This window comes from Myzus persicae, unplaced genomic scaffold (assembly GCF_001856785.1).
Source record: "Myzus persicae strain clone G006 unplaced genomic scaffold, MPER_G0061.0, whole genome shotgun sequence".
Lineage (NCBI taxonomy): Eukaryota > Metazoa > Arthropoda > Insecta > Hemiptera > Aphididae > Myzus > Myzus persicae.
The window spans coordinates 24,882-169,060 of record NW_019102714.1 but is presented as its reverse complement, the minus strand read 5'-3'; the positions used below and the strand labels follow the sequence as shown (position 1 = coordinate 169,060).

At 31.4% G+C, this 144,179-nt stretch overlaps 4 protein-coding genes and 1 long non-coding RNA gene across 12 annotated transcripts; 2 read left to right on the top strand and 3 right to left on the bottom strand.

Moving 5' to 3' along the window:
- Positions 1 to 1,057: 1,057 nt before the first annotated feature.
- On the top strand, positions 1,058 to 28,052 carry LOC111032983. Of its 2 annotated transcripts, XR_002604358.1 has the most exons (6): positions 1,058 to 1,276; positions 15,104 to 15,964; positions 17,146 to 20,429; positions 22,689 to 23,130; positions 23,237 to 26,150; positions 26,709 to 28,052. XR_002604358.1 is itself a non-coding variant. In XM_022313497.1 (5 exons), exons 1-5 carry the CDS (start codon positions 1,196 to 1,198, stop codon positions 24,662 to 24,664), a joined length of 6,096 nt encoding a protein of 2,031 aa, XP_022169189.1. In that variant the 5' UTR covers positions 1,058 to 1,195; the 3' UTR covers positions 24,665 to 28,052. The 2 variants fall into 2 exon arrangements, 1 of the variants encoding a protein (XP_022169189.1); XM_022313497.1 differs by having other exon boundaries at positions 23,237 to 28,052.
- A 1,456-nt stretch (positions 28,053 to 29,508) lies between these two features.
- On the bottom strand, positions 29,509 to 48,268 carry LOC111032991. Of its 2 annotated transcripts, none has more exons than XM_022313514.1 (7): positions 47,687 to 48,268; positions 33,482 to 35,747; positions 33,023 to 33,138; positions 32,749 to 32,898; positions 31,401 to 31,725; positions 30,769 to 31,191; positions 29,509 to 29,935 (listed from the first exon to the last, which is right to left on the bottom strand). In XM_022313514.1, the coding sequence occupies exons 1-7, from the start codon at positions 47,987 to 47,989 to the stop codon at positions 29,838 to 29,840; spliced, it is 3,681 nt and encodes a 1,226-aa protein (XP_022169206.1). In that variant the 5' UTR covers positions 47,990 to 48,268; the 3' UTR covers positions 29,509 to 29,837. The 2 variants fall into 2 exon arrangements, with proteins under 2 accessions (XP_022169206.1, XP_022169207.1); XM_022313515.1 differs by having other exon boundaries at positions 33,482 to 35,744.
- A 19,013-nt stretch (positions 48,269 to 67,281) lies between these two features.
- Positions 67,282 to 96,441, top strand: LOC111032988. 4 transcript variants are annotated; one of them, XM_022313505.1, is made up of 7 exons: positions 67,282 to 67,628; positions 80,878 to 81,075; positions 83,862 to 84,101; positions 88,161 to 88,715; positions 93,034 to 93,678; positions 94,015 to 94,376; positions 96,002 to 96,441. In XM_022313505.1, the coding sequence occupies exons 2-6, from the start codon at positions 81,007 to 81,009 to the stop codon at positions 94,336 to 94,338; spliced, it is 1,833 nt and encodes a 610-aa protein (XP_022169197.1). In that variant the 5' UTR covers positions 67,282 to 67,628; positions 80,878 to 81,006; the 3' UTR covers positions 94,339 to 94,376; positions 96,002 to 96,441. The 4 variants fall into 4 exon arrangements, with proteins under 4 accessions (XP_022169197.1, XP_022169195.1, XP_022169198.1 ...); XM_022313503.1 differs by having other exon boundaries at positions 93,028 to 93,678; XM_022313504.1 differs by lacking the exon at positions 67,282 to 67,628 and adding an exon at positions 74,981 to 75,727 and having other exon boundaries at positions 93,028 to 93,678.
- Positions 96,442 to 100,566: 4,125 nt separating this feature from the next.
- On the bottom strand, positions 100,567 to 102,696 carry LOC111032993. Its single transcript, XR_002604359.1, has 4 exons — positions 102,204 to 102,696; positions 101,265 to 102,126; positions 100,891 to 101,041; positions 100,567 to 100,814 (listed from the first exon to the last, which is right to left on the bottom strand). It is a non-coding gene; the product is annotated as an uncharacterized LOC111032993 (long non-coding RNA).
- A 7,057-nt stretch (positions 102,697 to 109,753) lies between these two features.
- Positions 109,754 to 138,259, bottom strand: LOC111032990. 3 transcript variants are annotated; one of them, XM_022313511.1, is made up of 11 exons: positions 138,146 to 138,259; positions 121,422 to 122,010; positions 119,826 to 120,055; positions 119,006 to 119,311; positions 118,780 to 118,884; positions 117,751 to 118,023; positions 116,689 to 117,100; positions 112,631 to 113,040; positions 111,055 to 111,922; positions 110,696 to 110,953; positions 109,754 to 110,588 (listed from the first exon to the last, which is right to left on the bottom strand). In XM_022313511.1, exons 2-11 carry the CDS (start codon positions 121,651 to 121,653, stop codon positions 110,500 to 110,502), a joined length of 3,183 nt encoding a protein of 1,060 aa, XP_022169203.1. In that variant the 5' UTR covers positions 121,654 to 122,010; positions 138,146 to 138,259; the 3' UTR covers positions 109,754 to 110,499. The 3 variants fall into 3 exon arrangements, with proteins under 3 accessions (XP_022169203.1, XP_022169202.1, XP_022169205.1); XM_022313510.1 differs by lacking the exon at positions 138,146 to 138,259 and adding an exon at positions 124,939 to 125,429; XM_022313513.1 differs by lacking the exon at positions 138,146 to 138,259 and adding an exon at positions 123,306 to 123,556.
- Between the last annotated feature and the right edge of the window lie 5,920 nt (positions 138,260 to 144,179).

Sequence of the window (144,179 nt, the reverse complement as noted above, 5' to 3'; positions counted from 1 at the left end):
TATAATAATCATTGGCATTATAATTTATGATAGGTATTAAAATTTATCTTGGTCGTAATTAATAAACGTTCGTTATTCGATGACCCACATGTGACCTTGGTCTCGTGTAAAAACTCATATTAGCTGTCCGGGCCGTTCGTTCTAGAATATTCTTTGATAACTTTGTAAGACGAGTGTGTCGTAAAGGCAGGAGATTATATGATATATTGATATATCATTATATGTATATAATGCTATGTGGTAGTATTGTTTGCTCTAGAATATTCTCCGACAATTTTGAGGGTGGGGTTTGCCTCTTCTAGGCCTATCGAGTTCAATAATTACGGCTAGCAGCCATGTTTGTTCGTTCTAGAATATTCTCTGTACATTTCGTTAACGGAGGGTGTGTGAAAGTGACAGGTCTAGAGATTTATATATATATATACAAAGATATAATAACGTCGTTGTCGAAAGAATTTGATGTTTACCGGCCGGGTGCTGCCGCTTTATCGTTGGTTCTATAGAATATTCTTCAAAAACCTTCAGAGGAGAGTGTGTGGCGGTGGCGGGATGGGTACATGTATATGTTATGTATACTTACATAATATAAGTATAGCACTATAACTAAGGCAATGGTTGTGACCTTGTAGAATATAGGTCCCTACTGCGCATGCGTGATTTGAAATACTGGATCGTCCTGCGCTACCAGCCGTTCGGGCAGGTAGGTACGCGTGTACCCAACTGTTCTACGAATTTCTGTGTTTCGACATCGGTGGACGGGGGAGCGGTTCGGTGGGATGCATTGTTCGGGCGGTGGTGGCGGGAGAGAACACCGGTGGCCTGGCTGCAGTGTAACCGCGTGTTATTACATATTTTAGCTCCGACGTTGTCAACAACGCGAGTACGTGACACGCTCACCACTCGGTAGTTGGTAGGTTATATCGTTATTTTTTGAATCTGCCGGTTGCCCACACTGTATTGTTGCTCGGTCGATCGGTGTGAGTGGTGTGATGCGCTTGCGCTGCCAGCACTATAGACGTCCAATTCTCAGCCGCCTTTGCCTTCCCGAGTCATAGGTATTTAATATAAATCATCCTACGGAACGCACCGGTTGCGGACGCACGCCTGGCCAACCGCTTGTAGCTGTTAGTCATTAGTTAGTAGTCTTCACGGTTTTACCATTTTAATATGAACATTGGAATTTTCTAACGTCAAGATGTGCTTCCAAATGTCGACACCCGAAGGGTCGTCCGATGACGATCCTGATGACGAGCGTGGTCGGAGTTCCAACAGTTCGGTGAGCAAAAATTACCAGTACAAATTTATAATATTATTACTTAATACCCATAACCTGTAGGTACTTAGGTATATTGCTCATTGTATGTCACTTTTGCCAGATCGTAAAAACAGGATAGGTCTACCTTACGGAGTCCTTTTACGTAATACTTTATTATTATTAAACATATCATCAATCATAATAACAATAGTAATCGAGCTATTTGTATTATAATAATTTTGTAATAATTTGTATAGCGTTATTATAATATTATAAGATCATCTTATAATTTGTAATTATAAGTAGTTGTCACGTGTTTTTAGCATTAGTACCTATTGTATAGTGTTGTTTTAGTTAATATTTATTGAACAATTTAGGTTATTTTTTGGCATTATTGTACATAAATATTTTGTGTTTATAAAACCATAATGGATAATCATAGGTAATTTTAATACAAGTACAATAGCATGTAAACATTTGTTGTATACATATTATAATCACTTAGGCTAGAAATACACTGTCTGGTTTCGCACAGGATTCTAAGACTATTTATTCGTTTTATCTCGATGGGTGCAAAATTAGATATACATACAAGAATATTTCAATAAAAAACCACGCTTTCATTAAACTGTTCGTTTCACTTTTATCATATTCCGATGTTTTAGTAATTGTTCTGTAAATGTAAATGTTATACAGGTTCTAGTGCGTAAGAAATAACAGGATGTAATATGGTGAGAGGAATTAAGAAAATAAAGAGTGTATGTGTGAGAGAGAAAAAGAGAGAGGGTGAGAGAAAGACAGACAGAGACGGAGGGACAGAGATAGAGACTGAGACACATAGACGTTCAGACTGTGACATTGAGTGGGGGAGAAAAGGGCGTGAATGTGAGAGAAGAGAACATGGGATGCCGCTTTGCTTGCTGCATTTATATTATTTATATATACGTGATGGTATGAATCAAAGATCACAGAGAGTTATATTAACGAGGTGAAAGGTTTTCTATCATGTTTTTCGTTGGTTATGTAATGTGTGTAAGACGTGTGCGTGTATGGCCGCGCTGATCTTTAATAATTGATATGTCGTTGCCTTGTGTTCGAGAGCTTGTAGATAAAATGTACATACAATTATATAATTTGAAATGTTTGTGCTTTGTGCATGTGGGGTATTCAAGCGGTGGTTGTAAAAACATTTGGATGTAGTACATTATTGTGGCGAAACCGGTTGTGACGAGAGTCTACAGCTACCAAATATTTAAACCCTTGGTTGTCAGTGGGTGGAGGGTAGAGATGACGATGAAAGGGCAGCCAGTTTTCCAAAATGGGTTCTTATAATATTAAATTATCTTGTGACTGGGATTCTATACCGACCATGTTTAAGGAGTTAAATGTAGGCAATTTTACAGCTACTGTAAATGTGGGGCCGCCGACCAATAGAGTTAAGGGGATTCGATACCGATCTGTTTTAAGGAGTTGAATATAGGCAATTTATATAGTACGTGCGTGCAAGACATGGTTACGTGTATGTAACTGATTATTAGTGTGAGTGACTCCCGCACCACCACTATTTCTATTATGACTCACGCACGCTCATACACATGTCAACGTGTACAACGTCGCGCGCGCGAGTAAATTAAATAGACTGTTTTTTCGACTAAAACATCCAATATTTTGTCCATCATTCCGATGGACCTAATGATACGATAAGACTTTTAAAAACTGATTTGAATTCGTTATTATGTCTTCTTGAGATCGGCCTAGCCACTTTTTTGAATTTACAATTTTAATTCAGAGTAATCAAAACTTACATTTTTTTAAGTTTCACAATTTCTAAATCCATATTATAAAGATTACGGGCCGAATTTTGAAAAAGTGACGTGGCCGATCTCAAGAAGACATAATAACGAATTCAAATCAGTTTTTAAAAGTCTTATCGCATTATTAGGTCCATCGGACTGATGGACAAAATATTGAATGCTTTAGTCTAAAAAATGGTCGGTATCGAATCCCCTTAAGCGCTATCTGCAGTGATACAGTGTTTTAGAATAGACAGGGTACATTGTATTTGCTATGTTGAACCAGGTATACTCCGAGAGGATTTCTTATGTAAATTAGTCTGGTAAATACATCTGCAAACAAAGTTTATTCATTAATTGTAAGATACTCATTGTTATTTTATTATCTTCTATTATTATTATTATTATTACTATTATTATTATTATTATCATTATCAGTACCTAACGTTTACACATTTCATATCGAAATACCTATACACTTCTCTAGTCATGTTCAATAAAATAAAATTCAGTTTTATCAATGTATCATTAACGTTCATCTACAATTTGTCAAAAAGGAAATCGATTTGTATGTACGGAAAAAATTCGTCACATTAGCTTAATTTAAAAATAAAAAATAAAAAATTTGTTTTTTAATTTATGTAAGATAAATAATATTTTTAAATACAATATTTGCGTACCTTGTTATGTATCTAATATTCTGAATGGATTTTAATAAATAATAATAATATCATAATGTTAACTAGGTACTAAAATGTATGAGTATGAGTGTATGACCAATGAAAAATGTGAGCCTTCGCTCAGAAAAATTATCTGTATTCAACACTTAATTCATCCACTTTATGTATAATATATTAATATACTCGTGTGTATATTTATGACGAAACCAAATCATTTTCTTACGATTTATAATACCGTAGATACCGGTATCAACATTTGAAGTGCCGTCAGTACTATTTCATTCACGAAAACTCGTCGGAATTGGTATAATTAATGTGATAGTTAGGGGGAGCCTAATAATATGATAGTACTACGTTACTTTTCTTCATACCATACGTATCTTACACGTACAACATATTTCACCGACCGGATCATAAAGAATATTGATTTCTCTTTGAAGAGTAATTTTCTTCACAGGAAACCGTCGTTGAAGTTGTGTTAAGTGGCTTTGTGATTGATGGGGTTGAGGGGTCGGGTTGTAGATGGCGTGTAAAGTATGGCATATTAAAGTGTCCAACAGCCTAAAGTTGCGCGGAGGGTCGGAGAATGATAGTGTATTAGTAGTCGCTTGATTCCCTCTAAGCGTTTTGTGGACCATTATTGGGTTGCTTTCCCCACTGGTATATTGCGTGTCCTTTGTAAATTCAAAATCAATGTTTTGCGCGTTTTGTTTTCCCCGTTTTCCCGAAAATATTGGAAAATATTATTTACAAAATTAATTTGGGTTAATTTCAATTTAAATGAAGTTAGAACTTGAGTTTTGAAAAATATTAACTTTTAAATCGTAGTAAAATGGTATTTACATAATTATATTTCATTCAAATTTACCCGATTATTTGTTCATTGCTCAAGGTTATTAGTTTTGAGGCTTGTCAAAGATAACCTTTTGTACCCTAAATAATCATTCCGATTTAGTTTGATTAAACTTACGTTTAAATTAAAAATCATATTTTATATTCTATTCAATTAAGACAATTAAGTAAATATGTTTAGCCAAAGTTCACATATTGTAATATAATAATTATTTCTAACATTATCTATGTAACACGGTTTCTGTATATTTTGTGTTGTCTGGCGTTTATTTAATGAGTTATTTCGAAATGATATAATAAGAAAAAAAAGTAATACATGCTAATGATTTATTATTTTTGTAACAACTCTACTTACAACTTACTACTTACATAATGTGTTTTCTTCGATGATAATTTTAACTAATTAACATATTTTTAAAAAAATGTTGAAATCATTCAGTTATTTTTGGACTTATCATCATACTACTATATAAAATAGAACCCCCTTTTTTGTATGTACGCTCATAACTCAAAAAGTACCCAACGGATTTTAGTACAGTTTTCACTAATCAATAGGTCTAGATTCAGTGCAGGTTTTAATATACAATTTATTCTTATAACTTGATTAATAAAATAAAAAAATTATTTGTGCCATACATCAGTATATACTTAAATAGCATAAAATTGTCGCCCCGTGCACAGATTTCCCTTGCGCAGTGGCACTTTTATAAGATTTCAAAGACAGTGTTTCGAACCACTAATTGGTTATGATAAGCAAACAATTCTTACTTTTGACCAAACAAAACAAAATAATTAATATTTGTGTAATATTAGTATTAGTGCTTTATTGACATGTTTTTATCCCCTGGAGCGCTCCACTATTTCTTTATACTATATCCATACAACATATTGATAGTACAGCTCATATATTCACATTACTATGATTCTTCAAAATTGCCTATATTTAACTTCTTTAAAATGGTCAGTGATTATCACATCTGTACTATACTCTGTCTATTCCCCTAAATAAGAACATTGTATTTGCTTGCTGTTGGCATGACCATCACCAGCAGACTACAGAATCACTTCTGTATGCAGATTTTAATATTTATGTATATTTTTTATAGAAAATCAACACATATTATTTCAAATTAGATATTGTTCAATTAAAATTTAAATATTGATTGACCTACTTCTTTTAAGATTTACAGCTTGTGTCGGAGATTATAATAATGTTATTATTATGAGCAGTGATGTAAAAATACCGTATTATATTTTTCATTTGTATAATACGTGTATTATACATGTATTATACGTGTATTATACAGTATTAAAAAAAAATTGTTTGGTGTTTACATTATTGTTAAATATAGTTATTCAAGTATAGTAAAATCAAAACTATTGAAGTTTATTGATGAATAATGATCCATTTTAAATATTAAATTAAATAATGGCAGTTATGAGTTAGGTAATTATAAATAAATAAAAATATATTGTTTCTAAGTTTAGAATATTAGATTTTAATATTTTTAGTAATTAGAATTAGTATTTAATTAATTAATTTGTGAGTATTTACAGTAATTACACAACTATTTAGACCCCCCCACACTATAGTGTTAACATTGATTAAATGTAATCAATGGTGTTAATAAATAAGAACTTTTAACAAAAAAAGAAACAAACTTTATTATAATTATTATAAAAACAGAACATAAATTAATAACTTTATTTTAAATTACCTATAAAAAATTAACTATTAATAATATATAGGTAATAACAAAATTTAATAACAAACAAAATAAAATAATAACTTGTTCTTCTTCAAATCAATCAAAAGTTATAAATTATAATACAGTGTATAGGTAACGATAAAATTAAAAATTACCAATATTTATTTTTGATACTCTTTATTTTTGTTAATTACAGCCTGGAAAATTGATTCTGTCTCATCAGGATTAATTTGTTCATCTTCTTCATCTTCTTCATCTTCTTCATCTGAATTATTGATCTCCAGACTATTATCTTCAAAACATTCTAAATCTTCAGCATCATTACTATTTTGTAGCTTTAGATTGTGCTTAACATATACTAATTTAGAAGCTCTATCCGTAGTTAATCTATTTCTTTTTGCTGTATGCACTAGTCCATAAGTAGAAAAAGATCTCTCTGTTGAAGCTGAGGTAGGTGGACATTGTAAAATGGCTGATGCAACTGTCGCTAAATTCGAAGACGAACAAATTCCATTCCACCATGTTATTATGTTCATTTGATTACCATCGGTTTTAGTATTTAGACAATTCCACACAAAGTCTCTTGCCCATAAGCCACTATTTGTTCTATAGTTTGCCAAATCACATAATACATCAGCTTGTGGTAAATTAATATAGGTTGCAAAATAATAAATGAATTGTGAAGCTTCTACACTTTCTTCTTTAGTCAAATATTTTCCCTTGTGTCTAGGATCTAATAAATGTGCAGCTAAATGAATTTTTTCAATTGCCATTTTTCTTCTTTTTTCTATGCATGATAAAATACCTTGTTGTTCTTTTGATACTGAAACTAAATTTTTTATTTTGTCGTCAATTTGATGAAACGCACAGACAACATCTGATAAATTACTAGCCTCAGACTCTAAAATTTTAATCCAAATCGAAATAGGTTCAAGTATGCTAATAAGTTTTTCAACTTTTGGCCAAAATATATCATTATCTAATATTTTAGCTGAAAAATTTTTACTCAAATACTTAATAGCTTTTGGAGAAATAGCTATTTGTTGCAAATATTGTTTATTAAAAATAAGACTTTTTAAACATTGCACATTTGAGCCCCAACGGGTCACAATAGGTAACTTGAGTGTTATTTTTTTTTTAATTTTATCAGGATCAGCATTTTGAAATTCTTTTAAAAGTGAATTTAATATGTGGGACTGTTTGAATTCAACACAAATTTTTTTAGCTGAATCCCCCAGTAATGAAAAAGTATTTAACTGCATTAGATCTTTGTTAAGTAAGTTTAGGACATGAGCAGCACAGCCATAATATGAAATGTTTTCATCTTTAAATTTTTCCTTAAGAATTTTCCAAGAACAAGTCATATTTTTAGCATTATCTGTGACAACAGATATAATTTTCTTAATGTTTACAGCGCAAAATACATCTTCTATTATACTAGCCATGTATTCTCCAGTATGTGAGTTGCTTCCAGTGTCAATAATTTTAAAAATTACAGGTTCTGGAGTAGTCAATATAACATTTATGATAGGTTCTTGCCTATAATTAGAAAAATATGTTTTTTACTAAAGGAATTGACAAAAAATACTAATTACCTACCTAATATTACTCCATCCATCCAACTGAAGAGATAAAAAACGAGCACTGTTTATTTTTGCTGTCACTTTATTTTCAATTTTGTTATATTCTGCATCTAAAAGTTTGTTCGATAAATGATACCGCGTAGGTAGTTTTAAACAGGGGCGAATTTTTTTAAATGCTTTTTGCCAGTAAACATTTTCGGTAAAACTTAATGCTGTCCCAGATGCATAGCAAGCTCTAGCAAGAATTTCCCATATTTCTTCCTATAAATTATAATAGCACTAGTTTAGTTAAATAAAAATCAATTGATTAGTGAATGTATAATATAGATTAAGACCTAATCTATATTATACATTAATTTATTTGATAAATAAATATATTTATATTTTATACCTAATCATTAGGTAGTTAAAAAATATTAAAATTCAACAAATTAATAACTGCCTTTTCATCATAATTATCTTTATTAGTATCCAGTTATCTAGAATTTATTCTATTAAAGTAAACAATATAAGTTATTACCTGTTCTTGTATATTAATGAGGCGATCGACATATCCATCCAAAGTTCTAGTATTTGATTCTCTTGAAATTTTACTTGAAAAAGTTGTTAGTTTAGTTGCATTTGAATCATTCTTAAAAATATTTGTGTTTGATGAAGATGTAGTAGTAGAACTAGCAGGAATATGTTGATGAATAATTTCATAGGAATCAATTGTGTTTGAATTTTGTATTAAATCTTGATTTTCAACCATAAGTTCAGAATCCTCATAAGTTTGATCATTTTTTAAAAAGGCTGGTATAATTGCACCCAAATTATTAGATGATATTGTTTCCGTGCTACTATTTGAACTGAAACTAACCTGTTCAAAGTTGTTTAGTTTAAACAAAGATGCAATTTTTACTTTATCATTTTGGAATTTGAAATCCGTTTTTCGGCATATTAATAAATGCTTAGCTAAACGAAATGCATTATAGGCGTAAGACTCCTTACAAAATATGCATTTTCGCTTTTCCGTCTTTCCAATATAATACTTAATAAAATATTTATCAACAAAAGCTTTTTGTTTCGAAGGTCGACCCATTGTAAAAACAAACGGTACCTAACTTTTCAATTATTCAGGAGTTAAAAATTATTGTAAATTTTAGTTAAACATTATTAAATGTAAGACGTAATAACACATTAACACATAATAGGAATTAATAACACTATTCACAATAAATAAAAGTTACAATATTGTATAAGAATAATTAATACCACCATTACACTAATAACTTATAAATAAATACATTTATACAAAACGTGATGACTGATATGCCGTACAACTACCGCCATGGCGCATCAGTTAGTGGGGACCAGCTGTCGCGACACGTAACTGTCGTTATATCACTGTTATCAGTTGAAACAAAATTCATTGCATGCATAAACGGCGAATCGGCTTACCATTTATTACTCGTTTTTTTTTTTTTTTATACCATTTGTATTTTATTTTTTAATACACAACGTATAATACACTTGTATAATACAATACTATACAGTTTGTATTATACAATTTACATCACTGATTATGAGTAAATATTAAATATTAAAATAAAAAGATGAATATAAACATAACAATAGGTGAACATAATTTAAGTTACTATGATATGAAATCTAAATAAATAAAAACAGATACTTTAAACATTAACAGACATCCTTTTAAAATTCTATAAATAAATATTTATATATTATGCATTTAACATTTTTAATATCACTTAACATTTTTTTTTTTAATTTCATAGAAACATAATTAAAAATGTTGGTTCTAAATAATTTACAAAAGACTGACCAAAAGATTTATTGGCATATTGAACAGGAACATCATAATTTCTGATATCTAATTTATTACCTAAGTTATTATAATGATTACTTATCTAACTAAAAATGTTCTACTAAATATATAGTTAACATTTTTTTTATATAAGTAACTTACTCGTAAAATATCAAGATATTTATAAATTTAATTTGTAGATCCTTTTGGTGTATATTTATTTAAACAAATTCTGGCATTATTTTTAAATTGTAGAAAATTAATGGAAACACTTCTTAATATTCAAATAAGCAATGATACAGACATCAATAAGAATGCAGATCTTGAATTAAAATCAGACAATGGGAGGTTGTGTAATTTTGGGGATCATTTCAGGGCCGTCAAGCCTGGTGACCCACAAATAAATATATTTCAGAGTTAAAAAATGGTTTTGATATAATATTATAACACTTTTCATTGCTTATATTTGGAAGACCAAGGTGGATAAGGTGTAAACACTTTCACCCGCCCATCTAATACAAAGTAATCGGAAATATCACTCTAGTGTTAAATACACTATGGGTGAGTAGGTCTGCTGTCCACCCCATAGATTTTACTAACTAGATGATAGAAAGTGTTAGTATTTGTAACAACCTAGATGATAATTTGATTAATGATTAATGATTAATTTTGAAACCTATGATGTGAACGCACCTTTGGTATAAATTATAGTATATTTATTATTACATGTTATTATATATGATAATGAAATAACATGGTTATTTTTGATATTCATAAATAATATTATATCATGCGAAATTATATATCAACTTCATCAATTTTATTCAAATAATCCTTATATGTCTTTGGAATGTTTTTTTTATTTAAAACTTCAATCTAACATTTTTTAACATTTTGCCATATTCAAGCATATTTTAATATTTTAATTAATAGTATTATAATATATTATATTAAAAAGTAAATTGAAAAATGTGGTAATATTAATTATTGTATTTATATTTCATAGAAAACAAAAAATATAATTTCCACAATAATTTTACCAATGTTATAGGTTATTATATTTAATATTCATTTAAATTTATTTCTATTAAGAAATGTGAAACAAAGATTCAACTATTAATATTTTACCAACTCAAACTAAAATGGTACCTCAACTGATTAAAATATAGAATATAGATGGATACTTTTACCCATTTACTTTCTTATATAAAATAATTTAATTAGGCTGACCTATATTACACCTAACAAAAAAAAAAATATTTTTTGGTTTATAATGTATTTATATAATTCACACAATAAAAAAAAATATACATCAAATCAATTTATGCATGCATCTATTGCATTTAATTGAGTAAATGCATTCAAATACTGCTTTCTAAACCAAGTATTTAATGTCTTGGAGTTACTTATATTTTAAAATCAAATACTTTTCAATATTTAAAAGAATTATTCTTCACATTTCTAATTGGTTTTTGATAGTCATTTTAGTTGTAATTAAAAACAAATTATTGAAAATGTATTTATTTTGTTTTTTATAAGCAACAGATTATTGTTTAATTAATATTTTAGAATAAAAATCTAACACATTATAATTTATTATCATTTTTCAGTATAAAATGAAGTAGGTAGGTAGTACAAAATTTTACTATTGTACTTAAATGTGACATTAAAATTTTAAATTTGTATTTATTAATTACTAAATAAATTTTCTTATCTACTTGTAGAGCTAAAACAGTATTTAAATTCATGCCAATGATTTGTATTTGTACTTAAATACTTTTTCTTAAAACGTTTTGAAATATTTCCTACATGCATGCATTTGTATCTTGTACATTTTTTACAACTTTTTTTTACCACTAATTAAGCTAATCAAAACAATCAAAAAGCAAATTTTGACTCCTAGAATGGTTCATAAATCTTGGACATAATTTTTTATTTATTTATTTGTATATTATTTTAAAGAGCTCAGTGGTAATTTATTTTGGTTTGCTGAAATTCTGCATAAAAAGCTGTTTATTTGGGTAATCAACATGATCTAATAGTGAACATAAGGGGAAGTTACAAATGACTTTTGTTGTCTATGTCTCACAAGTGCATAACATAACAAATTTTAAGCTGAGTAGATTATGTTTAGCTCCTTTAGTTTAAAAATTAAAGTGAATTGACCACTTATACAATTTAAATAAATTATTATTTCGGCAATTTCATAAGATTTTTATTATATTTTAATTTTAAAGCAAGTTATGAGTATTTTAAAATTCAAAATTGTTAGAAAATTTTAAAATACTAATAACTCTCGTTAGAATTTAATTATAATAAAAATCTCATGACATTGCCTAGATAATAATCTTAACTTTAAATTTTATTAGAGAACAATTCACCCTAATTTTTTAACTAATGGAGATCTGCTGAGTGTACAACTTTCTATGTCATGTACTTGTAAGACGGAGACAACAAATGTCACTGTAATGTTTCCTTAACTTGAGTAATATTTTCAACCAACTAATAAGCCAAGTATTTACATCTTATCAATCCACCTTGTGTAAAATAAAACACTAACAACAACATAAATGTTAACCACTATTATATGAGTAAGTTACTTAAACTTACGTCTGTACAACCTTCATACATAGTCAATGTAAATACAATTTGTTTGCCTCCAGGGGTCCACTATTGTTTGATATCTGATGTGGGCCTGAGGCTATGGCCCCCCTTTATCCGGGCTTGATGATTAACTTGCTTTGATTACCTACTTTGTTAATAAGTCTATAAGTCCTATAATCAATGTTTTGAATAACTATAAGTTAAATAAAATTATTTTTGAATATAAACACCCATAGCACCTAATAACTACTATTCAAAATAAAACAATGTTTATAATAGTAATATATTACACTGGGCTTATGGACAAGGAATGTGTTACCTTGATTACTGAGTAGTGATCCTTTAAATCTACAAGTTACTTGCAAGCATTCAGTTTAAATGTATCATAAACTTTAGACTTCAACAAGCAAGTACTTGCTACTGATTTAACATTGAATGTATATTTTACTTTTATGGTTTATTATTTTATATTTACTTTTATTTTATTTTATACATAGGTAGAAAATACAAAATTATAGTTATTATTTTAGAATGTTATATTTTTATTTTATATCATAAGTTTAATGTATATATTATGTAATTAATAATTACCAATGGCCACAGGCAACCATACGATAAATATAAAAAGAAACAAGGTAATTTATGTTTAATTATTTAATTATTTATTTCATTCAAATAAATTATTGGAAAAATTAATTTATATAAAAATAATTTGTTACATTTTAATAACAATTAATGGTTCAAAATTTGAATCGATAATATGAGCTCTTTTTGATCAAGATTCATACATCACAAATCTATGGCAACATTAGATGGTAAATTGGTATTTATTTCTATAAATGTTAGTTTGATTGCAAGATATTTGTGGAATACATCGAGATATTTTCAATCCTTCAATAAAAATCATAAACTTCTAAAAATTAAAAATAATAGAGTTAAACTGACATTGCTTACAGTCTAAAACTATTGTAGTAATTTTAACTTAAAAGGATACCACGACCATGTGTTTTCTTCATCTTACAAATACCTAACTTGGCAAATTGTATGTTTTGAAAAACGCTGCTATGATTAATATTAGAGCCTAATAATAATAAACCTATTATCAAATTTATAAATTGCATAATAAGCATTTTTACTCTAAAACAAATATTCAAAAAAGTGTGCACCATTTTTTATTATTTATTTTATTATTTATTCAGAAAACCAAGAATTGTTAAAAATATTCATAAATAAACAAATTCTATAAACAAAATAATTTTTTAGCTATTTATCATATGCAAAAATAAAATGATAAAATAAAAAAATATCTAGTTATGTTTTTTCAAATAACAGTAGATCTTTTCAATACTTAAATTGTAGCTTTGGAACATAATTAATACATATTATTATCTTTTTGATCAATCAATTTTGGTTTGAATATAATAAAAAACCTGCTGCTATTTCAATAGTATTGGTAAATTCAATTTTACATTTTCAGTGTAAGACATTTCTTCTTCTGGACAGTCTATCGCTGAACTCAAGCTAAAAAATCAATTTGATAATAATAAATTAAAACTAAGTAAAAAAAACAAAACTCTCTTTAACTTCATAATTTATGAATATAATTGATAACCAAATTGAGAAAAATGGTAGAGACGACGGAAAATCAAAATTTTATCTTATCTGACATAATATCTTAAAATACTTTAAACAAAATTGGATATAATTTTTAATAGGTACCTAAGAATTATGATTCTTCTATTTTAATTATATTGGAGCAGTAACGCTAAACCAAAATAAATGTACTTATTTTATTCTGAGCAATATCGTTTGCACTTGTAATAGATATTTACATAATTTAATAATTATGTTAGTTTCTTAAATTCTCAAAGTGTGTTTCGATGCAATGCTTTCAATGTTTTATTTTTCTAACTGGTTTTTGAAATGATAATTTCCCGTTTATGAGTACTAACAATTCGCATAATATGAGGTGGTTTTGAATTTGAGAAAAAGAAACAATCCTTAATTATATTTAATTTTATTATGAACTAAAATAAATACAAATTATTAAATATTTCACAATATAATTTCGATAAAATGTAGCGCCTAAGGGTCCCCACTACTACATTAAATTTTAGTTCAAAAGGCCTAAAGTTTTGACAAAATTAAAATTAGTTAACGTTTTCTAATTCTAAATAGAGATTTGAATTCAGCAGAAAAATGTCTATAGGTATAAGTTTATATTATATAATACTTTCCATTAATGAGTTTTAGTTTATTTACAATTATGATTTAATAAAATCCGTGTTTTTAAGTTTTTAATGATTGTTATAACAACTAAACAAGATTACATATTTCAAAGCGTTCCTTAAAATCGATAGACATCTATGATAACAAATTGTATAAAAATTGTAACTTGTTTTATGTTTTTTATCAAATAATAAATATTGCTTTCAAATTACAACACACCACCTGTAGAGTAAATATAAACCCATCTACTGTCTGCCTATTCCACGGATCAATCTAATAAAGCGATAATATTTTTAAAAGTACATAGATTTTTCATGTTTACATGAAAACGACTTTTAAATTAAAATTTTTAGAATTATTTGAATTGTATTCATAACATTTCAAAAGTTATTTTATAGAATTGATATAAATAAATAAAATACCGGTTTAATCGTTGTATATCAAAATTAATGCAAATTCAGATTTATTTTGAACAGGCCTTATCTGTTAAATATATTAATGTTATGTTAGATAGAAAGTACACAAGTTTTTACTCATTTATTTACTCGTTTTTATTAATATTTTTTTTTGTACCTTTTTGTTATAAAATAGCAAGAAGCTGATGATGATGATGACTCTGACAACTTAACATATCGCCAACATAAAATAATTAAGCAGCCTTCTCTAAATCGTATTCCAAGAATGTCAACTATGGAGTCTGGAATGTCACCACCAAATGAAGCAACACCGTTGCCCAAACAGCAACATCAGCCACCATTATCACAGTTTGTATCATCACCGTTGAATGCTGACTCAGCCACTGCTGATGTAGAAACCGAAAAAACGAAAAAACTTTTGGAATGGGAGCTTTCATCGTTGGAAGCGGATGACTTGCGATCGCATGCCTGGTATCATGGTCAACTGGTGGACCGGAACGAGGCTGAGCGGTTATTACGTCAGTGTGTCTCCGAAGAGTATGGTTCTGTTACTGCAAATGACACGATTTCTCCTCCAAACAATTCTACTGCTACTGCCACTATAGGCTCTTCATTATTACAAGAGCATGCCGAAGAAGACACTAGTGATTCGGATGGAATGGAAGACGTCAGCAGTGAGAGCAGTGAAGCCAATTTCGGTGATGACTCCTTGGACGAACGTGGCATGGATCCGTCCGTAGCCACGTCAACCACGATGGCTGCGGCTCTGCAGTTGCCGATTAAAAGACCCAAGCGGCCTCGCCGACCTCGGCGGCACTTCTATTGTTTTTTAGTTCGAGACAGCTTGAATGTCCGGCCACCAGGTCGATACGTTGTGTCGTGTCTGCGGGTTGACAATTACGAAGACTTCGAGACTGGGGACAAAAACAAATCCCAACGCTGTCGTGATGATCAGCGACGGAAGTTTCGCCGACAACAACAACGGAGACAGCGAAGGCAACAGAGACATCCTGTGTTGCATTTTGTCGTGAATGAGGTGAGTGACACATGTTATCTTAATTTATTATTTAGGTAGTAACTTTTTTTCTGATATTTTTTTCTATTTAAAAGGTCTTGTGTTTTTTTTTGTATTCAATAAAAAATTTTTCGATTAATATTTTAAAAAAATTGACATTTCTTAATTGGTGAAACAAAATAAGAACAACCATGACAGAATATTTTATTTCGGATCATTGACATTAAATAAAAAATTATTTTTAATGATATTAATTTGCCTTATCTGACATGAATTCTGTAGTTCACTGAATTCAATTTTACGAATTTAAAATCTTACTTCATGGAATGGCCATTTTAATACATTATTATTAGGGAACGGATTTATATGTAATAAAAATACAAAAATATGTGCTAAAAACATCAAAATATGCGGGAAAAACATTTTGATTTCTGTATAAGTACAATGCATTAATGGAAATAAAACATTCAATATAATTATGCAGATATCAGGTACATATAGAATATATTACAAAATTATGTGTTACTTGGAATAATTACAATTTCTTTTAAATCATTGAATGTGAAATGTTGCCTATTAGGTCTCAATATATGTTTAAAACGGTTAAAGGATTGTTCCACATCAACTGATGTAATTGGAGGAATGGAAGATATTTGAAGCTCATAGTATCTGAAGACGATAATTCCAAATTTGTATATGAATGTCTATCACTCAGTATTTCATTGTTTGTTTTAAAATCAATATATAGAACGGTTTGTTTTCGGTAAAAGCATGCATTTTTTTCTATCAACATCTATCCATCCGCTTGCAATTTTAATTTTTCTTTTGCTGATTCAATAATTTGAATACTATAATTTAAGGACATAATTTTTTGTTATACCGATAAATAGCTGGTTTAGTTCAACGCAACATGGCTTAAAAACGTTTGAATGATGAAATGATTAAATATGCTTAAAAATATTTACAAATTAGTGAAATATGTAAAAACATGTAAAATACAATTTTCGTTATTTTAATATGAACGATTTAAATCTTGAACATTTCTTATCAAATACTATCTTGTTCTAATAAGAATATGCATTTACATATACCTCCGTTGCCTAATTATTATGTATTGATTAATTCTTGGTATTTTCAAGCTTAATACGTATTTAAATTGTGTACATAAATATAAAGTTTTGTTGTCTTTCCTCAAATTATAGATAATCCTGCAACCCGGAACAGTATATGAGCGTTCACAATTCAGTTTTGGGGAAACCTTACCATCTCTGACTACCGCTATTTCAACTGCAGTGGTGAACAACAACGATCAACGGCAATTTCAGCCGGGATTTGATAGTGTGCCCGATCTGATCAGGTACTATGTTGGTGGTGCTGATGACAATGCCGTACTTTCTTATGGAGGTGGGAACGATGGTGTTGTGAGTAGTAGTAGTATGACACTTTCTCGGACAGCTCAAACTGATGTACGGATTCGGTATCCATGCAACAGGCGTCGCCCACTGATGATAGACTACCCGTTGGCTGAAGCGACATCTCCAAATATTTCCCCGATTACGATGGAAAATGCTCGGTTGATGCAACAACATTGCAGTGGAGTGATTGCGCTTTCCGCCCACAGTGAACGACAACGAGTATTATCCACTTCTCCTGGTGGGGAAATAGAAGCGTCAACTTCATCTCAGAATACAAATCATCGACATCATTCACCATCGTCACCTACTCAAACTTCAAAATGGATGCGCATGCATTGTGCATCTAATTCGTTAATCCGAAGAACTCCTTCAGCGACCGTAACATCCGAAATGGTTACATCAGCTACGTCTTTGATGCCTTCTGCAGCAGAAGGATCGGCAAATCAAACTCAGTCACAACCATTGACATCCCCTTGCCCCCCAATAATTGATCCACACTTGCCAATCAATAGCACCACAATATTATCACCACAAGGTATATTAATGACAACTATACCGCGTACGGCAACTTCACCCGAGAAAATCTTTATATCTAGGCCAACGCGTTTGAAACCATTCTCATCAACAGCAAAGGCCATATCAATTACTCTACCGGGCCAACCACAATCATCTTATCCACCTCCTTCAACCTCCGGTTCATCATCGTCATTATCATCTGAACGTCCTTCAACTTCGGGGTCAACGCCATTATCGTTCCAATCAGGTTTATCGCCACCACAATCGCTCGCCTCGAGCAGTACTCCACACTTGACAATCTCTGATTTATTATCATCACCATCATCTTCAATGGACTCACCGAGAATTTCACAGAGTTTATCAAGGGTTAATTCATTAAATCGTGAATTAAATGAACCGTCGCCGTTCAGTGTTTCCAGCATTACTACGACGGAAACGAATGAGAGTGTACCAACACCCGCCATCAATAGAGATCCCCCTTTAACACGACCTTCACGCAGAGATTTAATCACTGCGCAGGTGGCTCGTATTATGAACCATCCTATTCAGAGAGCAATATTGTCACCATTTGTTCAAGTAAGGGTACGCAATGGCTATCGGTCTATGCTGAACAGGATGTTACAACCTGAGCATGTAAGTCAACCAAGAATTTTTAATGGTTCTCCGAATATGAGTTTATCAGGAATCAATCGCCATGAGTACGATGGCCCCCGGAATGGATCAGCAAGCAATTTGATTCAGCCCGAAAGACGTCAAGTTCCTAGTAATAGCCAGAATACATCCTCAGAAAATGAGAATGATGACGAGGAACGAATGGAGCATCAATCCTCGTCATCCAATTCTTCTTCCATTTCAACATCCACGTTAAAGGATCAAGAAATAGGGCGAAATGGCGATGGACACAGGCAGATAACGGACCATCAGAAAGTAGAACACATTGTAGAGGAACCCCCAAAAAATGAGCGGCAATGCACAGGCAGACAGGATGTAAATTGCAAAAAAAAACCTCAGGTTGAGGAGGTCCAAGAGGTTGAGATGAGGAAAAAAAGTGTAGAAGAAGAGCACACACCTGATGATCTAGTTGATTTAAAAGAAGATCAAAAACAAAGTGATGGGCAGAGATCTTTGGATCCAGATTCCAACGTAGAAAAATCATCGGAAGCATCTGAAAATCAGAATTTTCGGAAATGCCGCACTCGTTGGACTAACACACTGCGTCAAGGGTTAGTTGACATGCTGGAACAGCCACATTTGGATTACCAGAATCGACAACTGACTCGAATTACGGGGACACAAGACTGTGATCCCCGACAACGAGGTTCGCGGCAAATAGATCAGACGCTGATTGAAGACCAAGAGATCGACCATACGACAGAGAGTATGGAGACGGAACTGCATAGAATATTACTAGACACAGAAACCAGACAACTAGCAAGTTTAACTAATCAAATAGGTCGAGCGGTCTCAGTTCCCCCAGCTCAAACACGTGCCACTCGAAATTCTATTAGGTTATCAAATAATGACTTAGCTGAAAACATGATTAGGCAATGGGTAGGTTTACAAAGAATTTCAAATCGAAGTAGAAGCTCCGAAGTAAAGGGAATACACAATCGAAGCCGAATACCTCTAATCGAACTTTTGCCACGTATTCGGCGGCAACGGTGGCAGAATAATAGACTTGTGACCGTTTTGCGAAACCCCCAGCTGCCTGCAGAGGACGATTTTCAGTCGTCGGGGGAGTACCTTAGAGGACACGTGACTCCACCGGGAGGAGTCCAAGTGCGAATGCAGATGAATATGAATTATCCTCAAGTGAATCGAGGTATAACTGGTCATAGTATCATTAATCAGGAGGGTAGAGGCACCCCCGTCGCCAATGCCGGTCAATCGAAGACTGTCGAGTCCAATGCTGACACTTCCAGCCAAAAAAAAGGTACTTGTTCTGTTGGTGTCGGCAGTATTGGGCGCAAGCTGGCTTGCGATTACGTAAACATCAACCCTTTAATCGATGACCATAACAACTCATTCAAAAAAAGTGGTACTGTACCTTTCAACACTAACGATCTTGACACGATCCATCACAAAAATTATCAACACCACGGATATAAACACCAAGTCAGCGAACAAAAAAACAATAATAACTACAAAAGTTTTGTTGCTAACAACATCGAAGCAGACGCCGATTATGAAAATATAATTACTCATAACACTGAAGATACCAATGATTTTAATTACGAAAATATAGGTCAAAACAGTGATGAGAAACGTCAACTAATTAATGACTGCAATGGAGGTAGTACTGCAGTTGCTGCTGCTTTGCGTGCCGTCCACCTGGCGATAATTGGTGATCCTGACGACTACGGTGGAACAACAGTGGGTTCTGCCAGATTAGCAGCCGCCTTGTGTCGTGCTGATGGTCGGGCCACCGTACTACCATATCGACGAAATTTTACTGAAAGTGAACAAGTTAGCCCACTTTTGAGTACATGCCCGCTTCAACTTTTGGGCCAACCAGGACCAGCGGGACGTCGAGCTCGTCTAGATGTCATAGAGAGGTATACCTAACATTGTTTTAAATCTAGTCCAATTTTAGTTTTGTAAAACCCTTAAAATTGCTTCAGATCACTTATAGTACATAATATGGGCGTTTTTAAGATATGAATTTCTACCTTAAATATAAATTATAATACACTACTAACGTTAAACAATACCTTAGTCAGAAATTTATATTTAAAAAAACACGCCAAAATTAGATAAAAATGTAATATGTGGAATCGTGTACGTGATTAAATGTTATCAAAATCTTCAAGATTCCGAATGTATTCCGGTACTTTTAGTATTCTTTGACATAAACGTAAAATCATAAGTTATCGTCTCACCAATTGTAAATTGCATATTCGAGTCAGTAATTTGGTTATCTAAAAACATCTGTTTTCAATAACTACACAAATATTTTCATAGTTATAAAGATATTATTTCAATAATAAATATAATTCATAAACACGAGTACCATCTTATCAAAATCAAAATAACATTTTATATTTCATTTCAATTATACACCTCGTATTTGTTTATATTTGAACACATTTTTATAATTTTTATAATATACTAGCTGTCCCACCCGGCGTTGCCCGGCCAAAAGTCACCTTAGTTGAACCTGAGATTTTTTTACATTATATTAATAATAGCTAACCCGTCAAACGTAATACTACATAATTTGCCTACATGTGGAACAGAAATTAGCCTGTATATTAAGATGGTGATTAAAAAAATTATAAAAAATTAGTGAAAATTTGATTAGTTATTAGTTATTTTTTACCAATAACTAATGTAACGCCATTGATTGTAAATACTAATAATAGATACCCAGATAAATTTTTTTTTTTTGCTTAACTAAATAATTATAATAATTGTTTATTACTCCACGTCAATACCGACCTGCCTAGAAGCACTTTATCGGACTAAATTTATACCTAAAACCTTCTCTGTGATATCTTCTTTAATTTAAAAAAAATTGCACGACGATTGAATAAGTAGTTAGGTAGTTTATCTGAACAAAAGACAGCGACTTCTATAGTAGTATAGATATTAGATAAAGATATAGATTATAGTTAGATCGCGTTGTAAATTGTGAGTGACTGAAACAAAAAAAAAAGTTTAAAAAACGAGAATTCTTAAGCAAAACCATCTTTTGATAAAATCTATTTTGTTAGTTTGGGCAGGTAACTAAAAAAAAATTGACCGTAAATACATGATTTTTTCGGCGAATATTTATATTAGAATTTTCTATACATCATACAATTTTTGAATCTTTTAGTGTTATTAATAGTCATAAGTAATTTTCTATTTTTGTTAGTTTTTTTAAATTATTGTGGAGAAAATATGTTTGCTCGGTCATACGATTTTACTAGTGTAATTAAAAATTAAAGCCAAGCGAAAATTCACAATAGTTTTTTATTGGCATCTGAAGCTAATGAAATTATTTCTACATTGGATGGTCAACCATAAACTAACAATTTAACAGTGAATGATTATTTATTTTCTAAATAAATAATAAATATAAATAAATATAAAGATAAATAGCCACAGATACTTTAAATATTCACCAATTAGTATTTTTATAGTTTAGTTCTTAATTTCTAAACTCTCCTTAAACTAATTTAGGTGTCAGATAAATGTTGACCGTGTAACTTAAAATCTAGTGGGTTCACCCGTTTTTTTATTTGTATTTATTTTCGTTATTATAATACATAAGTTATTATTATCTAGTTATTATAATCATCGTTTACTTCACCACCACCACACCACTGTATATTAAATTATAGAAATGTAATTATCTATACCATCATTTAAAATCTTTCTTCTCTTTATTAAGTATTATTCTTATTTATCGATGTGCCCAAAATTATTTGTATACCTATCCAAGATTTTATATTTCTTCTTCTCGGGTGAAGGTTGTGCGTTCGTACAAGATTTCTTTATAGCAGTCCGTTTTTTAATATTATTATTACTTTCCCTCAATATTATCTTCTCAATATCTAAATTAAGTATAAAATGTATAATCCAGTCCTAGGGAATCTTGGTATGTGGTTCGCCACCCAAGATATTTTAGTGTACCCTACAACACCTGACTTGTTCTCGCGTTATCCTAAAGTAACAACCATCGAGTATTTATCGTCTTATCATGACACTTGTATAGTAGTTAAATATAATTGCTATTATTTAATTCATGTGATTTAATATGTGTTTTAACTTCAGAAAACAACTTAGTTTCTGCCTGCCAACCTTATTTCATATGTGGTGTTGTTCTTTAGGTTTGCTTGTCTGCAGTACCTAGTTGCAATGACAGTAATAGTGACGCCTTGTTTGCTACTAATTGGCAGTGACATAAATGACAAAGAAAATCTAGCAGATGAAAATCTCGAGTGGAGTTTGGAAGATGAATACGAATACCGCCGTCGGCGGTTCTATTACCGATGTGCTGGTATTAGTAGTTGGTGTGTCTCTGATAACAATTCCACTTCTGATGACGATGACGAGAATTATAAACTAACAGCTAATTCAGATTTTGACTCTGGTTATTCATTGCCACCAAGAGAAGAGTGGGCTATTGAAAAACGTCACTGGTTGGATCTTCTGACTAGACATAGAGCAGCTGCTCTCGATAAGTGGATTCGTACGGCAGCTGATGCCAAACAGGCAGTGGGTGATGTGTATGGTTATCGGGCTCTGATGTCAGCGCTATGTTCTGATAGGGTAATTATTAAAATATATTTGTAAAATATTAATATTTTGAAACGATTTATAAATAAAACCTTAGTAAGAAGTGTGCACTAATTATTTTTATATACCTATATTTTAGATTCAGTCACTTCAAGATGCATGGGCAACTCTTCGTCGATTACACACTGACACAGCTGTTGCGTTTGAGTCCCGGCTTCGACCCGAGTTTCTGGGCCGCAGAGAAAAAAATTTAGTGACAGTGTTGGGAAAACCAGGCATTAATGACATCGATGATAACGACGTGAATGAGCTACTGCAGCTTCCGCCAAACGCAACAGTTCCTGATGCCACAGCACTGGCTGTACTATATGAACATTTGTATAACGACAATAATTTTAATACGAGTAGTAGCTTCAACACTACTTCCACTAGCTTAAACGATGTTGGCAGTAACAAGGAAAAAGACCCTAGAGTATCGTCATTTTTTACATCACCATTGTTACTGTCACCTTCACCGTGGTCGTCTCTCAATAGTGGTATAAGTCGTGGACTAGGATCTTCGGTTGCGTCTGACTACGGACTGAGTGCTCTTCATGTTCAGTGCATCCAGTACTCCGAGTGGGTGCAGCAGAGTTACGGTAATGATGATTCTATATTAACGAAACCACCTATGTTACAATTGGACCGGTTTCGCAGTAACTTCCGTGCACTATTACATCAGTATAGTGGAAGTTGCATTGATGATTATGACGACGATGATGAAAGATTTAACTATGTACTCGATTACAAAGATGAAAACTTCCAGAAGGATGAAAATACTTCCCACCACAAGGAAGTTAACTACAATCGAAACGACGAATTTGCATACGAACGACAGTATGAAGACAATATAGAGAAATATGGCACAAGTAGTGCTGATTATGATGATTGTGGCGATGACGATGATGATGATGCTACAGTTATCTGCTGTAATAACAGCAGTTCTCTTTCAGCAGTGAGAAGCATTGCAGTTGATAGTATGTGTGAAGACTCACATGTTGGAGCTATGGCAACAGAAAAGCGACGACAAACAACAACGAAAAATGAAGAATGCCATCTTTCTCCAGATCAAGAAGAAGACCGATTCTATCGCTGGATCGAGGATGTGAGTGTTTATAGTCCAGGCCCCGCACCGCTGAATATTGTGTTCTGCACCGAGCTTCATGTCCGACTATTTTGGCCTCCAACTCTTTTCCTTCAAGACGTTAATGACGACAAAGATACCGTTGATCATAAGTTGGCGATACCCGCCTACGCGCTAGGCACGACATACGCTGCGACCGCAACAGCAGCTTACGATGGTGAAAGCGAATCTTCTATCCATGTGCCACTGGCGTTGGACCTGAATCATGTAATTACTGCACAACTGGATCAAGCTGCTCAGGATATGCGTCTCAGGTACAAAGCCATGGATGATTTTTTGGATAGAGCATGTGCCTATTCGACGTTGCTCGCTAAAGTAGCCTATGAAGATAATACGATGGTAGGCAAACAACAACAGCATTGTATGCTGTCACAGTGTGTTTAGAAGAGCTATCCTCTTTGACTCCGGGGAATCTCTAATATTGTAGAGGTTAAGTTGTGCTAATCTACTCCGGAGTAATAATAAGCCAAATATCGACATTGTGAAGCTGTAACTAACTAAACATTAGAATATTGCTAGTATTATTTCTTGTTTATTTACTATATATCATATAGTATGTTGTATAGTATATTCAGCTAAGCTATTTCGAAAATCAATTGTATATATAAACCTTTTAGTGTGATTCACAGAAATGCAAGGTCGTTATACAATTTCTCACTTCCTTTGTGGCATTGATCACTGGCGTGCGTCTGCTATCATACTCAAGGGTTATGTTAGGTTAGTTTATTTTATAGTTATAAATGATATACGTGAGTGTACTCATTATGGTGGATTATTCTAATTAAACTGCCCAGTGGCTGGGGGTAGTAAGAATACTGGCCACGGTAATGAGCGCGACCGGTCGTAAGAGGCGTCCAACACGCTCCTGTGCGCGTCGAACATCATTCCGGTGCTGGCGATTAAATGCCAAGATGCTCGGAGCTGCTAATTAAAAGACGCGCTCAGCTGGCAGCATATTTTGTTAAGTTCTATTGTTTCACATTAATTTTATGGTTTATTTTTACATTTTAAATTTTTTTTAAAGCCTTTGAATATTCTGATTGTTATTGGGGTAGGTATCTTTATATATTTAGTAAAGCCCTAATTATGATTAAGCCTTATCATCACAGGCTAAACATAACATCTAAAGTAGTAATAATCTCATTTGATCATTATAAAAGTTTAGGTAAAAATATGTTTATCAATTTAATAATAAAAAACACATATTTCTCAAAATCTTTCATTCAATTTACACAATTTCTCATATTATTTTCCGTGGTTTAACCGTTGTTATCTTATATTCCATTTTTTTTTATTCTAATAAGAATTCATATTTATTTTTATTACACAGGTCTTTAATAAACAGCACATTATAAGTGCATTCATTTTTCTTTTATATACCTAGGTATAAGTTAGTCTGTTTATGAACTGTTATTTTAAGTGATGTTTATGGTTAAGAATTTTTAGATTTAATGTACATTTATATTATCCATATTTTTCTAAAGTTTAATTTTTTTTTTTTTCTAAGAGGCAAAGGACTGTTATTTTAAGTACGTAATTAAGATTTTATAATAATATATAAAATTAATGAAGATGAGCGTATTTGACGATATTAGAAATACATTTTAATGTAGATTAATGTAAATAAATGTAGACATATAATATATTATAATTTAATATACGTACGACCCCTCGATAGTTTTGAGTATAAATATAAGTAGGGGGGTTAGGTTATAATTTGGGCGCAGTTTATACCTGAATTTATTTAATTTCGGTTTAGCTAACTAACATGGATTAATATAAATATAAATATGTATATATAACATAGGTTAATAAACGATTTATAGCGTTGGATAGTCGTGATTGCCGGACGTTAAATACTCGAGTCGAGGTTTTGTTTTTTCATTTTTATTTTTTTGATGTACATGCAATTGGTTGTTAGGTACTACAAGTAACAACAGTTGCATGTACACGCCCGCTCGATAGTTTAAGTTTAAATATAAGGATAATATTAGCCGCAGTTTATACCCGAAATTTACCCCAACTTTCCAAATAGCAAAGTGCTGTTCAGAGGACGTCGTACCGTTACGTCTTCTCTACGCTTACTAACGCATAATATATCAAAATGTACGTCCAGCAGTTCCAATTTTGTATTGTTAGCTTAAATAATAAAATGAATTAAAGAAGATTATCTGTGTTCTCTCGCTGGTAATGGGCCAATTCACTCTAATATTTAAGCTACAGTACAAATTCGGAATTACTGGATTTAAATTCGTGTATATTTTATGCGTTAGTATGACGGAGACGACATCCTTTTATAAATATTTTAATTTAGAAATAAACTTAAATTTCGGTTAGGCTAACATGGATTAATATAAATATGTATGCATAATTTAGCATAATAAATGCTGTATAACGTGGTTGCCGATTGGTTAATACTCGAGTCGAGGTTTTGTTTTTTCATTTTTATTTTTTTGATGTACATGCAATTGGTTGTTAGGTACTACAAGTAACAACAGTTGCATGTACACGCCCGCTCGATAGTTTAAGTTTAAATATAAGGATAATATTAGCCGCAGTTTATACCCGAAATTTACCCCAACTTTCCAAATAGCAAAGTGCTGTTCAGAGGACGTCGTACCGTTACGTCTTCTCTACGCTTACTAACGCATAATATATCAAAATGTACGTCCAGCAGTTCCAATTTTGTATTGTTAGCTTAAATAATAAAATGAATTAAAGAAGATTATCTGTGTTCTCTCGCTGGTAATGGGCCAATTCACTCTAATATTTAAGCCACAGTACAAATTCGGAATTACTGGATTTAAATGTGTGTATATTATGCGTTAGTATGACGGAGACGACATCCTTTTATAAATATTTTAATTTAGAAATAAACTTAAATTTCGGTTAGGCTAACATGGATTAATATAAATATGTATGCATAATTTAGCATAATAAATGCTGCATAACGTGGTTGCCGATTGGTTAATACTCGAGTCGAGGTTTTGTTTTTTCATTTTTATTTTTTTGATGTACATGCAATTGGTTGTTAGGTACTACAAGTTACAGCAGTTGCGTGTACACGCCCACTCGATAGTTTAAGTATAAATATAAGTATAATATTAGCTTACATATTAGGTTATTAGGTATTATATATTATAGTGTTAAATTGGGAAGTAGTTATGTCGCCTATTTTAGTTTAGACTTTAAAATTGTTGCCAAGTTTTCGTACTGGCTGGCTGTATTTAATTAATTAGATTACGCGTGTGTCCGGGTACGGGTTTTTTTTTCATTTTTTTTTTCATGCCCACCGTAGAACGCATGCGTAAGTGCTAAAGTTTAGTTTTTAATTTTTTATTACCTATTTCATCATGATGTTGTTGAAATTTGCCACATCAGCCCGTTTAAGCATCGTTCATTTCGTAAAATATATTTAATACTGTCATTTAAATTTGAATAAGATAATAAAAAACTTTTATATGATTTATCGTTAACGATAAATTCCGATCGTGTAATAATTCATATTCCATACAGAATAAAACTAATTGTCGAATAATTAGCTTGCTTTTCTAAGTTACTTTATTATATTTTTTGTCTAGAGTTTAAAATTGTGGCTAAGGTTTTGCCCTGGCTTAAATCATAAGCAAACACAGTGGATTAGAAGTCTAACTTATTTGCATGTTCCTGGATACGGTTTTATTTTATATACTCACCGTGCACATGCATTTAAGTCCTTTAGTTTAGTTTTTATTTCATTTTTTACTTTATTCATACTATTAAGTTTAATAATAATTAATTATGGTAAAATCTTAACTGCCAATATTATTATTTGGTTAAATTGGTAATTATATGGACCAATTAAATATCTGCTCATTCATTGTGTTCAGTGTTCACCCTATTATTGATGCATATAACTTTTTAATAATCATAACATTATAACGAAATTCCCGTAATTTTCTATCAATCCGTTCTCGTTTCGTAGCCAAAATGATTTTATTTTTTTGTCCCACACAAAACAGCAATTTCGATTACTTGGCATTTAAAGGTTAAACGATAAAAATAAAGATAAAGATACAGATTATATTTTTAATTTTTTAATAATAAAATACTAATATCAGTTAGATAATTATATATATGAATACTTCTATTTGAGTGTAGTTGTATCGAATAATGTTTCATTCACAACATATTATTTTTTTTGGTTTAATCGGTACTGATACCATTTGCATAAAAGTTTTGACCAACAAAAAATACATTTATTTTATTACATCCCAAAAATTACATCGCTGAACATTCACTACTTTTTGAACATTTTCATTTTAGATTTGACAACTAAACATTCAAAAAATAATTCTCTTTCATTAAATTACCAGGTAAAGGTTTTATACAACCTTGGTCATTGTAAAAGTAACAAAGTACAAATTATTTAATAGACACCCGGGTTATGTATTACATTGTATGGTTTATTTACAAACTGTTTGTCTATTTAACCAGTGTATTTATTCAATGTACGGGTATTTTTAGTTCTATATTTTATTTTATTACTTTAATTATTTTTATTCTACTATTATATTTTTTTTTTATTAGAATTAATAATTGATAATATTATTATTATTATTATTATTTATTATATCATAGCTTGGTTATTGTAAAAGCGTGCAGCTCAAATGTTTGTGTTTTGATTAAAAAAATACATAATGTAAAAAATTGTTGTCGTAAAAATTATATAATGTATCACTTATAATGTATCAGTGGAACCAATGACTTAATTAACCACAACTTCACAGTAATTGATATATATTTATTTTTTTTCAAAACATGTAAGAAATATTTATTTCTATGATTTTTGTGTACTAAATTTGTATTTTATATTTTATATTTCCGGTGTATTGTAGTATTATTTCTCATATTTTATCGATTCGTGATTATTTGTTTATTTTAATAATGTCTGCACGTGTAATCTTATTTGAATTAATAAATAGTAATATAATATATTATAGTTTAGCTGTAACTTTGTTTCTCAGGTCATCACTATTCCTTTGGTATTTACCTTGTACAACTACACTTTACAGCAGAATCAGTTCACATTCAGTGATAGGATTGAGAAGGAGCCTACCTACACAGTGTTTAAATATATATATAAAATATGCTACTGCTTACTTTTATAACTTTTGATGTGGAACATCTAATGCTGCGGGTGAGACTGGTTGTGTTGGTAAACATAAAATTCTATACTCGAGAATAAATAATAATTTCATGGACACTCGTCATGTGGCGAGTGCGTGTATATTACATTAATATCAAATATTATTAAAATGTGTATAATACGAAATACACTTGAAAAAAATTACAGTAATAGTGTGTAGGAAGCCTACTGCAATAGTGTATACAAAACGGAAAACGTAAAAAAAGTATATATATAAAACATAAATTATAAAATAATAATAATTAATAAATAAAAAACGGGCACGCGATAGCGGCTACCGTCGTTGCGTGCAGGTGTCCTGCACTACAGCCGTTGTCTTCGGAAAATCATAATTTTCACAATATTCTATCATTATTCTTCGAGAGGTCGTCAGACTAGTGGTGCGTCCAATCCATGTAGTACGCCGTTGGTAGCCGGAACGTTACGGACCAACACTTGAGCGGCACCACCGTTCAGCCGTATCCTGCCTAAAATCGGTACAAGTAATTATTCAAATGTCATCAACAAGATTGTATAAACTATTTAAAATATATTGATTATAGTGACACGTTTTCGGTATTTTTTTTTAGGGGGGGGGGGGGAACTTCTTACATAGTTCATTGGACTTAAATTTTCAAAGTTCTATTTATAAACCACATGATACGATTTTGAGTACTTATACTAATTTTCACACGCTTTTTTTATTTTTATTTTTATTGAATTTGTTTTAATCAACGAAAATAATAATCGAGGTCCATTGCACCCTGTAAAAGATTATCTTCTAATGAACAATAATTAATCAAATTAGACCGTTCTACAATCCATGAGATTTTTTCTTATAAAGAGTGTTTTGAGTAAAAAATCACGCTTTTCATTTTTAGTTGGCGTAATCATTGACCCTTGGGGGGCCACTTGCTATAATCACACTCACGCTAATCAATATTCACGACTAACACAAATGCCATGGAATTCAAGTCGAGGTTGCATATCGAAAAGTTAGCATCGAAATTGCATACGTATTGCCTAAATATTGTCCCTTAATATAGACACATTTGCAGGCCTTTTAAACTGGGATTAGATTTGAAAAGTGTGGTACATTTTTTTGAAATGATTATAAAAAATGATATTTATTATATGTTTATAAATTATTTAATGAACCAAATAATTAAACATATCAAATTCTTTACTCGGTACAACACCAAGAAATCAACACCTTTCAAAATATTGTAATATTAGATATTAAATACCTGGTATTTGGAAATTTTAACATTTAGATACATAAATTATGATTTAAACTATTAAAAGATAGTTGCAAACCCACCCGAATCCTTGTACACGGTCAACTGATAAAAACGTGATTTTTCGCCGTCATTCGGCGAAACCGTTAAATTTCCATCGTCTACAGCACCGTTGAAGTCTTCCGCTGCACCTTCGTCGTCCTCCTCCGCCGCAGCTGCAGAATCGCCGGCTTCTGGTAGCCGATACGCAGTATCCCTGACCTGGTAAAATCTCAATCCTGCTGTGTACATGGGAGGGTCTCCTGGTCCTGCCAACACCACGTGGCTGAGCACGAACCGGTCAGCAATCCGCCGACGATTTCGCTTTTTGAACCTGCTACTGGTGTCCTCGTGAAGCATCCAATCGATTATTGAACCACTACTGCTACTCGTGCTATAATTTCCCGAACCACGGCGTACGCGGAAAGCTTCGTCTACAGGCGCAAACACTGTCACAGTTCTTGAACCTTTTTAACAGATAATTGTAATCGAAATTTAGAAAAAATATATAGTTTATAATAATAATAAAAATAATATCTATTTAAGGTTTTTCAAAACTTAAAAAACATACCCACTACCCAGGAAACTATTCCCACATGCTGAATCACAAACGTGTTCGCGACAATACTTTTTACCTACCAAAGTACACTAACTAACAATAAAAAAAAAAGATTACCAGTGAGTAGCGATCGCACGGTGGGCGAACAGTGCTCGTCCACAGCTCGCAAAAATACGTTGTACCTTCGCTGCCTGTCGGCTCTCATGGTGGCAAGTACGTCACCGACCGGCAGTGGGAATAATACGCGGTCAACTGCATGCCCAATAGCCATGATCTGTTGTTGATTGCTTCCTCCTCCACTTCCGCTTGACGACAACACCATATCCCTACGCTGCTGCGTGGGCCCGGCGCTACCGTCGTCGGAAGTAGAGCCATCGTTAACTGCGGAAGACGCCGTTGGATTGACGTCGTCCAACACTCGGGCACCGTTGACAGTAAGCACCTGAAGTACATTGGTAAAATAAAAGTTAGGAGACTAGCACTAATAAATTACAGTGACATCAAATACAAATGGTTCCAAGAGCTTCCCATTTTATGAATAGTATCTATGTATACAGTATGTCCCGAAAACACCGTGTCAAGCTAGGATCTCCCCGGAAAATCAATACATATACCTACACTATATTAATAAGGATGGAAATTCTAATTAAAAAGTATAAGAATAAATTTTATTTTCCAAAATTTCAAGCATTTCCAAAAAAAAATGTATACAGTTTTTAAATTCTTAAGATAGCCATTTATTTACTATTTATTTAAAATAGTTTAAAAAAAAATAAACATTAAAATTGAGTAAAAGTTAATCAAATTGAGTTTGATTTCCTAAGAATAATATTGTTATGCGAGCAAAACACAAATTGATTTAATCGATCTTGCTGATTTTTTTATGACAATCTACTTCAAATCTATTTTTATTTACATCATTGAAAAAATGATTAACACGTTCTTATAGTATATTGCATCGACATGGTAAATATTACTCTCGAAATATTGAAAGTTACAATATGCAAAGCTATATATAATTGAGAATCCAGATCGTTAAAAACGATCGTACAATGATATACACTAATTCAACTGATTATTTATGTTTCAGTTGTTGGAAACATAAAATTGAGTTATTATCAAGTTATAATGTTACAAATATATTTTTGCAAAGCCTCACTAATAATTAGATATTTACAAATTGTCGTACAAAAAATCCAGGGTCTCATCGAGATTAATTAAATCATACGATTTGTGTTTTGCTAATATAACTATATATTTTACAAAATCAAAAACCTAATTTACTTTAACTTCGATTTTTATTAAATGATAATATATTTTTTTTTTTTGAGCTGTCTTAAAAAATTGAAATCTTGATTGCTTGCAAAAACCAAGTCTCATTTAGGTATCCTTCATATTTAACTTTTAAAAAAAAGACAAATATTAAATCTCCCTTATTATATATTTGTAATGTGGGTATAATCACTTCTATGTCGTTCCATCGGTTATCGTATAGCTGTCGGGCGTACAAATTCGCACGAAGTTGTGTGCCCGCTAAACTGACGCCGGTCATTTCGTCTCCTGCCATCAAATCAGACGCCCTAAATGCTCCAGGCACGACATGATGCAACAAAAGCTTTTGAAATAAAATTGGAATTATTAAAACAAAACAAATTAAATTTTTGTTACACTACCGCATTACGGTTATTAGTGATAGCTGAAAACACATATTCATAATAATATAGAAAATATATAGTTACCCCGATCAGCAAACGTGGGTTTTCACGGAACTTGTCTTCGGCACGATCGGGGCCGCCCAGCTGCACTAATAGTGCTCTGAATGCCTTGTCCGTCGGTACGAATACAGTAAACGGGCCTATTTGACGTAAAAAATATAAAAAATTATGCAACTATAATAGCAGCTCCTTTTAAATCATGGCCCTAGAATATTAATCATGTATAGTCCATACTCCACACGTTATATGGATATAAGTCCATGATGGAGGCCAGTTGTATGACTACGTTTGAGTAAGTATACAACCGAACGTAAGGATATGTTTTTTTAGAACCGCAGGTATATACAAATATTTAAGTTTCAATTGCTTTAAAGATGTAAATAATTTTTTTAGTAAGTACATGAATGTCTTCAAAGTTCAAAGTAAGATTAAGAACGTATATATATATAAGAAGTGTGGCAATTAAAAAAAGTATATATATACCGGTCTCTTCGAGCACAGCGTCCACACCGGCTTGTCGCATGTATTTGGCCATTGCGTAGTAGCCACGGCGACGAAGAGCCCCACTAAACATGCCTTCTTTCACGGCTTTGTTGTTATTGTTGTTGTTGTTGTTGTTGTTGAAGTATGACAAAGTTGAATTTACCAGCGGTGTAGTATAAGACGCTGACGTGGTAATTGTTGGTGGTGTATAAAATTGTTGTTGTTGCTGTTGGTGCTGTTGCTGGTGTTGGTGCTGATGGTGGTGATACTTGTTCTGCTGTTGCTGCTGTTGTTGTCCGGTAGTAGTTGCAACGGCTACAGCTTCGGTCGGTACGGCGGTAGGGAGGAAAAAGTTTTGGTATTGGTGCTGATGTAGCGCGGTGGTAGTGGTTTGTGGGGCCTTGGTGGGAAAGTATGACGTCGGGGCTGGTTCACGGCGCTTGTTGGTGCTAACGCCGATACCGCCGGTCACCAACGTTGATTGAGGCTGTACGGTAGACGGGAACGGCGAAACGTACGCCGGAAGAGGTGTCGAGGCAGTGGTACTGGCCACCGCCGCGCTGTCCTGTGCACTAGTCTTGGACGACGGTGTTGGTGAGCCACCCGAGGGCAGCCTGAGTTCGCCCCGGTTCAGCTTGTCCACTAGCTGCTGGAGCTGTTCGTCGTCGGCCACCGCAGACGTGCCGGCCACGTCGGCCGCCGCGTCACTGCCGTCGGACGGGGCGCCTCCGTGCTGCTTTTTCTCAATCCCGCGCACGCGCACGGTGCCGTCCGGTCGTTCCTCCAGGATGACAAACGTCACCGGTTTCTTTTTGCCACCAGCCGCAACCGCTTGTTGCTCTGCATACGCTGCGCCGCTGTCGACCGTAGCCGCAGTCGCTGCGTCACCGCCGTTCTTGGCAGCGGCACCGCCGTCCACGCCTCCGGCGCGAATTATTTCGTACTGTGCGACGCCGGGTGGCAGCACTTGCCGGGCTAGCTGTTCTAGTTGCTGCTGTTCGCTAACCGTCCAGGGCTGCGATGGTGCCGCACTCATAACAGGGGCTGCCGGCGGCGAGACGGCCGGTGGGGCGGCAGCGGGCTGCGGCTTCTGTCGGATCACAACCGTTTTGACGATCGTGTTCCGGCCACCGCTGGCCGTGTTGACGGTACCACCGACATTGGGCGATGCTGCGCCCGCGAATATCGCACTCGTATCTTGCTGTTGCTGTAACCGATTTCGTGACGGTGATGATCCGGTACCGGAACCACCGCCGCCGATCTTCACGTACTGAGCATTGTCGTTGGACGCCGATCCGGTGAAATGCTGTGTCAACCTATGGTTAACACCGCCATCGCCGCCTGCCGAAGTGAGTACCGTATAATTTCCACCGCCGGCACCCACGACCGCCGTCAATTGCTGACGGATCTGCTGTTCGATGTCCGCGTCCAACCCACCACCACCTCTCTGGTCGTCGTTGTCGCTGTCTCCGATGTTGGCGGCCACGGGAACCTGTAACGCCGGTGGCTGTGGTTGGGGGTAATATTGCGGTTGTGGTTGCTGTACCGGCTGCACACCCTGCAGTGGTATGTACTGCTGGTGCTGGTGGACGTGCCGATGCTGATTATTGATGGAAGTCGTAGAAACCACGGACGACGGAGGCGTCGTTACGAAGATCTGCTGCTGCTGCTGCTGCTGCTGCTGCTGCTTCTGCGGACGATGGACGTAATGTTGGTGGTGCTGTTGTTGTTGTTGTATTGTAGGGCCTGCTAACGTCGTAGGATAGTATTGCTGCTGTTGTTGCTGATTCTGACTGTGCTGATGGCTGTATGAAACTGTCGTCACCGGAGGCGATAAGGACGGTTGCTGCTGTCTGTTGTGATTGTTGTACTGCTGCGGTGACTGTGGTTGCCAACCAACAACTGCACCACCTCCGCCGCCGATAGACCTCTGTTTGCCATGACGGTCGTCTTCCGGATTGTCTGCGGCTGCATCGTCATCGTCTGCGGCCACGCCGTTGATCTGCAACAGCTGCTGCAGCTGGTCGACCGCCGAATCTTGGTGCTGGTCGCCACTGTCCTCCATCGGGATGTTCGCCGTCGACGACGGTACCGTCGATGCCGTTCCCGGTGCCGTCCACCACTGCTGTTCCTGGTTGTGCCGACGGATGTCGTCGAGTATGTGCGTCTGCTGGACAGCCGAGAGCTTGTGCGGCGGTTGCTGTACGGAATAGTCGTCGTCATCGACGTGCAGCAAGGACGGTCCGTTGCCGATGTCACGTTGCTGCTTAAATAAAAAAAAATCGAATGAAACAAAATATATATACATTTATGGGCACTATTTTTTTTTAGGGTGGTATTTTATATTTAAGTTTAATTATCGATAACTTGTAGCGGGTTCATTCCGTTGTAGTAATCAATAAATATTAATTTATAAAAAAAATAGAACGGCATAATATTACGACATATATTTTACAGAGGCACTTAGTAAATATATTTATTTTCATAAGTGGGTACCGAGGGATAGGTTTCAACATCGAAACACCCCCCTGGCTACGTCACTTAAACTGTAAGCACGAATCGTATAAATTGTTACCTACTCGTGCAGTGACGTAATCTTAACAAATAATGTACATACGTATACGGTAACGGGAATACGGATATTGGCCTTTGTTACTTTCGTGTGGTGAACTATAGAGTACATATATGTAGGATTTAATTTCGAGTGAAGAATAATATTATAATTATATCGTAATAATGATTATAAAATCAAGAAGCCTTTTTTGGTTTATAAAAGATTGATGTTACGAAATAATAATTAACTTTATAACTATTGATTATTGATTTTAAATTTAAATGAAATTAGGCTGGAAAATCTTAGCGATTTTATTTTTCACGCATTAAGATTTTAGACCTATGAACTTCTAGCTAAATAGTAAATATACTTGTAGTAGGTACTTCAATTTTAATTGTTAATACTAATTTGAATTCCTCTGCCTCTTTTCTGTGTTTTGTGGGAAAAACTTTTTAATTTGTTTACGTCATTGGCCTTTTAAAGTGTACATACCTATTCATTTTGAGAAATTAAGTAAATTCGTTTGGAGCGACGTAGTACATAATATTATAAAATTTCAAAATATCAAAAATGTATCTCTTATAAAACATAGAATAGGAGTTAACGAATTCAAATCTTTTTTTTAAATTAAAATTGGACAACTAGAAATATGCTGAATTTTGCCAGCTTATTGGCGTTTTTCATTGTCGCTTACCCGCGTAAATACAAACATATTTACAACAGTGTCTACGAAGACTTGTGCATGTTATAATATGTGTGCTATAGAATATTAAAATGTATTCTCTTCGTTTGCCTGTAGTTGGGTGATGAGGAATCCACACTCATGCCGGGTTGCATGAAAAATGTATCAATTAAATAATCCAATCAAATTTATGAACTAATCATGTTTAACGGACCATTAGCTCACTATTGTTTCTTCAATGTTTAGTAATCATGTACTAACTCAACAACCACGGGTGGCAGCGGCGAGCTTTCAAATTGCCTAAATGTTGCTCCTTAAACAATAGTCACCAAGAACCGCCTTAAACGTATAACATTTAGAACAAAAATGCTACACGGTACACACACTACACACACGTAACATATTTTAATGCATTGATATCAGATGATAATGACAGCTACATTCATACATTCAATTAGGCACCTAATTCTTGGTATAATACTTCATCGGTGTTTAAGATAAATGTCGTAACATAATGTATTATGTCATTGACGTTTGTTTTTATATTACCATTTAAAAAGCCACACGTTTTAATATGATATTATAATCTCATTTATTATACAAGTTATCAACCATAATACAGACATATTGTATAGGTAGGTAGTAGGTAACTAGTAAAACATCTTTCATGATGTTAATGCAATATTACATTACATAGGTATTAATATATTGTTATAAAATTGTATATGATAAATATGTCAGGTATTTTATTAAAAAAATATGTGTATAAATAAAAACAAACATATTTTATCCATAGAAAAGGTGTCGATTATTAACCTAATATGGTAGCGTATGGTTATAATAAATCAATAATGAGGTTAGCCTTAATCTTAAATGTACAGGGAATGGTGAACTCCTACGGCAGAAGCACGATGTACATAAAATCTAATTTATTTACATCGTAAGTAAAAGATAATCGTCTATATTGAAATAGTGTAAGCTTCTACACTAGATAGCGTCAGCTGATACAAGCTTTTATTAAATAAAAAAAATATAATTATTTATTTCTATAAGTATGAGACAAAAATATTATTATTTTTGAAAAATATTAGTCATATAATTGTTATGATATATTTGTACATGTTCAAAAACCATTTCAGTTATATTGTAAATAAAAATAAAAATAATTCATCGTTTATAAAAAAACATTGAAAACAAATTTGAGACTCCCTACTTATTTTTATACTTTGTAATTGCAGTAAGAATAGATTATGTGGGACCTTAAATTACATTTTAAAACTATTCAAATTCACTAAAAAAAAAAAAAACATTTTGTCAAAATAAACCGAAACCAGTCGAAAATTTCAAATGCATAATGCATAACACAAGCAAAAATATGGTGTGAATCGTAATGCCTTGGTAACACTAAAATAAATGTTTTATAAAAATGTCAAGTCTTTACGGTTTTTAATTATTGAAATATCTATTAAAACGATGACTCAAATTGTAATATTCACTAAATGGTACATAATTGTTATTATGACCAAACATAAATATTTTTAAAAATACCAAAAATGCAACAAAAATAACTTGAATATACTATTATAACTTATTAATAACTATATTTAGTAAGTACCTAATAGATGTGTTGCTTGCTTTGAAAGATTTGAAAGTCTTAGTATGTACCACAGTAAAGTAAACAAATGTGCCGGATACTACAAACAATTTGTTCCATTTATTTGTCTAAAGAATTGTTGGTTTAGTGTTGGTTATATAAAAATATATTAATAAAGTTAAAGATTATTTTGATAAATGCCCGAAAATTGTCCAAATGAATAAAGATAAATGTCCAAATTAAGTCTTTGTCGTTCGTAGGATCTAAAAAAGATAAGACAAGTAACTTACTAAACCAAACCTTTTATTTTAAAAATTTAAAAAAGTTTTATATCGACGATCAATTCGTTAAATGCAAATAGGTATTTTTAGTATGAAAACAACCTAATTCGAATTCCTTTCATTAAGTACTTTTCGTCATCAGAAATAGATTATTATTATTCCGGAAATTATTACTATAGTTGGAACAGACTATTATAATCATCAATTATGCAATATTGAGTGGAAATATGTTTGAACAAATTGTATGATTAGGCATGCATGCCAAAATCAAAGGAGTAAATACCTTCTGAATAGAAACACATCAGTCATCACATAACAGCATTGAAACATTATTTTATTCTCAAGTTATATAAGAACGCATCAAAATGTAATGCCTATATAAAACTCCTTAAAATTGTTTATTGTTGATTCCTACATAATGCGTAAAATGCAATCATGCCAGTCGGCAGTCCATCTACTTATTTGAAAGCGTATAAATTGGTATATAAACACAAATACATTATATAATATGTATTGATCAATAAATTGATAAATCATCGCATTCAAAAAACATTTCTGAGCTGAATTTACTTTATCTAGTTTTTTATAAAAAATTTTTTTAAATAAATGTTTAGTACAGATTTTAATTGTATTATATATTGGACAATATGTTGACATGTACAATTGTAACGCATATTGTTAATACAGATTATATTTTGATGTTATAATGTTGTGTTTTAAAATATCATTAAAAGAATTCTCAAAAAAAAACCCAGGTATTCGCATTGTTGTACCTATAGTAGGTTTCAACTTTCGAGTGTTCCTCATCATTGAGTACACTGTAATGGATGTGTTAAATTTGATGTGTCAAATTTGAATTCAATGATAAACCGTTGTATACTTGTATACGAAAAAACAGTTCTGTGTATGGGGACAGTTCTTCAGCCTATGTTTCTAACAATATTTAATACATATTTGATATTTTGCTGTTTGTAATAATTAATACATGCGATGGGTCGCACTAATATTTGATTAAAAAAATTACGTACCCTCAAGTCAGGACCAAAGTAGGTGTCGCACAAATAATGTGAAGTGAAGTTCTATACAATATTATTTTAACTTTATTTTTCAAGCCCCTGTATACGAATAATATTTTTTAAATTACACCAAAATAACTGAAATTGTTATTCTTAAATATTCCATTTCATAAAAAATGTAAATTAAAATAATGGCTGTAAAAAATTGTGAATACCTTTTTTCGACTTTTTTCATCCCACAAAGAAAAATGTATGAAGATTGAACATTATATTTAATTTTCAATCTTGAGCTTTACAAATTTAAGTACAAATTAATTAGCACAATCGCAATGCTGACGATAAAATTGGCCAAAAAATGTATATCAATAAAAAAAACAAAAAAAAAAAATTTCAAAGTTTATATTACTTTAAAAAGTTCCAAAATTATTTTAAAATTATTCCATGTCCAGAAAATGCTATACAATTATTTGAAAAAAATTACAAGTAATTACAAGTATCTACGGTTATTCGTTTCTTTGAACTACAACAAAATAATAAAAATCGATTTTGTAAAGAAATGTTTTTGCATAAAAAATCTTTTTTTTCACGGTTATTAAGAAAATTACTCTGACATTTTTATTTTTGATTCCCTAAAGCACTAAAAATGTCCGATTTTCTACTATAAACCTTTAAAATGACCAAACATTGAAGCATTGTTACTGCTCTAAAAGTTATTAACAGACACACATACGAAGAAATATATAATTGTTGCAAATCAAATCACTCCACCCTGAATCTAAAATGTTCCACCAAAATAAAAAACTTCACCATCATTTCAATTTTAAGTACCTACTTATTATGAACAATATTTTTTATTTAAGTCTATTTTTATGCTTCTTTTTTTTATCACATTTATTATGAATTATGATCAATATAAATTGAAAAATTGATTATGTTAAGAAAAAATTACAATTATTGAAGTATTATATTATTTTATAAACAATTATGTATTACATTACACTATACTGTTTTTACTTATTGTTCGTGAACACTTAATCACCATCGCGGCATCGCACCTATATAAATTGAACACTGTTGACCAACATCTATACTCTAAACATTTTATTGTCCTCGGATAATTGAAGTTAATTATTTAAAAGTAATGAACCTTTACATAAAAGTAAACGCATATATACTTGTACACAATAATAATGCACTGTATAATATTATTCACACACATGGAGCAATTTCGCTGTGCCACGCTGTGTGCGTCGTAAACATTATACGCCTCGCGTATAAATAAATTATTGTTACAATAGTTATGGGATGGGTGCGTGTGGCCGTTTTCGAAAAGAGTATCATCACTTTTTCTTTTTAACACACCCACGCAAATTACACGCACGTATATTATAAGATTTTTTTTCGTTTGCCTATAAAAAAAAAAAAATAAAACTAAGTATATTATATATTTATATATTAAATTAAAATGTGTGTGAAAGGGAAATTTCTCGTGCTACGACCGTGGGACCATCGTCTTAATAAATAATAACACAGCGTACGACGACGGAGCAACACAACGGTGCGATCTTTATCCGGCCGGATGACAATTACTACTCCTAATACTGACTGTAGACTCCTATATAATACTACTGTGCATAAAACTCCTACTATACCGTCGTAATACCGAGACACGACAATGCGAAGAGAGAGTGGCTCTTTCTCATCGGCGGAGGTCCTCGTAGTTTTTCGTTTTTATTTTTTTGGTTTTCATCGAAAAACGTATCTCACGCCATGCAAACAACGACCGTGCACACTTACTATCACCGCACCGTCACGTGTATCCGATGTACCTATCGCGCAGATTTAATTTTTTATCGGTTTTTCGACGGAATACCGATATACTAGGTAGGTATGGTACTATTACATTATAATAATGTACGTTTACTGCTACCCGACCGTCGTCTTGCTCTTGAATTACAGCTGTTAAACATGCAACAGTCGTGAGTTTAGGAACCTAAATAACGGCGCACTTGGCAAGAAAAATATTCCAGTTGTCACCGTTACGGACGATTTGGTTGACAATATATTACCGCTGTCAGCAAAATCATCTGCAAAATATTACTATTTATAATATTATGTGTTATTATTACTCTAACGCATTTTACTGTACTCAGGAACCTAATTATGAGTTCGATCCGCTGCATAAATAACAATATTTCGTACATCACACATATTATATATGTTTTACAATAACAATGGTATAATAATACAATTGACATTCCGCGCACAATACACACAAAATTCAATGTACCATTACTGCGCAGTTATACGTGTGCCACATTGTCATAATACAATATTATAGACTGTCTATCTACATCGCAAACGTGCAATAATGATACTAGTGCAGTAAATGGTTGGACGAGGGTAGGGGGGGAGGGGTTCGCCCTCCACTCATTGGTACCTATTTAGTAGGTATATTTTATATTACATACCCATGAAAATGAATAATATACTTATTGTGGTCTGAACAATATGTTATATGTACAATAATATGTAATAAATGACAACCAATTTGAAAATTAACTTACACCAAGTCACCTGAAGCGTCCACCACCACGTAATAATAATATGTGATAATATTGTGTGTTTTCGATGAGTGTGTTTGGTATGTATATTCTTACATAGGTAAATAATAAAAACAAATTAATTTTGAATAAATAGGGATTTTAACCTGCGTAGAAATGATAATTTTTGTTTTTTAATTGTGTGAATTAAAACAGTGCTACAATTTGTAAGAGATCATTTTTTACAAAAAATAAATTTTTATTGCCTAAGTAGGTAGGAATAATGATTGGTTAGTAATTTGTATTGTCTATGAACATTTTTACTAGCAGGACATTTTTGAGAAATTGGTCTAATTCACTAAAAACTTGAGTAAAATACCTCTGTAGCATGCCGTATTACCCTAATGAAAAGTTGCTCCAACAATGCGTCCTTTATAAAATATTCTAGTAAAATTACAACAAAATCTGATACGATACGTTCGGATAATGGTTCAAGCTGCAGATTATTATAATATATAATATTATATTATACTTCATTTGTGTACAACGATGTCACTTATTCAGAAGACGTCTTCCTATAAGAAAGAAAAACTGCAATCAAACTCGTCATAAGAACGTCATTACTATAGGAAATTGTTTAGTGTGTATTTTCTTTGTGTATATAGTGCAAAACCGTGCAGGTAACGTCAAATGGTTTTAAATCCAAGGATATAATATGTACTCGCTCGCTCGCTCGCTCGCTTTCTTATTGCGATAGTTTCATTTAGAAAGCCTAGATTTATATATATATTTATACATATCAAGGCTCTCTAGTTTGCGTTATTTTATACATCGGTACAAAATGCGACTATTCGTGGATTTAAAACCGTTTTAACGTCACCGTGTAAACGTGGTAATTGTCATAAAAATAATATTATGTTGCATCGTATGGCTTGTGGCGCTCGCGTGCCCACGCACACGTCCGATTTTAATTACGAGTGAGTGATTAAGCTGTTATTATTATTAGCTATTATTATTTCGGACAAATTACCAACGATGACAGACGACCGTCATTTTTTAACGCGGCGTGCAATCACTAATTACTCGGATGTCATTGTTATCGCCTCAGTCATCGTAAATCGTCGTCCGCGTACACTGTCCTATCGCTATTATAAGTCAATTACCGGTCCATTCAGCGTAGCGCCACCACACCGCGTCCAAGATAGTTGCGAAGAGAGGGCGTTTCGTCTGAGCGCATTCTGTTTAATCGCATCGTCTGGGCCAACATTAAAACCTAGTACATTTGCCACCTACTATGCAGACAGTGGTATAACACATATTTCGTAAGTCAGTTATATGGATAAAAAAAGACCGCCATGTTAAACTATGTAGCGTTGAATCAAAGTAAGGGGGCACATTAACTATGTCACGTGGTTAAAAAGTGATTTATTATCATTTTTTGAAACTTTTTAACCCAACTAACTACGAAATTGGGTAGGTAATTAGAAAATTAATTTAATACCTTGAATCGATACTTCAAACATTTTTAACAAAATGTTTTGATTTTACTTTAACATTTTTACAAATCACTATGCTTGAATTGTATTATCGTATGGTAATTAAAAATAGATTGACTGACTTCTGCTTGACTGAGCTGAGTTAATATTTTTCTCCATTTTAACTTTTAAGTTAAATATATATTGTTTATTAACTAATTAAGTAATAACTAATCCAAGGTAATTTTTCGTTTTCCAACCCACCTTTGAGAGTTTTACCCGGCTATAATGACTGTATAGTAATTATACCTATATATATACTTATAAGCATACTTATATATAAAATTATAAACCTATATTGTCATAATTTATTATTCAAATGCGCAGTGTGGCCGCACACCATCCGCATATAACTTCTTTCAGTGTTTCGAAATTTTAAAACAGAGAGCCCTTAAGTGCGTTAAATATAGGTGCGTATCGTGCACTGAATTGGAGTGATTTTTCATAACAATCGGCTGGGGAAAATGTTCGGAGAAAAAAAAATGTTTGCGCGCTATGGTAATTTTACTGTATTTATACCTACGTGACAACTGGACAAACGACAATGAAACAATTTAATAACACTATTAAAAGTGTTCGCCAATACCTGCAGAAGACCGCTGACCCAAAACGATGGTAACTATTGCCCATCTCATCATCGGAAATAAATTGATTTTAGGCTACGAAAACTCCATAGTTGTTAGCAAATTGCTGTTATTACAAATTGTAAAATACCTATTAAAATACACTTCCGAGTGTGACTGCGGAATGATGGAATGAAATTATACTGCAGAGTGCAGGTCGTACGACGAATAATGATTTGTATTTGAAGAACAGTGTTTATAAATAATTAGATTTCTCGATCGAAGGAAAATATTGAGTTTATAAACACATTTTTTTTTTAACATCAGTTTTTCGCCGTACAATATTTGCTTGTCGGAAAAAAAATAATAATTTCTAAATTAAAATTTTACTTTTCAGTCTGGTCGGCCTATCAGGTAAAAAAAATAAATCTCGTTTGTGCTCATCGCCGCCGTATGAAAACAGGGAGAAAGACTGTCGATATGTATTATTATATATGTTTCCGCATTATAGCGTGCACATATAGGCGCGTGGTGAGAGTAGACAGCGTACGTGTAACAACAATGATCATAACGTGCGGCGAGTGAGAGCGATTATTGGCATCAGCATCGGCCGCAAGCGAATGTGCGGTGATATGCAACACGACAATTATATATAATAATAATAATGTATCTATATGTTATCTAAACGACGACGATATGGGTAGATATATATCGACGACTCGCGGTCGAGACCGGAAATAAATTTTCCACAGCCGATTACCGGGCAGCGCATCCGGAAAATTGTACCCGAAATCGGAGGACTCGGCGGCGGCGGTCCGTCGATACTATCGACCGATGTGCCGATATCAGTCGCTCACACTCGAACACACACACACACACACACACACACACACACACACACACATACACATGGCAGTTATTAAAACTCTCACCCGACGTTTCGCCAGCTCCCCTCCATCTCGCCCATCTATCAGACGAGCAGTCGTCGTTGTTTATAATATTATAGTTGATGAAACGGTTTGAAATCCACGGATACTCGCTTTCTTACTGATAGTTTGAGTGGTTTTATTTACCAATAAAAATGCAAGTGTCCGTTGATTTATGACCGTTTTGACGCATATAAATGTGACTATATTTACATTAATTCAATTTGAAATGTGTAAGATAAATTAAGACATTTCATCTCATTAATTAATTCTAATATTTTTTAATACCTGTCTACTTAATTAAAGTGTAATTTCTATACAGAAAATGAGAAAAAAATTGTGTTTATAAATATAATAACTACATATTACCCATTTTTTAAAATTATTTTTTTATGAGAAAAATGCAGTCTTATTGTCCAGGATTTCTTAAAATTTAAACTGGCCGGGTGAACCTGCTATAAATATCAATAGTAATGGGAATTTGTTTAATTGCTGCAGTTTTCTGCTAATTGTTAAATTAATTACAGATTACAGAAAAAAATTAATTTTAAAAATAAATTAGCCACAGCCCACAACATGGTTTTATATTTTAATATAGCTATTAAAATAGATAGAATAGCTAATCTTCCCCAGGGAATAAAATATAAATGAAATATAACACTTTTCCCCAGTCGAAAATAGGGGAAAAAGCACAGTTTTAAAACTCACATAAATATTTGGAACAACTTCTCAAAACAAAACAAATCTTAAACAAGTTTAACAGGAACTTTTTATTATTAAAACTTACACTTAAAAAGAGTCTGTTATTATTTTATATAACATATACCTAAGGATATGACAAACAATCAAAAATATTTTGCAATATCAAATATGCGTATATTGTGGAACACAACATGTCGTACAAGGTTCTCATTATTATCACTTTATTTACATTTAAAATTTAAACATTGCTTTGTCGACATAATTAGATGGCCAGTTTCACTATGAGTTTTTAAAGCATAATTATATGACAAAGTCGATTATCCAGTTATTTTTATATTTTATCTGTGAAACGCCTAATGCCTTGCATTGATCTCTAACAGCGGGGAAGCTGGTGGAAATCGGAAGAAATTGACGAAAAATATCGCAAAGACGCAAGTCTCTTTCACCACTGGCACACACACGAGTGGGCTGCGTCGTTTCGACGACGACATAATACGATATATTTTATATCTTTCACCAAAAACGAGTCGCAGCCGAGATCTTTCTCTTCTTTCGCCGACGAACTGCGAAAGGCCACTGCCAAGGCCACGGCCGTATACTCGCTCCCACACACTCTGACCGTTGCGCAATAACTATAACGTTTATAATTATTATTAATACCACCGTCCTCTTCGCAAGTGCATCATTAATATTTGACGTTTTGGCAGCGATCTGCAACGATACGGCTGACGATTTCCGAACGTATTGGGGACAGGTCGATTGTTATTTGTTGATAATTGAAATAGATTCCTTAAGCGAGGACAATTATTTATATTTTATATTCACATTCACTCTAAAATACTTTTATGGGTACACCAAGCCATCATACGCAATTTTTGTCTTTGCTCTTGACATCATCGCACACACGAACGACGTGCGTGTTCCTGTCGAGTTTGCATTTAGAAGCGTTACCCATTGCGAATATTTCGTGACGTTGCAAATGTCGACGACGCAATTGTGTTTCCACCGTGTGATATAGCAACAAAGAAAATTCGACAAAAATTCGAATAATAACACGGTTTGCCCTACATATTTCATTATATTATTTAAATATTAAATGTGCGTGGATAGACGAGACTCGTGAGAGAAGGGAGGAAGTGCTGTAGGCCACAATATTACTATAATTTATGCTTTATATACTATTATAAATACAACAGTCGTGGGTACACTGTACTTGTATTATTATTACTATTTATGACTGTAACGATTCGTAGACAGTGTTTTAGTAATCAAGTGATTTTGAATCAAATCAGGTACTACAATATCAGTCAATTAGAATTGTTTCCGCTAGTGCAAAATATTACAAATATTATATACCTATTATAGTAGTTTTAGGTTCATAAAAGGTATGTTTCGGTCAACTTTATCCCTGCAGTTGTGTCCGTTTAGTTAATAGTTTGCACAGTTGCGGTTGTTGATATTAATTGGTATAAAAGTCTGTTCCAAAAAATTAAGGTTACTAATTATTATTTTCAAATCGTACACGGGAATTATATAGTTGTTATTAATTAAGTTGTATAGAAACTGAGAATTTGAAACTCTCACTGAGTCGTGTACCAAACTACTTTGCTTAATTTCGATTTTTGAATTGCCACTGTCTATTTATTGAATTCGATATTATTTTAAATTTCTAAGATATCGGTCGCCGACAAGAACCCAAACATATTTTCCGGTTTTCTTTGGAATGTATTTGCGAATGCAATTTCTCATGTACTCGCCATCATCGGCGGGACTGTGTACACAAAGTGGTGACAAGCAGATAACACTTACCCAATAGCGTGCGGCAAACGACGGCTGGTGCACTTGTTGACGGTTTTCCGGCTTTGCCGTTGTCTTGTCGTCGGCCGGCGGCGATATCTGCAAAGTGGTCCTGATGACGGCCGTCGCAGACGGTTTCGTCGTTATGGCCGACGCGCCGGTAGCGGCCGCGCAGACGACGGCGGCGGCCAGCGCGATGACGGCCGCCACCGTCCGCGTCGTTCTGTTCGTCATCGGCGGCCGCCGGCGGCACGGTTCTGTGGCTGCGGTGGCCATCGTGGGGATTTGTCGACCTTTGCCTCGATCGGCGCTCATATAGGTATACGAGACGAGTCGATGTCGAGCTGCAGCAAGATCGGAACAAAGTCGACTCGGCGGTATGGAGGTGGCCAGTGGCCAGTGGCTGCGAAAATACAACGACTGCTGCGTGGTGTCTTATTGGACCGTGAAAAATCTAGCGGCGGCGGCGCCGGTCATCGCGCGGTGGTTTTCGTCGTGATGGTCGTTGTCGTCGTCGTCGTCGTCGTCGACGTCTTCGGTGCTGCTGATGCGGCCGGTTACTCCGCGTTACGGTCGTGTACTACCGAATGTCGGCGCTGTCTCGACGAAGAAAGCGACCGCGGGCGGCGATCGAGATTCCTCCTCCGCGACGGCGGCGGTTATCGCGTACCTACCTAATATTTTACGAGAGAAATGTGTGTAATAGTATTATTATCATCATCGTCGGATATGAGCGCGAAAACGGATATTATATTATTATTATGTTGTTATTATTATTTATGATATTGTGACCACTGCCGTCGAATTTCCCACCACCAACTCGTCGGCGGCGGCGATCTTTCTCTTACTCGCGTTTTTTTCCCCGGAAATTTCTCTGTCCGCTAATATCGCGTTAATGACTGTTGCATGCAGCTGCAGCGTGCGGTTATTATACAGGGTGTTTCGAAAAAAAAATGTCTCCATCCGATCTAAAAAACGAAGAGACTGCAGGTGTTAGGGCGGGTAACGTAAAAAACAATTGAATTTAAATAATCCATTTTTAATTGTTTTATAGTAAGTTACAAACGTTCAATCAAATAACGACGCAGATTTATATAGGCACCACATAAATATTAAAAATAGGTATATTTTCATCTGAACGTCTTATGCAGACCTGACTGACGTCATTTCGCCAATCACTACAAACGCTAACAAGACACGTCCACAAAAAAAGAGATTGACCATTTTATCTTAGCAGTGGTACCTATATCGATCGGTTACCTTTAGATTTTTGCCAAGCCAAGTGTTAGTTCGCAATCGGATGAACACTTTTGAATCGTCGTGTATTGTGCACAGCAGATTGTTGTTGTTCTCGACGTGCGTATTCGGAATACTTCCACGGCCAGCACGAGTTTCAAATTTTCCTTGCGGTCTATAAATAATCGTATTATTACACCCGAAAGCGCAAATCTTCCTACCTTCACCCGTAATAATTATAAGGATACGTGTCGGTGTTATTAATTGAGTCCCATATCTGAACGGGATAAAAATAATGTACATCTTAAGTCAGTACTGTATAGGTATAAACAAAAATGATTCAACTGAATCTACGATAGAGAGAAAAGAAAAATATATCGATGTTTAAGTCCAACTAGTGCCTAATAGTAAAATAAATTACTCTTTCATAATAATATCCTAAAACATACTTAGTAATATTATATAAGCTATAACAGACCGTCTTCGCTAAAAATCGTTTTCCGTACGTCGTACCTATATATAATGATCTTATACTATTGAATTAAAATTTAACAAATTCATTACAGTGACATCTCTGAACACCTAATGTACAGCAGAGCGTTAACCAATTGTCAGCTTTTTTTTACTTTTATGTTTTAAATATTAATATTGGCACAAATTATACTTGTATCTTATATCATTGGTGCGTAAAGTATCAAAGTAGGTTCGTTGTGTGAGATCGTGACATATTAGGAATAATATTTCTAAAAAAAAAACAGGCATTATATTTCTTGACGCTTACGCCTCATTAATTTTGGTTCAAAATGATATGTAGGCATTGTACCTAATGATAGGCGATAGCCACTCCTTATAACTAACGGTTAACAAGAGTGAAATCATCACAGTCTTTACCTATTATAGGTACCTATATATTATATTGTGAATTATTATTTCCTTATCTACATAATCTATTCTCTATAGAGTATAGACTAGGATTGACACCCATCTGTCCGATCTCGACAACTGTACTCACCCTACGTACGTCTACGGTTGTGGTTATAAACGCAGTTCACTATATTGTATATTGTACTTAGTATAATTTGTTGTACTTTTAATAGTTTTAAACAATATATATATACACATATTATTTTGGGTATCTTTGATAGGTACATAAATCGTTCAATTGTCTAATATTAAATTATAAATAAATCAACATCAACCCAATTTCTTTTTCCTTCATTCGTCGAACATATGACAAGTCTGCAGTTTAATTATTAAGGTAAGTTAATTTATTCAAAAATTAATTCATTATGTGCATAATATATTATATGAAATTACTTGTGTACATTTATATAAATAGTACTATAGTGTATCACGTATTGTGTATACACACAAAACATAGATTATACATGATGAAAAATGTAAATGACAAATTATGATATTGATCAAATTTACTATTCTACATTTTTACATTGCTTCAAGTGGCTCCTAAACCCGTGGCTCGTAACACACACAAATAAAAAATTATAAAAATTGAATTACCTGCTCAAACAACAAATGATCATCGAGAGTACAGACTCTGTTTAACTTAATGATAATTTAAACACAAACACTTTAATACTTCTTTCAAAATGTAATTGCGTTTTTGAAAATTTATTTTTCCCATAATTAGAAATTATTACAACACAACATTTAGTAATTGTTATTATTTTCATCGTTATTAGTTTAGGCACATACATTTTTGACATTAAACTTCATATTTCCAAGCAGAATATTTTTCTGGACATTTTTAAACAGAGAATATCATACTATAACTTATAAGCTAATTAGTACTATACACTTTATCTTTAAAAGCAATTTTCATTTTTGATGATCAGAGTTAAGCGTGGCACAGAGGTGTCCTGTGAAATGTTGGTTCACTACTCCACTCATCAAAACTTTAATGGCTTATAACTAATTAACTGCTGGTACAAGATTATTTTTTTTATTTATTTTACAATTTTTCTTGTCTTAAGAGTGTAGCGAAACATATTATTATGTAGTATACATACCTACGAATTAATATGTTATGTTTTATTGCGATTTCGATTTCGACGACTATGATGTTAAAATATATCCTTATAATATCTGTTAATCGGTCCCATTTACTATGTTCGTTTACTAATTTGTACATTTATTTTTATTTTATTTTTAGAAATAAATTACGATCGGCTTCTAACGTATATTATACAATATTATATCAAACAAATAAACAATAGGTACATAAATATATATTTATTAATTATAATATTTTATAACATTAATAAAATAAAACACATACCTCATGGATAGTCAACAATAATAGTAAAAAAAAATTACAAAGCTTAGTATTTAAGACCAGATATAATATAGCTTTCACAATAACTTTAATTTTAAGATTGCATAGTTCTGAACACCAGTGGAAATACAAAAGGTCTTGTTGGATCCTATATGCGCAATTGGAACTCATAAAACTATATTCTATAGTTATATAATTATAGTATATACGATCGAAAAACCGAGGGAAATTGATATTTCCAAGCAGAACCGTTCTACTGTAGTAAACATTTTTGATCCACCGGCACCCGTTCCAAAAGTTCCATATAAAAGGATCGATAATTTAAAAAGTATACCAATAACAGGGGGATTATCTACCGGCCTATAATTTGCGAACAAATGACTGTTCAATGACAGCTTTTTAGATTGGTATACATGAAATATATAATATTTAACTGCGGGTCGGGTTTATGACTTGGCGTCACGGAATTATAATGTAGAGATAATATTTTTAAACTAGTTTAGTACATAGTTAACGATCAAAGTGATTTATAAAATAATAACACTGTATATTATGTATTATAAATTATAATATAGACACTTGTAATTTAAAAACTTGCATTTTTTATCCAAACGACCGTATGCCGTATGGTTATAACTTATAACGTATAATATTTAGCGTTTATAGTTTATATTATGTTATATGTTTTAAAACATGTTGTAGGTACTATTTTAGACTTAAGTACCTAATCTATAAACCGATTTTTTCATGATTTCTATTTTAAAATATTCAATTTTAACCTAAAACAAATAGAAACTGAATACAAGGTTAATTATACTACGATGCTCTAATTATGATTTATATGAATATTTAAAAAAAAAATCCAGACATGATAAAGCAGAAACTGGGTGTTGGACACACGTCTCGTTTCGGTCATGTAGTACTGCATAATATGTGTATCGTGTATTATTATAAATTATAATTAATAACAATTGTTATAAATTAGGTACACGGTATAAGGTATAAAGTCTAGGGTTAGAAAATTATAGATGCTGCAAATTTTCTATATTATGTTCTCGGTTTACAAATGACCAAGCTAGAAATCTATACTACATGATGATGACGTTATAAACGAAAATTTCGAGTATATATTTTGTCAATTTTATAATAAAAGTGAATATTCCTTAATTTTAATTTGTGTCCAAAGGTATTTTTTTTTAAATGGACAGCTAATTTAATAACAAATAGTGTTTTAAACTCAAATTTTTTTGAGTATTTTATATTATGAATTATGATTTTGCTATAGTTATACGGCATATGCGATATGCCACAATGAGTCACAACGGTCGGACGACGTACCTATCTATCTATTATTATTATTTTTGTCAAATCAGTTTTAATCATATTAATTTCATAACATAATAAGTATATTTATTTTTTGTTATTTTATCCTAACATAGTTTTTATTAAAATGTAACAAACTATTATTCAGTTATAATTTATTATTGAAAATTTTATCGATTTTAACTTCTATATAACTTCTAGGATCTTGATTAATTATATAATAAGCAATGACTATAAGTAATAAGTATATTTTTAAGTAATGAAAAGATGAATTATTGCGTTTAAAAAATGTTTCAGAATGTTACACGGCATTTAATATTTATTAATTGAACGTTTTAAAAGTTAAGCATAAAATAATTTTTATTGAGAAAGATGTTTAAATGAGTGTATTATATATTTATAATTTATGTACTATGAGTTGACCTGTATTACACCATTACACGTTAAGTTCTTACATACCGAAACCTACAAGTTTAATTAACAGATATCTCAAGATAACAAATTAATAAAACGCCCTAAGTAAAATTATTTTACACTTTCATTACAAGCTATGTCAATAATATTTTAGATAAAGATTAACTAATGTTCAAATAATAAGCATTTGTTATCATGACTTTTAACTTTTAAGACACACAATTACAGTTTTTATCAAAATAAAAGTAAATGGTATTCTTTAATGACACACAGAAGTGAGTATTTAATTTGAATCACTTTGTATATGCTACTTTGTATTTAAAGACAGTTAATCATAATAAGTGTACATATACCTTAGTTATTTCCGAAATTAATTTTTGCGTTTATATGAATCGATTTAACATATACATTTTATCATAGGTATGTATTATAAGATCTATTATAAAAAAGTTTAAAATTAAATCCCATACTTAATAATTATGCTGTTAGAATACGAATACGAAAGGCGCATCGCCAAGACCTCCGAGTGCCGCTGCTATAATTTGATAGAAGGTTTTATGATTTCTTTTTAAATAAAAAAAAATTGATTTTGTTGAAAACGATGGTGTTACGTTAGTTAAATATTCCCTTTTCGGGCTGTTTTTTCTTAGTTTTTTCCCAATGATTAAGAAAAGTAGATACACTTACCTGGAATTTCCTACTTATCTGCTAGTTGTTAGTTACCAGAAGCCACACACTATTGTAAAACCAACAGTACATTCCTTCTTGAATGTAAATTAAGACTGTTTAGGAGCTATTAAATTTTATTGCGACCAAATTTTTGAATACCTATGGGTCTGAATGAACTGTAGTCATCAAAAATTTTAATAACTCATATATTATGTATTTCGTAATAAATATCTTCAATGTAAAACAACAGTGAAAGAAACGAAGGCATTAATTAAGTGTGCAGCTTATTAGTTATGGATTATTAACCGTAGTAGCCATGCGTATAGAATCGTTTTTCGAATGTTATGATAGTGTATTTAATTTGTTTATTTATGCTAAACGATAAACAAGATGAACCTAAAAATGAAAACTAGTCATAGTTCTTGATAAATTATTACAAAATAAAATAAAAGTTACTACCAGTAAACGAGATTTAACATCTATCGTTGCTTTCTGATTTAATATCGCACATAAACATAATATATCCAGCGTCGTGTCGAGGCAAAATAACAAGAGTGTCCAACACTGCAGACTCTATAATATGCATTCCACCTTGCTTTTACCTTGGTAATGGTTTTTTAATAATATCGTTTCAGTCCATATTTTTTAATTAGCAGCTTTCAATCAACACGATAGTCGATGACCAATGAAGATATCTCATATATTATTCTGGTTTTCACTAGAGTGTGAAAAAGATGTTTCTCCACTGACGTATCATAATATCCTATTATAGGTATGTAAAATGTATATGAGCGAAGAAACGATAATTCAAGATTTGGAAAAGAACGATTCAACTACTAGTTTAATGTGCCGAGTCGCCGAGTAGGTTAGGTTTGTACTTGAATACAATAATATAATCTACGGTGCCGGTATTATACGGCGTGTGTACCGGGGTTCTGTTGATTAATTGTTTTAAACCACGAACGACCTACTATTGGAGGTCAGGCTTGAAATTCTATTTTCTGATAAATTGCTTCCATTCGGAAAAAAAAACTCTGAAAAGTTCTGTCACGAATATAAAATGTGCCATCATCCTGCATCGATTGTCCCTCTCCCACGGCAGTAATAACGTAGTGAAGGACCGTAAAATGTAGCATATTATGTACTCGTAATATAACAATATTGTTAAAACAGTCTCTAACGAAATAACTACACCAACTTTATTAATAATTATACAGCGCTAATCAAATTATTATATTACCTGCCTACCAAACTATTATCATATTATACTTTATTATTATTATTCTTACCACTAATCGTTGTGCGTGCATGCGGTACCGATGTACCTAATATTATAATATAAATTACCACTGCAGGTTGCGTCTTGCGTGCCGTGCAGCGAAGGTGGGAGGGGACTTTAACGCCAATTCCGCCGCTATGGCAGACAATGCACTATTATAATATTATTACTATTATATTGTTATATAGGTGGCACGACCGACGCTGTAAGCTTCGGGTCGTGTAAGATAATTTGTTTATTATTACCGTACCTACCACACAAAACGATATTATTATTATTGTTATTATTATATGTATGTATGTATATACCTTCTAATCTACGGTGGCGTCGTATTCGAACACCGCAATTACCGGTTAGTAGACACCTCCATAATATAATATAGTGATAATATTGTAAAGATTATTATTATATTGTAACGACCGACGACAATCGCGATATCGTTGGCCGCTGCAGCCGCCCGACCACCGCGGTCTGTCGGATGTCCGAGCTGCTGTTGCTCGCGATTTCACTTTTTCGCCGGGTATTATACCTGTGTACAGGTACGACAAACGTTGTATCCGTTCTATACCAAGAATTATTTTTTCTCACGCGAGCACATTTCCGCCGGGCCTTCGCTTCCTCGTCGTTACACTATATATATATATTTACGCCCTATACCCATTTATTATAATGTATAATATTTGAAAAAAAATCTCGTCCATCATCGCCGTCTCATTTCTACCGAGCGATTCCGTGGAATTTATTCACGCGCGTATGTGGTGTATCCGTGAGAATGCCGAGAATCCGTGTAAACAATAATATAATATGATAATAATACACCTGAAGGATGAACTGTGTGTATTCAACTGGCGGTGGTCGTTTTCACTTTTTGGTTTTTATATACTGACAATATAATATAATAATACGTAACGCAATGTGTATCTCAGCTGATATCATTTAACTTGTTTACACTATATTCACACACAATTATGTATCACCTATAAGTGAGCGTATAGGTGAGCGAGCGTGCTGCCCAAGTAGGCGTACAAACGATATTATTAAGACGTGGCGGCACGACAATTATAGGCGTTATTATAAAATATCGACAGGTAACTAATACAATTACTTTTGTGGAATGCACGGGGAACACACAATTTGAGTCGACGAATGAAAAATGTAAAAAAAAAATGCACGTAATTAAATATTTTGCAGAATAAGAGAAAATTATATTATACTTGGATTTATACATAGTTAGTCATGGGTAAACCCATAATATTCATTATTTATTATTACGGTAACTCCCCTTTATACCTTACCTTCGACCTTTCAAGTTTCAAGAGTAGTTTCGATTCACTTTTATTTCTATACATTATTATTATTATTTGTATTGATTATGAATAGATTTAATTTCGCTGACACGCTCACTAGCGTCTAGCACTACATACATGTGACATTTAAAAAAAAATATAAATTTAGGATATTAGCCTTGATGTATTATAATTGATATTATCATTATTTATAAATATTATTATTCGTGGAAAATAATATTTTTATTTTGGCAAAAATGTTTTAATTTAACAACCGGATAAATCAGATAATAAATATTAAGAGTGTCATGTATAGCGTCGCTGTACTTATTCTTAACGAATATAAGTATGTATGCATCGGATCTGTAGAATATAAATAATCGAGTTTACTGCTTTCAAACGTCAACATTTTACGTAATATACCTGTAAAGCAGTTAAAAATAATAAAACAAAAACATTTATGTGGTATATTTAGGGAAAGTGTCTTTGCATGTTACACTCGTAAGACTTAAACCGCGTATTGAGCTAATAATGTTATTAGAAACTGTATTGTTTTCGATTTGGTCAACATCTTTTCATATACCTAAGTATTATATAATATAGTCACGACGAATCGTCTCACTTTTAAGCTTGGTCAAATGGATTTGAATTCATGTAAACATGTCCAACCATCATAAAATGTACAACTAATACAGATTAAGGGGAATATTATGCAAATTACTTTTCAAGTACTAATTCTATATTGTACACATAATGTTTGATGTGCGGTATGCTCCTAATTAATTAAAAACAAAACCAAACACATCTCTACTGTTGGAAACACCAAAAATGTGGAGGTGTTTAAGACTTTTCAAATTCAGCTGTTGTGTATCCAAAGTCATTTCCGTTCTATGTCCATCCCCCAAATTATAAACAGAAAGTAACTTATAAATAAGATGCAAAACTGCAAAAGTGAAAGTTAAATAGAAGAAACTTATCCGGGAATATATACTTTTTGATTTCTATGACGGTATTTAGCGTATCACACCATTTTACTCATATAGAATCATATTATTAGATATATCCAAAAATGATTTGTCTAAATAAGTATATTTCAACTTTCAATTAATTGATAGGTAATACCTATGAGGCATTTTTGAAATACTCCTTCAACTATAGATTAAAAAAGAATTATAACTTTCTAATAAAAAAATATTCATCACTTCGCTTGAAATTCAAAATGACATATGTTATAAAATCCACTATCAATTACCTTTTATAATTTTATATACTAACCAAATGTACATAGTACATTGTACCCACACTTAACATTTTATTACAAATACTAGATATTTCTATAAAATAGAACCTCTTACTTCTGTGATATGACAAATACGTTATACCTATCAAAATATTATGTTATGCCGTTATGGTATACTATAAAATAATTACTATTACCATAAATCTTATTTTCAGTTAACTTATAATTCTAAACCATTATTTTTGCGGTCATATTGAATTGCTTAGTTAATTACAAAACGTTTTATACATTTGTAACTACAAAATAATTGTGTGATTATGTAATTTTGTGAGCATATTTTGAATTTTCGTAACTGTGACGTATTTTGTATACATTTTAAATTCAAATGCTTACTGAAAAAAAAAAATCATGTCTAAAAATGTTTATTATTTTTAAATGTCTAAAATAAAAGCTTAAGAGAAACTTTGTATTACATTTTGATTTACTTTTTTTATCGAATACATTTTTTGTTATTTATTTGTACAAAAAAAAATAACTGAAAATGAAAATAAAAATTGTCGAATGTCTATAAATAGCTCACAAAGATTCAAAATGTTTTAAAAATTCTAATAAATGCTTTTATAAAAATGAATTTAAAATTGTATTATTACCATGTTTTAAATTCGTTTTTTAATTACAACAAATAACAAAACCGATTTTGTCAAAAGTTGATTATCAAATATTTTTTTCTAGTGTAAATCGTGTATAGGTAGTTACAAAATAAAAACACAAGCATCATTGCCTCGCACAAAATCCAAGTAGTTACTCAACAAGTCATAAACTCATAACTCGCTTAAAATTTAAAATACGGTAAAGGGGACGTAGATAATGTTTTTGTCTTAAAGTTTGATGATATTATGTAATGCACTTTAATATTTAAGCAAACAACACTTAATGGGAACGTCTACTGAACGTAAGTTAGTTATGTAAGTACATTTGTTGGTATCAAGCCCAAATTAAGGAAAGACAGAGAGAGCAATGGACAAATACCAACAACGGATATCGTACAATGGAGGGCCCCCAGTACGTTTCCTATAATATGTGGATGATTGATATATTATTATTCAGCCTCGGGCCCCAAAATGATCTTAATTCGTATTTGGTTCGTATAAATTGTGTGTGCGCTTGTGCGTTATACTAAGACAGAGAAAAAACGTGATGTACAAATGACATTCTAAGACATATTATGCTATAATATTAAAAGTGTCAATGACATTATTTCTATTATAAAAATAATCAAATATTAACTTTTTGGCCGAACCCATATTGCTTATGGTATATTGTGGGGAATGTTGGTAAACCGAGTTGAAAGAAAATGATAAATATTAGTTTCTTTTTTTAGAATTTAAATAATATTTTTAATATCATATATATTATATAACTGTAAATTGTAATTATTATGTCTGTGTAAAACGATTACTGAAGATTTTGTGAATTGTATTTCAATTTGAAAGTCTTCAATTTATCAAAAACTCGTGAGTCGTGACTAACGGCTCACTATAAAGACGCGCATATGCAATGCCTTACTCAATTATACTGGAACCATATAATATTCGATAAGTATAATATGAATAGATTTATATTTTAAATTTTAAACATTTAATTAATACCGACTTCATTTTTTTTTTAAAGAATAAAATAAAAGTGTGATTGCGAGTACTTAATAATAAAATATGTATTATAATCATAACTATTTGCATACTCATTACAATAATTTGCAATTTTATTATTGGAAAAATGTATTGTAACGAAACGATAACTGTTATGTGTTAGGTCTTAGGTAATACGAACAATCGATAGGCAACAGAAATCTTGTGGTCCGGAAGAAAGTCATAAAATTATGTGTAGAAAATATGATTTAAACAATATTGGTTAGCGTGACTGAAATTACATGTAGGTATATCCTAAATGATATAAATATATAGATATTTCAATATTTGAATAATGCAATTATATAATAATAAGCAATTTTCAAACCGGAAGGGCAATATGTCCATATAACAAAAACGTAGAATTCTTTGAATATGATCAGATAAAAACTGTTATTTTTGGTTTCGATATGTAATTTCGTCAAAATTTGAACTTAAATTAATGTATTTAAAAAATATCTGCGTTATACATTTTTTAGATTTGTTGGTTACAGTATAAACTATTTATAAGAATCCTTGTTTACAATTTTCAATCCTAAGCTATAATAATTGAACATTTTATAAATTTTAACTTCAAAATAATTTCGAAAATGATACATTTTGTCAACATTTGAATTTAAAATACTTATAAAAAAATTCGTACATATGGATCTTTATATTTGTCAACTGCTATTATAACTAGGCACTTATGAGAAACTTTGCATCCAATTTTCAAGCTTTTTAAACCAATTATGACGGAAATAAAAACACACACACACACACACACACACACACACACACACACACACACACACACACACACACACACACACACACACATATCGCTGTAAAATGAATACATCAATACGTACATTCATCTTTTCGCTCAGAATTTAAAATGATAATAGAAAAATGTTGATATCCATTTCTAAGGGTTTGAACAAAATTCCAGAGTTAGAGCATTGCCTGTTTTCTAATTTTAATAGCAGTTTTAAAGTATTTGAAAATGTTTTTGTTTCAGACATGTATCAAAAACAAGCAAGTATAGGAAAATTTATAAAATGGTGTTTCAAAATATCACATATTGTAGCATAACAGTTTTGATACCTATTTGGTGATATGATAGAAATTTTTTTATTTTCCGAGATTCTGTAAAAACTAGATGGTTCCTAATTCTAATAATAAATAATAAAATTCGTAATATTGATGTATACGTATGTATTAAGGTTATTGCGTTAAGTGAAAATATCAACTTGACGTCGATATTTTAATATTTTTAATATGAAAATTATAAGTTTTAAAAAATACAATTTTTTCGAATTCAATAATTTGGTCAAATATTAATTGTAAGTGTAGCATTGTTAATCTTTAGTCTTTACCATGTCTAATTACTTCATCACTTATATGACATTGGGACTTCTATTTATAAGCTTATTTTAAGAAACTGTACTCTTACTATTATAATGTACAACTGCGTTACCTATACCTAAACAATAATAATATTACATTTTCCTAAAACATTAAGTGCTATAATAACATTATAAACTAATAACTTTTTTAATATGTAATTGTTCTCATATTTATAATGTTTATAATACCTATATACAATAAACATAATGCATGTTATAATATATGAGTACTCGTAAGTCGTATTATAGTCATACGACTATATTCATGCGTATACGATGCATATGTCTTTGTATAAGACAGTGTATACTGTATATTATAAAAAGTTGTTAGTAGATTGAAAAAAAAACGCATGTAACATACATTTGTAAACCTATTTTAATACATTTTAACTCAGTCGATAGTTAAATATTTGAAAATTTCACTCATCATATTATAGCCTAATCAAAAAATTCTCTAATTTACCAGCTCCTGATATTACAATTTTATTTCGTAAGAGATATTTTACAATTATTAAAAATGCATTATAAGAATAGAAAAATATAGTTAAAAACTTAAAAATCTATTCAAATAAGTTAAACTCATATTTCCAACAATTTATTGGCTACTTTTTTGAGTTTATTATCCAATGATTTCTATAGTGTATAATTTAAGTAAATTATGATAGTATACTTAATTATAATTTCTATACATATTGTTTAAAATACTAAGACATATAAAAAAAATTTAAAAAAAATGTTTTGTCATTGTCATATTATATAAAATTATTCATAAATTAATAAAAAAAACACGTACAATTTAAGTTAAAAATTCTGCAGGTACCCATTTGTAGGTAGCCATTTGCACTAGAAATAAAATTAGTGTAAGTAAATAAGTGAATAATTTATTTAATGCATGTACAGATTTTAAAATAAATATTATAATTTTCATGATATAACAACATTTTCATCCCACGAAAATGTATTTTCTAGCTATATTCAATGATATAACTAATCAGATTTTAAATTATAATAATATTTTAAATATATTATGTGTATTAATATTATTTTCATTGAATGAGTTTTATAATCTATTAAATAAAAATAGTTATACAATATACATACATTTAGGTTTATTATTAATAGTCCCTGAAGAGAATACGACGATTCTGAATGTTTGTTTGCCTATACCTTAGATTTTAAGGGAATAATTCTAATATCTTTGTATCTTATTAATATTATGAAAGCATTATATTAAATTACAAAAATATAGGATTTTAGGAGTTCGATTTAGGCAATTTAATTATAATATTAAGATGAATTATTATTTTAAATCTTAAATGTAAGAGTCACATGTGGCATCTTATCAATCGATTTAGTTTTAGTTTTTGCTTCATATTTCATAAATAATTTTACTTACATAATACTTTTTAGGTTATTATAATGCAATAAATACAAATATTTCACAATATAATAAAAATGCAAAAAAAATACAACACTAAAAGTTAAATAATTAAAACACCAATAAATTATTTTCATCAAATTGTAAAAAAATTAATAAATACTTATCCATTTTTAAAATTCAGATAGAATTACAGGAAATAACTGAATACATCTTTCTCTTTTAGTATTATGTTTTATATTAGGTGGTATTTTATACCAATGTAGAAACTAATGAGCTATTTTAATATTTTGATTTTAAAGTCCTTACCAAAGAACTATCTCCTTTAATTTTTTATCTAATTAAACTCTTAACTATATTAAAGTACCTATTTATTAGATTTTCTTTATAATTTTCAATAGTTCCTTTCTAACATAATTATATAATATAATTTGTTGCATAAGTTACTTAATTACTTTTATATCAAATCAAATCTCACTATTTTGATTCTGTATTATTTAATACCATGTTGTAATATACTTGCAATATGTTTAAAATTACACTTATATGATTCTAGGACTTGGGAGGTTAGACATTTATTCAAAGTATTAGAATCACAGTCTTTTATGCTATAACATTACAATAATAGTGTATATACTATTCATTTTATAGAAAATTTCACTATTAGATCATATTAACATTTATGATATAAAACATTTTAAAAGATAACTGGTATAATAATTTTAATATTACAAATCGTACTTCTAATGTGCAATTATATATTAGGGTTTTATTAAATTAAAAATGTTTTAAGAATGCGTGCAAGTATGCAATTAAAATAACCAAAATTTACTCTAAAATATGTATCTATAATTAAACATCATATTTTATTATTCACCATTTTTCAAATCAAATTTATATCTTGCTTATACTATTCTTTGTTACTACCATAAAAATGCATGCAAATGTAAGGAGTTCATAAATACTTCTTAACAAAAAAACATTTGTACTTATATGAATCAGATAACCACAAGATAGACTGATACTAATTCAAAAACATATGTAGGTACTACAAAAGTACTAGGAAGAGTTTACATTGTCATATATTTAATATTTATTTTTGTTCATATTTTATCCATACTCTCTGCTTGTGGACAAAATATTTAATTTAATATTATGTTAACTGAATTTTTACCAGCTTTACCTATGATAAAATATTTTAAATCTACCAGTTAAATTTTATTGGAAAAGTTTATTATTACATTTGTTTGTATAATGTTAGTTTGTCTCTGTCTGGAATGGTTGTGATGACATTTGAAAGTAATAATAAAATGCAAAAAATAATTTAGAAAAGATCTGTGTACCTAACATCTATACACTACGTTATAGTCTTGCAAGAATTTTAGTAAAAATATATTCTAAAATATAGTTTTTTTTTTATCATTTATCCCACTTTTTTTTAACCCATTAAGCATTGAGGTAGGAACCAGAAAGTATACATATAATTCTTCTATACTTACTTTACAATGACTCATTTTAAAACGTTCATGGTAATTAAAATGTAAAAAAAATTAGTAACTAATTAATTTTATTAATTATGTATTATTTACATGATTATTTATATTATAAAGATATGTTTAAAATAAGTGGAATATAATGTACTATAAAGCTATTACACCTACTATTATGCCACTACAGTTTACTGCTAGTTTATAAATTAGTGATTGATTACTTATTAATAAATGCAGGATAATGAATTAAATAAAATACAAATCATTGAATCTCTCATATTAACCCATTATATTATATTAATTCGTAAGTGCATAAATAAGTACTTTGGATTGTAGTTCTTTGTACACCACCTATATCTATCAACCTATCATCTACCTATATACCTACTGGTCACTACAGCTGCTCAAGTGTTCAAAAAATTGACCTACATATTTTAACATTCTATGAATATTATAGAATATAATAAAATATGATATAAATATACATTTTGTGTAAGCATAGTATGTATAATAATTATCTCAATATTGTTTGAAGAATGATGACATAAACTATCCTATAAATTACATGTCTGTACCTATGTACGTAATAGTCGTTTATTTAGTACCTATAATAGTAAAACATACACTATACTGCTTAAGTATTTAAGATATAATTATAATATTATATAAAATATGAACTAAATATTTGAATACATTAAATCAAATGGGTTTTTTGTCGAATGACTTGTCTGATTATACCAACAAGAAAGATAAATTTGGTTATTTTTTTACAGTAGACTGGTAATATTTTGAATTGTGTATAGTTGAGAGTTGTAGAACTAATGTAATAATCAAACAAATAAAACTCAACTTTTATGTTGTTTATTGTATATTACTCTAATTTAAGCTATTATTTAACACTTTAAGATATGTGGGTACTGGGGAAAAAGAAAAACCATTATCCTGGCTCAAAATATTGTAAAAATTTCAACCAGGGAAGTAGCTCTGCTATATAGTAATATAGTATAGGTAACTAATTGTTGAGTGTTTTCGTTATCAAATATGTATGTCGTTGTAATTGTGCAATGAATATTATGTTAAATTTGAATTCAGTGATAAATCAATAAATCATTCTACCACTTCAAAAATAATAATGTGTGGAGATGGGCTGTACTTACCCAAATATGTTTCTAATGATATTTAAGTTGCTAAATTAGTAATTTATTTGTATTTCAATTATATGTAGATAAGTAGATTAAATTAATTTCTGCTAAAAATAAATTGCATACATTATATTACAATAAATATAATAATATTACTAGGTGTCATAACTTATATGTCAATACTGACGTAGAAAAGAATAATTTTAATACGCTCATAGTATAAATAGTTTTAAATTAATCTAAATAATTAAAAAAATGTTTTGTGTATTAAAGTAAATAATAATAGATATCTTTTATGAAAAAATGTTTCAAGTTCCTAATAATTTTTTTTAGCAACAAAATAATATTTAGGTACCTCCAACTAAAATTATTGTAATCCTTCATTTATCCAATTTCGTCCAAATTTTAACTTGAAATATCTATCAAAACAAAGGAAAATAAAAACGAGAAAAATTGTATTCAAAAATTGTTTACATTGTCAATTCTAAAATATTAAAATAAAAAGTGGAGAAGTGGGTACTCTGTAGTACACTATACAGCAGTTGTTGATTATGTATCATTGTAATTTAAGTGTTATATTTGAATTCAATGAACCATGGCATTGGAAAAATGATTCTGAGAAAACGTTATGCCATCCTAGTATACTTGTACAAATAATCAAATTAAAAAAAATTAAAAGAAAACTCGGAAATTACTTTTTGAATAACAACAAAAAACGTAATAGTTTTGTCAAAAACTAGGGGGAGGGTTCATAAATGTTTCTATTTTTTTTCCACGAATATTTTGAAAATGTTTGGAAATTTCAACTTTTAAGCTTATTTATAGTACAAGCTATAAATTAGATCTAATTTCAGATCTGAACCACCCTCAATTATGAAGATTGGAGCCTTTTTATGTTATAATTTATAACATTTTTTAATTTTTTAAGACATTTTTGACCGATTTCTCGTATTATCACTAAAAAAATTGACCACATTGAAATAAAAGTACTAGATAGTAGTACTTAATATAAATTATTTTCGTTTTGAACTTGATATCAGGTAGTCCGGTTTTAAATTAGACAAAAGGCTGAAATTTATCTTTATGTCACACCATCAAATTAGTCGAATTTTTGCATACAACTTAACAACTTTTATTAGATTATTTATGGAGCTATAATATTATATCAGTGGTGCTTGTGATAGATTTTTTAAATGGCATTTTTTGATATTTTTAGGGCATTTAAATCCGAGCCCTAGTTATAAACATTTCAGTATCTCGACAGTTAACATACACATAACTAAACATTGTAAAATAGGTTCATTGATCGGAGCGATCATAATCTAAAACTGTAATATGCAAAACTTCTATAACTTTCTCCATTTCATATGCATTTCAAGCGGCACTGATAACAAATCATTGTTCATTAATCACTATTGATTATTATCAAACGAATCATCGTTGAACGTCATTGTCTTACATATTTTAAATTAATCGTTGTCATTTGAAAAGAAGCCAGAAAGTCACCAGGTTGGCAGCGAAAGAGCGATGGTACATTGAGATTTTTATGAATTAATAATAATTAATACCTAGATTGCAAGTTTAAGAATTCATGATAATTTCTCGACTATAGTGGCAAATGGGTTAAATCTACTTGAACTAGAAAAAAAGATGTCAATGACATGCAAAATAGATATTAATTAGCAAGATTCGTATATAATGATAATATATTGATATTATTACTGGAGTCCGGAATCATATGCATCTGCATATTTATGATTAGTGTATGTACTTCCGGCTATGATGATTTGAAATGGGTTTGATTCTAATCAAACTGATTTCATAGAACAAATTTCATTTCTAAAATTAGCATATTGATGCATTTTTGTTATTAGAGTAAATAATTTGCATATTTTATACACTCTTAAAAAATAAATTAAAAAAAGGAAAGGAAAATAATAAATAAATAAAAGGAAAGACTCAAAAAAATAAGAATCAATATGCCGATCAACAATTAATTACAAATGATCACGGAAAAATGTTAAATAAACGAAAATAATACTTCTCAGTTTATATAAAATAAGTTTTTATCGATTTTATTAGTATCAATATTGTTTGGTATAATTTGGTACATAATTTTTAATTCACATACATGCTATGCAGTCCGTAGGTACTGCACACGTTTTTGTACATATTTTAGCATATTTTTTAGTTTTTACCATGCATATTTGCATCATACTTAGGACAGTATTTTAGTACATAATATAATTATTCCAGTCTCTTAGACATTAGGTATTATCGCCCACAAGACGTTGCAGCGAAGGAAAAATACATAAAAAAATGAGTAGTCATCGACATCCGGACCGCTGTGTGTTGTAATAACAATAACAATAATAACAATGTTATAGTCACGCGCAGATAAAAATATATAATATTATAGGCAATTTACGGCGTGCAGCACCCGCGCGTTCGCTCGATGCCCATTTATGGCCGGTCATCGAGCGAGCGCGCCGACCGATGACCGCCAGCGCGCGGATGAGTCATCACTCCGCGACGCGCCGACTGCCGAGAGCGCTTGTGCCGAGCCGTTTGGTCGGCGACGGAGGAGGCACCGCGGCGGCGAAAGTCGCGCAACGGCCGCGCGCACGCACCAGCCGAACACCTGACAAAGGACGACGGCGTGCAGTCGCGGCGTTGGTGGAAGAGCGGAAGGTCGGGACGTCGGGTGGCGGTGAAGGGGCAGAGCCGCGCCGACCTTGCCGTCGTTTTGTACATATTAGGTCGTCGCCGGCGGTTATCAACGCCGTTATTTTGGCAAACAACAATATTAAAGTAATATTGTAACGACGACGTTGTTGTCCACCGACCGCCGCGGCCCACGTGCCGACGACTTTGCCGCCCGACCACCTCTTTTGCGCGTCAGCGCCAAGCCAGTGTTCGAACTGCACTCGACGGTGCAAGTTGTGTACGCGATAATACGGTATACTGCAGCTGTAGTTGTGATTCACGCACACGTGTTGCCGGCGGTGGGTAACGATAACACTATCACTCGTCGCCGTGTCTCGTGGACTTTGAATACCTATAATATATGTTATAGGCATTTCAGCCCACCGCCGCCGAAGTCTTCCCCCGCGGCCGACTACGAGGTACCTAACACCTGTCTGATTTACATTTTGTACCTACGAATATTATATAATCAAGGGTTGGCAATTAATTCTACTTTTTCTAATTAGTACTTACATGGTTAACGTCAAAGAGTATTTTTTACCCAACTAGGTATGTCTTTCCATAATACTATTTTACAAAAAACTTAGCAGACATATTATAGTATTATCAGGTACTAATTCCTATAATTTATTATTGTATAGCATTATATTATGTACAGTTAGCAACGTATGAAGCATTGAAGCCATATTAAAACCAAAAGTGTCATAAACATTTCTAATATTAGCTGAAAAAAGCTAAGATATTTCTATAATAAATTAAACTAGATATAATGAGCTTTGGTAAATAGTTAGAAAATTAACAACTAATTAAGTTAATGCCCAACATATAGACATATAGTTGTCCGGTGGTTAGATATAATTATAATCATTATAAGTATTATGGGAAATTATGCCTTAATCATTTGTAGTTCATGTCGTGTGCTTAACATATTATTAAGAGAATGTCGAATGGCATATTATTATTTATTACATTGTCTCCACTGTCCATGCTACAAGACAAATTTGTGCGATTAGCTCTAATATTACAGTAAATTTACGAATGTTTTATTAAACTTAAGAACATTATCAGTGTGTTTCTACTCTACTTTGGTATTTTACGATATCTTAATTTCTAAGCGAGTTACCTATTGTCTATGACTTATGAGTTATGGGTGTGTGAACTATTACAATCCAAAAATGCACAACGAACAAACACAGATAATGTTCTTAGTTCCTTACTTTCAAGTGTTATTGATCGATAACTCTGATATTAAAGCAAACAAAATAAAGTTGATCCCGCTGAAGACAAATTTGCCATGTAGGTATCTTATTTGAATGATTATTGTTCTTTTCCGAAGTTGTAGTCTGATGATCCTCGATTGGTATGTGTATAATATTATAATATTAATTCAATACCGAGAATTTAACTAGGATTTAAATTTTTTTCTCTGTTATAATAATATTATACACGATTCATTTTGCCCCTTTAAAAATTTGTAGAAAAAAATGTACCCATACTCACAGTTTTTGGTAAGACGACGATGTTCTACGTTGCATATTTTAGAAAGTAATGCATCTGATATTTAGGTAGGTATTACATTGCATTATTATTATTATTATTATTATTATTATTATTATTATTATTCAACGTACTTTCCCAAAATGATTAATGATCATTTCCATAAGACTTTCTTCAATGGTGTTTATTTTCTGACGACGATTGCTGATCAGTTAACCATAATAAGCACCCAATAAATTAATTTGATTTTCATCAAAATTTAAAACAGAATACATGCATTCAAATTAAAATAAATTAACTTATTTTTCATTATTAATACCTTATCTGATTCAGTACTTATAAATACCATAGGCCTTTAGGTTATTTGATACTATATCATTAAGATAAGGTAATAACTATGTAATCTTTATGAGTTTCAATTATAATATGCGTATAGTCGCCCATTGTTATTATTTTATACATTTTAATGACTAATCATCTAATATATTTAATGAGTCAATAATCAATACTTATGACTTTATGAGTTATAATTTACTTATACTCATTAATTCATAATAACTATGCATATATTAAGCATTTAAAAACTATAAGTAAGTTATATTAGGTGTTTAAGATTAAATTAAGTTTGGTTTGTAGTTTATATTTACTATTTTTTTATATATATCATGTACCTTAGTTCCTTTAAAGTTTAAGTCTATAATAACTACAAATACAAAATTCCAAAAATGTCAGTAAATATAACATTGTTTTATTTAGAAACAGACTGTTTCAACAGTCTTGATTAAACTATTTTTATTCCTACGTACTAGTCAATCTTATTAAGTGATGAGGGCTTAAAAACAGAAATGGATTCCTTGTCTTATTTATGTCCTATAAAGTATAAACGGCTTTTAGAGAAATTCGGACTTATAAATAAATGCATTTAACTTGCAAATCTAAAAGTATTGTTTATTCTACAGTGAATTCTTTAGGTAAACAAAAGTAAACATTTGTTCATGGGTTTAAATTCATTCTCAATATCAAAATCATACGGAGCAATTGGTATATGTCATATTAATTAATTTAGCAGTGAAATAATAAACGATTATACATGATATAATTAAATGTTGACATGAGCTTGCTTGTGAGGGAAATAGTGTCTTCCTCGGGACAATTCACTTGATAGGATTGCGTTTCTTTGGCCCATGTATGCGAAAGGTCTATAGTGATGTTAGCTTAAAATTATGTGAAGTGGTTATTTGTACTTTTGAATTTTTATAATGTACAAATATACATTTTAAGACAAAAAAATAACCATAAAACCTATATCTATATAGCTAGTCATGTCAAACTAGTATTTACTATTTGGTACACATGTACCAGTAACATTTACTGCATCACAGTCAGACTGTATTTTCAACTTTTATTTATTTTTAGAATATTATATTTTATATATTTTTTTTCCGGTAGGTGAAGAGTTTCAAAACGATGGCATAAACAATTATAATAATTGATATCGTACCTACCTATCGAATATTTTTATTTTTTATCATCGACAACACGACACACTTTGGGCTTTTGTTCAAAATTAATCAAACCTTTATTTAATACACTTAAATAAGTATATGTGTGTTTAAATATTAATAGATTAATTAATAATAAATGTACTTAAACCATAGTATTACCTGAAACAGTATAGCACTAAAATGGAGAAAATAGGAGATCAAATGAAAAGATGAACAACTATAGTTTTAAAAAATGACAGGATTTAAAAAAAAACATTTTACATTGTTATATTATTACCTATATACCTATTTGAAAAATATTAAAAGGGGGAAAAATAAATAGCAATTAAATAGTAAATTAATTATTTCTAGTAATTTGAAAAGTAAAGAATATATATTTTTTAATTTATAAAAATAAATGTAAAAATAACTATCTAATTTGTTTTAAATGCTAGCCTTATGTTTTAAGTTCTATCATTGGTAAATTTACATATTATTATGAATATTGTAAAAAATTTTTTAATGATTTATTAGTAATATAATACCTATAATAAGTATAATTAATAGGTAATAAGTAGCATTAATATAAGTTATATTATGTTCATCCATGTGACACATCACACATATAATACTAAAACATTCAAACAGGGATAAGAACTGGACTTTAATTTTTTTCCATTGATGGGGGGGCTCTCAGTTAAGGCTGAGCTTAACCTCCCTCTTATAGCCACATCTCTACACATCATTGCCTGTACAGAACTTCTTAGAAAAAGTTCGAATCCCCTTAACGACTCTAGCAATCGTTATTTATGATCACTTCTGTATACGAATTACAATCAGCATACGTAAAAAAGGAGATTTCATTGTTGTAATTTTTAAAATTAACATTACTATCAAATTTTCTAGATAGAGTAATTTAAGCTGATTTATTTAATCCACGACATTCACATACGTTATTGGTGACATTAACTTTAAGGGGTACAACAAGCTTAACATTTAGTATGTACTGTATACCAATACTCTTTCCTGATAAGTTATTTCATAATTATATTTGATTAATTATTTTATTATACAACTTTTACAGTATCATAAATCATAAAAATGTATTCACCTTAAACATACTCAAATTTTAGTATGCATATAATATAAAATTTGATGGTATGTAAAATAGGTAGTTATAATAATAGTTATAATACCTATATAAAGTATAAATAAAATGTATTCATTTTTTGTATATCATTATACACCCTCTCCGACGATGAACATTCGGACATTCCACAGCCATAAAAATATAATGTACCTAATATGGTACATAATGGTAAAATGTGGTTACTTGGTTAATATTTTATGTTCTCTACCTCTCGCCATTACAACTGTGATCGAGTGAAAGATATCGCCGGAGGTAATGGAAACACTCCAATGGCTAGACTTTTACGTTCGGTACGCTGGTGATACTGAGTGAACAACACATTCATATTGCATTTTTATATAGAAAGGATAAAACATTTATTAATAATAACAAATACCTAAAACCAACATACTAGTTTGTTACTTACTATTTTAACTATTGTTTCATCATAATAAATTATAAATGAATATCTATTTTAGTATCTACCTAGTACTTATAACAATAACATACCTAATTAATATTGAGTACCTTTCTAAAATAGTTAAGGCACTTGCTTAAATTTAATAATACTCAATATAGATAACTAGAAGACGATTAGGAGAAAAATAGTCAATGTATTTAGGCTTTAGTGTTAAATAATGTGATAGAATAATTTAAATCGGGTTTCTCCATTAGTATTTTCGAGTTTGAAAATGACCTCTCACTGGTCGCTGTAGACTGTAGTCACAGGCAAGTTATTTTTTTCTAGCATTTGGAGTAATTTTAAGATATAGGAAGAAAAAATTATAAGGACTTATGAGTTATAATGCTTTTTTTATTCATGGAACACTCTAAAATACATAATATAGGTATATAATACTATATGTATAATCGTTTTATTCAAAACGATAAAAATTAATAACAAGGAATTCAATTTAAACAATAATTGATATAAACATCATAAATTGAAATAGGTATATTTCTGAACTTATAAAACACCATACACTGATTAACTTTAATACAATTTTTTTTTTATTTTAAGCGAAAACTCCGCGGCAACATAGGCAATATAGCCTTTGGGTGTGGAATGGTACGGTAAGGGGTTTTGTATATTTTTAGTAGGTTAGTATGTTGGTAGGGTTGAAACACGTGTTTGTGTATGTGTGGCAAGGATATGTTCGGTAGGTCACTGGTGGTCACCCATCCGGTAGCTATAGCAACGACGGCCGGTAAGTACACTCAGAGCGTTTCTACAGATTGAGTGTACGACCGTTCCTCACCAAGCCACTTTAATATAATATATTGTATGTATGAATTTAATTTCTTAATCTGAAGTTTAGTTAGAAGTTTAATTTGAGTTAGTTTTTTCACTCGAATCATAACTTTGCTATTATGATCAAATATAGAGGTTGGATGGTATAACTATAAGTATAAGTGATTGTGTATGGTGTAACTGGGACAAAACTAACTCAAATAATAAATGTCAATTAAGTATTCGATGGAATTTAAAATATGTCTACGTTGTTTGTATTTATAAGAGTTTTAAAAAATCAGTAATTGACTGTTCTTCATTATTAATTGTATTATTTTTTTTTTGTGAGGAGTTGTTCAATAAAAAATGTTTAGTTTCATCATTACGCGAGTCTTAAGAGGACACTACCCATCACCTATTCGTGAGTTTTTAATAGTCTTCGCATCACAAACTTATGGCATAGAAAATTGCTGTTTCTTCAGAATCGATTATGTGTTGTTGGTCTTAATAAAACTGAGAATTAAAATATTACTAAAGTTGAAGGTATAAACATTATCTGTGCGTAAGAGTCATTTGTTTGATATTTTAATTTTTAAGCTTCATAATATGAGAATTTATATATTGTAATATTTACATACCTACACATATATCTTTTAAACATTAAAATATCGAAAATAACTGATGCTTATTATAAGCATAAATAATGTTCTCATCTTTAAACTTAATAATATAAGTTGATTCACTCTAATATTATAACCAAAAACACACAATCGATTCTGATTAACAAAAATATGCTATACCATACTCTTTTAAAACAGACCGTATGTACTATGTAGTGCATGGGTAGAGTTCTCTAGTAATATATTATAATAAATGGTATCATATACATGTTGTTGTGATACCAGCTATACATTACACATAATAATATGTATTTTAGTATATTTATAATGTGATTATTAACATATAGACGTAGGAACACCTTAATAATATCATGTATATTACTAATATAAACCGCACATAAATTTAATAAATATATAGGTACAACTATTTGGGGTACACGCACATCAAACCCACCCGTTCGCCCGCACACAAACACGCTGCCACCGCTGCCGTTGGCCGGTCGATTCCGCCTTTAATAATAATTTATTAATCCAGTTTTGTTGGTCGCTATTATTGTAATTTTAACGCCGCGTGCTACATCGTAATCAGTAGTAATAACAATATAGTATGGTTATTATTCCTTATAACCATATTATAGGCGTGTCCAGAAACCAGACAACTTTCCGGTGTATTTTTCAAATTCTAGACTCACATTATCTAGTTTAAAACGATTATACGTGTAGGTATTTTATTTTAAAATTTTAACATAACTGCGAATGTTTTAAAATTTTAAATAATTATCACAGTTTAGTCCATTAAGCAGAAATGAAAAAATTTATCTTGGGAGTGGTGATAAGGGATGCTGAGTATTCCACAGGTCTAGTGCTTTATTTTTAGGAGTACAGAAATATTCCAAATTTTGGTGCCTCATTTACCAGTTGTTTAGGTTGGGTTGCTATATATAGGTACCAAGCTACACTTTTTAACCTCTCCATGCCACCCATAAACACGAGTGGAGAAATATATTCAAGAAATTAAAATATTTTTAAGATTTTATATAGCGCCTATACAGCGTTCTTTTATTTTGTGTGAGAATATTATCAAAAGTTGATCAAAATAAAACGTAAAATAAATAAATAATCCCAGGGTAAAATATAAACGATAATGGTTTACGTTTTGGTTATTGTTCCGGTACCAATTTTATTATTTTGGTTTTTAAGCGTAATGTAAATTATAAATTCACTAAAGTACTTACATGTTTTATATGTTTTTTACGTTTTATATTATGCAAGACTTTAGTGTGAAGAGATGTTGAAGAAATAATGTTATGTTTGTAAAATGTATGGTCAGATTGTTTTTTTAATATTCACATTTTTTTTTTGGGGGGGGGGGGGGTATGTAGGGGTGGCAATCTAACATTACCTGGAGTGTTAAAATTCTAAATATATCTTTGGGTATAGGTAACAAATAATAATGTATTAAAAATCATAATATTATTTTAAACGCAAATAATACAATGAAAGTATGAATAACGTTACTGTAAGCTATCTTATTATAAATAATATAAATTATAATATGTTTCACTTAAAAAACTAACCAAATTGGTACGATTATATTATGGTCAATCTTCATTAGAAGTTAGAACCTATTTCATTTATGTAATTTTGTATTGGTTTTTTGAAAAATTATTTTAATTGTGCTCCCTATGGTATTTCTTTATCTTCATACATTTAATTATGCGTTTTATAGAGGGAGGCGTGTGCTCCTTGCCACCCCCCCCCCCAGGTTACATAACATGTCTCATTGTTACGTAAAGGACATAATATTATAAGACTACAAACATTTTGAATTCTCGAGAGTATAAAACACAAGGCCTTGGTGATATTACAATACTAAGACGTATCTGGTAATGTTAGGGTATGTCTGCGTTGCCAAAATATATATACGTCATGTATATATTAATATATTATTATATCGTATACCCGTTAAAAAATCAGAGCACATTCGGGCAAGCGCGATCGATGACTCGGTGTGCTGCGGTGGGTGATGGTCACAAGATATCATACGATATAAGGTCGTTTTGGCGGGGTTGGAAACGTGATCGATTCCCTCGAGTGTGTCATTATTCAATTTTTTATGAAATATTCGCATATTGTTTGAGTGTGTGTTTGTGTATAATAATATCGTCGTCGTTACTATAACGCCACAATCGTCACAACTTACGCGCAAGTGAAGTGACTATGAGTGAGTGTGTAGTTGCGGTTGTGCGCGAGTGGCAATGACTCGGCCGTGTCGACGGGCGGTGGAGGTGATGGTGTGGGCGAAGTCGTCCTCGGCCATCCGCAGTTAGGGCGCTATCGCCGCCGCCTCCGCGAAAAATCAGCAAAAGTATAATGTAAGCGCTCGCATAAAATCATCGGCACGTGTACACCTACCTCCGACACGGTCGGTCGGACGATAATGATATTTAATATTATAATAATACAGTTGTGCGTGGGCGGAGGCGGCGGCGTCGGAGGCGAAACGAAAACCGTTCGTGCCGAGGCATGATATTTATGATATACACGATCGATGGAGGTGAGTTCAGTCGAATGGACAACAATATAATAATATATGATATATGAGATTTGTCGTGCGACCGATATTTGCATCTGCACCGCTGTTTTGCGTACTTATAATACGAATAGAGCGTAGGCAGGTTACATATTATTATAATGTCATACCGATTGGCAATATATTATTGCAATGTACCAATAAAATAACGTTATTTAAAGTGTTATAACGTCATGAGATCGGGAAAACGGTTTTGTCGCATATCTTAATCGTCAATATACATTCGTAATTATATTTAATATTTCCATATTGGTATATTATTTGAATGTACATATAGATATACAGGTAGTTTTGAAATAACCTATTAATTCAGTCAGTTATATTATTATCGACTCTGTCACACATTATGAAAGGCTAGTGGGTTATTATTGCTTAACAACCAATCGATTCTGTACACTGTCGTATGACTACAATTATTTTTCCGTCAATACTCTGTCACCTATGTTTCATAATAATATCTATATTATTACCTTAAAAATATAAATCACAAAGTACACTAGTGTAGCTGATGACTTCATTTTATTTTTATACCTAACAAAAGCAATACACAAAAATGTTGTATTTCATATACCTAGAGGCGAGGCTGGGCATTAAGAGTTAAAAAGTTTCTTTAATTTCTATATTTGTATTAAAAATAATTGTTTTTAATTAACGTGGTATCAACGAATTAAAATGTTCACTTTAAGAAGTTAAGTCAATTTATATTGTTTAAAATTGTATTACTTAATACTTTTATTACTTAATAAAAAGTTAAAACAATTGTGTATTAACGAAGTTACTTTTAACTTTTTCTAAATAATGCATCATATTCAACTTGATTGAGTTAAAAAAGTCATACATTTCTCCAACTTTGCCTGTACAGATACTCTTCTATCTAACGGATTCTGATTGTTTCTTATTTTAACGGTTTCTATCAAATTATTGTTAATATCCTTTATTTGCCTCATCGTTGCTATTTTTACCAAACATAAAATTGTCATCAATATACCTATCCACCTAACTTTTTATATGGTTTCTTATTGTTTCAAATTAATTTTTACCATACCAATAGTTATTCTGAGAATTTCCCTATTAATATTACGATATTTATGACGTAAAATTAAAAAAAAAATTTTAAATAATTAAAGCCTTTTGGCAAGTAAAGAAAATATGATAACATAAAAATGGTATTACATAATTAAGAGTTATGGTAACCTTCTTATACGATGAAATGAGTTAAATACTCTTCCGAAACTGCCTCATATGAAATGTATTAATGTATTATTATAATTTATATTGATTGGCAGTTGCGTGTATCTAAGTTTAGAATTGTTTATAAAACAATGGCTTAATGGACGGATTTTCTTGATTACTTACGTCGTTTTAAAAAAAGTCTAGAAAAATTGACGAAAGAAATAATTTGTCGATTTCAATATTGTTGTAAACCGTAACAACCCAATCAGAAATCACTTTTTGTTGGTGGGGCCTTTATAGTTTATAAATATTTTATGTGCCCCGTCGACCTTATATTATAGAAGCACCGTAAACAGCTATATACAGTATAAGTGCTATATTATACGTTTCCTTATTTATTTTTTGAATTAATGCCAAACGGATTTTGAGAACAAAATATTAACAATTAAAACTAGGTAAACATATATTATGATAATTTATTTTTTAAATAAAAACGTATGCACAATTAAAATAATTTAATAAATAATAATATAAATACATTTTAAATCATAACATGAAATATAACAGTTTACCACGATACGAAAAGTTTTAGATTATTATTGACTATTGACATCATCCTTACTAAAAGAGCATTTTTTGCAAACTAATTTTACAGTATTTACAACATTTATGGTACCCTATATTATAGTACGAGTATATAGTATCTATAGTATATTATATAGCTATAGTTGATAGTTTATTACATTGCAATTATTATAGTTTAATTAAAATATATTACAGTCATCCGATCAAACTAACCGTGGCGGTATTGATATGGTATTTGCACGCCCTTTTGTATTATTATCGTATTGTTTTCTTCGATGCAGAGCCGTCGACAATAATAATAATAATAATAATAATAATAACAATAATAATAAATGACGTACTACGACAACGATGCGTGACGTTCAGTTAAAATCGCGCGAGCGTTTACACACCGGAATCTTGTTTCTATATATTATAAGGGCACTCGACAAATAACTCGTGCACGGAAATATCGTCAAAACTCACTGATGAGTCTCGTTGTGTCAGTTCAAATAACAATAACTGTTATATAATATTAAAATTATTATTATTATTGTACAGTTGAAGGTACGGCAAACTGATGAATAAAACAATTTATACTTCTAAACAAATTTTCCAGTGAATAACATTATTTGAAAAATCAATTGTTTGCCAATTAGAATATTTCGTTTTTTGATATTTTTTTAAATTAAGTCTCGTGAAGAAAATGACAAAACGTTATAGTAATAATATTAAAAGCAATAATGTACTGATACATTGCTTATAGCTTATGACGTAATTAACATGTTTTATTATTGTCTTATGTTGACTTGTTAATCATCGAACTACTCCAAATTAAACCTATATTATAAAGAATGCAAATAGGTAGGTAGGTAATGTATAGGACTAGGAAATTTTAAGAGTTGCATATTTTCTATAATGTGCTTTTGATTTATATAGCAGTCCAACCAAAAAACCAATTCTATGTTATGATGAGATAAAAAGCTAAAATTGCATAATTTCACATAATATTTCGTTTAATTTTAGAAAAACGGGAAATTTTATTTTATTTTATTTCTTAATTTTTGAGTAATTAAAAAAAAAATATTTATTACCTTAAGCATTTCATACTCAATAATTTAACATAGGTATGTACCTATTTTCTTTTGATAGAGATTTGTGAAGAGTTTCAAATTTGTCCAGTAGTTAGGCAGTCAACCTATTTATGATAAAACTTTTATAAGTTATATAAGTTATAATTTTATCCTTTGCATATTTTAGTTTCTGTATATTCAATGCTATCGGTTATAAGTCCTAGTAACATGTATTGCAAAAATTATTAATACCTTTTAATGATAGTATTATTTTAATGAAACCAGTAACAAAATAAAATAACGCTTAAAAGAAAATTATGCATCAATTAATTATATTGATTTATTAGATTATTTTTATTTTTTGTAACTATGGTATTTTTCTTTCTAAAAGTTTGGCATGTTAATTTTAGTGGGTTGTTCCGTGGCTTCTTTTTTCCGAACTCGTTCTTACTTTTTATGAATATATTATGTACCATAATAGTGGGACAAAAATTATTAAAATATTCCATTCCGTCGGAAACGGCCGCCAACGTAGAGTACGTGCCTGTATATACCTACATATAACTCCCTATAAATTACAATAATACAACGTTGGTGGTAAATGGTAAAAAGAGTTGCATGATATTTATTTCATTCACCGCGATAATAATAGTCATCACGAAAGCTGTATTAATTACTTAACTAATTAACCTTATAATATGACTGAAAACCACCACCATATAAACTCGACGCATCTCTGTTTGAATAATAATTATTGTTTCTTGAATATAAATCGTTGTAGCAAGGTAAATAATTATAGTAATACAATTCAATATTTAACTGAACATAATTTAGTAGGAGGAGAGAGACTGCTCTGGTGTCTATTCCGATGTGGTCAGACTTATCGACCGACCAGTCCAAATTATCTGTAAATCCGATAGCCCTATAGAATCTATGGTTATTAATTGTAGTTATCACTATTCAATTTCAATTAATATTTATTATTTGAAAACTATCAATAATTATTTTAATTACAATTCGTACATCATAATATAATATATTTCCTGAATGCTGCGGTTGTTGAAGGTTAGGATTAATTACAATATAGGTATGTGTTGCAATTGGATTGATTACAATTATTCATACATGCTATAATTATAGTTAATGAGAAAAAATTTTTAATTTGTTTTATGGGGAAATCGTAATGAGTTAAGTGAACATTTTTTCTTAATTTAACAAAAAAACAAATTAACAAACCGACGGCCCCGGGAATCATACTTTTTGACAACATGTTTATTGTTAAATATTACTATGGTAGCATATAGGATTTATAATAAAATAATGTGTGTTATAGGTGCTAATGTATATTTTTATTTTTTTTTTTTTTTTTGAGATTAATTTTAAGTCATAATTACTGAGTGGTTGGTAGCCGGCGTTACGTTATTTGTATTAATAATAGGTTGAATTTACATTACATTAAATTTCTATTATATATTTATACAATCATAGACGGTATAGTATTAAATTAGAAGGTGAAGTTCAGCTTCTTTGATAAAATTCATTAGTTTTCTGGATGTCTCAGGAGTGGGTGCAAGTACCACACGTGGGGTATTCATTTATATATATTTATTATTTTTAAACCAACTGTTAAATTATTATATTATGTTATTTCAAAATAATAATGAACAGTTTCATTTTTTCTTTGGTTCATATTAAATACGAAAAAAAAATAAAAAGGAAATTATTGAATTAGTTCAGAAGTATGCAATGTGCATGTTTGTTTATTTTTAAACTACTGTTTAAAATAAAGTTTTGGGATCGGCTAAAAGTATCATAATATGTTTCTTTAAATTACATTATCTTCGCATAGTGTCATCGCTCATCACAGTATTCATCTATCATAAATCACAATAACTGCATTATCTGTGTTACTTTATTTTATAATACATTATCTAGGTAAATAACATAAAATCAATCGAATAATATAATAAGAGTATTGTACAGTAGATGATTGATCAGTAGATCTTCATAAAAATTCTGTCGTTTAACCGCGGTTTGAGGTCAAAAATTGTATTGTTTTATCGATACAAGTGCAGTGAGCATATATAAATAAATATACATATAAATTTCACAAAATAAGTTTTAGCGTAGACAGTGTAAACTTCTCAAGGTTTCAGTATTCAGTGGTTATAATGAACAGTGTTTTAGTATTTGGGCATTTATTGAACTTTTTATTAGAACCGAGTTTGAGTTAGGGACTTTTTTATTTTGTGGTAGCAAAAATTTGTATTTAATCTTATGGTCCATGTGTTATGATTTATGCAGAGTACAAACCTCGGCGAAGACTGCATCTCTGACAATCCAAACGGCTTTCGTTGTACAAGCACCTGTGTAAAACGGTGGCGAGGACGACGAAAGGCACGACCACTGTAGACAAAGTAGATCACCGTGATCATGGCGTCGTCGCCTTTGCGGGCTCCGGCGGCGGCTGGTCAACAGCAATCGAGATTGATGGACATGCAAGTGAGTGACGGGCTGATTGTCTACCTATATTATGATTTATTGTAAATTTGCTTCAGAATAACTCACATATCACGGTCTTAGAAGAGAAATCGTGACTCCTGTAAATATATAAATTAGACTATTCCTCTTTTTATGTGATTCGGTCGTTAAGAATGAACATTTTACATTTAAGTGGTCATGTATACTACCAATTTTTTAGTTTAAAAACACACAAAAACCTAATTGTAAAATAGGCTTTAGAGAGAAATACATATAAGGGACATTATTTAAAGTTACCACAATAATTGATGAAGTACCTACCGTTTTAAACAATAATGTAAAAAAACGCAGCAGATATTATGAGCAAAATTGTTTTTCCGCCTTAAATTATATAATAAATGATCGATCCACTAAATATATTCAAAAACGAATATTTTTTTGTCATCTATCCAAAATATTATCCACTTTTGATTACAACTGTAATCATTTGATGTGTGTTTTTTTATATTTATTTATTTATTTATTTTGTGTCTGTCATCACGGTTTCTTATAGTAAAATTGCTTCGATTTTCTTCGACAGCAACTTCTCTGGTAGGAAAGGAAATCTAGTTGGTGCATTCGAGAAATCAAAATTTTAAATTTTCAACAGTTTTAAAAAGCAATAGGAAAAACAAACAAACAATTAAGGAAAAACGGAATTTTTAGGCAAAACCATTTTTCGAACAAATCGATTGGTTTATAATGTAACTCTAACAAAAATGATCGTAGATACATGACATTTTCACTGAAAATTTGAATAAGCATTTTCTATACACCATAAATTTTCAAAATATTTAGATTTGTGTTCAAATTTTCGGTTATTAGTTGTTTTTAATGAACTCAAGTCGATAAAAAATTTTTCGCTTGGTCAAAAAACTTGAAAATATAATACAAGGTGCCTTGAAAATTGTTGTTAATGGAAATTAAAAAAAGTTGACCTTAAATCCACAGTAATTTTTTATGAGCGTTTAAACACTTAGAATTTTGACAAAATTCGTAAAAATCACGAAAACTAGCAAATTATATTCAGTTTATAAAAAATTTTCTATTTATATCTAAGATTTAAAAATTTAATTTAAGATTCTTTACAAGTTTTTCTGCATTTATTAAAAAAAAATTTCTACCAGGAAGTCAAATTAGACTTTTATGAGTGTTTGAAGTTGAAATTTCTACAACATTCACTCGATTTCTCTTGTAGCGATTTTCTTATTTTGTTGTAATTCAATAACAAATTATTGTAGACACCTGTAATTTACAACAAATTTTTATTTTATCGATTCATATACTTGATAAAATTTTCAAAATATTTTGACTCGTTTTAAGCTGTTGACGGACATTTTCAATTTTCATTTTTTTAAATGTTTTTTCTAGAACTATCTATGCAATTTTATTGGTTTTGTCAAAAAGCATGAAAATTGAATACAAGACTCTTGATAACTTATTTCAATACCAGTTGAAATTATATTAAAAATATATAGGCACTAATTTTTTTTTTAAGCATTTAAAGTTCAAATGTTGGCAATATGTATCAAATTGAAAATTGAAAATGATTTTGCAGTTGAAAATGTATACAATTTTCAATTTTTATATCTAAGGATTGAAAATATAATACAAGGTGTGTTATTAAGCAGTTTTTTCCACAACTAAGAAATCTTAAAAATATATGAATACAGTTATTTTTTACAGATATTTTAAGTTCAAATTGTGTTGTAATTCGGTTCCAAAACAGTTCAATATTACATAATTATACTTAATATTTTTCCAGCATCACTGGTAATTTAAGAATAATATTAATTTAACTTTTCGGCCACCATATTAATAACAAGTAATAACAATATAAAATATCCTTAACTGACATACCGTCTCCGTTCAGAATCGTTTTTCGTTTACAATTATTTGATGTTATTGAATTCAAATTTAATACCATCCATGACTGCGACCTCCTAGACATCTAATGTACAGCATATCAACATCCACTTTTTTAAACTTTTATTTACAAAATGTCTTTTGCTCGTTAGCAAAACATTCTAGAAACGTTGCAGAATAGTTTATTTACTATCTCATACGTATAATATATATAACGTTACTGCATTGGTGGCACTGTTGTATATTACAGTCAGTGTTGAGTTCAGATAACAAAAATAACATCTACATAAATATTAGATTACTATCTAGATTAATGTGAAGATAGATTATTCAATTTTAGCCTATAACTAATAAACTGCTCCTCTCACCTCCCCCTTTTAAGACCTTTGAACCTGCCGTGAGAGCAGAAACAACAGAGTTTTAAAATAAGTAATAAACTTGTTCCTTCTCTGTAAGTATAAAATATATAATTATAGATTGGCAGATACTAAAAAATATAATACATAGGTGCTTAAAATATTTTTAATTTATATTTTAGTTATCAAATTAAGATTTTTTTTCTTGTTATGCTGTCAGCGTTTGTTAAATATATACTAAATATCTAATATTGTCTATTACAATAGTAAATTTAAATATCATAATACCTACGTACAAAGTTAGGTAGTAATACTAGCATATCGATATTTTAATGAGACCTACTGAATGTGTGATTGATCAACGGTCAGTCACATATATAAAAGTATTTATGTAGTAGATACAGAATAAATAATTACTGAAAATTCCTCTGTATTTATAAACGGGTGTCTATATTATGACCGAGCCAATCTACCTTCTAGGACCGTGTATTGCAGAGTGTTATAATGATATATTTTACTACAATCATATTATATGACTTTGTGCAGAAAAAGTTCCAGCAGAGGCATTTAGCCACCGTGGCGGCTGTCAAAAGCACCGTCGGTGGGTCTACGACGTCGTCAACCACCTCATCGACCAAGACCACCGGAAGCGGTGATCTTCCGGTGCCACCAGTTCGGCGGATTGTCGGCGCCATCGCCCCTGTGCAACCGCAGCCGCAGCAGCGCAGGCCAGTTGGATCCGGAAGTGGCGGAGATTCTGTCTTACAGGTTGACGTAAAGGGAAAGGTATGCTATAAGAGTAATATTTTGTTTTTTCGCTTATATTCTATCAAAAGAAAAGTAATAAATTATGTTTCTACTACGCGTGTTGAAGGTAAACGATAAAATGTGACTAGCTCACAGTCTATATACTACAGGTGGGGTTTTTATTTGTTTGGTAAAAATCTAGTTGTCCCGTTGTCTAGAGGTATCAGACATATCATCATGTCATTACGTAGGTAGTGTTTACGGTAAGCACCAGCAGTAAATAAGTAACTTATAATAATATATTATAGTGAAATCATATCCTGCAACATGCACTGCAGTATTCCCCACGTTCTCGTATTATAAAATATAATTTATTAGTTGATATTACATATTTTGTAATATTTTGAAAAGCTAGTTATAACTTTAATTTTTATAGTTAGATTTATAGTTAAAGATATTTTATAATTTATAACGAAAAAACTCCCTGTGCCTAGTGATTAAGGTTTCTTTTGGTTATTTAATTTTAAGATTTGAATTGGCAATGAAAGTTTCTTGACATATTATTATGTTTTATATTATGATAGGAATTATAATGGATTAGTGCAGTACGAAACTGCACCAAGTCGCTATAGTGTAATACTATTACAGGTTTAGGCTGGTTTTTACCATCTCCGGTTAAAGTTAATGGACGCTTAACTGGCTGAATTCTAACGGTAATAAAAGCTGTTATCATCCAAATAGCATTTACTGACACCTAACCGGGTATCGTAAGAACAGCCTTTATACACAAATATGTTTTCAGTATCATCGAATCAAATAGATTGCTGTTGTGCAGTGCGCACAATATTATTTAAATATTTTACATCGCACAATTTATTATACGTATTACGATTTCTGTTATTGGTACCTAATACCATTGGTGCTGATACCCGCCTAAAATACAATATAGTGTAAAATGAATTAAAATGAATATAAAAATAGAACTATATTATACTTTGAATATTGATGAAATATTTTATGGTTAAATACATTAATAATATAATATTAGTTACTAGTATTGTTTATGAAACTTATAAATATATTATAATTTGACATTTAGATAGGAACCACTCCTACACCCAACCGCTCTAACACTGAATTATGAATGACATATTTTGTCATATAGTGATATAGACCATAATTGTATATTATATTATATAGTTGATCATTGACCAAAAACAAAGAATGACTCATAAAAAAATAAATTATAACTTCATTGCATGTTATAAAAATACAACCATCGTTTTTCACGAATCGATGAATGACCGTTTAGTACACTATACTATATAGCCATGGCGTATTTGCGTGGTCTCGTCAGAGTTTTGTTATGAGAATGTCAGCTCACCATTTTTTCTCTCTCACTGATCCTCGTGCAAAATTTATGTTTAGTAGAACCAGCCCTGTGTTATTACTTTAAATATTAAGATAACACCACTTGTTACCCAACTTTAAGCTAAGAACATCGCTTGTGCGGCTACGTTGGCTTTTTTCGATATTTTAATTTTTATACAATTTATAAGCGTTTTTAAATTCTAATAATTTACATGCTCATAACTTACATAAAAATGAAAATATCACACAAAAACCAACTTAGGGAAACAGGTAATATTTTTAACTTAAAGTTTGATGATATGTGAATTCACTCTAATATTAAAAGTAATAATACGGACTTGGTTCTGCTATACGTAAATTAGGTATGTTGCACGTCGGTTAAATAGAGGCGATCACAACAAATAATGATCTGACATTTTCTTGATATATGAAAATAATATTATTAGCATAATATGGTATATTTTATCATGTATATCGATGTCGCCGTTCGAATAATAACCGTAAACATAATATGTCTAGCACGGAATGACGACGGCGGTGTCATCGTCGACGCACACTGAAACGATTCGCTTTATCTCTCGAAATCGTTTTCTTATTAAGTTATTATTCAATTCTAAAATGATACTTTTTTTACTCATTTCACTATAATACTATAATAAAAAAATAATATATTATGTGTGTGTCCTAAAACAGTGGCTTGGAAGTAATCTAAAACTCATATATTTGCTCGTATAAATACGTAATGGAAAATACCGAATATATCGACCCACCCACCGCTACATAATATAATAGACTCCACTTAGTGGCGTATCTAAAACGACGACCGAGAGGCAATTGTGTTATTTTTTAATACAAATATTGATACGGAATAAATAGTCAGTAACAGGAATTATTGCTTTTTATTTAATATCCATTTGACAACTTTTTTGGCGGCTCTAGTCTGCGTAGGTACATATACTAAAATTATAACTATTATTTGCCCACATTTTTATGAATCGTTTGAGCACCAATTATTTTTTTCGTATTCGTTTGCGCACAGAATATACACAATATAGTAGATACATTTTGGTTATTAAAATGCCTATGAAGAGCTTCAGATATGTTCGTTGTATTTGGTTGTTCATCATTTGGTTTTCCAGCCCCTATCAGTGGGTTAAGTTTGAATTAGGTAGTGTATATGAAAATATATTAAGTAAAAACATAATCAGTCAGAGAAGTATAATCCATTAGGTAGAGCGATAGCTATTTTAAATTTGCAAAATATGTTATCTTTATTTGTTTAAGTGACAAATACAGAGCAAACAGAAAAAAATTTAATCAATTTACCTATGAGTACCTCGTATTTATTATACTAGTATTCTATAATAATGAAGTGCCTACACACGACAACACCAAGATTGTGCTGAATTCAATGTACAACATACAATTTTACATTGAGGAAAAACCTTTAAAATTGAGTTATGTGCATATTTTTCAAAGTAAACGTGATGGGTATAGACACTACCTACTGGCATGTAAAAATATTTTTAATAATTTTGAAATTTGATTGATATACAGACGAGTAAATAATTACAGGTACCCAATAGGAAAATAATATTTTAAATACCTATGTGTGAACGTATATTATTGCACACACGAGTGGTTAATTGATATTTCTTCTATATTCTATGGTCAAAAAAGTTCAGGGTTTTTAATGGGACATTTTAAAACGTGCTCAAACTATTATTGTGGTCAATTTTATTACCATGTTAATACACATAACCCATAAATCCAACAACCATTCAAATCACCCACGAGTCTATATTATTATAGTGTGTACAACTCACTTTTATCGTGTCTCCGAGTGTGTTGTGGCCCACACTTATTGTTGTGCCTACGGATTGAGATAGTGCGGACTGGAAACGATACGTAGCGTGGTTAACTACAGGGAGCACATTAGATCCCACAGCATTATTTCATCGGTAAGTACCAATAGTTCTATTATTCCGAGACCGTGATCCACGCCTTTCTCTGATATTAGTAAATATTAACAAATCTCATTTGTATATGGTTGCCATAATATGTAATGCAGAAATCGTCGCATCCACCGCTTCTCCAGAGGAATTAGGGACCGTTAAAAAGCTGCTCGTTTCTATTTTAAGTGGCCCATGCACGATGCAATCAATATTGTTCTATACGTTTTTGTAATAATTGAGATGGCTTGATGAACTTGATTTACCTCCATACGTATACAATTTATCAAACTACAAGTCACACATCAACATTTTTATTTCAGTGTAAATATAGTGACAATATGGGTTAATAATAAATCGACCAAATATGGCTGGAAGGCGGAGTCCCCCCTTTTTTTTGAGCTTATCTCTTATTTTTTTTGTTTGAAACGGAACGCTGGAAACGCTATATTTCCAAGTGAATGATAAAAAAATATTATTATACAATATAATTAATCAATATATTTTAAAGTTTAAACATATATTAGGTAATTATTAAATGGTAAATAAATTGAGGTTCTTAAAAAATGTTCGAATTTGTTAAAATAAAAACGTCGTTCACGTTCAAGTTCGATATTTTGAAAAAAAAAAAAACTAGTGACGTTCGCGCATCATTCACTAAATATGAACGTGAACGTGCGTTGATAAACCACGTTCTTTCCAAACACTGCCTGCAACTGCATATGACGGTGCGTTACTCTGGAGCATTGTCTAATTAACTTGACACGGCTCAAAGGTACGACAGCTGTTTGCCGAGCGGAGCCAACAACTGCAGGGCCCGGGCTACCAGCACCACCAGCAACAGCGACGGCAGCGGCGCCGGAGTCTGACCGGTCGCGACCGGTCGCGGCCCCTGAGACCGCTGTCCGGCGCCGACGACGATCCGCTGTGCAAGACCGTCTGCTTTACCGCTGGCGGTGGCGCCGACTTGGTGGGCATCAGCGCCGCGGACGGCGGCGACGTGCGCAGCGAACTTCTCGCGCTGTTCGGCAGGCTGCCCAACCTGGGCGGACAGCTGCTGTCGGAATCGTTCCGCGGGGGAGCCGGCAAAATGAAGACCGCCCAGTCGGCGCCCGAGCTCAAGTGGTTGCTGGACGGCAGCAACGGACCCGGCAGGGCGGGAGGGGCACAACGGCCACCGCAGCCACCAGCGGCCGGGCCGGATAAAGGCGGCGGTATTCCGAAACGGGCGGCGGCAGGACGTGCAGGTGACGCCGGTGATTACGGTGATGGTAATGGTGACGGCAGCGCTGACGACGACGGCGATGGCGACAACGATCAACGGCAACAGGTCATTATCGTCTCACGGCAGTCGTCCGCTGACGATGGGCATGCTGCATGTGCATATTGTTGCTATAAAATAATATTATTATGTTGGCGCGTCGTCGTAATAATAGTATTATCGTCCAACACGTAATAGTTATTTAATAGAGTAGTCGTGTGTCTGTGTGATATTTTGATATTGTTGTGACACGGTAAAGTAGTTACCCTACATAGTCAGCGTGGCGTCACAAATTTGTTGAGTAGCTAGACCATAAATATAATGGATACGTTATAATAATTTGTAATCATTTGTGCCGGATACAGAGTTGGCATGTAACCATAGACGGATTTATACAATTGCCGCCCCATCGATGATAAAAAAGTATTTTAAAATTAGGCACTTATTTAACATTACTACCAAAAAAAAAAAAAATCCTACAGACTATACCAATACAAAATGTATTAAAATATGATCTATCATCAGGTTTTCGAATGAATTTGCCCTACCGGCTACCAATTAAATATAATTATTGTACAGATATAATTAGGTTAATTAAACAAACTAATGTGTTCAAAACAAATCAAATTTAAATTATACCATTAAAAAAAAAACAATCTAACAACAAATTAAACTTAAAAACTCTTACTTATTATTATTATTATAAAACATATTGTAAAGAAAAAAAATTATTTCATATTTTTGCATCTTGCTTTTTTACTGCAAAAGTTTGAATTATATCTTTAAATTGTATTTCTTGAGTCATTTCACTTTCAATCGACAAAATCGCTAAAGAGTATAATTTTTCTTGTCCTAATTTTGGAAGCAAATACATTTTTATTCCCTTTAAAGAAGAAAATGATGTTTCTGCAGAACAGTAGTTATATAGTGGCAGTTGTTGAAATATAAATCCTTAACGTTATTTCTATGTTTGGAAACACTGATTTCAAATCATTTTGAAAAATTATTTTCAAAAGTTTTAGTGCTGTGAATTTTTCTTCATTATATTTTGAAATTGAAAAAGATCGAAAATGTAATATGTTTAGGCTCAAACTCTTCATAATCTAAATCAGTTTTATAAATTGGGTGAAGTTTTTTTTAGCTTTTTCTGATATTTAATTTTGCTCCATGTTTTTAAGTGTGTTTAAAGAAGAAAAGGGTTCACAAAAATATTTATAGGCTACTCGTACTTTTTGAAGTAGAAATACTAATTATACTAACAAGAACGTGTTAGGTGTTTTGTTAAAACCTAATAGGTATTCTCAATAAAATATTGGCCTAAAAAGTTCGCCCCTAAAAATTTGACGCCCTAGAGAACTGCTTACTTTGCCAGACGCTAAATCCACCACTGCATGTACCTAACCCATGTATATACTACATAGCTCATCATCATTTTTAAACTAAAAAAATGGGAAAGTCAGTGATTAACTTGTGTTAGAACAGTTATGTCAACGTCAAGAACGTTAGGGTTAAAACCTGTAATATTACTATAAACTTATAGGTAAATTTTGCCTGCAAACGATAATATAATCTATATGAATTAACTCTGAACGTTTAAACTTTGTCTTTAACTCTAAAGTAACATTATTTCTCCGTTGCCAGTTTGCTAGTTTGCTATAGTTATTATTAAAATTTATAATCATGAAGTTTAAATTTTGAATTATACACTCATTTCAGGTATTCTGGTGAACGATTTTATATATACATATTTGTGTTTTTAAATTTTAAAGTACATTTTTATTTTTATTTGACGAATGTATGTAAATCAATGAAACTTAATTCTTCTGGTGATTATTTTATCATAAATCGTACATTATTTCAAAAACAATATAAACGCTTCGAAAATTGTTTTTTTTTTAAATAACTGTACGTATTAAAAACATTTTTTCTACTATTTTTTAGTCATAGTTTTTTACTTTTTGGTACTAAAACATATATTTTTAATTTCATATTTCTGAGTAAAATATTATTTGGTTTTTGGATGTGTAAAAATCTAATTTTGGTTAAGTAGCTTATGGGTTATAGATATATTATACATGTTTATATGAGTGGAGTAGTAAGCCAACATTTTTGGTTTTTACTTTTTTTACTACTTAATAATGTATAAAAAAAATATTTTCTTAAACGTAATAGTTTTCAAAATAATGTGAGTGATTCATGATAAAAATCATACATGTATGTAAACATTTTTAAATGTAAAATATTTTTGACGTCATGCCCCTATAGGAAAGTACCTAACGTACCTATGTACCTAGTTATTTTACGAATGCATGTGAACTTATTGAACAGTTTTTTTTAATTTGGTGATTAGGTCATTTAATTGAATTTATTTTTATTTTTATTGTCTGTGCATAGATTTATGTATAATATGTTTAAAAACATGTGATTTTATGAAACAGTATTTGTAAACATTAAAAAATGTATTGTGTATGCTTATATACGTAACATAAATTTATATTGTACGCAACTTATCGAATTGTTGGTGATGCAATTTTGAATATTTTTATTGCAATAACTGCTCTGCTAAGACAATATACTATTGATATCAATAAATGCACTGCTCGTATTCTCCTCATATGTGACTGTTGATAACATAGTATTATTAATATTTAAGTATAATTTATTCACATTCTGAACTAAGATGTGCATTTATATTCTAATTAGACATTAAATTAATTTGGTTATGAGTCTATAATATAAAATAACTGTTGGAGTTGGAATTATATATAAAGTTGGTATTTTGTGCTCAGTGGTCGTTTTAAATACATGAAATATAAATTAAAAATGTTTAACGTTGTGTCGTTTGTATGTTTATGTATTTCCATAAAAAAATTAATTACGTTTTGACCAAATAGCATGTCGTGAAAGAGTTATCGATTTTGCATATCGTAGTTTGCATTAGTTTTTTTTATTGGGCTTGTTATTTTTTTCTTTATATCGTAATTAAATATTATAATAGTAGTATATTATAATAAGTAGCATCAAAAATAACTGCGCTGTGTGTAATGCATGTGCGTGTTTCATATCATGTGAGATGATAACCGCAGAAAATTGCATCGAAACAACATTTGTAAACATTAAATACTTATACAAAATAAACAAACATAATGCAATTATATATTATGTACACCATAAATAATAATAGGTTACTGACTGAGATAGATAATAATAAACTTAGTATGTATATCCTGATGAACATTCTTTCCATCTCAGTACTCTTATTAAATGTATTGTTTTTAATTTTGGAGGTAGTTTGTGATATTCATTTATTTTTAATAAAAACAAAATAATGATATGATTCAGGATTCTCCTACAGTCAAGATGATTCTTATGTTCAGTTGTATCATGTGAATAGTTGTCGTCAGGAATAATGTAGAACTGTAACTGTTGAAATGTATTACTCATTTATTTTATTTATCTGAACTGCATTCATAATAATATTTACACTAAGGAAATCTTTAGTTAATCGAAATTATGTAATAGTTTAATAGGTCCAATTGTATATTCATAATCGAAAATATTAATTCTAAAAACAATCATGTTAAATAATTTATTTAAGCTTGTAAAGTTGAAATACTTCATATAAAGTATAACAGTAAAATGTTTTATACTTTATACCTATATAAGAATATATTAGTATAGCTATTAAGTTGATAACCTATAAACTATTGTTTTTGACAAATAAATTGATACATAATCAATTTCAGAGTATTTACTATTTATATTATGTATTATGTAGGTTAGCTTTTAATTATACAGCCGAGTAAATTATTACCTATATAGTGCGTAAAAGCTAAAAGTCCCTTTTTAATAAGTAATAAGTATGTAAGAAACTTAATAGAAATTTTTTTTACAACTTCATAAAAAGTTGTGGATTTTAATACACATTTTGACTCATGTCGCAAGATTTACTTTCAAATCGAAATAATTAGTAAAAATTCTAAACACAGTCCAACTGCCTTGGAAAAACTTGCTGAATCGTTTTGATTTTTATTTGATACATTATGAACAGATTAACTTTATAGCTTTTAGTAATAACTCATTTATTCTAAACCAGTCAATTACTCTCGCTATTATCTCTCGCTAAAGGCTATAGTACACCCGATCGTTACAAGTATTTCACTAGTTCAGTAATAAATTATTATATAATTAGACACGTTTAGTTGCATGTGTGTAGGATCATTGTTGAGTATAAATTGTACCAAAAGTAATAAATTTAAAATAATTTGTTTTTACGTTTTAAAGTTCAAATGTACCTACTGTTATTGAATTATACTAAACTTACCAATAGAGGATTACAATGACGCCGATGATGTATAAATTAGTGTTTGTTTGTCCACAGCAACAGTTGCAGCGACCGGCGGCACGAATAAACAGCAAAACCGCGACGGTCGTGAAAAAACCACTGGCCACAGTCAACGGTAACGTTGGCGGCGGTGGTGGTGGTGGCGGCGGTGGTGGCGTGGGTCGCGTTGCTAAAAAGGCCACATCAAATGACTCCAACAGGTTGCTATTGCCGCCAGTCGTGCAGCCGACGGTGATAAACGCACTAGCGGCGGGCGCTGGTGCAGCCGCGGCGGTGGCCAGCGTGACCGCGGCCAGGGAGGCTGGCATCCAGAAACCTTTGGTCAGGGCGGCCAAGCTTCCGCAAAAGCCAGCTGCCGCGAGGCGCGTATCACCACTTCCGGCCAAGGCCGCTCCCAGGCCACCGGTCGTTAAGCGCGCCACGCCGACTACGCCGACCACGGGGTCACCACGACCACAGCCCCTGAAACAGCAACTGTCCGCGGACAGAGGCCCGCCAGCCAAGGGCATGGCCCGCTGCCCATTGTGCGCCAGGGACTTTGCTGCCGACAGGCTGCCCAAGCACGAGCAGGTGTGCCGCCGCACGCGTGACCGCGACCGCAAGCGCAAAGTGTTCGACACGAGCAAAAAGAGGCTGGAAGCCGTGGCCGCTGAGGCCGGTGTGGACGTTACATCGTTCAAGAAAAAGGTTGGTAACCTATTTAATGGATAGTGTGAGTTGGCAGGGCCCATATAGATTGCATAGCGAAAACATGTGTCTAAGAGGACTTCACATACCCATGCATTTTTTGTAAGAGTAACGGTTTCGTAGCGTTTGTAAACAATTGAAGGTTGTATGGACTGTGGAGAAGTATATTGTAGTAAATTATTGACATTTCACAGATCAAAACAATATATGCTAAGGGTTGTAGGTGGACAATTCGAGATGGAAAAGTCAATGAAAAAATATCTTGAATTAGTTAATTTAAGTGGGGATACTTATTATCCCACAACAGCTGTTTTTAACGCTTTGTTTTTTGTGCAGAGCCAAAAGGAGGACCAGCGGGTCGCCGAGAAGCTTCAGAAGAAAAAGGACGCGTGGCGCAGGAAGCATGACCAGCTGTTGCGCAACGTGCGGGCCGCAAGGGCAGTGCAAAGACATCTGGCTGCGGGCGGCACGGTGAAGGACTTGCCGCCGGAGCTGGAGAACGCGACGGCGGACCAGGATGACGAGATTGACTCGGACCTGGTTAAGTGCCCGCACTGTGGCCGGACGTTCAACGAGGCGTCCGCGGAGAGGCATATGCCTTTGTGCGCGGACCGGCAGCGGAACGCGGCCGCCCGGATGCAGAACAACAAGAAACGGTGAACCTCGCCGTTTCCACAATCGCCACCACCGCAACAACAGTATTATTATTTTTATTTTTCATTAATTATAGGTGCTATTTTAAGCCGGATTCACACTACATCACGTCATGTCATGTTCCGTATACTCAGCTCACCATGTTTGTTTTTTATCTTTGAATCAACGCACGAAATAGTTAAAACACATTCATTGCCTCCAAACAATTTAATATCCATTTGAATCAATATGTGTATAAGCTAAATAATAAAATCAAATACAAAACCGATATATAGCCTCTAAAATATTATGCTCTATGATTAAGATTACTCGAAAGCTACAAGAAAAAACAATGATTTTACGTGAATGCGTTTCTTCATTTTTGTGCTTGGATCATGGAAAGAGAAAACGAATAGACAATAATATGCGCTTACATCGTCTTAAGAAGACTCAACACACAAACGCCCATCCGCTTGTGGTTGAAAAAACCATTTTGAATGAGAAAGAATCACTCAAACTACAGTCAAAGATTAGAAACAAAATTTATCCTCTACACCGAGTTCAATATTTTCTGTGTCGTATAGTTTTAATTTTTGTTTTTAAATAACACAAATAAAATACAATTATCATAATAGTAATTTTCATCGATATCCAATAAAAACGTTTTGACTACAAAATATATTGTACTCGGTATCGTGACATATTTTGCTTCAAGTTTCCACTATGATTGTATAGCTTAATTATTGGTTATTTATTTTGTGCAAAACAAAGTTTTTTTACAAACTGTTGATAAGTGAAGGTGTCTTCCTAATTATTAGTAATAGGAATTATATAATCATTTTTGTAATTGTGCTGATGGTAAAATACTTATGATTTAAAACTCTTTGGAGTACACACAATTTAATGTAAAATGCTTTTATAGCCAATTTCGCTGAGAATTATGAATGTGTTGACTGTTGAGTGACAAACGTACTCAAATATCTGTTACATATTTTATAATTAATAATTTATATTTATCTAATATAAAACATAGCATCTATGTTATTTGGTTGTCTAATTGAATTCCCCTTAATAACTTCAAGGACATAGGCCCCTAAATGAAATGTCTTTATACATTTAATTAGACTATAAGTCTATAACCGTCTATAACACAAAAACATATTTTGCTAAACGTGCATCGTTTATACTTGGACACATATTGATACAATACATCACAGCCTGTCTCATAATTGTCTGTTAAATATATTTTATAGGTTCGTACTCTGACTAGTTCTGTCTACGTAATATTTTAGTTGATAATATTTTGTTTATATACCTATACAAAATAGTAAATTCATTTTTTTTTAGAAAATATTCACAACTAAATAGTTCAGTTGGGTCAACTATCCATTTTATTAATTAATTATAATTAAAAAATATAATACCTATGAACTTATAATTCTGAAGTACCTATAAAAGGAAATCATGATTTTTATTAAATATTGTATTGTAATGTAAAGACAATACACAATGTAACAAATAAATAGGTATTAATATTAAACCTTATAAAAAATGAATAGTAGTTATTACAATAAAACAACAACAAATCCTTGAAACAATGTAATGTTAAATGTTTACAAAAGCGAACAAAAAAAAATTTATAAAATACAATTGTATTTAAATGTTTCATATATTTTTTTATAATTTTCAGACATTTCTACTAAACAACAATATTACCGATAAGAACGGCTGTGATGAACTCAACCGCTCTACCTATTGTTGCAGTATGATCATTTCCATCCAACTTGAATCTACCTATAGTCTATAGACTCAATAGTATTAAGTAAAAATATCATAGCGTTTCATGTTTTATGATTTTACAGTATATAAGTTGTCTAGAAATCGAATTATTATATTATACGTACAAACAGTTCAAAACGTTTTAACTCATCTGTGCAATGACTAAGAGTTAAAATAATGTACCGAGTCTGAGTGTACCGCGAGCTGTGAAGATTATAATAACATATCATACACATTTACTATATGTAATCTCAATAGAAACTGTCTTTTTGAGTCTTGACAGACCCTGTGTATTGTAAAATATTGCCCACGATAGTAGTATTTAAAAATTATGTATTATTGATTTTTTATCATTTTATAATTAATGTTATTTCTAATTGATCCATTGTAACTGTAATATTGTTGTATTTTTGAGGTTGTTTCATCCATTTATTAATTAATCAATTAATTTATAATAAAACATTTTTTTTTTAATATGATGATGATTATGTACTTTATCCAGTTTTACATCTTTCAAAATTGGTCCTTATGTCGCACACTCGCACCAATTGTAAATCATGAATTAAAACTCGATAGTATTTTACAAGTTTTAATTTTATATTTTTATTCAATATCAGGTAAATTGCTAAATTTTTCATATTTTGAGGTGCATTTTGCCAGCAGGTAACACCTTTGTGGTTTTTAAAATTTTCTCATATACGTGATTTTGAGGACTAGTTTTCAATTTGTGTGGATTACCTACTAGTTTTTTTCACAAATAAAAAAAAACAGTATACATGCTTTGTACCTAATACAAATCTTAACTCTACGATGAATAATATTCTTATACTTAAGTGTGCAATTGCTTAAAATCATTGGTATTGATATTTGCACTTTTTAAGGAATTATGTAAAAGCCATAATGTTGTACTGTGTGCAAGGCCGTAGCCGGGGGGGGGGGGGGTAGGGTTCAAAAGACTCCGATGTTCGAAATTGCAATCACGATATAATCACGAAAGAAGAAGCAACACGTTTATACAATAAGTACGATGACTAATGATGACTAAAGATCCAAGTTTCATAGCATTTTAAAGGAGGGTTCAATAATTCAAACGTACAATAAGTTACATTTTCTAAATTATATATGATGGACTTGTTACTAGAATCTTAGAGCATTTTTTTAATTATGCACAGTTATAATATTACTCAACATATGCAAATATGCATATGATTGTGCAATCCTTAGTATACAGAACAAAATTACTTTCGAGGATACCACACACTCGGTTTTTAAGGAGTTTGATATAGGCAGTTTAAATGACATTTTGATAGAAACTAAAATTTTGAATTTATAATATACTTATTTAAAGTATCTTACAAGTTACAAGTGACCCATGTCTTTACCATTGTTAAACTCTTGCATACTTATGAGGTTAAATCATAAAAATCTAGTTTCGCAGGGTAGAGAATAACTCATATAAGTATGAAATTAAATTTATATGGAATCAAGATGAATATACAATTTTTTGTTAAATAGTTTTTATTATTTTATTTATTTATTTATTATTAATTTAAACGGGTAAAACCCAATTACAATTTTTTATAATTTAATAACAATTTTGTAGACTTAAATCTATTAAAAAGAAATACAGTAAATAGTATAAGTATAAATAAAAATAATAATATTAAAAACTATAAAAACAAAATAAAAACATAATATGACAATAATAATATAGGTAGCAGAAATAATTTAAAGATACACAATATAGTTACAAAAACAATCAAAAGAAGGAAAACTAAATAGATCTATTTGGACGTCATTAGTTATTTTCATTAATCTATTAATAGGTGAACAAAGTGCGTAATTAGTTCTTTGAAATGGAATACCATGAATATAATTTTTTTAGTCAAAATAAGATTGAATAACATAAACAATTATGGATTTTATAACAATAACTTTTTTGTAATAATACAGATAAAATAAAAATAAAAATATACAATACATAAATCAGAATATAATTATAACTTGCAACTTACATTTGTTTTTAAATTTCTCAGAAATAACATAGTTGACATTATCTTTTTGTTTACTTGCATACAAAAACATCCCATACTTAGCAGTTAGAATGTTTTAATATATACGATAGAAGCTGCTTATTAGGAACATAGGTAATTGATACAATCGAATTATTGAAACAAAATGTCTAGGGATTCGCTGGCCCTAGGTACATACCTATTAACAAAAACAATTGGTTTATGGATATATTTCACCTTGGTCCAAAAGTGTTCCTAATACGAGCTTCTACGTATACTGGATGATCGATTAACCTGAACTACTCATTAGTTCAGAAATACTAACAATTTTGAAAATATTTCTTTTACATTACAAAATATTATATTTACTATTTTAATATTTTTTTCGTTATTATTTTTAAGTTGTTAACTCTTTTGAGAAATAACGTATATATTTAATTTTGTATTCTTAAGTAGAATATTATTTAGAACAGCAGTTTCCAAAGTGTACATCCCGGCGCCCTGGTTGCCACAGTGCACTGGTGCCTTGCTGCTGTAGAACTTCGTACTATTTGTCATGCCATATGAGTTGGGAAAGGAGCCCTGTAAAATCCCTATTTCAAAAAGGTTGCCACGAGTCAAAAAAGTTCGGGAACTGCGAATTTAGAATACCCATTAATACAATTTTATAAAAGAATAAAAAACTTAAAAATTATAATTTATTTCTTAAGAATCCCGTCTCTTTTTTCTAACAAAAAATACTCCATGCCAACTGTACCGTCTATCCTAATCATAAACTCAAATGATAAAACTTCTGAAAAACATTTTTTAATTCGTCATGAAATTTTTTTTAAAAACAATTTTGAAACTTTTTCGAAATTGAACTCCTTACAATGGTGGTTTTGGGGGGCGAGACAATAAATTTAAGTTAAGAAATCAAAAAATATTTGTTGAGTCACTATTTATGATTGTATTAATTTACTTTAATTTAAAATATTGAATTAAATTCAATAGACAAACAACAAATTGAAATATTATTGTACAGAACTTGAGAATGGCTGCGTGTCGCTGTAACGTTATAATATTATATCCGTTGCTGTTCAATACTGCTCTCCGCCGCCATCGCTAGAGACCTGCCTTTGACAGAGGCGGTAACCGCCGCCGCCTAAGTTCTCGCACGTGGGATGCGTCTATACGCATACACGCGCTAGCGTAAAAACAGTAAAAAACCGCCGACCTAGGCGGCTAAACTCTGTCACCTCTAGACGTTGGCCATCGGGTACAATGTATACAGCCGCGCTACTTGCTAGGTCAGGGACTGCGCTCACACATCTGTGCGCTGTTGTCACTGATACCCGGACACCCTCGACACGGCCGTCGCTCGTCTGTCAGTGAAATGGTATTAAATTTAAAAAAATACTTAAGCATATTATACATGTGTCACTGTGTTAGAGTAATAATTTATTAAATATTTGTTCACCCCATGTCAAAACCACTACTGACTAACTAATTAACTCTTTAAAATTAGATTTTTAAAAATCAAATATGTAAAGAATTTAAAAATGTTTTCAAGATGTAATACTTCTGACCAAAAAAGCAAAATAATTAATATTTGTGTAATATGTTATTAACACGTTCGTGCATGTATCTGAGCGCTCTGCTATTTATTTCATACACAATCACTTCCACTAATGATCACGGATCACTTATTACGCATTTACAAGAACCTCATACACACGCATACAAAAATGCCTATATTTAACTCCTTAAAAAAGGTTGGTACCGAATCTTCTTAAAATGTTTTAGTGTTTCTGAATAATGAGTGTTTCACGTTCAATTGATCGCTTTGTATAATATATTATACATAAACACAAAACGAATCTCAATACTTATATTAATAAATTATAACAAATGTAGATCTTAATTTTTTCCGCGCTCATCCGTGCGTCGAGTGCTTCATCTTTTGAATGCTCAATTGTTGGAAGAACAAAGTTTTTGTTGATGTACAGTTCAATTTTCTTCCCATCTTCTATATACTCCAACTAATACACACATTTTAGGATGTCCGTGATATTTCAAATATTTTACTTGCACCAGCTGCCGTACAACATTTGTCATCAACCACGCTTTAGCAAAAAAAATACCATGTTTGAGGTAGGTATCCTAGGTTTAATGTCTCCAAAAAAGAGACATCGTTTTGGAATTATAGTCTGAACGAAATTTGTTTTTTTCTTTAGTAAAATCCGTCATGACTCAATGTTTCTTATTAAATTTTAATTTAATAAAAATAATTCTAATTAATGGTTATAAGATACATAGGTAGTTGAAAGGTCGATCGTTCAAAGTGGGTATATTACACTCATATTACATAACTCTTTACTCGTCGTCTATGTTTCTTCATCTTATATTTTTCAGTTTAATGTTAGACAACATTTGTCTTTAACTGTAGTTGTTAAATTTATTCTCGAGGATGGCGAGTAAATGGTGAGTTTAACGCCATCACCAGGGCGAAAATTGTGATTTTTAACACCTCACTCAAGTCAACGTTGTTTTTGTTAATGATCTCTAGTCGGTGGTAGTGGTTGAATATTGTTTGTGATTGGTCTAACTTGAGTTGTAGTTGGTCCAATGCTGTAACTGTTAATTCATTAATTGAACGATGATGGATTTCTCTCCTGAAGTCTGGCGTTGAATGTACATTGGCTGCACAACTTCTCTCAAACCAAGTAGACTCTGTAAACAAATTATTTTACTTTTACAATACATTGTTTACACAAAAATGGTTTTCTGAAATGTAAGAAAAGCACACCTTTCTATGCGGTCTAATATGGAAAGGCCAGTGTAGAAAATTTGAAGCTCAGAGCAGGTGGTTGTGGTGGTTGATGTCGATGAAATTACAGATGACGAACCATAGTCACTGTTTTGACGGTCCGTAATGACTGAAGGTTTTGTTGATGTTTCTGAAATAATGAGTGTTTCACTTTAAATTGAACACTTAGTATAATATTATATATATAAACATAAAAAAAATCATAATATTTATGTAAATAAGTAATAATAATTGTATATTGTGTGAATTTATAAATTAATTTTATTCATCAATAATAATAGCAGCAGAAGAGTAGTATCGCTCAAACAGAGCCTCCTCTGCTGTTAGTTGAAAAACGAAAAAAAATATGTTACTTTTAATTTTCTCCGCTCTCAATTATCCGTGTTTTGAGGGCTTGATTTGTTGAGTGCTCAATTGTTGGAAGAATCCAGTTTTTGTTAATGTACAGTTCATATTTTCTTCCCATCTACTATATGTTTCAACTAATACACACATTTTACGATGTCCATGATATTTCAATTATTTTACATGGACTAGCAGCTGTACAACATTTGTCATCAACTACAGCTTAGTAAAAAAATAGCATGTTTGAGGGAGGCATTTTAGATTTAATGTTTCCAAAAAAGAGACATTATTTTGGAATTATAGTCTGAACGAAATTTGGTGTTTCCTTTAGCAAAATCCATCATGACTTATTATTTCTTATTAATTTTATAAATTATTCTGATTAATGTTTAATATTAGATACATAGATAGTTGAAAGGTCGATCATTCAAAGTGGGCATATTATACTCATATAGTAGAACCACTCTACATATCCAATACAAATCCACTATCCAAGAGTAATAATAACACTCTTTACTCGACATCTATGTTTCTTCATCTGCTTTTTTCAGTTTAATGTTGGACAACATGTGTCTTTAGCTGTAATTTTTAAACTTATTCTCGAGGGTGGCGAGTATATGGTGAGTTTAACGCCATCACCAGGGCGAAAATTGTGATTTTTAACGCCTCACCCAAGTCAAAGTTGTTTTTGTTAATTATCTGTAGTCGGGGGTAGTGGCTGAATGTTGTTTGTAGTTGGTCTAACTTGAGTTGCATTTGGTTCAGTACTGTAACTGTTGAATCTGTTATCGAACGATGATGGATTTCCTTCCAGAAGTCTTGGCCTTGACTGTACATTGGCTGCACATCTTCTCCCAAAACAAGTAGACCCTATAAACAAATTATTTTACTTTTTCCAATTCATTGTGTACAGAAAAATAGTTTTATACAACGTAAGTAATGAACACCTTTATGCAGTCCAGTATGAAAAGGTCACTTTAGTAGATTTGACGCCCAGTGAAGGTTGTTGTGGTATTTGATGTCGGTGAAATTATTAGTCGCCGTTTTTACCGACCATGTTGTTGATGATTCGTTTTTACTGAAGGTTATAGTGATATTTCAACATAACAAATATTATAATCTTATACATTTACACCTCGCTAAATGCTGTATTAATGTACAATAAGTCCATAATTACTCGCCAGTCACCGTCTGTATATATTTAAGTTCAGATGATGGCTATAATTCCATTTTAACCAATATAATACCTCATATTATATTTCTATCCCATTGTATCAAACAATATTTGTCCCTACAACTATATTTTGATTTGTCCTGATGAATTGAAGCAAGATATATTTTTTCTCGTTCGTAGGAGTATGTCAACGATTAAGCTGTCGCATTATCAATAAATTATCATGTTTATAAATAAGAGTCCAACTTGTCAGTTAATAATCAAATATTGAAAAATAATACAAATAATCATAGAAATTAAAAAGTTTTAAATCATATAAATTATTTATTGAATGTAAATAAAGATAAATTAAAGTCAATAATATTAATATTTTAAATGTTGGGCTAGGTACAACATGGCTCACCCAGTGAACCATTACTATGGGTTATTAAATTAAAACATTATGTGTTGTTGGTTTATTAGACTAATTTTTGTTGATTACTCTAATTTAAATACCTAACTTGTTAGATCATATTGGTTCTTTTCACTCGTCATACTAGATCTATACATCTTATACCACATTTGTATGTGGTCCTTCTCCCTTCAATCATAAGTGAGTAACCCGTGATTAACTATTTAGTGGTTGTAGGTAGTTGTGAACAATTTAAATATGATCATTTGTGTGAAAAAATTTCATTATGGTTTTGTTAAAAGGGAGGATTAATTTGAGAAGAGTTTTATCAATTCTCTGATGTTTTTAAACGAGGTACAATGATGCCAGTTAGTACTTCAAAAATTGAAAAATTAATCACAAGTCGAGGACTCGTACCTATTTGTCAAATGTTCTTACCACTCATTCTAATTTTAGTTTTAACTTAATAAGAAAACGCTAAATTCCATATACAATATAACTATATAGGTTAGTAGATTCATAAATACTGTTACAGAATAAAATTTGATAGGTACAAAATAAATGTTCGTGTATTGATAGCTATTAAAAACCCAATAGGTTAATATTATGTATTTACTATAAATATATAATATTGAAAAAACGGTTTTATTAATTTTTAAGTCAATCTAAATTAGTAATATGTATTTGAAATCTTAAAAGTACTTACTTTAGTTATTATATTAAATTGAATATTTGAAGAATAAAAGACAGCAAGGCACATCCTATGTGAAATCCAAGAAATGCAGGTGTGTTCTGTACGTGTGTTCTATATAAAAAATTATTACATTAAGCTTAATAAAAGTAAGTTTTTAACAAATGTAAAATTTTTATTATTTTTTATTAAAATTATTATTTAAAATAATTTAATAATATTTACCACTTTTTTATTTTAAAATTGTAGGTAGGTATACGTTTTTATTTTTAAACTAAATGTATTTGTTTAAAAAATTTTAAATATTAAAAATTTTAAAACTAAATGTTAAAACCACAATAAAAAGTATATTATTTCTGGGGGTCATATAATTATATTATTTTAAATAATTTATGCATATTTACTACATTTTTACTTTGAAATAGTGTGCATTTTTATTTTTAAACTAAATGTAAGTTTTTAACAAATGTAAAATTTTAAAAATTTAAAAATTAAATGAGATTAGCACAATTTAGAATGACCGATACACAAGAATGTATATTATTGGTGGGGAGTCGTTTTATATTTTTTAAAAATAATTTATGAATATTTACCACTTTTTTATTTTAAAATTGTGTCATTTTTATTTTTAAATTAAATGTAAGTTTTTAATTGTAAAAATTTAAAAATTAAATTTTAGAAGCACAATTTAGAATGACCGATACGCGATAATGTGTATTATTTGTGGGGACCATTTTATATACTTTTAAATAATTTATGAATATTAACCACTTTTTTATTTTAAAACTGTGGAATTTTTATTTTTAAATTAAATATAAGTTTTTAATTTAGTTGATAAGGGTGCTTAATTTGATTAGGAGTTCAAAAAAAAAGTGTAATTAGTCCACAATGTTTATTTTTTTTTACTAAAGATATTTTTAAGTATAGATCACATAATTCTGTGACGCAAGTTTAAAAATAAATGCAAATAATAGCTTACCTTGATAAAAATATAATTTATTTTATTTTAATGGAATTAGAACGAATATTTTTTTGATTGTAGAGTTACCTTATAACTATAAAATAATCCCAAATTGTTTATGCATTTTATTTTATTTTAAAACCTAGAAATCGAATGGTAAATACAAACGATCATTTTTAAAATATATTTAAATACTAACTTTTTGTATTTTAGCGAGTATTAGGAAGAGGGATATCCTATTCCCAGTACCAAGTAAAATACTTTGATTCCTTAAAAAGTTGTCGAAATGCTTACGAAAAATATCTGTTTTTATGCTGTTTTGTGTGTGCTTGATTGTTAAATTATTCCACCTCGCAACAAGGGAAACCGATACGAATATTTAGCGATAAATAAGAAGACGATATCCATCTTCTCTAACGTGGGGGATTTTTTCTCAACTCAATTAAGTCTTACCCCTGGCTTAGCGCCCACAACCGCTGGTGAACCACCTAGTCGGAGTATAGCGCTATTAATTGACGCGTGCATAGCTACGTTCGGGGTCCCCCGATGGCTGAAAGTTTGCGGCCCTCTACGCAATTGGTCCATCATTGGTCGTCACTCCACCAGCATACAGCTAGTTTTGCTCAAACTACAATGGTTTTTACAACAACCTATTTGAATGACGTCCGACGCCGCCAGTGCATTATCATAGGCTTAGGTGGATGAAATTCATCTTCACCTTGGGCTTCTGGAACACTGGACCGCCGTCGTCATCAACCAGCGATACGCTAATCAAGACGACGACAGTTTTACAACCGCCATTGGACGTCTAAGCTGCCGCCAACGGCTGCAAAGGTACGCGGTTATCTGCCATCAGAGCGCGGCCGTCGCAATACCAGCCGTGAAGCCGATATCGGTCAGAGTTCCACGGTCTTATGACAACCGCGTTAACGTGATGCCGCCTACGGGCAATAAAGATAAAGCGGTCGAAATTCGACTTCAACAGTTTCTTCGGCCTCGTAAGACCACCGTCATCCAAGACCGGCACGGGTCAGTCAAGGGGACGATAGTTTTTTCAAACACCAATGCACTTACGGACGCTAGTAGACGAGCCATGAGCAAAGGCGCGAGTGACGAAATAAATCGGCACCGACCTTAGGCGCCGTCAAACCATTGTCTTCGCCAATACCGTTCGAGCGACTGCGATGTTTAGAAACCCACACGTAATATCGCATAGGCACTACCGACGGTGATGTGAAGGCTGCGGCCAAACGAAATGAATCGCCAACCGCAGGACCTTCACGCCGCCGGGTCCATCACTGCCACCCTCACAGCGTTCTAAGCTACCTCTATATCACTTCACTTGTGCCATTGCTGTCGTCGTCACTCGTCGATGAGTGATATTTAGGATCAAAAAGGTGTGTATCTGTAAATAAAAAAAATAAAAATAATTATTAGTATTATAAATTAGCACCGAGTACGATTATATTACAATATATGGAAACTAAATACAAAATAATATTTTTTTTATAAAGAATTCTTAATATTAAACCTATAACGTGGTCCTAATAGCTATAATACACATTTATAGTAATATACCTAAGTAACAATAAAATAAAAATAAATAACAGTATGCAGTGAGTTTACACACATGGTTTTTGTAACTATGTGCCTATATAAATATATTGTATATGAAGTTTATAAGTCTTGATGCTTAAGTATCTGGAAAAACATCCAACAAGTATTTAATTATAAGTATAATAAATAATAATACATCAATACCCTTGTATTTAATACCATCGTCCATTAATGCAGATTCTGAAAAGGTTTGATAAAATGGAAAATAATAATTTATCTTTAAGACTCACGACCATATCTTTTCACACAGATATATGGAATTGTGTATTTGTGTGGTATAGAAAACTCAGCGTCGTCATGGAATAGGTACTTGCTAATCTGAAAACTTCCAAGTATAACTTATTAAAACCTTCACTGTATGTAGTATTAATTAACAACATTGTTACCATTGATGCTCATTTAATTTACAGTGATGATGATGAGGTTTATGGCAGTAGGTAGAACTTTGGTTGAAGATAATCGAAATTAGCTCTCATAGACCACCATTTACACATCTACTGAGGTCATTCCTCGGCGGAATTGGTGTACGTTAGCAAATCCATGAACAAATAAAGAATCGATTACATACTGGCATAGTGAGCCCTGTATATAATTTAAATGTGTATGATTTTATTATTATAACTCTAAACTCACCTAATTGAACAGCTTTATATAATGCATAGACTGAAATATGAAAACAGGTTCTGATCGTTGCTCTCTGATGGTAGATCTATTACTTCAATTGAGAACTAAATTTAGTAATAATTTCAGTTAGATTAGTTTGTCTTATTATTAATTTAACATTATACACCAAATATCTATTTAAATAAAAATGAATAAATACTTCATTAAATTATAATGTTAAATTAAAACTCCAATAGGAAAAGTATAAATATTGTAAACGTACTATCAAAACATTTTTGTTATCCACCGCAGTCACTGTTATTGTATTGAAGATTATAAATTTGTTAAGTGATGGTCAGCAGCATTTAATCCAATTTAGAAAGTTGCCCCGCTATTTGGTCTATTTGCTTGATGATGGTGGTCTTTTCATGAATTGCATTATAAAATATATTAACAAACAAAGTCAATTTAGTGGCAGTTGAAAATATTAGATTATTATGAATAAATTCTATAAATTTACCTTATTGTCATAAAAAAGATGATTAAGAATCTTTGTTATCATATCAAATGTCTCGTTGTTAGTTACTGCCCTTTTCCATCATCTGTAGTTGATACTAGCTACTCAATTGAATCTGTGTAATTGCAGTGTTTTTCAGCGAGCACCAAGATCATGTATGTACAATTAACCCAAAACAACAAAAAATAAAATGAATATTAGTAACTAATAAGTTATGAAACTATCTACGTCAATTAAATAGGTACCTTCTAGTGGGTCATATTATGGTAACCCAAGAAATGAATGACTTTTGTTCGATAAGTTGCAAGTATATATTTTGTCGAACTAGAAAATATCATCCATTATACTTCATTATACTCGTATCCTTACTAAAAAATATTCAATATAATTACTTTTGATAAAATATTTAATAGGTTTTGAGATGTTAAATCATTATACTATCTAAAAATATTATTGAAAATAAACCAACTTACTGAAAATGTTACTATTCTTGACGATTGTAAGAAATTAAAAGAAATTGTATTTATTAAATGTTCGTAGTAGGAAAACAATTATAATCCATCCCACAATACCATTTTATAATTTTCAGTACCACATCCAATAGTAATACTTACGTCACATGTTAGTAACATGGAAAACCAATTAACCCCTCGGTAAATTTGACATAATAATACGTAGGTAATTGCCATAATTTTTTTTAACTATGTTTATGATTTACATTGTAGAAGTAAAATAGGACAGACATATTCATAAAAACGAAAAAACTCAAGTTACATATATGACAAAATACAAATAAAGTATATTGTAATGAATAATAGTATTAATAATAAAATAGTACATCTTTTAACAATATAAATGTGTAAGCTAGCACTTACAGAAACACTTTTTAAACACTTAAATTGAATAAAAATACAAAACCACTGTGGTAAAAGTAAAAACAGTTTTAAATAATTAGTAGTTATTCATAAAAAACTTAATCTAATATAACAATTAATAATTGTATAAAAATGTTAAATGTTTTTCGTGTACAGAGTTGGTCCTCGTATTTCTAGTTTGCATGGCTAGAGTACAACATATTAGAAAATAACTCAATTAATATACTTATTAAAGAAACAAAATCCAAGGTTTGTTATCTCGGTGACGAAATTACAAATATTAAAATAAATTTCGGAAGCATAGTTTTAAATAATGACCGGATTGTTAAGGTAGATAACTTTTAAGAAAAGTGTATAGCAATATTTTTAATTGTTTATTTACATTTTTTTTTTACTTATACTAATTTTAGTGTTTGAAAACAAGGAACACTTCACAAGTATTTTACTGCCATTTTCTATCAGTATTCTTTTTGATGCTGAGATAACAAACCTCGGGGATATTTTAAGGATATCAAACAGTACCAACACCAACACCAACACCAACACCATCCATCAGTATAGTGAATGTAAGAGTGTAAATCCACTTTTAAAAAAATACAGAGATTTCAAGGCTATTTCAAATAAACACACATTCCATGAATAAATAGGTAGATAGTTATTGTCAAAATATGTAGTTAAAATTTAAAAAAAATCAATTAATGTAGCAGGCTGAAATTCGAATTGATAAGAAAATATTAATATGATAAAAGGGTGGCTGTTGTTCTTAACAAATCAAATGATACAAACACTACCTGAATTATAAAAATTTACATCCGAAAAACAAGTATAAACTTACAGGTAATCTTATGGCCATTACTTTTATTAGTGGGTTAGTCACGTTGAACTGAAATAACTTGTTTGTGAATGAAATATGAATAAAAAACCTCTCGATACATTTTTTTCATTCATATATATTTTTTCGAATCTTTTTTGACAGATTTTCGTGTAAAGTGAATTATGATGTATTCCATAGGTGAGAATTTTTAATCAATGTCCAATGTGTAACATTGTCGAAATATTTTAACATCTTCACAAATTTAATTTAATTTTAACAGCCAGTTATAATAATAATTATTAATACTTATTAATAAGTTACTTATTTATAGTCTTTAATATTCTACAGGATTAAACTACTTGATTCAAAATCTTACCTATTAGTCATCTACAATGTATATTCTACCATTAGAATCACATACATCCTGTTAGTACTCTGCACAGTTTGCTTTTGCATAGCCAACACCAGAACCAAGCTGAGGTTCTCGCAAGAAACTGTGGTGTAACAACATAAAAGTGATCTAAGCTGTGGTCTTTAATAAGTCAGGGTATACGTGGAGTTGAAATGGTTGCATTTAGTGATGGGTGGTGTGGGTGACTGGTGATGTAGTAATAGAAGACGGGTAGACATGCGTACAGAATTATTTACGTTGAATTGTTAATTATGTTTCTGTTGATTCCAGAACTTGAGCAGTGAAAACTTTGCACCCATGCTCACAGATAATAGGGTTCCAAACTGTCGGAGCTCTCGTCTACTGAAAAACCAAAAATAAATATACAATGTATTAACTAGGATATATAAAATAAAACATTTTTAATATCTAAATTAAGTAAGCTTACAAAATTCTTCTTATAACTGTGATTACCGCTTCTCATATTCATCCCTAGAAATTGTTTTTCAAGTGATTGCAATAGCAGTGGTCTTCGGGTGGAAATGCAATTGGTGTTCGTCTGGAGTCACATGTTACTTTTAGTTACAATGAAATCAACTATTGTAAAGAGTCACTGGGATGTTGATGGAAGCAGTTATTTTTAAACCATGGCCGAGGTTTAGTTACAGTTACTTATCAGCATATAAATTCAATGATATATGTTTATTCATCTTGAAGTTTACACTTAGGCAGTCGGACAAAACTAGTCTTCAACCACGTACGATGTTAAGGCGAGAAAGTCTTGGTGGATTTGGTTTTTAATTGCAGCCAAAGTCCATTTTGAGACAATGATTTCTTCTTAAATTCTAATATTAATCATTCTTAATTTTTTTTTGTATTTGATACATTGAGTGTCCATAATATTATTTTATCAACACAGTAAAATATACACATTATTTATATACATATTGTACACGTTTAATTGATAAACGAATTACTCGCCGACCATGTTTATTCACCAGTTCTTGTTGCTTCAGAAGTTGGAAAAAATTTGTTACGGAAATATATTTAATGTATATTTATGGTCGTCGAGAAAATGTGAGTTTAACGCCATCACCGGGCAAAATTAATTATTTTTAACAAAGTCATCGAATTAAAATATTGTTTTTTTCATTGATTTTATTTTCGATGAATTTAGTTTTGGTATTAAGTAGTTTAATGGATTTATAGTTAATCAAACGTGAGGAGAGGTAACCCCGTGCCTGTCTTATTTGATGACGATGGACCTCCAGAAGTCTTGGCATTCACATGCAGCACATCTATTAACCAAACAACAAACAAACGAACAATTATATATAAAATTAATTTACTTTTTGTATTTCAATATCTGTACAAAAATGTATTTAACAAGTATAAGTTAGCTCACCTTCTAGCACCGTCCACCATGGACAGGCCACAGCAGTAAATGCGACGCTCAACGCAGGTGGTGGTGGTGGGGGTTCGAGTGGCTGAGGTCTGAATTGTGGTAGCGGTAGTTGCCGATGGAATTGCTGTTGGTGACCAACGGGTTGCTGTTTTGATTGATGATATAGTTGGCGATTCGTAAAGACAGGTGTCAGTGATTGTGAATCGCAAAAATGTAAGTAACTATCGTTTACTATCCTCGCCGGTGTAGCTACTAAACCTGTAGCAAATGAACAAACATATGTTTACAACTCGATGATGTATTAATTATTTAAGTTGGTTATTATAATTTATAGTGATAACTAATAATGTTATACTTACAGTTTTGATGTGGTTGTTTACGCCGTATATCGGTGGCCATAATCTCGGTCGTCCATTCAACCATATCATCGTCTTCAGGTTCTACTGATGATTCACTCTCACAGTCATACCTGTCCCAATCAGCTACAGGGTCACCGGCGTTTCCACGTTGCGACCATTCACGGTCAGGGTCTTGGCCAAATGCCGCGGCAGCAGCAAGCACACCAATAAATTCGCCATCACTATCTTGTTCATCAGAGTTTGATTCGCCATGGTCAGAGTTTGATCCTGATCCTGAACCATCACTATTCTCGTCATCGGTAATGGTGCAGCCATTTCCTCCAGCACTAGAACTTCGACGGCGATCTACGGTTGTGATGGTCTTTCCGCTTGGCTTTTGTTTTATATTCCTATAACGTCTTCTACGCCGCTTGTTTTTAGTTCGTGTCCACCAGCCACTCGGACTCTTGTGCACGTACTGCACAAAACCCGATAAGGCCGCTTCGGCAGCACAGTAATAAGGTATTGGTGGAGGTGGTAACAGTTGAGGTTTTTGTTGATTTCTATTTTGTTGAATGACGCTACCACCACACTGATCCAATCCATCGCTCTCTGACCAGGCCCGATGTGGATGCTGCATTCTTCCAGATTTTCCTGGCGTCGATGCTACTGATGATAGTCCTCTTACACTTCCGTATCTATTCGGTTGCTGTTGTAATCGGTTTTTGTACTCATGCTGTTGTTTTCGGGAACTTTTCTTTCCATACATGCTATTATAATTATTGATCTCATGCTGTTGTTGATAGATCTGGTGATGCTGGTCTATACCACGGACATCGTCCTCCAGTTGATCGAAAACAGATGTCGAGCATGGGTCACTGAGTCGTCTCTATAGTTAACATAATTAATAAAGACTATTTCACTATCATTAACTGATAAATATTACCTGTATTATAAAAATATTTAAACCCAAATAATTTAATTAATTCTCGTTTCACAAGAAATGTGCAGTATAAAAACCAATATTGATATTTTTAGCTTAATATTTTAAATGCTTTGAATTTGCTGGCCTAACCACATAAGTTAACTAATATAAGTTTGAATATTAAAATTAAAACTACTGTATACAGTAAATTAGAAAAATTACTAGCCCAGCCACATATCGTTGCATATTAAATATGCAGTTTAGGCTCAAACTCAATTAAGAATTACCTAGTTTATATTTGTATAATTTTGACAATATATAGGCTCGTGTTTTATAGATAATTTATATGTGGTCAATTGTCTTGGAAATACATCACGTTCCAAAATCATTTCAGAAATATAGGTATTTTTTAGTGGTTGTTAATAACCATTATAGTGCATAACAATATTATTATTTCCATTATTACTATCGTAGTGGAACTATTTGTCTAAGATGACGATCTCCAATTATAATGGATAGCTATAACAATTACTCCCAGTAAAACTGACATACAATTCATATCATTTTCAATCCTAACAAGTAACGGAACTTATGAAAACAAAATATGTTTCTGCTTAATAGTTTATATTTAAGAAGTTCTAATATATTAATGAACAACGAAAGATGTATTACCGGTCTGCCGTCTTTGCGTCGTTGACGCTCAAGTTGTTGCTGTTGTTGCTGTTGATAATAATAAGATGGAGTCTGAGGTGTCTGCTGCTCGCTGCTGGCTGCCGTTTCATAATCCCACCCGTAATCATAGTAGTCGCCAGGTTCAGAAGCTGTGGCTGTTCCAGTGTAGGAATCGAGCTGCTGTTTCTGGTAACCAATCGCTGTGGAGTAATCATCGTTAGCTTGGTCATAATACGCACTGGCGGAAAAATCAGGGTCACGATCGTATCCGGTGTCACCGTAATCGTCCTCCCCATCACCACAGTACTGTTGGTGATGGAGATGGTGATGATGATGAAGGTGGTGGTGGACGTGATATTCGGAATTACCATCGACACCCGAGGAAACTGTTTCCTTTCGCTGTATTGGTGCTGTTAAAGAATTAATTACATAAAATCCACGTGATTAGCAAACATTTTGTGTTAATAAAGTAAGAAATGAGTAAGTATAAAGAAAGAATAAAGTATTGTAATTGTTATCATTATCATCATAATCATTATTGTGATGATAAGCTTTTAATGGAAATTACTACCTTACATAACCCAAAATCCTTGCACTCAGTTTATTCAATCCGATGTCATGACAAGGGCACAAGGCTGGAGTAGAAAGCAATGTATAAATAAAATAAAATTTACTGGTCTATTTAAATGTAACTAACTATTTAAAAATGAAATATTTAAGCCTTAAGGTGTATAGTCGTATAGAATTATAAAAAATGTATTGACGTTCACAATAAATGTCATAACTGGACTTATGTGTATCTCCTATGGCCTAGAAATATCAATCATTTATTGTATGACATATTATAGTGGCTTTATAAATAATCAATTTTGTCTAAAATAATTATTTACATAATACCAAATAACATTAATAATTTTAATGACCAAACAATATAAAATATAAATATTATGTTCTAAAATAATTTCAAATAAGTTTGTTATAATTTTAAAATAAATGTTTCTAATCAAATGGAGTAAGAACTACTAAAACCATGCTTTCGACTAAAATATAAATACAATTAATAATCTATATCTATGGCAATCCTGAAAAATGTATGAAATTAAACATTATAACACAGTAGCTTGGACGCCTTGGTACATAAGGTGGCTATTATACATTATTAAATATTTGTCTAACTTTTTTAGTCAAATATTTGTTCCTGTGGAAGAAATTTACTGTGCACATTGTGAACAGATAAAGTTGGGAGGAAATTTTGTTATTAAAGATATAAGTCCAAATTGTTTGTATGAGAAGAAGGAGTAACGTCTATAATCAAAGGAAACTGATCGTGTGACACTTTGATATTGATTTCTCAACTACCAACTATTGTACGCTACTACTGTACGATTTTACTAACATACACATGCATTGGCGAAACCCTGTATACGAATACAATATACATTACACAGAGATACTTAGTAAAGTATACATGTTTGGGTTATTTCTCCGCTAGTCACGGCTGATCATCCTAGCGCCACCGTCAGATCACAAAATATAGTGTCGTTTTCTGCACGGAGCGCAGGTTTTGACTCACCCGCACACTATTTCAGTAGATTGTGATCTATTAGTAGTTACTCGTACTTGAAATCCTAACATATATAGGTATACTTCTATTGAATATCAATACGCCGAGAATTACTATAATATATGCAAGTGGACTTTTATCCGTATAGAATATTAAACAAATACATAAACATTTGCATTATCCTAACATAATATTAATAAACTCGATATACCTACACACGGTTTAAATTTTCAAAGGCATGTGTCTAGTTGGAAAACATCTATAATATTTCTCATTTAAAAATATACACGGTGGTGGACGAAAATAAGTTATTGGCCAGTGCATAACTTTAAGACGACAAATATTTTGAAATCACTGATATGTCCCGACACCGTTGTTTTTCAGACATCAGACATATATTTTACCTACTAATATAAGTATGGTGCGGTAGTTGTAGAGGCACTACGTTATATACACCATATTATTGTTTTTAATTTTAAAAATAATTTTTACAAGCCATTGTTAAAATGCATGATACTAAACAATCATTTTAGATCTTCCTTCAGTTTCCACAAAAAATAATTTAAAATTTAAATCATGCGTTATACATATGGCGGGGGTGGAGGGCGGTGCCAGTGCTTGCATTCAATATGGTAAGCTCATTGCCAGAATAGCTACCTGCAGGATGGGCCGGATGTATCTAGATCTGTATGCCCCGCTATTCCCGTTATTTAAGTAAGAATCATAGTGAGAATCGTAACATGACCCCAACAGCAATAACATGATCAGCAGGACTAGTAAGGATACACCGGCAAGTGAGGTCACGTAAAGTTTCTAAAATTAATGACGAAAACGGTCAAAAAACTACTTTACAAGACAAGCCATAAAATAAAGTTTTCCTGCAAACAATGAAACAAACAAATATTGAACTAAATTTAGAACAATTTTTCCACTTAAACAAAAACAAATTTTCTGAAGTGTTTTATAAAAAGAATTAACAAACATTTATGAGAATGTTGCAAAATGGTTTAATGGTTAATGTTGATGAATAGTACAAAAGAAATTTATTGGTACATTAATATAATATTATTATTATGGGTACAGAAATAATAAATATTACATTTTATAAGGTCTATCACATAATATTAAACCTATGTAATATAATATTATATCATTAATATTAATTTTCTTTATGTTGTAATGTTATGTTTTAAAACGTATACAAAAGAATCGTATCGTAAATTAATAATAAATAAAAATAAATAAATTATTAGAAGCAAATAGTATGTGTGTTTTACTGTTTTATATGTTGTATACTTAAATGTAGTTGTGACTTAAGATTAATCATAATAATTAGAACTTTGATTTCCATGCATTGGATTTTTTTGTCGTCCGTTTCTTAACAAATACAGTGTTACCGTTACGTATCTAATTAGTTCGAATAACCATTAAATATTTATTATTATTTAGTGCCATTGAGTTAGTTGAGATACTAAGCTTAATAATATATAATAATAAATACTCAAGTGCATTGTGTATACTGTATATAAATAATAGTAGAAAAAACTACAAAGTATTGGCAACGGATTCAATCAATTGTGAGTATATAATCAAACATTATACCTATAGTGGTATAATTTTAATGTGTTGTTTAAATATACGTAAAAAAGTTTTTCTTTTTGCTAAAGTGTGTAATCAAAAAGTTACAAATATAAAAATTGAGATGATAACATTTCACTTGAAAAATATGTTATGACATATGGTACCAAGTATAATATTAACCTGGAAAACGTCATAAACAAATTGAGGCATACACCAAAATTTGGCTGAAAAATTTACTAAATGCCATGCAAATACAAAAGGGTAACTGAAATACTAAAAATGCAAAAGGTGTCTTAAAAAAATAATATCAAAAATTGGTGAAGTAAGAAATTGGGTACAGCTGGGTTCGAAAGTGTCCCAATTTTTAGATGTAACATATTCCTATACAGCAGTACAATAATTGGTACAATATATTGATAAAAGATAGCCGGTTGGGGCAGTAGGTATCTTCCATGGCTATAAGATCAAACAAATTCAGGACAAAGAATCCAAACCAGTTTTAAAAATCCATATACCATTTTAGATCGATCAGTGAGTATGTTGGAATGAAAATGCATTTTTAGCATGTACAACACTATACGATTTGAATTCCTTTAATAATAATTTAAAATGAAACATCCACCATGTGTGTACAAATGAAAAATATATAATTTATGAATTATGACTAAACGTTCATATTTTACATTACAATATTTTTCACTAAAATTGTTTTAAAACTATTCGTATAATGTATAGAGCTATATTCAATTCCTATCTTTACACATTTGGAATTCTGGGTCAAAATCGTATGTGACGAATGTTAATTTTCAGATTTTTTTTACAATCACATAAAAAAACAATTACGATAACAATAATTATAAGAATCACAAACACCGACGTTATAGCCAAAAGGTAAAAAAACGTTTACACTTACCGAGCGTGACAGCCATCTGGGCCAGGCCCTTCGTGTAGTCGTAGGGATCGTCGCCTTCGACGCTGACGTCAGTAAAGTCGAAGTCGTCGGCATCGCGATTTTCGTCGTCCGACGATAATTCACCATCGCCGCTGTCCTCGTTGTCACAACTCGGACGGCAACCGCGCACAGTCACGTACTCGATGCGATCGGCGTCGGCGACGGTAGGGTTGGTGGAAGAAGCAGAACCGTAATAGTAACCGTTATCTCCGCAGTCAGACGACGACTGTCCAGAGTCTTTGCCGCCCACGAACAGGGCCGTCAGCGAGGCGGACAGGGCGGCGCCCAAAGACGATTTCTTGCCTATCCGTTTCCGTTGCTGTTGCCGCCGCCGTTTCCTTCGTTGGCGTTCGGCTTCGCGGTACAAACTCATCTGAAAACACGCCGAGATCACGAAGTGCTAAACAGCAGGTGTCGTTACGTAACAACGTATTAAACTCAACAGTGATTCGAGGACAGTATCAAAATTGGATATTCTAATCGGCTACTGAAACTGGTATTGAAAATAATAAAAAATAAATCATAGAAAAGTATTTTTTTATTTAAAAGAAACATTTTAAATTTTGCATGTTACAATGGGTAATGATTAAAGTTTAATATCGTACTAAAAAAATATCAAACAAGTTCAGGATTTACAACGAGTATTTGAAATTATTCATTATAACGACAAAAAATCGTATAGAGATTCAGGTTCAAATCATTATACGAGTACACACATAATATAAGTATACATGTATGAGGATAATTTAGATAGGTACACCTTCTGCATGGAGAATTGACTATACATTATTCACAATTATTCCCAGTTATTATCCCCTCCCCTTACACTGAATTGGTCGTGTTAGATTCCTTATTTAAATTATATTTTGCCATGTTCAATGTATTGTGTACCTATGTTGTCTACAGACATTTAACACTCCAGAGTATGATTACAATTATAACGAAATTTTAAGAAAAATAACTATTTAACTACTTAGAGGAGTTTTTACACTAAACATTAGGGCGTAATGGTAAGTCAGTTACCTTGCACTCATATGCTGCGCGCACCGCGGCGTAAGGGACGGCGCCGGTGAACAGAACCGCTCTGTTTAGATTCTGTTGCACTTTGACGGGCACGGATTTTTGACGACCGTACAGATTGAAATTGCTGCCATCTATATCGTACTCATCGTCGTCGTTGTCGTCTTCGATGTCGTTATGGAGGTATTCTTCGACGACGGTGGCCGGACCTGGCCAAGTGGCCACCAGCTCGACGCACACTGTCTGTCCAGGACGAACGACCACCGTGCGGAATGCCTGCGTTACATTATTTAATTTTATTGGTGACCATACCCCTTTAATAATTATACCAATCATAAGAGTATGACAATTAATAAAATCTGAGATCACTATAATAATATTGATGTTCGAATTTCAAAATATTTTAAATACTATTTTTTTCTAATAAAAATGTTATTAAATTGTAATAAACTATTATGCAGAGAATCATATTTCTAAAAAAAGTTCGGAAAAAATAAACCTAACGTAAAATTGAATTCACTGTAGCAAAATACGTAATTCACAGAGCTCTTTTCTGCATAACCAATGATGACTAATGTCGACTGCCAACGATGTCGGTGTTAAATGTCAAAGTAGTTGGAAAACATGTTAAGTACATCAAATTATTATATAATATTATATATACCGTATTATATACAGAAATTAACGATTTGTTTTGACTTTCGACGAATGAAAAATAATTTTTATCATTTACCTACAATATATCACTGAATTAAAATAATTGGCTTTTTCATCATTTTCGTTGTTTCAACAAACAGTCATTTAAATAAAAATGAAAAAATATTGACCGAGTTGACTAAGAAACGTATTGACTGTTCTAGTAATGAATTTATGTTAAAAACAAAAATATTAGAAAGTCAAAAAATTAAACGTTCACGGTTGTGAGGCACCATATCTATCTGGTATCACTGGTATCTGTGACAAAATTATACACTCCGGAAGATTACTCTACAGTGTAGAGTCTGCACAGTAATAATATTATATAGTACCCACCTCAGCGAAATCGTCGACTGCCCAACACACGGCGGGGTACACCGGCCGTTCTCTAGGTCCCTTAGCCGCGTCCATACGCCGGCCACTTGTTGATGCGTACACTGTCTGCTCGTTTCAACATCGTGAACAAAGAGGAAAACAACCAACAACAACAAAAATGAATTAGAAAATAAGAATATCGATTGTTTTCAAAATAAAGCAGATAGTCTGGAGACACTGAACTCACGTGTACGTGGCGGGACAGCAGCTGCAGGTCGTATTCGCAGTCTTCCTGCCCGTCGGCTGAGACGAATTCTCGCGATCCGTCAAAGCCACTGAAACAGGCAGGGGCAGCTGCCTTTCTGGGCACACGCGCACACACGGCCACTGTGAGCGTGTACCGCAGCCGATGGACGATGGCGTTCAGGCACACCGTGTGCCTCCACAGGACCGCCGGATCGCCGATCGGCAACATGGTCGGCTTTTGCTGCTGTTGTTGCTGCTGCTGTTGGTTGTGCTGTTGTTTTCGGTAAGCCCGGGTGTCGTAAGTGACCTATACGCCAAGGCGGGTGGGTAAAGAAAAGTCGAAAATATAAATAATAATATCTTTTAAGCTATAATATTGCACTAAGTATAGCGTATTGTTCCCATTAATACATATTCCATCGGTATGGATAGCACTAAACTTGTTATCGAGTTGGATTGACATTGCACCGAACACATCGACGTTTGATGACAATACTGTATGGTATAAGAGTAAAGGGTACCTTCTTCAAAGATTCAAATTTATTGAGTTAACAGAGTATCAAAAATAGACAGGACAGCTGATTGAGCTTAAGAATATTAAGGAATTTGTGACTCTTAGTCTGTTAAGGTAACACAATTTAGCACTGAACTTTATCAATCCCAACACTTTGTGGAAGTCAATTTGTATAATAATATATTAAAGTCTATTAATTATAACCTACACAACTTTGCTTTGGAATCCGAAATTATAAAATAGATGTGGATGTGTATTAGCCTGATATTAGGTAAATATTAGGTACAAAATGTATATGCATCCTTACCCGTCGCCGACGTTGTGAAGACAGTCGGCGTTTAATGCACTTGCGTTTATTTCGCCGGCGCCGCACGAAAAACAGCAAATCATCTGAGTCGGCTGTGGTGGCGGTCCTCGTGCAGTCCTCGTCGAACACAAAGTATCGGAGGAACACGTCGGTCCACCAATACGCCGAGGCCGCCTCGTCGTCGAGCTCAGATCCGGTGGAAGTTACTCCAGTTTTAGTCAGTGCTCCTTCTAAAATGAAACCATACGCATTACAAGACGTATAAATTAACGAAAATGAAAATGTAAACTTTAAAAAACCCGCGAACTAGGCAGGACCGTAATAATAAATGGTTATGGGTCGGCAAGTCGTCTATAATTGTTGTGATTTTGTATTGTGTTACAAGACGTACTAAAAATCAATTAAAATAGCAGTTGATTACATAAGAAAATATTTGATATTATAAGAAAACAACGAACAATAATCGATGACCACTCGCATTACCATTTTGGTATGTCTACTCGCATACCCCGACACCGATATTCGAATGTCAAAATAAAAAACAAAAGAGAACATCAATGAATTGTTTATAAGTTCAAATTTATGAGGTAACTATCGTATAACGATAGTATTTTATACTTTTCAAGTATGTATAACGATTATGGTTAATTTTTTTTTCTATATATAAAACCGAAAACAAAGAGTAGTCGTTTTTAATTCTTTTTAATGATGTATTATTAATATTATACACAAGTTTCATTCGTTCGATTTATATAGCCTAATAATAAACTCCTAGTCAAACTCTTTAATAAGTGGGCTGTGAATTTAATGCACTAAAGACCTTGAAAAATGTCAAAAAATATAGTATAAAATTCATTTAAAATGATTTTTAATTTATTATAATTCATATTAATATTACGTACAGGATATTATACATTAGTACATTACATGCATAAAAAGTGTTTATTTAATAAAAAAAAAAATAGCAAGAATGTTGATTGAATTTTAATTTTCTATACTTAATGCTATTCACCTAAAAATTTAAAAAAAAAATTTAGAAATAAAGAACTTACATATAACTTGTAGTTATCTAGCAATTGCCTAATTTTATCTCGACTTACATAGTATATATATATATATATACACAGCCTGTGTACTAAAACAAATTTCTTTTTCAAACATTTTTTCCGTCAATTGACTATACTGGAAAATTAATTAAAAAAGACCTACAAATGCACAAAAAAGACCTAAACAATTAAAAATGTCAAAAAATGCCAAATAAAAGTTGCATAAACGGATTTGTAGTTACATAATTAAAATTATGTACTTACAAAGCTACGTTCCACAATCACCAAAAAATAAAATGCACTTTTCTACAAACTCACAGCCTAATTAATAAGCAATGTCGAAATAATTGACGATGTTTCAATACGTCCAATTGTTATATTTGCACAGTCTATGTTGATCGTTATCCTGCAAGTCTGACATGGATTGCCGAACAATATTCCTATGCCCACCAACTATTGGGTTAACCGTTAACGAGTAAAAAATTGGGTGGAATACCCACAGCTGATCTTGTAAAATAAATAACATTATAATATAATGTAAAACATTTACCTGTGGCTGAAGTTGCAGCTTGACGTTGGCCGTCTTCACGGCGTCGTCGACTTTGCCGGCCGCCAGCGGCCACACGTTGCCGCTCCCTCTCCCGCTGGAAAGCGATGTCCGCCAGCAGACGGTCAACGGAAGAAAAAGCGGCTGTGGTCGTAGTACGCTGACTGCCGGCGCCGTCCACGAGCAAGGCGGACGGCCGGCGCCTGGCGAACGCGGGTGACGTGGACGTCTGCATAGCGACGTCCGCGAATTCGGCGCGTGTAGTATTGCCGACGGTCGGTGTTGTCTCGTCAGTCGGCGATGGTGTTTGTTGTTTGTAGTGGTTTGTAGTGGTTGTGGTGATTTGTGATGATTTGTGGTGATTTGTGGTGATTTGTGGTGATTTGTGGTGGTTGTAGTTGTTGTTGGTGGTTGTGGTATTGTTTTAGGCAATTACGGATGGTGACGATGTTGTTGCTTGTCACCGACGGATAAGTGGCGGCGTCTGGTTGTCGCGTGCTCGGATGTTGGTAGCGGTGGTGGTGGTGGTGGCGTCAAGTTGTCGCTACCGTTTCTGCTACTGCCGCCGCCGCCGTCTCCGTCGCCGTAATATCTATACGTACACGGAAGAACATTTCGGTTATTTAATATTTCTATTTTCGATATGCCGTCACTCCGACCAAGCCGAAGTTTCAATAAACCATGCAAACATAATGCAATATAAAATAAACCAAGAATGCATAACATTATTAATTGTCGGGTAAAGTCGGTACAAGGTTCATTCATTCGCTTTTAAATAAAAATAAAAATAATGTAAAAAATACGATCAACGATATAACCGCTAACCGGTTGCGGTAAATCGTGATAAAAAAATAAAATATTTTATATAAGCCTAATATTTATATGCATGCTTTCTTTTTTTGAAAGGTTCTTTTACAAACTTGGTTAGTAGTGTCCATGAAACACCCCATGCAGTGATACAAACTATATTTTTATTAGATTTATTGCATATCTTTTACTAATATATTAAGAGTAACTCCATGATGCATATTTTATTATATTGTTTTAACTACTAATGCAAACATTAAAACTTAGAAGTGCATATTTTGTGGCATTCCAGGTATATTTTTGAACGAAAGTATAATAATGTTAAGAATAGATTCCGTGTCATATTACTGTGACAATTATTTAAATTTCATAGAATCGCTGAATTTGTCTCTGAGAAAAACAATTTAAAAATCGATTAAAAATGATATGTAAAAATTATTAAGCATATAGAGAGGTACATAAAAAAATACCTATCTTCTGTTTTCTTATTTTATAAATTTTAAAATTAAAATAAACTTTACTTTTACTTAGGTAATGTCTGTTTGGAAATAATTGGTCATTTCATTGCACATCTAACTATTTTATCGCAAACCGAATAAACTGAATAAAGAAAAACCAAGTCCTAGCACAAATAATAATTTTTATAAAATACAGCTACTCAAAAACGAGCACTCGTAATGTCCAAAATAATTTATGATACAAAATAAAAATATAGCAGTCCAAGCTTAAAAAAAAAAAAGAAAAGAAAAACAAATATACTATTGTTATAAAGTTATGCTTGTGTGTATAGTATCTAATATAGTGGGTTGTATGTGTGTTGAAAAACGCAAATTCACGTGCGTAAAATAGTGAAAATCGTTTGATTATAAAAATGATTCTGACGACGTCTTGTACATAGAGATTCAATAATTTAAGTCTAATGGTCGTGATGATGTAGGCATAACTTCACTTAATAAGTCATATATTTAGTAAATATTATTCATATTTTATTATTAACAATTATTAACGTGCATGTGATAACACCATTGCTCACTGAAAACAACATTGTGTAAATTATATGCAATTCTAATAAATACGCACCTACCATCATCTGTGTCGGGAATCATGTTTTGAATTATCTTTCATCTTTTCCAAATAAATTGAACTGTAGATTGTAGATACGCGATTTTTTTCAGATTAAAATAATTTAAGAAAAGATTTATTTTGAAAAACCCTACGAAATTTAAAATGCTTTATTTTAATAGAAACAAATGATTTATATTGTACAATTTCTAATTTAATTATTTATAAACACAATAATTATGATATTTCTTTTTACAATTCGATAGTAGAATAGTTAAAAAAAGAAACCATGTAGGAAATGCACAAGACCAGTTTATGAATACGATAATATTTTACCAGTATAATTTAAATAAGTATTACTATCTAGCACCTACGTATTATAATAGATTACTGAAATATTGTTATTCAAATTGTAATTACTATTATATATTTATATGAGACTATATTCAATTCCTTAATTTTAGCACACTAAACTTAGTATTAATCGAATATAAAATAAATGTCAGATTTTAATTCCAAACAGTATTTATTTAATAGAATGAGATCATAAAACGTACGAATCATTGAAAAATATGATTTCATTTGTTTAAGCTAATTGAGTGAAGAAATGTTTTTATACAAAAAATGTGGAAGTATTAAATTAAGTTTATTTTTTTTTAATTTATACATAATATTATAAGTACCTACCTAGTAATTGTAATTATAAATACCTATTGAGTTTTACATACATTAAAATTATGCTTATAATTAATATATAAAGTAAATTGACTTCGCATTTTTTTTAGTACCTAGTCTATAAGTTATTATAATTTGTACAACTAAAGTAAAATGTATATTTTAAAAAGTTTCCAAAATATCATATTTACAGCTAATATTTTAGATAAACTTAAAGTTTGTTGAAAATACAGTGGTGCAATATTTATCTTACAACTAAAGCTTGAAGTTGTATGTAGGTAGACAGAGTAAATAGGAACAAACACAAATGTAATAAATACAAAAATGTAAATACAAGATATTAACAAATACAAAAAATGTACATAGACATTTGAAGTTCAAAATTTGACGAGATAAGATAACGAAAATTTACAATCTTTCTCTCCAACAATTGAAGTCATAGTTTGTTGAAATTCAAAAAATGTTAGCACCAAATGTTAATCATATAAATGAGGATAACAACTCAAAACAATCATTAAATATGTAAACATTATATTACAATATAGATAACGACTAACATTCAAATATATGTAAATACATGCGAAACAAAGTGTTTGACTTATACTCGAATGGGAATAAGATTAAAATAACATTATTAATATATACATGGACAATTTGGTAACCTAATACGATATTGGTGCAACGATATAATAGGCCAACTAGATAATGATTTTATTTTCAAAGGCCTAACACGTAATAGAAAATCATTTCATAAATTCGTCCGTTATTATTGAACAGGTATCGGACGATTCACCGCAGACGACGAGACGGCGAATAACACAAAAATAATATTAATATATTATAAAAATTAAAAATACATCTCTGCAAAAACCGACTGGACGATCAAAGAAATAGAAATAATGGTGGCAATCAACAAGGAAAAAATTATTATGAAATACAATTCATGCGAATAATATTGTGATGAATAAAAACGTACGCCGAGTTGGTGTTTACTTCCGATTTCCACCGACGTCTTCTGGTCGCACACACACGCGTACGCCCGCACACATACACAATAAATGCACACTCACAAACACTGTCCCGATCGATAAAATAATATTTAATTGCGACGACGACAACTAATTATTATATTAAAACAAAACGGTTTCGGGGATGATGAAAGTAGTTATAATTATTAAAATGATTCACGACCATCACACGGTTCGCTTATAGGTACCTACCTATTGTGCTGGTACGGACGTGTCGTGTGACTATAAGAAATTAAGATTATTTTATTGTGATTTGTCAACAATAAATATTATATCGATATCCTCCGACTCACACGCAGCACGCACAAACACCAATCACAAGTATAATGCAATAACACGGTAATTATTTTAAAATTTACGTAAATCGCGTGATTTTTTGCCCGCACAACACCAAAAAAAGCAACAACTGACAACCGTCGAGGAGACACGTCGTCTACTGCCGCCGGACGGACGCTAGACAGTATGATAACAGGAACAACCGCCGGCGGCGGCGAAATATCGATCGGGCGGGCTGCCGCCGACGCTGCGCAAGGGTGGTGAGAGTTCATGATAAAAAAAAATTATTATTATTATGTACCGTCGACGAGCTTTCCTCTACCTCCCGATGTGTTCCACAGATGGCGTGAATGTATTGGGAATCGTATTATATTTTTATTATACGACTAAATATTCCTATAAATTACGACTTAGGCATATTTTTGATATTTCTATGTACATATTATTATTTATTATTACTTATATTAACATTATATTACGAGTATTACTTATATAATATATTAGTATTATATTATTACTTATATTAATATTATATTATTCCGTATATTAATATTATAATATTATAACGAATGAGGTAAGGTATTTCAATCCGCGGTTGGAAGCCACGTGGTTGTCGGAACCAAAGGGCAATGAGATCAATAATAAACTGCCGAGTGAAAGTCACTATAAATTATTCTTATGGAAAAAAAAAATATTGTACAGCCATAATATTCATTTTTTTATCACAATTAAAACAAATATTTCTCCTCAAACAATTTATGTTTTGTTGTAATTAAAAAAAAAATATTTATCATGGAAATTTGAAAGATTCTATCATTACTTAAATTATTATTATTTTCTATAGGTACACCATAGAATTTTCAAAATATTGGACTAATTTCAAGCAATTAATAAGTATTTGAAATTTATAAGACATTTTATTTTTTGTTTATATACGTGTAGATAACTTTATATAAATATGTGATGAATTTGTATGCTCAAAAAAATGTTTTTAAATTTTATACAATGTGATCCCTTAAAATTAAAAAATACCGAAAATATACAAGCACAGGTTTATTTCATAAGTGTTTAAAATGCGAATTTCAAAAATATTTTTGAAGAAATACGTCAATTACCACAAAACTGTGCAACGTATTTTTTAGTTAGAAATTACAATTTTTTCAATTTTTATGAGCTTAACATTTGATTACAAAGTTCTTAAAAAGTTGTTATTACAGAAACTTAAAATCCGCATACATATAATTGTACAATTATTTCTTTTTATAAATATTTCAAGTTCAAAATAATGTCAACAAAATTGTACATATTTAGACGGAAAATTTAGCAATATCGTTGCCCTTCATATAATACTATATTATTATCTATAATTATTTGATATTTTTAGATTTTGCTCACGTTTATTATTATTTAATAAACACAATGAGTTTTTAAAAATATTTATATTAATTTTATTATAAGCTATATTTATATGATATAAATCTATTTACCATTTACACCATTCGACGGTAGGTTATTGGTCGCATACTGGTAATTGAATAAGGTAATAAGTAATAAAAGTTTTTAATATTATACATTTATACAAAACAATATTATAATGGTAAATTATCATGTAATAAATTCGATTTTGCAACAATTAGTTCACCTTATAGGTACTAAATACTATTAACAATATTATTTATCAACATTATTTTTAAAAATATCGTACTAGATCGTCTTCTTACTGCAGATTCTTTTTTTTCTTATAAATATATCTACAATAATTCATTGTTAATTTCTAATTTAACACTTAGGTATAATGCACACGACAGTTATATACTCAGTGATGACATTATATAAACACTTGACATCTATATTACACAGCAAAGCAACATCTCCAGTTTTTTTTTTTAATTTTAAATTTATTTTATACGTAGTTTATTTATGCTTTGTGCAGATTTGTGATTTAAAATACATTTGATAGTGCTATACCTATATTACTTATATTCCTATTTATTCATATTACATTTTTGGAGCGGATGGTATTTATGGATGGATTTATTCGGCCTGTGTGCTATACGAAAATTAAATACTCAAAAATATAGAAATAATATTGGCTGTACATTTTAAGTTTTTAATATTTATTTACATACCGAAAATTGGTATTGGGGTGCTAACAAGGTATTGGTCCAAATATACATATGATAATAGAAGTTAAAAAAAATATAGGTTTTTGACATTAAACAGAGATGTAGGTAAATAAGTGTATGTAGATATACAAACTATAAATTATGTATAGGTAGGAATTATATTATTTATGTATCGGTGATTATAGAATATGATCACAATTTAAACTAGTTAAAAACGGCATAGTAATAATTGTTTTTATAAATCTTGATGTTTATACATTTATGATAATATTTTTTAAGTATAGGCGTAATCCAGTATAATGTGTATAGGAACGCGAAACAAAATCTTTGGGAATATTTTAGAATAATCAAAAATAAATATGAATATAATTATATATACGAGAGTGCCTACTGTTTTGTTTTAAAGTATGGTATTTATGTTGTAAAACTTATTAACCGACTTAATAGGAACATTAAAACAGATTTCAATTAATTTCAATTAATTAAATATAAATACCTAGCAACTATTTTACATTTCATATTAATTATTAGCAGAGAATGAGACATTTTAAACACGGAAGTGTAAATTAATAAATTAAAAATATTTAAATAGGTTGTTTATATTAGTGTATTTAGTCTTTAATTATTTGTAAATTAGTGCAAAGTAAATCTAATAAAGAAACTACAATAAATAATTTAAATTAAAAATTTGGTTTTTTTATTTGATATAATTTATTTATCATGAGTCCATGCATATTTTTATACAATAAGTAAATTTAAAAATACTTCTTTATGTGTTTCATGACATTATAAGTTACATTACCTATTTTAGTATATATTCATCAATAAATGTTGATATTGAAATTTGTATGGTTAATATTGTTGGTTAATAGCTATAAGCACATATTCCTGTGGACAGCGATGTAATTAAATTAAATTTGGTCGTAGGCGTAGTTTATAATCAAACCTAATTAAACAGTGTTGTATAAAATAATATGTGAAGATAGTATCAATAATTTATGATGATACCTTTATTATGAATACAAATTTGTGCGTTGTGTAAAATCAATTTTAGATTTTCGTTTATATCTGAAAACAGTAAGTTTTTTTTATGTTTTTATATATTCCATACATATCAGAGAGTTTAGGGTCGAATGAAGGAATGTTGAACAATATTTTACCTCAGTGGTAAAAAGGACATTTTGTGGTTGTTTATTTTATAGGTACCTATTTATATATTTATTTACATTTTTATATTTCTAACGTTTCATTATTTTCGTTTACTTATATATAAATACGATAAGTTTTTTTTATATTTTTATTTATTTCATATGTACCAGCGCGTTTAGGGTCGAGTGAAGGAATGTTATTGTATTTTATCTCTTTGTTAAAAAGGACTTTTATAATGGTTTATTTCTTGGTATGTACGATACCTTTTTATATTTCTAACGTTTTACCATTTCATTAATATTCTCTTGATATACTGTGGTCTGCGTTCCAAGTGCGGACCAAGATAAACAGGTCTGGAAACAACTAAATATCCCTACAAAAAACCCAATTGACTCAAGAAAGATACACATCGATTCTTGGCGCACTCTGACAGTCGATATATTAGACATTTAATTTTAGTGATAGTATACCCGTGGTGGTTTTGGAGGCGAGGCAAGTGAGGCACCGTCTCACTTGTAATTTCAAAAAATTAAAAAAATGTTTGTTTACTTTACTTTGGTTCATATTATTTTGAATTTTTTTCGTTTCAGTTTGAAATATTTAATTTTTTTTTTTTGTACAGAACTCGAGGATGGCTGCGTGTCGCTGCAACGTTATAACATGAGCTATGTAGTCGTTTAATACTGAGCTCGGCGCCGCCACCGCTAGATGCTCAACACTCGACAGAGGCAGTAGCCGCTGCTGCCTACGTTTATGCATGGGAGAGGGGTCTATACGTACACACGTGCAAACACGTAAAATATTATAAAAAGCACATGAAAAAAACTCCAATTGAGGCAACTAAATTCTGTCGCCTTTAAACGTTGGCCCCCGGGACAGCCCGGGTACAAGGTAAACTCTGATAGATCACTGATACCCGGGCACTCTCGACACGGCCGTCGCTCGTCTGTCAGTGAAATTATATTGAATTTAAAAAAATACTTTAGCATATTATATTTGTGTTCTGCTTTAGAGTAATAATTTATTGAATGTTTGGTCGCCTCGTGTAAAAATACATGTCAAAACCGCCACTGTACTATACTTTTTCAAAATTTGAGATAAATTATAAGCAATAAACACGGATGTACACTATTACTCGCAAACAGTATATATCCGTGGCAACAAGCAAATAACAATAAAATAAAAATGTAAATAAGTATTTAATGTATAGAATGACATAGAATTTAAAATCGAGCAATTTCCACTTGTGGAGGCTGCAGTATGGAATAGACAGCCAACATTTTGTGTACTTAAAGAATAGTTGGTGTTCGAATCTATTGCTTACCCCACAGGCCACTGCAGCACCAACAACAATTGCTGTGTAATTAAAAAAAAAAACTTATATAAAGAATTTTTTGGATTTTTTCCATGCTTGTACATGATGAAAAAATAGTTATACATTTGTAGACAAAAATTTACATTTAAGTAAATTTAGCAAAATGCTATGAATTGAAATTAATTGGTGATTTTTAAACATTTTGTCGTAATATAGATGGTGCTCGAGATCGATGTGTACGATTAACTAGACAATTGCGGAAACGAAATATTCTGAAATAGTGAAATACTGAAATGTAATAAAATTATAACTTAAACTGTTTAACTCGTCAGTGCCCAGCTTTGTTGTTAAGTAACATATTATCCACAGTTATTATAAAGGAAAACGAATATGGAAAGTAAAAATAAAATAGTACAAACGGAATACGAAACGACACGAAAGGATCTGTATTTTACTTTATTATATTATAGGGAGATGTTTATTAATATAAAAAAATCAATGACAATAGCACAGTTATTGGTAGATAGGTACCCGACACCGATAGTGAGGACGACGACCGGAAAAATCGGCAGTGCTTATATTATAATTATTGTTATCGAAAATATGGAATCAGTTTATATTAATACATTGAGTTTATTAGTATTGCGTAGTATACATTTTATACTATAGCAGTTAGTATGTTAGTGGAAATATTGACATCTGGATCACGACGACGTTAGAATATATAGGCAATAATAGCAGCGTACTACCACTGTACTCAATTCAGAATAAACGACGATGTTATTATTATTTTCATGTTTTAAATGGTTACTGCTATGATAATTGACATAAAAATAAACTTCGGAATACCCTAACCTGATTTCCTACCCGGTTAATAATTAAATATTTTTATAATTATCAAAACCACTAATGACATCGAAAATTATTTTGAAAGGTATCGTCTTCACCGAATCTGTTTTTTTATCGCTTTCTTCGGAAAAACAAATGTTAAATGTATAAAACTAAAGTCAACATTATTCGTGAAATGTGAAGATGACGGTCATCGATTAAAAAATTGTCTGTGTAATAAAATATTAATACGCATACGAGGTAATTAGGTACGAGGTTATTTTAGAATTTCAGCTTTAAAATTTTTTAGATATTTATTGTAACGATATTATTTATTTTGTCATATATTTTGAGTCATTACGATCTGCAGTTATACATACTATTATATCTAACTTCATAATGTATAAAGAAAATAATAAAGTAGCTACGTTGATAATATTATTTTTAAAGGAAGCGAATATTGAAAGGCTATACAAATATTTCCTGTCTGTTTTGTACTAAGCCTTATTGAAATGATAAGAAAATAAATTATATCTGACTCTTATCTAATTACACGATGTACAAATACGAGATAACATACAATATTTATAGTTACCATTATTGAAATTCAGCGATATAGAGTGGACTTTGTACATACATATATAATGTAAACAGATGTTTAGCGATGATTAAGATGACGTCATTTAATTTGGATTTAAAAGTGTAGTAAAACAAGCATCGACACACAGCACAATAATTCGTTTTTGTGAAAACATGGTTTTCATACCAATATAATGATCTTGACTTCTACTATTTTCCCTTGATTAAATGTTTTCGGGTGCTGTTTACATGTTTTAGGGACAGTTATTTTTTAAGAAGAGTAAAATATGAAAATAAAATTTTAAGACTTGAATAGGTATTGAATCATACAACTAAACAATTGAATTATTACATTTTACTGAGTATTATAATATGTAACTTAAAAGTTTATTTTTATTAAATATTACATTTTATGCATGTATCTATTTTTATGTAGCTTAAATTGTACAGAATAAATATTTGTTCATAATATAGCAATACTGTTAGGTCACACTGTTATGCCGTTATGGAACGATCAATTCGAGACATTTTAGAATTTCTTTTTCGAGAGTAATATTATCACAGTTATAACTAATGTGCGTGTATATAATACATGGTATAGTAATACCCAGCTATATGAAATAAAGTAAACATATATTAGATATTATAGGTAAGATATAAATACTACCAATATATTATATATATTTTGTACTTAATAATTAATTATTAAATCATATGGATCTGGAAATTGGCCCGTGACCGGAAAGGCTACTATAATAATTAATACCATTCATATCATCTTGAAGTTGATGAATAGGTAACCGCAGAAGGTTATGAAGAGTTATGAAATAATAAATGTCATGATAACAATAATATTATGACTTATGGAAACTCGTAATCTCTGTTAACTAGCCAGTATCATACTAGTGTAAGAGTAGGGCTAATAGTGCTTTCAATATGTATAACTTTATTATATTAATAATGATCAATGTTAATAATTATGCACTCCGCTGCAAACCATTTCAAATAATATCGAGTTTACGTACCTAAATCATAAAATAATTATTCAAAAATACACATCTCATCTAAAATACAACCTGTCATAATGTACAAATTGTCACTACTGCGGTACCTATGTAACTGTGCATTCATTATTCTGCAATATTAAATGATAATGGAGATATTATTATAATAATTCCTAGGTATTGTTTGTATTTCAAAATATCATCAGTTATGCGTATAATACCTATATTAGAACATTTATTATGAAAATTAAAATCTATGGAAATTTAATTTTTTGAAATAATTTCACGAGTTAAAGCGAACGCATGATAAACTATGGAAATCTAATGATTTTGCATACTATACCTACTTGACGGAAATACAGAATAATGTGACAAAAGTTATTGACTATTCAATAAACGAGTTTTTGAACAAAAAACTAAAGCCGTTACTCAACGCCGAATAACATAGATTTGTTTTATGCAAAGAGCAGTGTTAATAACGTACACAAGTCTTAAGTATTGAAAATAAATGTATAATATTATCCAAAATACCCGAATATAATATGGTTTGTTTAAAAAAGTTTTTAAACAATAAAAAAAGAATGAAAGTATATCAAATATTTTATGTTAATTAACCTGCCAGAAAAAAAGCAAACTTTTTTGACAAACGCATTGCCATATTATATGTAATTCGATGATAATGATTTTACCTACCTGTATTAGATGGTGTTGTTATCGTTACCAACACCACTGACTTCGTGGCTGTGCTGGTAAACGTTTTCATTCCTGTCGTCGACATATTCATCACTGTTGTTCTCTACTTCTTCGCTACCAGGTTCTTGGCCACTAAGGATGTCTTCATCTACGTGGCGTAAGATATCGAATACGTCATCAATAAAATTGTTTAGTAAGTTTTCAGCAACTGCATCAAAAAAATTGCTTCTTAAGCGTTGAGCTTCTTCATCGTCCTCGGATTCTTCGTCATTTTCGGAGTGATGGCCGTCACTATAAACTATTTCTACAGAGTCAGAGTCTGAATCCGTGTTCAAATTATCTGTGAGGTACATTTCGACGAGAAAGAAGAAGACGAACGCCACAAAGTTAAATATCCGGTCAACCAAATTTATGCGGAATAACAACAACGCAGTTGTTAAGGCTGCCACGGTCAACAGCGCCAACATTATAAAAGAATTTACCATCACCGACGACATTTGGATATTGTTGTAGGCTGGACGCCTGCCAAACAATGGAAACCTAGTTTCATTTGACTGACTCATGTCCTTCCAGTATATGAAGTAAAGGATGGTTGATATTTCGATAGATGAAATTAAAAGGAGGCTCGGCAGCAAATATGGGAAGTAGTCCCAGACTGATCCTGGATACAGACGAAAGTTTGTTCGGTCGTTTTCCATTGGTCCCGTATAAGAAAATGTCACAGTCAATAACTTTGATTCCTGATCGACTACCAATTGGCAACAACTATTAAACCATACACCTACCTCTGTTACAAATTGTATGAACTGAGAAATATAAAAAAAACTGGTGCGCTCTACACAAATATGTACGGTGCCTTCGTAGACGTGCACGTGACTAATACAATATACGACTGCGTGATGGTGAATCAGTACCTGAGTGAATACAGTGGGTTCGGTACGGTGGTGGCGCTGCAGTCGGTGGTGCGACCGGTTAAAGTGTGGCGTCGGTGACGAGGAGCGAACAAGGTGCGTGTGCGTGCGAGCGACAAGTGTGCAAGGGACCGGTGCTGGAATGTTCGGGCAGAAGGTGCTCGAATGACGGAAACGACAGACCGAGAACGAATGAAAGCGATACTGCGGGCCAGTGTCACACCGTGGACGCAGGTGCTCGATCGATTTCGAAGAATCGCCGCGAACGCACTCTAGATTCCACGCCCGCCTCCTCTACCGTATCAACGTTGATAGCCGTAGGACACACCCCTCCCCGCTGAGTGTAGCTATCCTCCCAAATCCTCCCCTCGACTACATCACGGTCACAATCCCGCGGCCGGTCGACCGTAATGCAGTCGAGTCATGACAAAACGCAACAGTTACCCACTAACCTCCTCCCAACCAGCTGTACGACCTTCGCCCCTTCTTTCACCACTTCACCGTTCACGTACGACCGTACGCACGGTCCCACCACGACAACAGAAACCTCGTAGAATTACACGCTGTGAGAAACCGACTGAGATAGAAATCGATTTGTTTGGGTGTATTATTTAACATGACAGAATGGTACATGTACTATATGTATATTGCTAATATATTCGAAGGGATGAAGTGTCCAATATGAAGTTTTTATTTTATTTTACTTGTGCGTAATAGTATTACATATGAACCACATATTAAAACGTTATAACATATTATATAATGCTATATATTATAATGTGCATACACGGACACACATATAATTAGAAGATCGATTAAATATCATAGATCAACAATTATTTGTTGGATAGGCTATCTGTGATAATAGTAAAGAATATGTTTTATAGATAAGATTTAACTCAAAACTTCATATAAAATCACAACTATAATGGTTGAACCATTTTAATACTACAGAACTCATTACCAAATTTTATAAATCTTTAATTATAAAATTAATTATAATATGCACTGCTATCTTAGTCGATAGTTATTACAAATAATTCATAGAAACTATATTGTAAATAAGTAGGTACGAGCGAGTAAGTTGACTCTAGTCATAATAATACAATAAATTATAAATTAAAGACTATATAATTTTTTTAATTATATCATTTATAATATATCGTAAAATCCATATTGATCGTGCAAGTTTATGAATATATATTACACTCCGAACAATTAAAAAAGTCAATAGACTACATAATATGATTATTGTGCCTATAATATAATAAATATTTTAATATAACGATATTGTACTTTTGTAACACATAGGTTCTAAATTAAAAAGTGTGAATTAAATGTATTATACGAATTAAATATAGGCGAACAATGCAATAGTACAACTTATTAGTAATAGAAAAAAAATCAAGTCAAATTTTTCGGTAACATAATAGATATATGTGATAAAGCATAATCACGATAAACGATTTTTTAAACTTTTTAGTGTCAAAATCAATAATTCAGTGACGTCGATGTGTATGTTTTCAATTTCAATAGATGATAGATGTATTCCTAAAACCTGTAACCTACAACCTGTACGGTATAATCATAACAGTCTGTATAAGTAATATTAATATTGTTATAACTTATAATTATAAAAATAAATAATTTTACCAGTTGTATGACGACGGTGGACTAAAAGTGTTCACCGGCCTTGTCATTACTGAAGTTGTTACTGATTGTGTTGTTGCTCCAAAAGGTCGAGCATCGTCATCAAAATCTCTCGAAAAATGTGCAAGAGAAACACATATTCGAACACCATCACCCCCGCAATTAAAACCTTAGAGAAAAAACTGTTTACCCAACACCAATATTGGTTTGGGTTAGTAATTGGCTTTTGTGATATCTCCTTGACCTCATTAGATGAAATTTCAGAGTTGTTGTCGTAGTAGGAGTCGAAGTTATAGATACAGCTAACACATGACATGAAGATGAACACGATATTGAGCAAGTCCACCATATTGTAGTCGTGTAGGTTTATAGAATAGACCGGCTGTGATAGTAATATTATAGTATTAATATAATTATACATCCAAATTACGGCAGCGGTTACGCTAAATACTGATTCAAATTATAAAGAAATATGAAACTATTAAAGCTGACTTAATAATATAATTATACACAAATGTCAAATATTTATAGAAATTAAGAAGTAAGAAACATTACGAGATATTGGGGGAAATCGAGATCGAAACTGGGTATGCCCTAATCGCGAAATACGCCCGTGTTGGCGTAAGGCGTAAGGCATGATAGGGTAATGGTGAGAGAGGAGGGGTAAGTCTATCGGGCGTGAGTCGTGAACTCTCACGGTGGCGGCCCGCCCAAGCATCAAACCACTCTCCACTCACTCAATCCCCTCCAGTGTTCCACCCCTTCAAACTAAGCTCCTCCTCCATTCTGTGAAACGCCTGCTCTGACACCAACTACACGCACTCCCCTCTATCCCAACCCTCTCCACACCACACCGGGTAAATAGTCAACGGTAGCAACAGTTGTATGTGAAGCACGTGCTCCAATCTTTGCCACGGGGAAAAACGAAAGTATTAAGTACCTACCTATATTATAAAAAATCCCGTGAATTCTTATTGTAATAATAAACAATAAAATTATCAATCAAAAAAATGCCCTCGACTACAGCAGTGCACGGTAATGAGTAACAACACAATGGTACAACATGTTATGATAAATTAATATAGGTAACAATGTTAAACAACACATTAATAATTTATTATATAAGTACTATAGGTATTCTAAATTATTTAATAATTATTATAACGCTTATTACTAATGTTTCACATAGGCATTATTGTACAGTTATTACAATAAATTAAATGTCCTATAACCAATTATTTTTATTATATCATAAAATACTCATGGAGTTATATACAAATTAAAACTTATAAGTTATTTTGTTAATTTAGTGTTCATAATAAAATCGATGTTTTTATACCATAATTGTATAATTAACATTATTCAATTTATTGTCGTTCAGGCAACTGTAACTCTAGTTTTTTGTTGTAGAACAAATGAAGATTACAGATAAATAAACAAATAGGGATACCGAACAGTTTGCTCAATATACGAAATGTACTCGTGAAGAAATATCGATAAGTATAATTCTATTTACTTTAAAAATATGCATAGTAAAATAAATAATAAGACATTGTATTTAAATGATATCATAAGTGTGGAATTAAATAAGAAGTATTTTAGATGCTAGCTGAAATTATATTTATGAATAAAAGGTTAGGTGTTTTTAAACGAAAAAATAAACAAAACTGAAATTTAAAAAAAGCCACAGTTAGTTAATTTATAATTTATTTCTAAAATAAATTCACACCCAATAACAGTTATTACAAATTTACCTATTTAGTTTTTTTTAAATTAACTCTTTAAACACGAATTCATTATCATTAGCTAAGTTGATATTAGTGGAGCAATTAAAAAAAAAAATGTTATATTCTAATCAAAACAATAATGTAGGTTTATCATTTATTAATGTGATAATGCTTTTTAATAAAACTACAGGCATATAATATCATATAGTTAATAATTTCATATCCATCACTATTATTTTTGCTCTGTAAAAATTCGTTTTAAAGGAATTTTTATTTGTTACACCGACTAAAAAAATAAAAATATCATTCTTCAGGTACTTGCACTAACAAATTTATTTATTTACTATTTAATATATATGAATATATGAGATTTGAATCTAAGTGTTATACACTAGGTGCCTAAAATCAAAGTGCAATATACTTTATAAAAATTGATAATTATTAAAACATACAATGAAAATGAACCTAAGTACATGGTAAAAAATGTATTATTAAAATGTAAAAAAGGACAAATATATCTAGATTAAAAAAAATTAGAGGTACTATAAAAAATATTTATACTTAGGTAAGTCATTAAATACCTATAATTAAGATTTGAAGCATACAAATTGTGTTGAAAAAAATAATGAATTATAATTTTCAATAAAAAATAATTATTATACCAAAGTGTCGCAAATGTCTAATATTATATAAAAATACCAAAAACGAACAAATATTTAAAACACATGTAGGTACCTTTATTTATTTTTCTCACCATTGTACAAAAATTTGAAAATATATCTAACCCTGAATTAAATCAACGAAATCATATTGTGTTTAAGATAATATATATGTATATTATATTGCAATAAGAGACTACTTAGTATAGTATAATGTAATATAAAAATAAAATCTTACCTGTAGGCGACTGGCTGACGGCGGGCAGGCGGTGTAGCAGAAGCGGCCCTAGAACGAGTTGAAGTTGCCCAATGCTGTTGGCTGTAGTCTTCGTTGAACTGATCGTCGATGGCTGTCAACTGTGCCTCCTGGACGATCCCGATAGCGATTTGGACGCACCCAGTTGCGTGTTTTGAAAGTTGGATATCGGTGGTGCCACCACCGGTAACGAATCGTAGGTGTACGTGTTGCAGCAGAAAGTTGTCCCGCCGCCGCCGCTGACTAGTGAGGACTGCAGAAAACTACAGTGAGCAAGAGACGACGGCGACGGACTGACGAAAGACGGGCCGAGCGAGCCCTATAAATACCGTTTCTGCAGCCCCGGGAGACTTCGAAAAGCTCCCTTCACCACCACCAGCCACCGCAGATGACGCGCTGCACGTCCACCCTCCCCCTTAAACCCCGCATACTCATTCCCAACCTGAGCTACACACCGGCCACAGGCGACAAATTACCCCACACACCTCTTTCCTAAGGCCACTTGACAAATTTTAGAGTCCACGCCCCAGGCGGACCACCCCGAACCCGCTGCACGACGAATGCCTACGACTTTCAATGTTTACCCCCTGGGTGACAATAATACAACGGGCCAATCGCAAATCAGGGGCGATGTTTTTTCGCGGGGCGCAAGTGCACGACCCGGCCAAAAGTTCGCAGATGTCTCCCACGCCCAACGATTGGCTCCCAAGTGTGACGCCCACCATATCCGCCCGCCGAGCGTGCAGCCGCCCCACACTTTCGCGAGCAGCGGCACGGCGCGCGGTTGACGGTGGCCACGCGCCGCGGTTTACCCGCCTGTCGCCGCTGTGCATATGTCCCGTTCGTCTTTTCAGTTCCGAAAATTCGAATTCAACACGTAGGTATACAGGCGAAAACACACATCAATTATGTTGTGCCCGACACATTGCCAAAAATTTGCGGTTAAGCACAGTTAAGCCCGGTTATATTATGGTATAGTAATGCAATAATACATATTGATGTGATATTTCGACGGCAATACTGTACGTTTTAAATGAAAGTACGAATCACTTTCGATCATGTTTGTTCGACACTATGACAGTGATCGAAAGCATTGCAATCCAACTCAAGCGAACATCTTATCATAATATAATATTATTAGTACATTTCGTATCTTATAATATGCTACAAACATTTACTAAAAGTTTTGTAATAACTCATATTATTATATGGCTATTTCATATGATATTGGTAATACTATCATTTTCGAATTAAATTGATCAAATCATAACACAGAATATTATAAATTACTATTAAAACTATAGAATAATTATTTTAATTGATTGAATTAAATAATAATACTTTAGGTAATATAATAGCAATTAAAGTCTTCAAATATAATGTCTTGTACCTATTCTTAAATTTTATTTTTAGACTAAGTCATTATTACGAAAGACTTCAGCATTAATATTATGTGTGCATACATACATAAAACTATAGTAATTCTGTACTATACATAAGTACATAACTTACCTGGAAAGTGGAAAGTTAACAATAAATAATATTAACTGTACTATAGTCTAAAATGAAGATTAAAATTTATTACATTTTTTTGAACCGTTATTTTTTTAATACTGAAATATTGTAGAATGAGTGTTCTTTTTTATTTAATTTGAGATTCCATTTTAATAGTTTGCATTTAAATGTCACGAAAATTGATAAAATATTTAAAAAAAATTATGTTCGTCACCGTACACATCATATAATGCCAAAACAAAATTAATAATTAGGAATCATCACATTTACATTTTTTTTAATTCATTCGTATTAATTTTACTCAAAAAATGTTTCTTGTTTCATGTTCAATAGTAAACATAGTCACTAATCAATTTATTTAACATAAAATAATAAACTATTAAAGAATAATTACAATACGTGGGTATAAAATATAACTTTTTTTCATATATTATGTAAGTATATAGGTATAACATGATCTATAGCTTCTACTGAAATTGGTATAATTAAATGGGTAGGTAATTTTAAATGTCAATTGTATATTATACGAAATAAAAGAATCTATAAGTATTAAAGAAAATATTGTACTTTAACGAAATAGCAATTACAATAAAATGAATTATAATAATTAACGATATGTCAATATTATTCTGTTAATCATTAAAAAAAAAATAATAATAAAATAATGTTTATAAGCTAAATACATAGTTATAGTATTCTTCTAAATAATGATCGCTTCTCACTTTAATTGTGTACAACTTCCCAGTATACTGTAGCTACCTATATAAAGACCAACAAACTGGAAAAATGAGTACAAACGATAACAATTTAGTTTCAGTAGTAAGTTTAAAAATCATTGTAGTATGACTTTTTAGCTATACAGCTTAATGAAACATAATGCAATAAATAACAAACAGTAAAACAAATAACTACCTATGATACTCATAAATCATAATAATATAACTTCAGCTCATTATTCAATTCATTGTTAATTACATGTTTTCTGATAGAAATAATATATGTTAAGCTATATAACGTCATCAACGTTTTGTAAGATATTGAAATTCAGTGGTGTGTTTACTATATAATTACCAATTAAATAGATGATTTGTAAGAGAACACAATTATATTAAATAGAGCCATGTTACAATAGGGGTGCAACACCATTATTCGAATATACGCATTCGAAATTTCCGGTAGTGAAAGTTCATGAAGTATATATAGATGTACTTACTATATATGTGTTTATATATACATATATATTATCGTCCCTTTCCAACCACCACCCATATAGCTTGCAGAAAGGACCTCTGTGAAAACGGCACGTGCGAGGGACCGCACCGAATGTTCTAGGGGTTTACGCGAGGAAATTCAATCAAAATACCTACTCACCCCTTATACTTGCTGCTATATATAGAAATCCGGTGATGGTGAAAGTTTAATCGAAATACTACACCACCGCCGCTCCTGAAATATCAAGGGATGCTGCTAAATTTTGTACGTATAAACAACGTTCGAGGCCTCGAGGGTTTCCTTGGTAACGGTGCGGGATCACCCGGCCAAACGACCCTTTTTGCGACGAAAATGCGTGATCAAAGAGTAGTGTATACAGTATACACGTACAGGGAGGCTGGTATTTTCAAAAGTATAGAAACATAAGAGTTCGCTATAAGCGTAAACTATAAAAAATATTAACAGAACTATAATACACAAGCATTTTGGTAATTTAATATTTATACACGCCTAAGATACTATAATACGTAAACTTTATAATAAGACGTTTATGATGCAACCAAAATTAACCATAAACCTCTTTGAACTCGGAATATTTATAAATATTTTATGATTTGAAAGATACTAAGTTAAAAAGAAACATTGAAAGAAATATAACTTATATCAAAAAACTCGTAAAAATAAACTAAAAAATAGGTTTTTCATATTATATGAAATATTTTATAACAGAATTCAATGAAATTGTTTACAATATGCAAGTCATATTGCAATATGTCATTATGCAATAAGACATTTGAAGTTAAAATTACCATTTAAAAAAAATAGCAGTTTAACTACCAAGTAAAATAATTACTCCAAATATATACAATGTTATATTTTATTATATTTTATGTATATTTAAAACATATACCAAGTATTATTATTTCATTATTTTTTCAAATTCCTGTTTATTCATTTCGTTCATGTTAATTAATTAAAGTATACAAGTATCTTAAAAATATTCACATGAAATCTGTGATAGGTCGTCCTTTGATGCGAATAGAATAAGCAATAAACACATAGGCACCTTAGATCAATTATTTTCCAAGGTAGTTTTTCTAATGGTTAATCGAGAACGGATTTATTTGGGTTCATCCATAGATTCTTACGACAACATGTCATTGATTTTGTATACCTACTGTTATCATATTTTATAATTTTATTTTATATTTACAATGTAATTAAAATTTTGTTTGATAACAATGTGTTGATTCCTGTATATATCATTATTATTTCTACGAGACACCACTAAACTCAAGTACTTCCAAATTTGAAATCCTGTTTAGAGTGTTTTTTGATACTATGCATTCGATTCAACTAATTCTTTTTTAATATCATCTTAAGTTAAATATTTATCGTTTACCTATACGGCTACTTATAATATATATTCATTAAAATGCTAACCACGGCGTTGTTGAAATTTAAGAATCTAAATAAAGAACGAACAAGTAACTTATACATTTAAATTACAAATTAATATCAAATATAAATTTAACTAATTCAAGTTTTAAAAATGGATTTTTATTATTTAAAATAGTACTAAATAATAAATAATATGTGAGTACAGGGTCATGAATTAAATAAAAGAACATTTCAGTTATTATTTGTTGAAACTTAATTTGGTCGGGCATAATATTTGGCAGCTTCATTACTATTATCTTGTCAGGCTGTATTGTTTGCACTGAAAATGCTTTTCGGGAATCGTACGTATAAATTATTATTTACCTACAGTACTACAGATTCGAAAATGGTTAGAGAGGGTCGACCCCAGTCAAAGAGACGAAGAGATGAGTAAACACTAAACACGTCATTAGTTTCGAATTTAAAATGAATCACTAGCCGAATGTCCCTACTCCCTACCAATCATGTTATCATCTGACCGTGGAAGCAACCACCTAAAAATTCTTAAGCCCTCGTTTCTATGTATTTGCATAAATTATATAAAATATTAAATTTGTACCCCCAGATGGTACTGAATTAATGCTCTGAAAAGATCTCAATTGAGTGATACGCTTTTCATATAGTATTGTTTATTTCTGATGCGAGCATCAAAACATAATTCATGTGGTACAACCCTTCAAAAACCACTGACATGATGTGTCAGCTATGCATACATTAAAATTATAATATTATAATTTTAGGGTGTACGAGCGAGGGTTGTGCTTATACTTCCAAACTGCGAATCATCATATTGAAATAATGAATCGTATTATATCTATTCCATTGAAAATTTAATAAAATATGGTGATTCCATACCCAGTGGTTGTACACTTTTACTTTAGGGATACTTGAAAAAGGTCCATTACTCAGAAAACGTTAAGAAACTATGCTCTTTATAATGTTATTTTCGATTTAAATAATTTGACAGTAATATAGAATATACTATTTACTAGTTGCAATGTTAATTGCCTAAGTAGTTTACAATACATACTTGGAATGACAATTGATAACAATGCGTTACATACATCATAATATACATAGTAATGAATATTTTATGATATTATAGATAAGCAGTGATGTATTGGAGCATTACGTATACGGCGTATACTCATAACAATATTTACAAAGAAATACATATACTTGAAACAAATATTTATTTTATAAGTATACGGTGGGTATACGGTGGGTATACGGTGGATGGAGGTAAATGGAAAAGTGTGTATTATTTTATTAATTGTTTTTGAAGATTTGAAATTGGTCTTTTAAATTCTTTAGTGTAAAAATAAAAATAATATTTTCAACATATTTATAGATTTTATATTCAAAAAAATTGTTGGTTGGTACTGATAATGAAGTAAGAATAATGATAAATGTTATATTTATGTACACTATTTTTCGAGAAGAGCGAAAAAAAATTTTCTGGTATAGTTATAGAGGAGTATGGTCGAATTGCGCTTATTTTAGCCGAATTGCACTTGGGTTTAAAAAAGGTAATGGTCGAACTGCACTCGGGTAAAAAACAGGTAGTGGTCGAACTGCACTTGGGCTCAAAAAAATATTTTAATAAAATTATCATGCATTTGAAGAGCTTTTTTCTTTGCTGAATTTGAAATTATTCTCCGAGGTAAATTAAGTGGTTTTTCATAAATATGTATCAATTCAGACCGAAAAATTACTTTAGAAAATTCATCTAGATATAGTTTTGAAAGACAACCACGATAGGTACCACACCATTTAACACCATCATTTGCATATTTTTCTTTCTAAAATGTATAATTTTGATACACGATTAAGTCACGGCCTCGTTCAC

Bases quoted from the DNA above. Each gene is read 5' to 3' on its own strand.
- LOC111032990 (XM_022313511.1), bottom strand. From the start codon at position 121,653: ATGCAGACGTCCACGTCACCCGCGTTCGCCAGGCGCCGGCCGTCCGCC. The intron at 120,056-121,421 runs GTAAATGTTTTA...GTTTCATTTTAG, and splicing joins AGCTGCAACTTCAGCCACAG to AAGGAGCACTGACTAAAACT. The intron at 110,589-110,695 runs GTGAGCTAACTT...TTTGGTTAATAG, and splicing joins ATGGTGGACGGTGCTAGAAG to ATGTGCTGCATGTGAATGCC.
- LOC111032988 (XM_022313503.1), top strand. From the start codon at position 81,007: ATGGCGTCGTCGCCTTTGCGGGCTCCGGCGGCGGCTGGTCAACAGCAA. The intron at 84,102-88,160 runs GTATGCTATAAG...CACGGCTCAAAG, and splicing joins AGGTTGACGTAAAGGGAAAG to GTACGACAGCTGTTTGCCGA. The intron at 93,679-94,014 runs GTTGGTAACCTA...TTTTTTGTGCAG, and splicing joins TTACATCGTTCAAGAAAAAG to AGCCAAAAGGAGGACCAGCG.
- LOC111032983 (XM_022313497.1), top strand. From the start codon at position 1,196: ATGTGCTTCCAAATGTCGACACCCGAAGGGTCGTCCGATGACGATCCT. The intron at 15,965-17,145 runs GTGAGTGACACA...CTCAAATTATAG, and splicing joins TGCATTTTGTCGTGAATGAG to ATAATCCTGCAACCCGGAAC. The intron at 20,430-22,688 runs GTATACCTAACA...GTTGTTCTTTAG, and splicing joins CGTCTAGATGTCATAGAGAG to GTTTGCTTGTCTGCAGTACC.
- LOC111032991 (XM_022313514.1), bottom strand. From the start codon at position 47,989: ATGAGCGCCGATCGAGGCAAAGGTCGACAAATCCCCACGATGGCCACC. The intron at 35,748-47,686 runs GTAAGTGTTATC...TTTTTATTTAAG, and splicing joins CGTTTGCCGCACGCTATTGG to CAGCAACGTGACATCGGCAA. The intron at 29,936-30,768 runs GTGGGTTTGCAA...TACCGATTTTAG, and splicing joins GACCGTGTACAAGGATTCGG to GCAGGATACGGCTGAACGGT.